This window comes from Dermacentor variabilis, chromosome 3, assembly GCF_050947875.1.
Source record: "Dermacentor variabilis isolate Ectoservices chromosome 3, ASM5094787v1, whole genome shotgun sequence".
Classification (NCBI taxonomy): domain Eukaryota; kingdom Metazoa; phylum Arthropoda; class Arachnida; order Ixodida; family Ixodidae; genus Dermacentor; species Dermacentor variabilis.
The window spans coordinates 243,810,825-243,955,003 of NC_134570.1; the positions used below are offsets into that span (position 1 = coordinate 243,810,825).

The following is a 144,179-nucleotide window of genomic DNA, read 5'->3' on the forward strand; positions in this document are numbered from 1 at the left end:
TCGGCAGATGAATGCGGGATTGGAGCGCCCGTTCGGCTCGTTCGCGGCGATCAGCATTGGTGTATGTTTCCAGCAAGGCACGGCGGAACTCGAGCCACGATTTCAGGAGCCCTTCTCGGTTCTCGTACCAAGTGCGAGCACCGTCCTCCAAGCTGAAGTACACGTTTCTCAGCTTCGCCGCGTCGCTCCATTCGTTTATCTCAGCAACGCGCTCAAACTGGGCTAACCAGTCTTCAACATCCTCGAAGACATCCCCGTGGAACACTTTCGGTACTCTGAGATTCTGGAGCAGGTACTGAGTTGCCATTGTGGCCGTACCTTGCATAATGGTCGATGGAGACGTCGATGTTCCTTCCATACTGGTCCGTGGGGGCGTCGATGTTGTTGCGGAGAGGTGATCAAGCTCCGGAGGTAATCCTCGGATTCTCCTGCTGGCCCGGTGAACAGGGGTGTCCACTAGTATAGGGCTGGTACTCCGGCTACCAGGAGGAGTTTGTGGCATCGGATGAACCGTACCCAGCACCTCCACCAGTTTTGTCACGAAAAGACAATTGAAGATGTACCCGGCGTCGGCGAGACAGACAGTTGTACAAGATGGCGTACACAAAACTCAAGCTGGCGTCCTCAGCCTCTGCTTCTTCTTCTTTAGCCCCCACCTCGTGCCGAGCGCGCGTTCAAGTCACTTCTTTTTCAGCGCTGGCGCGTGACAACTAGCGGCAATATGTACAAGTGCCACGTAGCTGGACAGCACCAAGGTAATGTCGTTTGCCATCATTTTAAGGAAGTGAAACCAATTCTTGCATTTTTCCTAATTAGGTAATTAGTTAATAACGATTACTTAACTGCTCAAATATTATATTCAAAGCAAAAGTGTCAGTGCGAAAATTGTAGAGCATCCTGAAAAATTCCCAATCCAGCTTTCTACTGCTCAATAGGTGCAACAAATTTTTCTTTCAAGCTTGAAAGAAGCCAGTGAACACATGCAAGAAGTGCCGTGCAACTAACCGCTCGTGCACCTGAACACCATTTGGCTCCTCCTTTCATGCTTGAAAAAAAACTTTTTGAAAAGAATATTTTAGAAATTGATTAATTATTATTGACTATGTTTTAGGCAAAATGCATGAAATAGTGTGACTGCCACCTCCATTTGCGGCGACATGAATTGACTCCATTTTCATGTCCAAATCCAGCTATACATGGTGCGTGTTTTGAGCTGGTTCTGTAATTTAGGCTGGTTTTGACTAATTGAAGCTTCGCACTTTAATAATGGAGTCAGGTTAAAAAGAAATTGGTACATAAACGGTCGCTGTCAGTACTCCATACTCCTTTAACTTAGTGCAAAGTGCTTGTGAGCCAAGAAGTTGGTAGTTCTAAGCAGTATTTCTCATTTTGACCTGGTGTTATAGCCCACTTACTATGATGCCATGCTGCTCAGTCATGCTGGTCCCAGCTTCAATCTAGGCCATGGCAGCTGCCCTCCAATGAGGGTAAAATGCAATAACACTTATGCACTTAGATTCAGGTGTACATTAAAGAAGGCCAGGTTCCCAAAACTTCAGGTTGTGACTTTGGAATATAAAAGCCCATAATTTAATTTTAAAATCTAAAGGTGCTTTATTAGGAGCAGGGGCATCATCTTGAGCTTTTACTGCACTGCCATGGCACCAAGAAGCTCCAAGTAAATAAAAACAATTTCTTAGACAATGTACATATCTTGCAAACATTTAGATCCGTATGCCAAGGCGGGTTATGATGTTAGAACATGTTTCAAACTTGTTTTTTTTTACCGCTTTAAAGTTGTTGGTTACTTTGCATCTCATTGTGTCGAACGCACATTTCAGTGCATCAATTTCTTCAGAAAGTGCACTCCTCTTTATTTATCTGTGCATGCAAAAAGGGTTCAGAAGAACTGCTTTCTGAAGGTCTTTATAACAACAAAAAACAATTCTATGTAGGCTGCACAAAGATCAAGGATTGGTTTGTAAATATGTTATTTAGTTCTTAAAAAAAGAGGCAGCTGTCAGTATTCTGTTCCAAACTAAAAATTGCCCCTACCTGGCTCTGCTTCAGTTTCCGATGTTGATGGTCCATTCGGGGGCACTCAACTGATAGGCTGCACTTTGGCGATGTCGGCTGTGCTGTCACCAGGCCCAAGGTCGATCGACATCCTCACGAAAAGTCGAGTCCAAACGCTATAAAAGAAATATCTCATTATTTTGCTATCAGTTTTGTCATCTTGCGTGTTTCACACACGGCCGTCAGTGGAATATTTCGTCACTTGGATACTGAAAGAAATTCAAGCATTTTCTGGCAGCCAAGCTGATGATGATGATGCGCGGTGTTTTATGGCGCAAAGGCCAGGTTTGGCCAAAGAGCGCCACGACAAGTGGTAATGTTGACGATGTATTATGGAAGATGTACCTTGGCTGTAAACTGGCCTAAAAATTGTCGCTGTAAAGTGCGTAAAATCTACGTGCTATAAAATTATGGCGAAGACTAATCACGAATACTATGAGCATTAAAATCCATCGTGGAAGAATGATGCAAAATAGAAAATATATAGGATGGTAAAATTACTTCGAGCACTGCTGCCTCGCCAGAGCCCTTGAAACACAAGGGCCTAGAGGCATGTGCTATACGAAAGAGCTATCACAGCGGCATCCTCTGAAGAGAGGACGGCAGCCAAGCTGAATACACAGTAAATGGAGAACATTAAAGAGCAAATGCAGTTGTCACATTAGATTGATCAAGTACAGCAGAAATGGAAAATAAATCAGTGATACTGTGTCTGTTGGCTTTGAATGCAATAAACGTAAGAACAGGAACTTGCAGCCACGCCACTTTAAATTTCCAGCGTTTGCTACACCTCACAAGTTTGGCATCGTCCGGTACTCGGGGATAGTAACCGCTTAAAATCAAGATGAACGAGCGTCGGCATAAATTAACAGGATACTTAACCGGGCAATATTGGCGCATAAAACAACTCACGTAGCGAAGCTACTGTCAATTACCCGATGACGCATCTGCAGGCGGTGCGGTTTGGGCGAATTCAAAAAGGAATGAGAGTTTCACTTGTTTCAGGCCTACTAAGCTAAGACAGAATTTGAGCTTCTTACTAAACTATACTGGATATTTACGCTCCGAATAAAACGCTGGAAATTTTGTTACGTCACATTGCGTACGTATGAAAGTGAGGAAATTGCTTTTATTGTATTCTGCCAAGGCGGCATGTAGCAGCTACCACTCTCATGCAACAAAAGCATGAAAATGGTACTCGTGACACCGTAAACAAACATATACAGCGCCAACGTTACGCCCCTTGGAGTTGGAACTAAGCACGATCAAGCCATTTTTCTAGCCTTCATAACGCCATGAACACGACCAAACATCGAGCGAAACAACTCTCTGCTCTCGAAAATTATTACCGCTTCCATTTATATACCTATCGCTGCCACAAGCAAAAGTCAATGGGCTAGCTGTCCACAAGCCGCAGATTAGACTGACAGCAACATATTACGGTAACGTAAAACAATTTCCACGCTAACTTAGCAGCCGCGGTGTGCTCTAAGTGCCAAAGTTCTCGTTTGCCGCTCGAAATTCACACCATGATGACGGGCGCTGCATCTTTCACATGAAATAGTGCACGCTTTGCTCCGGAGCTCAATAGGAGGGCGAAACGCATTTGCACGTACCTGAAATCCGCATGCCGGAAACCCGTCGACGCTTCCGAGAACGGGGCGCACAGCACCCGTACAGCACCCACGGCGGCTTACAGCCGTACGGCGGCACAGCACCCGTACGGCGGCTTGACTTGGACGTGAGGCACTTCTATCAAACGTTTCACATGCGACATGTTTCACACCGATTGCGCGAACACCAGAAAATGACGCAGGCCGCATTGCGACGCCGAGCAGACGTGCATCCACCGATGAGCTGTGTACGCGGATTGCAGAGAACAAAACCACACAATACGTTAGGCGCGAGAAGATGGCGGCTCTCGTTGCGGAGACGAAGCGGACGAAGCAATGATGCGCGAATGAATGTTGCCAACTGTTGGTTCCGCGTTGTGCCAGCGGTGGTGGCTTCAGTGGCGTGTGTTGCGGCTGTCTAATTTTTTATTTCTTTTCCCCAAACATTATAGCTAAGATCAGTTATTTGTTTGAATTTTTAACTGTGTCGTTTGGCATTATCTTTGTCTTTTTATGCTATTAAGCGGCCAATTATGACCTCCCAGGTTCGCGCGCGCCAGCTTCGCGCGCAAATCCCAGAGGCCATAAGACAACTCGTTAGAAAATGCCGTTCTTGACGTTAACGTTTCATCATCGTTTCTTCAACTGAGATAGGTAGTGTCCCTTTTCCCGGGGTTGGAAGGGGGCGATCAAGACGGCATCGCTCAGCGGGGGGCGGGGGAGTGGGTTGGTGTTGGTTCTTATCGCGAAATTCGCGAACACTGCGATTTTTTTTATAACGTAAGCATTTCTATACTTATCCAACAAGAAAAACCATCCGTCCGTCAGTCCTACCGCACGATATCTTTCAAAATAGAACCTGCAGCAGCGAGTGAATTCACCTTCGTGCTAGCTCTCGCTTCAACGCGACCGAAGCGGCGAGAACACTGCGCTCACGAAGCTCTCAGCTCATGCCGCACTATGCGCTTTTCGCAGATCACTTTCAAGATAGGTGTACGCGCGGCTGTTTTCAAAGCGAAGTAAACGGTGAGAACACAGCGCGTGAAGTTTTCAGCAGTGGGCACACTCTGTCCACAATGCAGTTCGCTTTCAAGATACGGTTCGCGCGGCCGTGCCACAAGCAGCCGCCGCCGGAGAACGGTTGATAATGGTTCGACGCGGATGAGGAGGGCTAAAGAGCGATAACAGCTTAAAATGAACGGAACGTCACCAGCGCGCCTGGCCCCGCCACCTGCAGTACTTTGCTTGCGCCGCCGACCAGAGCAGCTCGTGTCGCCGCAGCGCTGTCGCTTATACTTGTCGGATCAAGTCTCATAAGATTGATAACGAATGGACTGCGTGTAGATGAGGAAGAGTCACAATGCTTACGCACACTTAGACAAATCCGAGAGGAGTTCCTGCGTGATTTTTTTTACCGGAAATGTGCAGTCAGCGGTGGGACCCAGAGTTGACAATGCCTGTAAGAGGGGTGCCAAGCTTCTTTTTTTTTGTGAGAGTCCTGCCCAGCTCACAAAGATCTGCTCAAGCTAAGACTTGCTGATGGCTGTATGTGTTTTTTTTTATTGTCGCATGCCCTCGAACCGCCACAAATCCTACAGTGTAATGACATTAGAGCAGTATTCTCGTCCAAAGGAAAATGCAGCCGGTAATTGGGCTGCCTAAGGTTTGCGGCCCGGCGGCAGCTGCCCTCCCGTCCCCCGTTTCCGTTGACAAGTTAGGGGGAGGGGTCTAGAGCAATCTTACACCCCCCTCCCCGCAGTGGCGTAGCCAGAAAAGTTTTTCGTGTGAGAGGGGGGGTCCCAATTGACCGTGGAGAAGGGAAGGAGCGCGGCCATTGCCATAGCAGCAAAAATTTTACTGTTAGTGAGCGTTACAAGTGCCCGGCATGCCCCAATTGGCTACGCCGCTACTAGCCCCCCCCCCTCCCCCGCAATCGACGCAAATCGAGCTACAGAACGTGCATGACACGCATGCATGACATAACATGAATGACATGCCGCGAAGCTAGCATGGATGTCGTCACATCATCATCATCATCAGCTTATTTTGACGTCCATCGCAGGACGAAAGCTTCTCCAGCGATCTCCAATACCCCTGTCTTGTGCTAACTGGTTCCACGTGTCTACAAGTTTCCCAATTCCATCACGTCCAAATCATTCTCTGCCGTCCTCGACTGTGCTTCCCTTCCCTTAGCACCCATTCTGCAACTCCAATAGACCAGCAGTTCTCTCCCTTACGCATTGCAATGTCTGCCCAGCACGACTTCTTCCTCTTAATGTCAACCAGAATATCAGCTATCCCCGTTCGCTCTCTAATCCAGATCGCTGTCTTCCAGTCTATTAACGTCATGCCTAATAATTTTCAATCCATCGCGCGTTGCGCGGTCCTAAACGTCTTCCCAAGCTTCTTTGGTAACTTCCAAGTTTCGGCCCCATACGTTAGTAGCGGTAGAAAGAAATGGTTAGCCCTAAGCTCCCTGGTCATGACTTAGTAATGCCTGCCGTAAGCTCTCCAGCTAATTTTTTATGTCTGTTAACTTCCTTGATCAGAGGCCCCTGCGAGTAATTAACCTCAATAAACATATCTCTGTGCAGGTTCTAGAGGCTGACTGCCGACCATGACATTCGTTCTCTCGCCAGGCTGCGGAACATTACTTTTCTCTTCTGCATACTAACTCTCAATCAGACTCTTACACTTTCTTCGACAAGGTCCTCAAACGTTTGTTGCAAATAGTCTGCAGCGTTGCTGAGTATGCCAATGTCATCTACAAACCGTAAGTTGGTGAGCTATTTACCGTTAGCCCTCACTCCTAACCATTCCCAGTCTAACTGATTGCACACCTTTAAGTATTCAATAATAGCATTGTCGATATTTCGCCATTGAAGCCTTTTGCAGATATCTGGCTATGCAAAGTCTGCGCGTTAGTGTCATCCGTTCGATATCAACATTCGTGGGAAACTTCATTTTTGACCACTATTCGGAGCCAGTGGGCTGCTGCCTAGATGCCCCGATCTAATCATTCCAGCTACCTGATTCAAGCGCAGGTACACCCGCCGTGGTTGCTCAGTGGCTATGGTGTTGGGCTGCTGAGCACGAGGTCGCGGGATCGAATCCCGGCCACGGCGGCCGCATTTCGATGGGGGCGAAATGCGAAAACACCCGTGTGCTTAGATTTAGGTGCACGTTAAAGAACCCCAGGTGGTCGAAATTTCCGGATTCCTCCACTACGGCGTGCCTCATAATCAGAAAGTGGTTTTGGCACATCATCATCATCATCATCATCAGCCTGGTTACGCCCACTGCAGGGCAAAGGCCTCTCCCATACTTCTCCAACAACCCCGGTCATGTACTAACTGTGGCCATGCCGTCCCTGCAAACTTCTTAATCTCATCCGCCCACCCAACTTTCTGCCGCCCCCTGCTACGCTTCCCTTCCCTTGGGATCCAGTCCGTAACTCTTAATGCCCATCGGTTATCTTCCCTCCTCATTACATGTCCTGCCCATGCCCATTTCTTTTTCTTGATTTCAACTAAGATGTCATTAACTCGCGCTTGTTCCCTCACCCAATCTGCTCTTTTCTTATCCCTTAACGTTACACCTATCATTCTCCTTTCCATAGCTCGTTGTGTCGTCCTCAATTTGAGTAGAACCCTTTTCGTAAGCCTCCAGGTTTCTGCCCCGTAGGTGAGTACTGGTAAGACACAGCTATTATATACTTTTCTCTTGAGGGATAACGGCAACCTGCTGTTCATGATTTGGGAATGTCTGCCAAACGCACTCCAGCCCATTCTTATTCTGATTATTTCCGTCTCATCGTCCGGATCCGCCGTCACTACCTGCCCCATGTAGATGTATTCCCTTACGACTTCCAGTGCCTCGCTGCCTATTGTAAATTGCTGTTCTCTCCCGAGACTGTTAAGCATTACTTTCGTTTTCTGCATATTATTTTTAGACCCACTCTTCTGCTTTGCCTCTCCAGGTCAGTGAGCATGCATTGCAATTGGTCCCCTGAGTTACTAAGCAAGGCAATATCATCAGCGAATCGCAAGTTACTAAGGTATTCTCCATTAACTTTTATCCCCAATTCTTCCCAATCCAGGTCTCTGAATACCTCCTGTAAACACGCTGTGAATAGCATTGGAGATATCGTATCTCCCTGCCTGACGCCTTTCTTTATTGAGATTTTGTTGCTTGCTTTATGGAGGACTACGGTGGCTGTGGAGCCGCTATAGATATCTTCCAGTATTTTTACATATGGCTCATCTACACCCTGATTCCGTAATGCCTCCATGACTGCTGAGGTTTCGACTGAATCATACGCTTTCTCGTAATCAATGAAAGCTATGTATAAGGGTTGGTTATATTCTGCACATTTCTCTATCACTTGATTGATAGTGTGAATATGGTCTATTGTTGAGTAGCCTTTACGGAATCCTGCCTGGTCCTTTGGTTGACAGAAGTCTAGGGTGTTCCTGATTCTATTTGCAATTACCTTAGTAAATACTTTGTAGGCAACGGACAGTAAGCTGATCGGTCTATAATTTTTCAAGTCTTTGGCGTCCCCTTTCTTATAGATTAGGATTATGTTAGCGTTCTTCCAAGATTCCGGTACGCTCGAGGTCATGAGGCATTGCGTATACAGGGTGGCCAGTTTCTCTAGAACAATCTGTCCACCATCCTTCAACAAATCTGCTGTTACCTGATCCTCCCCAGCTGCCTTCCCCCTTTGCATATCTCCTAAGGCTTTCTTTACTTCTTCCGGCGTTACCTTCGGGATTTCGAATTCCTCTAGACTATTTTCTCTTCCATTATCGTCGTGGGTGCCACTGGTACTGTATAAATCTCTATAGAACTCCTCAGCCACTTGAACTATCTCATCCATATTAGTAATGATATTGCCGGCTTTGTCTCTTAACGCATACATCTGATTCTTGCCAATTCTTAGTTTCTTCTTCACTGTTTTTAGGCTTCCTCCGCTCCTGAGAGCAGGTTCAATTCTATCCATATTATACTTCCTTATGTCAGCTGTCTTGTTGATTAACTTCGAAAGTTCTGCCAGTTCTATTCTTGCTGTAGGGTTAGATGCTTTCATACATTGGCGTTTCTTGATCAGATCTTTCGTCTCCTGCGATAGTTTGCTGGTATCCTGCCTAACGGAGTTACCACCGACTTCCATTGCACACTCCTTAATGATGCCCACAAGATTGTCGTTCATTGCTTCAACACTAAGGTCCTCTTCCTGAGTTAAAGCTGAATACCTGTTCTGTAGCTTGATCTGGAATTCCTCTATTTTCCCTCTTACCGCTTACTCATTGATCGGCTTCTTATGTACCAGTTTCTTCCGTTCCCTCCTCAGGTCTAGGCTAGTTCGAGTTCTTACCATCCTGTGGTCACTGCAGCGCACCTTTCCGAGCACGTCCACATCTTGTATGATGCCAGGGTATGAGGTCTATTTCATTTCTAGTCTCGCCGTTCGGGCTCCTCCACGTCCACTTTCGGCTATCGCGCTTGCGGAAGAAGTTATTCATTATCCTCATATTATTCTGTTCCGCAAACTCTACTAATAACTCTCCCCTGCTATTCCTAGTGCCTATGCCATATTCCCCCACTGCCTTGTCTCCAGCCTGCTTCTTGCCTACCTTAGCATTAAAGTCGCCCATTAGTATAGTGTATTTAGTTTTCACTCTCCCCACCGCCGATTCCACGTCTTCATAGAAGCTTTCGACTTCCTGGTCATCATGACTGGATGTAGGGGCGTAGACCTGTACAATCTTCATTTTGTACCTCTTGTTAAGTTTCACAACAAGACGTGCCACCCTCTCGTTAATGCTATAGAATTCCTGTATGTTACCAGCTATATTCTTATTAATCAGGAATCCGACTCCTAGTTCTCTTCTATCCGCTAAGCCCCGGTAGCACAGGACGTGCCCGCTATTTAGCACTGTATATGCTTCTTTCGGCCTCCTAACTTCACTGAGCCCTATTATATCCCATTTACTGCCCTCTAATTCCTCCATTAGCACTGCTAGACTCGCCTCACTAGATAACGTTCTAGCGTGAAACGTTGCCAGGTTCATATTCCAATGGCGGCCTGTCCGGAGCCAGTGATTCTTAGCACCCTCTCCTGCGTCGCAGGTCTGACCGCCGCCGTGGTCAGTTGCTTCGCAGCTGCTGGGGACTGAGGGCCGAGGTTTGATTGTTGTGTTCATAGGAGGTTGTGGCCAATTACTGCACCAGGGTGGCCAATCCTGCTCTGGTGAGGGAGTGCGTTGCCGGTTCTGGTCACCGGGATCAGGCCACACTCCAGGCCTGTTTGTGCAATTTTATCAACACGCGGATTTTTTTTTAATCCGGTGGAAAATTGCCGGCACCGGGATACGAACCACGGACCTCTTGCACGCGAGGCGGGTGTTCTACCTCTACGCCACCGCTGCAATCCCCCTTTGGCACGTAAAACCCCAAATATTATTATTAAGCGCAGGTAGCGTGCGTTTCATGTATCGCCAATATCAACGCCTTAACTGGCAGTGTTCATTTATCATATACTGTAAGCTTGTTCACTTACTCCCTTATACTTAGGGTGTAAATTAGAAAGACTGGGGTGTTCCAAGAGTGTTTTCTTGTTGAACACGCTTTCCCGTTAAAAAAGGGTGTTTCAAGGGTGTTTACAAGGGTGAAAATATGAATACACCCGCATTACACCCATATAAGGGTGTGAAAATTTTAAGAGTGTATTACAGCTGGGGGGTTTCTTGCGCTGCACTGCAAAACGTGTGGTTGCGAACCTGTCTTAGAAGAATGCGTCATTCTTGGTCGCAGTGAGTAATGATAATGAGTGTGTTAGCTCACCCTCATTATCATTATCAAGAAATGAATTGGCGTATCTCCGACTGCAGCCACAGGCTGTATGAATGTGTTGCCACCTGGTTGCTATCGGTTTTCTTGCTTGGTTTTCTCTGTTGATGTCACATGGTTTGCGAATGTATAAGTAGTCTTCTGTCACGAAATAAACCTCAGTTGGAAGTTAGCGCTCACCCTGTTTTCCGCTCCCTTTGATTACCCCTACGTCTTTCCTTTTATGCTCGTCCTGAGCGGCGCTACTAGCCTTAAACAGTTATGACATACCAACTCGCCCACACTGCCACGCTTTTGTGCTACCGTGGTTGCCTTGGCGGGGGGTGTGTGCCTCCGCTCAACGCTTCGTAGTCTTAGCCTAGAGCCAATTGGGGCTAGAAATGCAATAGTCGTTGGTGGAAGCGGTCATTTTGCGGCACCGAGACGAAATGAGGGAGCGAAGAGTTGAGCCGTAGAAGTGTTCATTTGGCAGTAATTTTTCGCCCTCCGGATTATCCCACAACAAAATCCCGCCGTGGAACACTGTGGCCTGCAAATGCGTTGAACTTTAAAACGTGCTACTGTGTTGGAGGCATGTGTCTACGCTCAACGCTTCTCCGTCTGCGCCGGGAGCCAATTGGTATTACAAAATCTGTAGTAGTCGGTGGAAGCGGACATCATGCGGCAGCGAGAGGACAAGATGGAGCGCAGAATTGAGCGTGCATCTGCTTTTTCTCCCTCCGGATAAGCTCGGAACGGAATCCAGCCGTGAACTACTGTGGCCTGCGACAGCGTTGCATTTCGCAACGTGCTACCGTGGTTGCCTTGGCGGGGGACGTGTGCCTCAACTCATCGCTTCTCCGTCTGCGCCGGGAGCCAATTGAGACTACAGATGGCGTAGTTGTCGGTTGAAGCGGTCATTTGGCGCTATACAGACCGCAGGAGGGATCGAAGAATTGAGCGTGCATCAACTTTCTCGCCCTCCAGATAAGCCCGTAACGGAATCCAGCCGTGGACCACTGCGGCCTGCGACTGCGTTGAATTTCTCAACGTGATAAGTGGTTCCCTTGGCGGGGTGCGTGTGTTTCCGCTCAACGCTTCTCTGTCTGCGCGGGGAGCCAATTCAGACTACAAAAGCCATAGTCGTCGGTGGAAGCGGTAATTTTGCGGCAGCGAGACGACATGAGGCAGCGCACAAATGAGCGTGCGTGAAGTTTTTCACCCTCCAGATAAGCCCGGAAAGGAATCGAGCCGTGGACTACTGTGGCCTGCGACTGCGTTAAATTTCGTAACATGCTACCGTGGTTGCCTTGGCGGGGGGCACTTGCCTCCGCTGAACGCTTCTCAGTCTTCAACTGGAGCCAAATAGGACTACAAAAGCAGTATTCGTCTGTGAAAGCGGTCATTTGTCAGTATAAAGAAGACAGGGGGGAGCAAAGAATAGAGCGTACACCTGCTTTTTCGCCTGTGTCTCCGCTCAACGCTTCTCCGTCGGCGCGGTGAGTCACGTGAGACAACAAAAGCAATATCATCGGTGGAAGCGGTCATTTTGCGGCAGCGAGACGACATGAACCCGGAACGCAATACAGCCGAGGGCCACTGTGGCCTGCGACTGCGTTGAATTTCTCAATGTGCTACCGCTGTTGCCTCGTCGGGGGCGTGTGCCTCCGTTCAACGCTTCGCCGTCTTAGCCGATAGCCAATTGGGACTACAACAGCTCTAGTCGTCGGTGGAAGCGGTCATTTTGCGGGAGCGAGATGAAATGAGGGAGCGAAGAATTGAGAATGCATCTTGTAGTATAGTGTCGCCCCCTGTCAGATCTCTGTGTTATCGTACATGTATGTTTTATAGTTGTTTAGCGAGATTGCGCACCCCCCTTCTGTCATGTGACGAGCTTGGGCCAATCTGGCGGTGCCATCTGGCGTGTGAAGCCTTATTAGTAATAAACGGGCGCGGGTCGGCAGAGTCTTCGTTCCGGTTTTTCATCGGGAGGAGACAGCTCCGTGTCTCCTTCACTGCGCCGGCGCTAGCCGCGCGTTCGCCGGTCGGGCCCCCCCCCCGCTTGCCTGCCGCTGCCGACACAACATCTTTTGGCGGCGAGGATGGGATTCCCGCAGCGGTTCCGACCGAAGCCCCGGGAAACCAACGAGCTTCGTAAGTGAAGCGTCCTTTACGTGTCGGCACGGCCTGCAAACGCCGCCGACGCAGTTGGCGTCGCGAGGCTTCCGAGCCTAGGCCTTCTCGCCCCTTTTGTTCTTCCTTACCCATTCCTGCGGCGAGCTCCGGCTTGCCTCCTGCACGGTCTCCTGCACGCTACCTGACATGGCCTTTACGGCGAACCTTCCCGTTTTTCTTGAAGTGCCCGGCCCACCGTTAATTCCATGGTATCGCTGGAAAAAAATTTTTCAGGCCCACCTTGAAGCGGCCGGCGGTGGCGACTGGACGGACGCGCGACGAGCGTCCGCGCTCGTCAGCGCTCTCGGGCGTGAGGGACAACGGAAGTGCTTTGCAGACGAGGAGCAGGAAGCAGCAAGGCAGTTAACCAGCACAGCGTCAGCTTCAAGCGAAGCAGCAAGGCAGTCGACCGGCGCAGCGTCAACGTCAAGTGATGCGGTCCCGCCAGCGTCAGAGTTCCCGAGACTCTTGCAGCAGCTTGACCGGCGAACAGCCGGTCAAGCTGCTGCAAGAGTCTCGGGCTTGACCGGCTGTTCGCCGCGTCAACAAATGTCCTGGCGGAAAGGCACGAATTCACCAGTCGAAAGCAGTCCGAGGGAGAAGGATTCCTGGAATTCTTGACCGCATTGAAGGAGAAGGCGGTACAGTGCAACTTCGGCACAACCTATGACGAGCGCGTCCGAGACCAAATAATACATGGGGTAGCGAACGTCAGCGTTCGCGAAAAGTTGCTGGCTCATGGCGAAACCCTGTCCCTGGACAAGGCAGAAGAAATTGGACGCTCGTTAGAAGCCCTGCATCGAGCGAACCGCGCGTTCGACTCGGAGAAAATACAAAGAGTCGAGGCAGCTCAACTTGGCGCTCCGTCGGCGAGCCAAGATGGCCGACGTAGTCCGGGAGGCCATGACGATGGCCGACTTCTTTCGGGGAGCCGCCAAGATGGCCGACGTAGTCCGGGAGGCCATGAAGATGGCCGACTTCTTCCGAGGAGCCGCCAAGATGGCCGACGTCTTCAAAGAGGCCGCCCAGATGATCGACATTTTCCGCGAGGCTCCTCCGGAACCCGCAATGAAACACAGGATGCGAAAAAGGACCCTAATTACGACCGTAGTTCATGCGACCGGTGTGGCAGCACGAAGCATATTGCAACGTACAGGAATTGCCCCGCAAGGAACCGGCGGTGCAACGCCTGCCACACGTTGGGCCATTTTACATCAGTATGCCGAAAAACCCGTACTGTTCAGCACGTCTCTTCCGCAGAGACGCTGTCTTCAACTTCCGCAGGACAGCCGTCCGCGTCTGTCTTGACGGTGAGCACTTTGGACGCTAAAAGGGATTTACAAGTCCCGGTCGTGGTTAACGACGTCGCCATGCGGCTGCTCGTGGACACAGGAGCGTCTGTCTCATTGATGACGGCCGAGGATTTTGGAAAGCACTTTGGTCGACAGCACAGACTGTCAAAAACAGCATTGGACTTGAGGAATTTCTCCAAGCAACGCATCGACATTCAAGGCCTTTTCCAAGCCACTGTCCAGTTTCTTCAAAGGTCATGCTCAGTCACGTTCCATGTAACGTCTACAGGAACATCACTGCTGGGTCTTGACGCCATCCAGCGCTTGGGGATACAAATCGACGGTACGTCGCTGACATGCTGCCTGGCTACGCTTCTTCCAGTACAGAGCCCCACTGGTGTGCCTCCGGGGTGTGATCACCTCTTCAGTGGTGAGTTGGGACTCGTCAAAAACTTCTTGCACCGAATACATCGGCGGCAAGGTATGAAATCAGTATCTTCAAAGTTGCGCAGACTACCCCTGGCTCTCCGTGACCAGGTGACAAATGAACTGCGACGTCTCGAGGACTGCGACGTCATCGAGCGCATCGAGGCTTCTGAATGGGTGTCTCCACTCGTCGTGGTGCGCAAAAAGGATGGAGCCATCCGGCTCTGTGTTGATCTCCGGGAACCGAATAAGGCAATTGTCATTGATGGGTATCCTTTGCCGCACGTAGAAGAGTTATTGAAAATGTTTCATGGTGCCACATATTTTTCTAAGCTGGATCTAGCATCTGCTTACCACCAGCTGTTACTGGAAGAAGGTAGTAGAGATCTCACTACATTCATAACTCATGAAGGCTTATTCAGGTTCAAGCGTGTCTGTTTTGGCTTGGCATCCGCGCAAGCAGTGTTTCAGAAAATGATGTCACAAATCTTGCAGAATTGTAAGAATGTTGTCTGTTACCTTGATGACATTTTGGTATGGGGTCGGACGAAACCTGAGCATGATGCTAATTTAAGAGAAGTCTTGCTTTGCATTTCAAACAGTGGTATGAAACTGAATGAAAAATGTGTCTTCTCTGTGAGAGAACTGACTTTTCTGGGCCGTAAAATTTCAGCTTAAGGCATTTCGCCTACAGAAAGCAAGGTAAAAGCAATCCTGAATGCGCCTGCTCCTACAGATATTAATTCATTGCGATCCTTCGATTAGCTGGTTACTATGCCAAGTTCATTGATCATTATGCAGAACTTGTAGAACCGCTTCTCCTCATGCTCAGGCAAGGGCAAAATTTTGCTTGGTCTGATGATGCACAACGTAGCTTCAATCAGTTGAAAGCTCGTCTTACATGTTCCCCTGTCATTAAGATTTTCAACCCTGAATTGTCTGTGGTAGTCACGACTGATGCATCTGATGTTGGTGTTGGTGCTGTGTTACAGTAACCGTATGGTTCTAAGCTAGAAACTGTAGCTTTTGCATCTAGAACTTTGTCTGTAGCTGAACGAAAGTATTCTGTAGGAGAGCGTGAAGCGCTAGCATGTCTGTTCGCATGTGAAAAATGGCATGTTTACCTCTGGGGTAGACGGTTCACTCTTCGAACTGACCATCAAGCAGTAGTTGCATTACTGTCCGCTGGCGACTCAGGTCGTCGACCTCTTCGCATTTCAAGATGGTCAGCCAGGCTCCTGTATTACAACTTTCAGATTGAATATTGCAAAGGGTCAGAAAACCTAGTCGCTGATGCCTTGTCTAGACTTCCAGTAAAGGATTCGCAGAATGAAGTTCAGGAGGAAGAAATAGTATCCTTAGTCACATCAGTCGTTGACAAGGAAACAGTGCAACTTGCAACGAGTACAGATGAGACGCTTCAGAAGGTCAGTAAATGCCTAGCAGAAGGTTGGCCTTCTAAGAAAAACATAGACAATGCTTGAATAGCTTACTTTCATGTAAATGAAGAATTGTCCTTTGTAGACGGATTACTCATGCGTGGTGATCGTGTGGTAATACCCAGTGTCCTAATACCTACATTTCTACAGCTGGCACATGAAAATCATCAGGGCATAGTACGTACTAAGCAGCTTCTTCGTGAACGCTATTGATGGCCCCAGATGGATAGCACTGTTGAACAGTATGTAAAGCATTGTCATGTGTGTAAGCTGGCAGACAAGTCTGCAAAGCCTCATGTAGCTCCATTGCAACCAGTCGAATGGCCGAACGGGCCTTGGTAGAAATTGGGAATGGACATCATTGGCCCATTAAACACGTCCTACCCTAGGTATCTAGTCACCCTTGTTGATTACTACTCAAAGTGGCCAGAAGTACTTGGTACTAATTCCATCTCCACAGATGATGTCATTAAGCTTCTTGATTGGGCTTTCAGCCGTGAAGGGTTGCCAGACTCTATAGTTACAGACAATGGTCCACAGTTTGTCACAAAACAATTCCAAGATTACCTAAAGGAAAAAGGAATCGCTCATTTTTTCTCCTCCAACTATTATCCTCAGGGAAATGGTCAAATAGAAAGGTTCAACCGAGTCATTAAGGAACACCTGCAGGTAGCCAGGCTTGAAGGTCGAGATGCTTCGAAAAGCATTTCAGAATTCTTGGGTTCTTATAGGATTACACTACATGCTACAACGGGTCTCTCGCCAGCTTTCCTACTTCATGGTCGTCAACCTCCTTCAAAGATAGATATTAGCAACTTCAGGTTGCATAAGCACATAACGGTTGAGGACAGTTTTCTTCCACAAGTTCGCGAGAGAGTCTCGCAGAAACAGCGGCAAACTAAACAGTATGTAGACAAACGTAGAGGTGCTCAGGCAACTCGTATCAAGGTGGGAGACACCGTCAAAGTAAAACTTGCCAAGAAAGGATTTTTTAAGTACAATATGCCTCGTACAGTTAAGGCCCAGGTAGGACCATCCTCTTTTGTACTCAGTGATGGGAAGACTTGGAATGCGTCTAAGTTAACCACAATAGTAGATAATTCAAAACATAGTACATTGTCCACAACTGATAAAGATTTTTTGTACTCGTATTCAAACCTGGATAGTCATTGCGATGACTCGTCTGGCGTGACATCGTCCTTTCTAGGCATCACTTAAGTAGTGCATCTGACTGTATCGCTTCCGAGTCTACACAGTCAGCAATCGTTTCTCATTCCGTGGGGGAATCGGTAGCATCCCAGGACTTGTTGGGACTTCGCGAGGAGCTTCCTGGGCAACCCTCTCCAGCATTGAGCGACAACCACATTCAATTTTCCAACCAGGGGGAGGGAAATAGTAGTGGGACGACTGGGTCCTCAAAGTCGACCGAAACGCGTCGCAACCCCCAAAGTTCTTCTGAGGTACGCACGCGTCCTCATCGTGTCAAAAAACGGCCTCCGTGGCTTGACGATTATGTTTCTTGAATGTAGAGCGTTTTGCCGTCTTCGAAATGCCACGGCTAGGGGCCTCGCTGTGACATTTAGGAGGCAGTTCACATTTTTCGTTCACACAGGTAAAATGTGTTCCTTGTTGTGGTGCAGTGAGTTTTGTGCCGTGTTCCTTGTTGGACGTTGTTTGAGTGACTGCCTCTGTTTTGGTGCCCAAGACTGGTGCGCGTGCATGTGAACTTGGGCGGGGACGGATTGAATTTGTTGTGGACTTAAGTGCGTGCTTTGTGTGCGACTGGTGCGCGTGTGTGAACGTGGGGGGGAACGAACTGAAATTGCCTTTGGACTTAAGTGCGCGTCTTGTGTGCGCGTTTCACTGTATGCTTACTTTGTTTCCAGGGGGGGATGATGTAGTATAGTGTCGCCCCTGTCAGACAACAAATGCTGTACTCGTCGGTGGCATTTTGCGGCAGCGAAAGGACATGAGGCAGCGCACAATTTAGTGTGCGTCTACTTTTTCGCCCTCCAGATAAGACAGCTAAGGAATCAGGCCGTGGACCACTGTGGCCTGCGACTGGGTTAAATTTCGCAACTAGCTACCGTGGTTGCCTTGGCGGGAGGCATGTGCCTCCGCTCAACGCTTTTCCGTCTGCGACTGGAGTCAATTAGGACTACAAAAACCGTAGTCGTCGCTGGAAGCGGTCATTTGGCGGTGTAAACAAGACAGGGGGGAGCGAAATATAGAACGTGCAACTAATTTTTCTCCCTCCAGATGAGCCCAGAACGGAATCCAGCCGTGGACTACTGTGGCCTGTCAATGCGTTGAACTTCGAAACGTGCTACCGTGTTGGGGGCATGTGTTCACGCTCAACGCTTCTCCGTCTGCACCGGGAGCCAATTGGGACTACAAAAGCCGTAGTAGTCGGTGGAAGCGAACATTATGCAGAAGCGAGAGGACATGACGAAGCGCAGAATTCTGGGTGAGTCTGCTTTTACTCCCTCCCGAAAAGCCCGGAACGGAATCCAGCCATGGACCACTGTGGCCTGCGAATATGTTGAACTGCGCAATGTGCTACCGTGTTGCCTTGGCTGGGGGCGTGTCTCCGCTCAACGCTTCTCCGTGTGGGCCGGGAGCCATTTGAGACTACAAAAGCCGTAGTCGTCGGTGGAAGCAGTGATATTGTGGCAGCGAGAAGACATAGGGAGCGCATATTTGGGCGTGCGTTTATTTTTCGCCCTCCAGATAAGCGCGGATCAAAATCCAGCCGTGGATTACTGTGGCCTGCGACTGCGTTGCATTTCGCAACGAGCTACCGTGGTTGCCTTAGCGGGGGACGTGTGCCTCCACTCAATGCTTCTCATTCTTAGCCGAGAGCCAAATAGGACTACAAAAGCCATAGTCATCGGTGGAAGTGGTAATTTTGCGGCACCGAAACGACACGAGCGAGTGCATAATTGAGCGTGCGCCTACTTTTCCCCCCTCAAGATAAGCCCGGAACGGAATGCTGCCGTTGACCAATGTGCCCTGCAAATGCCTTGAACTTCGCAACGTGCTACCGTGTTGCCTTGGCGGGAGGCATGTGTGTACGCTTACCGCTTCTCCGTCTGCGCCGGGTGCCAATTGTGAATACAAAAGCTGTTGTCGTCGCTGGAAGCGGATATTATGCGGCAGCGAGAGGACACGAGGGAGCGCAGAATTGAGCGTGCGTCTACTTTTTCGCCCTCAAGATAAGCCCGGAACGGAATGCTGCCGTGGACCGCTCTGGCCTGCGACTGCATTGAATTTCTCAATGTGCTACCGTAGTTGCCTCCTCGGGGGGCGTCTTCCTCCGCTCAACGCTTCTCCGTCTTAGCCGAGAGCCAATTGGGACTACAAAAGCTGTAGTCGTCGGTGGAAGTGGTCACTTTGCGGGAGCGAGACGAAATGAGGGAGCGAAGAATTGAGCATGCATCTACTTTTTCGCCCTCCAGATAAGCCCAGAACGGAATCCAGCCTTGGACCACTGTTGTTTGTTTGTTTATATATAGTGTCATTCCAAGGATGGACCATTACAGGAGTCGATAGAAATACAACAAAAAATATACAAAATATCGGTACATGTAGAACAAAGAAAAATACAATAGCATTATCTGTAAAAAGTGACATGCAGTGACCAAAGACAAAACACTCGCAATATGCGCATCAGAAACAAATGCTATACTGCAGTCATATCCGGAAAAATGAGATTCTCCAAACCAGCAGTAAAAGCACTGACAGAGGAACATGTGTCAAGTAGATTCGGCAATTCATTCCATTCTCTGATCGCCCTAGGTAAGAAACTCTACTTGAATATATCATTCCGTGTAACTGGCGGGTGTATGCATAAACTGTGCTTGTGTCTGGAGCGTTGATCTGGTGAAATTGCGCAGAAATCAGTGACATTAAGTTTAACCTGGTTATGAATAATTAGGTATAAAAATCTCAGTCGGTCAAACTTAGTCCTTAGTTCTAAAGCGGAGAGGTTTGCACGTATGCATAGTTTAGTAGGTGAGTGCACACGCTGATACTTATTAAATATAAATCTGGAGGCGAGTCGTTGAACTCTGTCCAATTTAGGACGGTTGGTTACTGTGTGTGGATCCCATACAATGTTAGCGTATTCTATAATTGACCTTACTAATACCTTATATGCCAAGCTTTTCATTTCAGGTGTTGCGCTGTAGAGCCTGATTGATATGCGCATTCCATCTCAAATCTTGAGTAAATATTAGTCTTAGATATTTATATTCTGTTACACTTTAGTTCAATGTACACCTTTTAGTTCCTGTGGACCTATGCTGTATTTGTACCGCAAAGTCACCTTGTTTCTTGTGATAGTCATACAAACTGATTTTACTGGGTTCAGTGACATTTGCCATTCATTACACCATTTTAATATTCTTTGTAAATCGTTGTTAACTTCTAACTGGTCATTTAAAGATTCGATCCTGTTGTAAATGACGCAGTCGTCTGCAAACAACCTTAATGGAACAGTTATATCAGAAGGCAAGACACTGGCGGCAGCAGCGCCAAGGAACGCGCATTTTTTTAAGACGCTTCTCTGATGATTACAGGCAGCCCGAAGCTTCTGATTGCCATTTTCGTCTACATCAACGTGCGTTGGTCGCTGGGAAGCGGAATTTTTTCGTCGTGCATCGCTACCACCAGCGGACACGCCCCCAGTCGGACCAAGCTATAAAGGACACACTGCAGCCTGCAACTGTAACACTGGCGGCAGCAGCGGAAAGGAACGCGCATTTTTTAAAGACGCTTCTCTGATGATTACAGGCAGCCCGAAACTTCTGATTGCCATTTTCGTCTACATCAACGTACGTTGGTCGCTGGGAAGCGGAATTTTTTTGTCGTGCATCGCTACCACCAGCGGACACGCCCCCAGTCGGACCAAGCTATAAAGGACACACTGCAGCCTGCAACTGTCACACTGGCGGCAGCAGCAGCAAGGAACGCGCATTTTTTAAGACGCTTCTCTGATGATTACAGGCAGCCCGGAGCTTCTGATTGCCATTTTCGTCTACATCAACGTGCGTTGGTCGCTGGGAAGCGGAATTTTTTCCTCGTGCATCGCTACCACCAGCGGACACGCCCCCAGTCGGACCAAGCTATAAAGGACACACTGCAGCCTGCAACTGTCACACTGGCGGCAGCAGCGGCAAGGAACGCGCATTTTTTTAAGACGCTTCTCTGATGATTACAGGCAGCCCGGAGCTTCTGATTGCCATTTTCGTCTACATCAACGTGCGTTGGTCGCTGGGAAGCGGAATTTTTTCCTCGTGCATCGCTACCACCAGCGGACACGCCCCCAGTCGGACCAAGCTATAAAGGACACACTGCAGCCTGCAACTGTCACACTGGCGGCAGCAGCGGCAAGGAACGCGCATTTTTTTAAGACGCTTCTCTGATGATTACAGGCAGCCCGGAGCTTCTGATTGCCATTTTCGTCTACATCAACGTGCGTTGGTCGCTGGGAAGCGGAATTTTTTCCTCGTGCATCGCTACCACCAGCGGACACGCCCCCAGTCGGACCCAGCTATAAAGGACACACTGCAGCCTGCAACTGTCACACTGGCGGCAGCAGTGGCAAGGAACGCGCATTTTCTTAAGACGCTTCTCTGATGATTACAGGTTAGTTACTAATTTGTTTTATTATATTCTCCTGCACATTGTTACTGCTGCTGCTGCCGGCGCCGTCGCCAAAGGTGCGGTCATGCCATTAGAAAAACATTGTTCGCTGTGTGGTGTGCAATTCAATGAATCAGATTTCAAAATAGATTGTAGTGGCTGTGGACATACTTATCACACGGGAAAGTGTGCAGAGATTTCTGACGCTACAATTAAAGCTAAGGGGGAGCAGTACCGTAGTGCATGGCGCTGTACAACTTGCAGACGTTCAAAGGGTCGTGCCCCGCCACCCGACAAAACTGATGACTCAGATGCGCAGGATGTTCGAACTATGTTGGTATCCATAAACGAAAAACTGGAATACCTACTGCCCCTAATACAGACGGTTGAAAGTGTTGAAGACACGGTCCAGTTCATGAGTGAACAATACGACGAGCTCTTAACGAGAATAGAAAAGAATGAACGTGAAGTAAAGGAACTAAAGCATAGAATAGAAAGGGTTGAGGCCAAAGACAGTGAAATGATGCAGCTGAAAACGGAAGTGGTTGATTTGGAATGGAGAAGTAGAAAGCTTAACCTTGAATTTCATGGAATTAGGCAGGTGCACAATGAAAACTTGCTTGTTGAAATAAATAAGCTGACTGTGTTAAACAACTTGCCGCAGCTTCTGGAAAATGATATAGTGGCCACCCATCGCCTGCCTTCAAAGGCAGATAAGGCACCCGGTATAATCTGTCGTTTTGCCAATCAGGCTATCAGGGATAAATGGTGGCAAAGCAGGAAAAAACTGTCCAGTGAAAATAACAGTTTTTTTTGTCGGAGAACTTAACTAAAAGGACACGTGCCTTGTTCGAAACTAAGCTCTGGGCCAAAACTAACAACTACAAGTATGTGTGGCACAACAACAACAAAGTTCTCGTGCGGAAAACAGACGGGGCAAACGCGGTAGTCATTTCTAATTCTAGCGACCGCGAAAAACTTAGTAAGACAAGCAGCTGAACTGAAACACTGCTATGGCAAATGTACCCAGTACGCCTTATGTATTACCGCACACTTTTACTAGTCATTTAGAGCCAACATTTTGCAAGTCTTTCAAATGTTTTCACCTAAACATCCGATCTTTTGCTAACAAGGAAAATGACCTAAAACTTTTCATTGAACAAACGAAAGAATCATTTGACGTTATAATGCTGACGGAAACATGGTGTACTGATGACGAGAACATTTTCCGGCTTCCATTATATAATACTTTCTATCTGAATCGACCAACCGGTCGTGGGTGTGGGGTGTGCATTTTAACTAGAAAACCATTACAGTGTGAAATATTGAATGAGTTTTCGATGGTAACTCAGGATTATGAGTTATTGACTGTAAAACTTCATAAAACAGTGTTATCTGTTTGTTATCGCACTCCAAGTGGTTCTGTTACACATTTTCTTGAATACTTTGATACTTTTCTTGCGTTCATTAATGACATGAAATTAGACATAATTTTTGGTGCGGACATCAACATTAACATGATGAAAAATGATCCACTAGAACTCAGGCTTAAAACACTATTAAAATGCAATGCATGCTGGAATGCTATAACATTGCCTACCAGAGTGACCACGAATATGTCCTCTCTACTCGACGTATTTATTACAAATATAAATCCGCATTCAGTTAAAGCTGGCGTATCCGTGTCGGATTTGAGCGACCATATGCCAATATTTCTATGTTGCAAGAGTCATCTACAGAATAAGGAATCACAGTCGACTTACCTTATTCAACCAATAACTGAACAACATCTTTTTATGTTTCGTGCCAATATCCTGCAAACAACCTGGAATACTGTATTTGAATCTAAAGATGCAAATGATGCTTATGAATCTTTTTTTAGCCTCTTCAAATCAATATACGACGCTTGTTTTCCGTTGAAGTGCGTAAAACAGAAAAATAAAATACGTAAGCCATGGATTACCCCTGAGCAATCTGTTCGAATACGCAAGAAGAATGCTTTATATGCTGAATTCATAAACACCAAAGATCTAAAACTTTTCTGCCGTTTTAAGAAAATTCGGAATCGTCTAGATAAAGACATAAAAAAGGCCAGGCGCGAGCATTATTTCAATGCCTTTAGTTCTTCGAATTCATCTTCGCATGTTACGTGGAAAAACCTGCAATCTCTGCTAAATTACAACGTTCCTGCTGAACAGATGCATAGTTTGAAAATAAATGGTACCGAGGTAAAACAGAAAGCACTTGCAGATGCTTTTAACAAACATTTTGTTAACATTGGAGCACACTGCGCACCGATCAATGATCTTGAATACATTTCTCAAAATTCTAGTTCGATATTTCTTTATCCAGTACACGAGGGGGAAATAACTACTACAATTCTCAGCCTAAAAAACAGTAATGCCAGGGATATTGACGGCCTTCAAATTAAACCTATAAAATACGTTGCTGATCTTATATCTCCGTGCATTACTTATGTCTTTAACCTCTGTTTAAACGAAGGTACCTTTCCTCATAGGATGCAGATAGCGCGCGTCGTTGCACTTTTTAAGAAAGGTGATAAAAACAGTTTGGGAAATTACCGGCCATTATCAATACTTCCTGTGTTTTCAAAGGTTTTCCAAAAAGTTATATTAAGGCGGCTAACTGAATTTGAGCGAAAACATAATCTGCTAACTGACAGTCAGTATGGTTTCCGTAAGGGGATGGGCACTCAACTCGCTTTGTTAGCAGAAAAAGAACACCTACTACAGCATTTGGAGGAAGGCAAACTTGTTCTGGGCATCTTCATTGACCTATCAAAGGCATTTGATTACATTAACCACAATCTTCTAATTCGAAAACTTGAACGCTATGGTTTTCGTGGCAATGTCGCTTCTCTTATACGTTATCTAGAATACTGTCAACAAATAGTTGTCATAAATGACTATCACTCAGATCCACTACGTATCTCCTCAGGCGTCCCACAGGGTAGCATTCTAGGGCCTTTTTTATTTAATATGTATGTGAATGACATTGTTAAAATTAATGAAAGTGTGAAATTTATTATGTACGCTGACGACACGAGCATATTGATAGGCGGTAACGATATTGACGACCTTGTCGACGACGCTAATTTCACGTTAGCGAAATTAGATGAATGGACACGTAAGAATAGCCTCCTGATAAATGAGAATAAAACGAAAGCTGTAATATTTCGAGCTAAAAACAAACATATATCAATCAGCAAACTTATATCAATAAATGCAACACCTATTGAGATTACTTCCAGTATGAAAACATTAGGTGTCACTTTTCATGAACATATGTCATGGGATGCTCATGTGGATAACGTAGCAAACAAACTTGCGCAAGTAATAGGTTTAACATACAGAATTCGCCATATACTTCCGCCGCAAACTATGATGTTAATCTATAATTCATTGTTTTCCAGCACAATAAACTACTGCCATCTAATATGGTCTGACACAACACAGGGAAACTTAAACAGGCTTCCTAGGTTGCAGAAAAAAGTTCCTTAGAATTGTTGAGGGCTTGCCCTATCACTCGCACACACAGCATCTTTTTGACAAGTACAACGTAATCCCAGTTCCCAAATTCTTAGGCAAATCTTAGGCAACATCTTAGGCAAATCAATTAAAAACGAAAAAATATATAATAGCTCATATTTACAACGTTTAGCTAACCTACAGGAAAACACTTCTGCCCGCCTGACACGTAACACTATGCCCTGGAAAGTGAGAACTTATAAAACAACGTATGGTCTAAAGACACTACAGAACAAATTACCCAGGTTGCTTAATAGATTAAATAATGAACACGTTAAACTTGAAGATATAACATTCAAAGAACTTCGACAGCATTTTAACAAATTCCAGGCAGTTACTTTCTTTTTTTTCTTAACTTTTCGTTTCTGCGAACCAAGTTTTTTCTTTGCTCTGTTATCCCTAACAGTGTACATGGCGAGGGAATGGTTTCGTTTTCCCTATTTTAATTCACAATGTGTGCTTTATCTGTTTTTTTTACCGTCATTTTGTATGTATTACTGCTATTTCTTGCGGATAAGTGAAAGTGCATTTATGTTATTTCTTTTGTGACTACTCCGTCGTTGACTGTTGTTTTAGTGTATGAGTGAGCTTGCAATTTGTATTTCTATTTTGCCTTATTTTTTTGTGTACGTTGCATTGTGCGCTCGGAATGTATAATTTCAAATGTGACCATGTATTATATGCCTTTTTGTCGTTATGTAACTGCCCCGTGTATGGGGGGCCTACGGCTCTGTCAAGCTGTCATTCATGACAGCTTTTACTGCAGGTCTCCCGTGTCGTGTACTTTTACGGGACACAAATAAAGACATTATTATTATTATTATTATTATTATTATTATTATTATTATTATTATTATTATTATTATTATTATTATTATAAATATAAGAAATAAGAGGGGACCCAGGACACTGCCTTGGGGTACTCCAGACAAAACTGGTTTGGGCATGGATTTAATTTTATTTATTTCAACATACTGCTCACGAGACCGAAGGTAGGATTTAAGCCACTTAGTAATGTGTGGATTCCTAAATATTTCATTCGTTTTTAAGAGGAGTTTAGGATGCGATACTTTGTCGAACGCTTTGGCGAAGTCTAAAAAAATTAGGTCGACCTGTCCTCGGCAATTTAAAGTTTGTGAAAGATCGTGAACTGTTTGAACAAGCTGCGTTATTGTAGACAACTTCTTGCGAAAACCATGTTGTGCTGGTGATAATAACTTGTAAGCTTCCAGGTAATTTGACAGATGTTTGCAAACTATATGCTCAAGTAGTTTGGAGCAGGTACTCGTAAGAGAAATAGGCCTGTAGTTTCCTAACTCAGATGTGCTCCCACTTTTGTGAACTGGAATTATTTTAGCTTGCTTCCAGGCTGTAGGAAATGTTCCTTGGGTGAGCGAAGATTGAAATAGTATGGTAAGATATTTAGCAACCCACGGAGCATATCTATATAGGAACTCATTCGGGATGCCATCAGGGCCGGGGGATTTCTTAATGTTAATGCGCAGAAGAAGGTGCAGGACTCCTGCCTCGTTGATGAGCAGGTCAGATGCTGAAGGGCGGTCAGAGGCGTCATGAAAGTACGGAAGTGTGCCATTATCATCGGTGAACACGGAGGAAAAAAAGGAATTGAAATTTTCTGTACGTTCTTGGTTAATCCTTTCATCCTCGTCGTTGTGTTGTTTTTTAGAAGGGCTCAGATATCTCCAAAATTTACTAGGTGCGTTATGTACAAAATTTTTCAGTGTTACATCAAAGAATCTCTCCTTGGATTTCTTGATCAGACGGTTTAGGTCGAGCTTCATGTTATGAAGCAAAGTCTTGTTTTGGGCGCTAGGATCTCGAGAACAAGCTTTTCGTTTCCTTTTTATCCTCCGTTTGACATGTATTATTTGCCTTGTAATCCATGGGTTATTTCATTTACATTTTTTGACGCCTATAGGGATATATCGCATAATGCAATGCTTCGTAACCTAGGAAAAAAGTCCCAGAGATCGTCAGTGCCACCATTGGATTCATAAACAGACATAAAGTTATCAAACGACCTTTCAAGGTAATCCAAGACACTAACATCAGCAGCTTGAAAGTTTAGATATTGGATGCTTGAATCCTGGTGCAAAGGGTACGGTGACATGTTCAAGGACAGAATAACCATTTTGTGGTCAGATAGCCCTTCATCAATAAGACAGTCAATCACTTGTGGTGTCAAAGCATTTGAGATTAATATAAGATCAAGTACAGATGGCCTTGTTGCACACACCCTAGTATATTGGTTAACAAGCTGGGTTAAATTGTAGGAATATATTAAATCCAAAAACAACTCAGAAGATGTAACATATTGTTACGTCCAAGCGCGTAAAAGGGACGCGTGGATCAAGAAGAGGAAGAAAGAGGAGAACGAAGACTGTGCAGCGGCCATTCCTGTTGTTCGTAGCCTGCCGTTCCTGCTCTCGCACGCCTAAATAAACCCCTTTTCCCCGTGCTTGTAACAAATTGGTGGACGGTGCGGGGTACACCTCGTAACCACGGAGCCTACGCTGCTACAACTTCGCCGAAGCCGTCGACTTGCCGGACTTCCGCCACCATCACCTGACATGACTGAATACGCCTGCCAGATTCCCGAAGGTTCTGACGCGGCTTCAAGGCAAGCACCTGGCGTTCCGTGGCAATACTACCGGGTGCCACTCACTTTCGGAGGAAAAGCCGGAGAAGATGTCGACGAGTGGCTCACAAACTACCGAAGGGTGAGCCGATCTAACGGTTGGAACTCGACCGCACAGTTGTCAAATGTTGTGTTTTCCCTTACCGACACAGCACTCGTCTGGTATGAGAATCACGAAGACACGCTAACTTCATGGGAGCTTTTCGTAGAGGAGCTCAGAGCGTGTTTTGGAGACTCTAGCGCAAAAAAGAAACGCGCCGAACAGACGCTTTCGCAAAGAGCTCAGATTCCCGGCGAGACCTGCACGACTTATATCGAAGAAGTGCTGAAACTACGTAAAATAGTCAACTCTCAAATGTCTGAAGATGACAAAGTTGGACATTTGTTGAAAGGAATAGCCGAAGACGTATACAATTTTTTGATCGGCAAAGAAAGCTTGGATTCCGTGTCTGACGTCATTCGCCACTGCGGGACCTTCGAGACGCTGAAGATGCGACGGATAATACCGAAGTTCGGTCGCCTGGCTAATGTCACAACGGTGGCAAGTGTAGACCCGAGTTCGTGTGTTGACCTTCCATCAACAATACGGCAGATTGTTCGCGAAGAGTTGCTCCATCGGGAAGAGATGTACCGTTGCACACCCGGCATCGCTGGTGCGTACTTACCACACGAGATGCGAAACACGGCCGTTTCGACCGCATGGCAACCCACGGTTCACTCAGCAACCGTCGAGTATAGGTCTACCCCACAAACGAGAGGGACCCGAAGCTATCAAGATCATGACTACGACCAACGCCCTCGCCGCACGCACGCCTCCGGGCCGCCGATGCCTAGCCATGATGAATGGGACCCACCTGCTGGCTATGCAGTCGACAGCAACATGCGTGACTACGTGCAAGAAGATCGAAATTTGCGGCATCTGCCGGTCTGTTTCCAATGCGGTGTCGCGGGCCACATAGCGAGATTTTGCAATCGTCGCCCAACAACGTGGAATCGTCGATCGGGGTCTTCAACAAGGACCACACCTCCTACGAGGACAACTCAACAGCCATGCACCACCTCTTGGTCAGCTGGCGTCCCTCCTGGCAACGATTACTGGCAGAGAAGCTTCCGGAGCCGCTCGCCGGCATCTGACAGGAGTTTGACGCCACCGCCAGCTTCTCGTGCACCGCGTTTACGTCACTCTCCATCGCCAGTGCGCCGCTCAGCCTCGCCTTCACAACCGGAAAATTAGCTAGCGCGGCCGATGGGGGTGAGGTCGCTCGACACGTGCTATCGACAGAAATGCCCCCTGCAGTTGCTATGATTAAGAACAAAGTGCATGTACTTGTTGATGGTGTTCCTACAATGGCTTTAGTGGATACCGGGGCAACTGTATCCGTAATGAGTCTCGGTTTTAAAGGTCGGTTGGGGCGCAAAGTTGTATTTCCGTGGGACCAGGCTGCAACATTTTGTGGAGTGAGTGGCGAGTCGTTGCGCCCTGTTTGTGTGTGCACTGCTGAAGTGTCCCTGGCTGGTGGAGTTTTCGCGACGGAGTTTGTAGTTATTCCCCGATCGACGCACGAAGTGATTTTGGGCATCGACTTTTTGCGGCAGTGTGGTGCGACCGTTGATTGTCGCACGGGGGAAGTTTGCGTCGATGACCATGTTTCGTCCGGGCTCTTAGAGGAGACTTGCAGTCAAGGTGAACTTTGTGTGTCTGCAGATACTGTTGTGCCTGCGTCCACCTCGGTGTGCGTGCCGGTTGTATGTCGCGGTGAAGTTCCCGGCAGTTTCGATGCCTCCGTAGAGCCAATGCATCTAAATTGTGTGAAGAAGAACGTTTTTGTCCCTCATTGTGTGGTATCCATCGACAACGGGCGTGCTGGCTTGTGGACGGTCAACTGCTCGGCAGAACCCGTCCTGCTTCCAGACGGCTTGAAACTCGCCTACTTTACAGAATACACGTCTTCGTCCGTAGCCGTACTAACAGACTCGCCGTGTGAACCTGCTGACGCTCGCCAAGTCTCAGACAAAAAGCTTCTGTCGATGATAAACAAGTCGCTCAGCACAAGGGAGCGCCATACCTTGGTGGATACGCTTTCTAAGCATCTGTCAGTGTTTGACTTTGCCCAGCCGGACAAAGCGTTCGCGATTCCCGAGTCACGAACGCGCCATACTATCGATACGGGATCTGCGCGCCCGATCAGGCAAACGCCTTATCGCGTGTCGCCTAACGAGCGCAAGATAATCGGGGAACAAGTGAGTGACATGATGAAAAATGGAATAATACAAGAGTCCTCGAGCCCTTGGGCAGCTCCGGTCATACTCGTCAGAAAGAAAGATGGTAACTGGAGATTTTGCGTCGATTATCGAAGATTAAACGCCGTGACTAAGAAGGATGTCTACCCGCTGCCCCGGATTGATGATGCAATTGATTGTCTTCGTTCGGCCTCTTATTTTTCTTCAGTGGACCTGCGCTCAGGATATTGGCAAATCCCGATACACCCGACAGACAGAGAGAAAACAGCCTTCATAACCCCGGATGGATTATTCGCATTCAATGTGATGCCATTTGGGTTGTGCAACGCTCCAGCAACCTTTGAAAGGTTCATGGACACAATTCTGCGTGGGCTAAAATGGAACATCTGTATGTGCTATCTTGACGACGTTGTTATATTCGGGCGCACATTCAATGAGCACAATACGCGCCTGGATATTGTCCTCGACTGCATCAAAAACGCCGGCCTGGTCCTGAACTGATTCCTGAACTGATTGAACTGGTCCTGATTCCTGGTTTTTGCTGACGTCGCTTATCCTCTGACAAATCTGCTACATAAAGACGCACGGTTTGAGTGGACACCCGAGTGCGAGTCTGCATTTCGTCAGCTGAAGTTCCTGCTGACCTCCCGACCTATCCTTCGCCACTTCAATCCTACTGCGCCGACAGAAATCCACACAGATGCTAGTGGCGTCGGTTTGGATGCCGTCTTGGTCCAACGTTATGACGACCGTCAGCACGTGATTGCTTATGCAAGCCGCTCATTAAGCAAACCTGAACGAAATTACACGGTGACAGAGCAAGAATTCAGTTCAGCGATTTCGCTCGTACTTGTACGGACGCCCATTCCTAGTCGTCACAGACCACCATTCCCTGTGCTGGCTCGTGAATCTTCGCGACCCTTGTGGTCGCCTTGCGCGCTGGGCTTTGAGGTTGCAGGAATATAACTTCGCTGTTGCCTACAAGAGTGGCCGAAAACATGCTGACGCAGACTGCCTTTCCCGTATGCCGCTTACTACGACGGACTGCGACGCAGACGATTTTGATCATCTCGTCGCTTCTGTGACATCCGCGTTTCCAGAAATCGATGCGTTCAAAGCAGAACAACGGACAGACACCAAATTGGAGCCACTCTTCACTTCTGCCCATTCAAGTGCAACAAGCAGCTACTGTCTACGTGACGGGCTCCTGTACAAAAGGAACTACTCAAGCACGGGTGCACGCTTCCTTCTCGTGGTGCCGGAGCTTCTCCGGCCAGCAATCCTTCAGGCTATGCACGATGACCCTACCTCCGGTCACTTAGGCACTGTGCGCACCCTTTATCGCATTCAAGAACGCTTTTACTGGCCCCGGATGCGACATTCGGTTGAGTTGTATGTCGCCAGCTGCATACAGTGCCAACGTCGGAAACGCCCAACCACTGCCCCATCTGGTCTGCTTCAACCTGTGCCACCTCCCAGCTCACCCTTTCGGCAAGTTGGAATTGATCTGTTAGGCCCTTTTCCAAAGTCATCTAAGGGGAACCGCTGGATAATTGTCTGCGCCGACTATTTCACGCGCTATTGCGAGACAGCGGCTATACCATCAGCCACCGCCACCGAAGTATCGCTCTTCTTACTTCACGCTATTGTTCTGAGACATGGACCGCCTGGTGTTATTATAAGCGACCGGGGACGTCAATTCACGGCGGATATCGTGGAAGAGCTTGTGCGTTTATGTAACTCGCACCTCAGGCACTCGACGCCGTATCATCCGCAAACGAACGGCCTCACTGAGCGCACTAATCGGACAATCACACATATGCTTTCCATGTATGTTGCGTCCAATCACAAGAATTGGGATGAAGTTCTACCGTTTATTACTTACGCCTACAACACCGCCAAGCACGAGACAACCGGCTACAGCCCCTTCTTCCTTCTATATGCTCGGCCGCCCCGGTATACGCTCGACACTGTCCTCCCTTTTTACCACCACGACAATCCTACGGTCGCCGATACGCTATGCCTTGCTGAAGAGGCTCGGAGACTTGCGCGTCTGCGGACTTTGGCATCACAAGAAAACTCCAAAGCCCGCTACGACGCACGACATCGGCCTGTTGCATATCACCCTGGTGATCTCGTTTGGCTTTGGACTCCTACAAGGAAGCGCGGTTTGTGCCAAAAGCTGCTGGCAAACTACGATGGACCGTATGTTGTCATCGACAAAGTCAGCGAAGTGAACTATACTCTCGCGCGCCTCACGAACAATGGTAGACGTTCTGCTAGGACACAAGTCGCGCATGTAGCACGGTTGAAATCATGCACGCCACGACAAGCTTGTTGACTCGCCCAGTGGGCTTTGTCTGCGAGGAGAGGTATATGTTAGGTCCAAGCGCGTAAAAGGGACGCGTGGATCAAGAAGAGGAAGAAAGAGGAGAACGAAGACTGTGCAGCGGCCATTCCTGTTGTTCGTAGCCTGCCGTTCCTGCTCTCGCACGCCTAAATAAACCCCTTTTCCCCGTGCTTGTAACAATATGTATCACCGGCTACATATGAATCCCAATCAATAGCCGGGAGATTAAAATCACCTAGTAACAATATGCTATCTTGCTGTTTCACGTGCGTTTCCATGAATTCTCTTAGCAGCATAATGTGTTCTACTGGGGAGATCGGAGGCCGGTATACCGCTCCGATGAATACAGTGCGATTATTCAATTTTGTAGTAATCCATACAGCCTCAATATTTCCTGGTACTTCTAAAGTGGAAAATATGATATTTCGTTTCACCAAAACGGCCACGCCTCCGCCTCTTCCACCTCGATCCCTCCTAACCAGCGAATATCCGGGTGGCGCGATTTCGCTATCGTGTATATTTTTATGCAACCAGGTTTCAGTGATTAAAGCAATGTCAGGAGCGTGATCAATAACTAGAGCTTCAAGCGCATGCGCTTTGTTTATCAGGCTTCTTGCATTTACGTTGATTATTTTGAAACCAGCATGCTGGCCCTGCATGCGTCAATTATCACTTGCTCCTGTATCAGTTCGCAGTATGCACCTTTCCTCACGTTCTTCATTCCAGCTGTACAGCGTATTGTTTACTCTTAATTTATCAAAAAGCAGCTTTACCTTCTTTCCTGCCTTCTTCTCCTCACTTGCCGAGGCCCATAGCTTTTTCCTTATTCCCTGTACTCTTTTAGAGAAATCTTCGCTTACGGTGTAATCCGTGTCTTTCAGTTTTATACAGTTCTGCAAAACTTTCATTTTATCCCTGTAGTCTGCCACCCTCAGGATGACTGGTCGAGTTCTACCAGAAATCTTCTTGCCTAACCTATGAATTCGTTCAATAGAAGTTACATTCAATTTCAGAATAGCGCTGAAGATTCCAGCCTTTACTTTGCTTAATAGGGTCTCTTCGTTTTCATGGTCCTCTTCTTTAATTCCTCTAATGATAAGATTATTTTGTCGTGAACGATTATCCAGATCATCCAAATGTTTGACCAGAGTAGATGTTTCAACGCTGTGGTCAGCTACAATTCCCTCAAGAGTTTTGAGCCTGTTCCGAGTCTCGTCTAAGCTTTGTACCTTAGTCTCGATAAGAAGAATCCGGTTCTGCATGTCTAGGATTCTTGTTTCAAACGAGTCTTGCTTGTCTTGAACCGTCCTGAGTTTAGACAAAATGTCTTTCTGGTTTTGGAGCATTTCCCTGCACATTACTTCCGTTATTAGTCCTGCATTTTTCTCCACGTCCCCAGAGAGACTCAACAACAGGCCCGCAATAGAAAACCAGTCGCATATACAGTCAACGACAGCCTGTGGACACGGCAGCACTATAAGACCAAGAACATCACTACGGAAGCCATTTTTTCGGTCACCAACCTGCATGAACAGCGGTACGTCAGGCGACATCGTCACGGCGGTGCTGCCGTGTCCACTGAAGCTGGTAGGCGATGGGCATGCGTCCTGATGTTATCGTGCCCCCAGATGGTGAGCAGAAAGGACCATCCACGGGTCGATGCCCTGGATAATGGTGAGGTGAGCAAACTGGCCGAAGTATACGCCCACGCAGAAGTGTCGCGGCAGGCCAGCATCGTAGCGAAGCGTGATGTTTCCAGCGTCGAAGGGTTTCGCAGCGCCTCCGGCGATGAAACTAAGGCAAGCGCAGAGAACCTGCATGAACAGCGGTACGTCAGGCGACATCGTCACGGCGGTGCTGCCGTGTCCACTGTTGCCTGCGACTGCGTTGAATTTCGCAACGTGCTAACGAGATTGCCTTGGTGGGGGGCGTGTGTCTCCGCTCAACGCTTCTCCGTCTTCGCGGGGAGCCAATTGAGACTACAAAAGCCGTAGGCGTCGGTAGAAGAGTTCATTTTGCGGCAGCGAAGCGTCACGAGGGAGTGCATAATTGAGCGTGCGTCTACTTTTTGGCGTTCCAGACAAGCCCGGAACGGAATGCTGCCGTGGACCACTGTGGCCTGCGACTGCGTTGAATTTCACAATGAGCTACCGCGGTTGCCTCGTCGGGGGGCGTGTTGCTCCGCTCAACGCTTCTCTGTGTTGGCCGATAGCCAATTGGGACTGGAAAAGCCGTAGTCGGTGGAAGCGGACATTACGCGGCAGCGAGAGGACATGAGGGAGCGCGGAATTGAGCGTGCGTGTGCTTTTTCTCCCTCCCGATAAGCCCGGAACGGAATCCATCTTTGAACAACTCTGGCCTGCGACTGCGTTGAACTTCGCAATGTGCTACCGTGTTGCCTTGGCGGGGGGCGTGTGTCTCCGCTCAACGCTTCTCCGTCTGCGCCAGGAGCAACTCAGGACTACAAAAGCTCTAGTCGTCCGTGGAAGCGGCCATTTGGCAGCATAAGAAAGACAGGGTGGAACGAAGAATAGAGCGGGCATCTACTTTTTCGCCCTCCAGATAAGCTTGGAACGGAATCCAGCCGTGGACCATTGTGGCCAGCGACTGCGTTGAATTTGGCAACGTGCTACCGTGGTTGCCTTGGCGTGGGGCGTCTGTTTCCGCTCAACGCTGCTCCGTCTTCGTGGGGAACCAATTGAGACTACAAAAGCCGCAGTCGTCGGTAGAAGCGGTCATATTGCGGCAGCGAGACGGCATGAGGCAGTGCACAATTGCGCGTGCGTCTAATTTCTCGCCCTCCAGATAAACCCGGAAAGGAATCCAGCCGTGGACCACTGAAGCCAGCGACTGGGTTAAATTTCGCAACGTGTTACCGTGGTTGCCTTGGCGGCGGGCATGTGCCTCCACTCAACACTTCTACGTCTGCGACAAAAGCAGTTTTCGTCGGTGGAAGCGGTCATTTCTCGGTATAAAGAAGACAGAGGGGAGCGAAGAATGGAGCGTGTATCTATATTTTCGCCCTCCAGATAAGCCCGGAACAGTATCCAGCCGTGGACCAGTGTGGCCTGCGACTGCGTAGAATTCCGTAATGTGCTACCCTGGTTGCCTCGTCGGGGGGCGTTGGACTCCGCTGAATGCTTCTTCGTCTTAGCCGAGGGCCAATTGGGACTACAAAAGCCGTAGTCGTCGGTGGAAGCGATGATTTTGCAGCAGCGAGACATCAGGGAGCGCAGAATTGAGCGTGCGTTTAGTTTTTCGTCGTCCAGATAAGTCCGGAACGGAATCCAGCCGTGAATTACTGGCCTACGACTGCGTTGAATTTCGCAACGTGCTACCGTGGTTGCCTTGCGGGGGGGGGGGGGGAAGAGGGGTAGGGCGGGCGTGTGCCCCCGCTTAACTCTTCAACGTCTACGCTGGGAGCCAATTGATACTACAAAAGCCGTAGTCGTAGGTGGAAGCGATAATATTCCAGCAGCGAGACGACATGAGGCAGCGAAATATCGAGCGTGCGTCTGCTTTTCCTCCCTCACGATAGGCCCGAAACGGAGTCCAGCCGTTAACCACTCCGGCCTGCGACTGCCTTCAACTTAGCAATGTACTACCGTGTTGCCTTGGCGGGGGGCGTGTGTCTCCGCTCAACCCTTCTCCGTCTGCGCGGGGAGCCAATTGAGACTACTAAAGCCGTAGACGTCGGTGGAAAAGGTGATTTTGCGGCAGCGAGACCACACGAGGCAGCGCACAATTTAGCTTGCATTTAGTTTTTCGCCCTCCAGATAAGCCTGGAGCGGTATGCTGCCGTGGACCACTGTGGCCTGCGACTGCGTTGAATTTCTCATAGTGCTACCGCGGTTGGCTCGTCGGGGAGGGGTTTTCCTCCGCTCAACGCTTCTCCGTCTTAGCCGAGAGCCAATTGGGACTACAAAAGTTGTAGTCGTCTGCGGAAGCGGTCACTTTGCGGGAGCGAGACGAAATGAGGGAGCGAAGAATTTAGCATGCATCTACTTTCTCGCCCTCCAGATAAGCCCGGAACGGAATCCCGCCGTGGACCACTGTTGCCTGCGACTGCGTTAAATTTCGCAACGTGCTACCGTGGTTGCCTTAGCGGGGGGGCGTGTGTCTTCACTCAACGCTTCTCCGTCTGCGCTGGGAGCCAATTGACACTACAAAAGCTGGTTTCTTCGGTGGAAGTGGTCATTTTGCGGCAGCGAAACGACAAGCGGGAGTGCATAATTGAGCGTGCGTCTACTTTTTCGCCCTCCAGATAAGCCCGGAATAGAACGCTGCCGCGTACCACTATGGCCTGCGACTGCGTTGGATTTCTCAAAGTGCTACCGCGGTTGCCTTGGTGGGGGGCGTGTTCCTCCGCTCAACGCTTTTCCGTCTTAGCCGAGAAACAATCGGGACTAGAAAAGCTATTGTCGTCGGTGGAAGCTGTCACTTTGCGGGAGCGAGGCGAAATGATAGAGCGAAGAATTGAGCATGCCTATACTTGTGGGATGTCAAGTCTGCCGAAGGTCGAATGCCAACATAAAAAACGTAACAATTGACTAACGATGGCAGCGGACGGGCATACCAACGCTATTTTCGTCCCAATTGCGGAAGGTAGAAAAGCGGTCGTTCTCAGCCAGGCAGCCTGTTTTTATAGCCACCGTCGGTGACGCATACCTCGGGTGACGTGGCGGTGGCGCTAATTTTTATCGACCAAGCAGTCCAGCTTGCAGCGGTGTTATGCTGGGCCAGATGATAAGAAGACAGAGGGTGCGCAGAAATATGCGCGGAGTGTGTCGCCACAGCACCGCCCCCCCCCCCCCCGGAGTGGAGAGCCGTCGGGGCTTGTAAAAAATCTGGGCAGCGTACCCGACGTCCGCTGCGTGTAGTGATAGAAGCAGGCTGCGATGTCGGCGGTCTTGGATGGACGTCTGTGGATGCACTGGTATTCCCTGATTTGGCGGAATCGGTGTAGGCCGGCTTCAGCCGGTCGATAGAGACGCGGACGGCGTTCCCTTTAATGCGCACGGTGAAGGTTTTGTCGTCGCGACAGAGAACTGGGTAGGGTCCGCTGTAAGGTGGCTGTAAAGCCGGCGGACGCTGTCGTCGCGGAAAAAAATGTGCGAGCTCGTTGCCAGATCCTTGAAGACGAAGGGGGCGGTCTTACAGTGGTGAGCTGCAGGTGACGGGCGGAGGGCAGCGATGGTGCTTCGGAGCCGGGCGATGAAATCGGTGGGATCTGACGTCGCGGTGGTGGATGGCGGTGCAGCAAGGAATTCGCCTGGGAGACGGAGGGGTTCCCCGTAGACGAGCTCTGCGGATGTAGCCTCAATGTCGGGCTTGAAGGTGGCGCGAAGACTTAGGGTGACGGCTGGGATGGCTTCAGGCCAGGTTGAGTCCGGGTGGCACATGGTGGCTGCTTTGAACTGTCGGTGGAAACGCTCAATCATCCCGTTGTCGCATGGGTGGTAGCTGGTGGTCCGCGAGCGTTGGAACCCGATGGTCACCCCGAGCAGCCGGAAAAGGTGCGATTCGAACTGTCGTCCTTGGTCGGTGGTGACGCGGTGAGGGGGCCCGAAGCGGGCAATCCAGCCGGTAAAGAAGGCCGAGGCGACGTTTTCTGCAGTGATTCCCTCGAGGGGCCATGCCTCAGGCCATCGGGTGTACCGATCGATGTCGGTGAGGCAGTAGCGATAGCGTCCAGCTGGCGGCAAGGGCCCTATGATATCTAGGTGGACGTGTTGAAACCGACCAGAGGTCTGGGGGAATGCCCCGAGTGGTGAAGTGACATGCCTGGTGACTTTAGCGCGCTGGCATTGAATGCAGGAGCGTGCCCAGGTGCGGCAATCCCGCTGCATGGAGAGTCAGAAATAGCGGTCGGCCACGAGGCGTGCAGAGGCGCGTATGCCGGGATGGCTGAGGTTATGTAGCTGGTTAAAGAGGCCACGGCGATGGGAAAGGGGCACGTAAGGCCTGCTTCGTGCTGTTGAAATGTCGCAGTAGATAGTCGTTGTCGATTCAGGTATGGGGACTTGCTGCAGCTGTAGCGAGGACCCGCCCTTAAGAAGCTCCTGCAGTTCGGCGTCCATAGTCTGAGCCTTGGCGTGGACATCAGCTGTTATCTGCGAAGGGCTAATAGCTGCTACACGTGAAAGCGCGTCGGCGACCACGTTGTCCTTCCCACTGACATGTTGGATGTCGGTGGTAAACTCAGCAATGAACGAGAGCTGGTTCTGCTGGACCGGCGGGAGTTTGTCGCGGCGTTGAGAAAAGGCGTAGGTCAGAGGTTTAAGGTCGGTGTAGAAAGTACAGTGCTGTGCTTCGAGAATGTGGCGAAAGTGCTGAACTGCTTCGTATATCGCCAGAAGTTCTCTGTAGTAAGCTCGCGAACTCGACGGGGCGGGGGTCGTGGTTTCGTCGGTGGGACTGGCCGCAGAAGGGGTCGTTTTGCGAACTGAGAGTCTCTTGTAGGAGAACGCCAAGAGATGCCAGGTGTCGTCTGCGCGCTGCATCAGGGCGGCGCCTACGGCGATGCTAGAGGCGTCCGCGAAGAGCCCCAAGGGAGCGTCTGGCACAGGATGGGAGAGAAGTGTGGCGGTGCAAAGAGCAGCTTTGCATTTTTCGAAAAGTTGCGTTAAAACCGGTGTCCACGTGACGGGTTGGTTTCCTTGTAGACCAGCCAAGGCTTCATGGAGGGGAGCCTGGCACTCGGCTGCGTGTGGCAAGAAATGCCTGTAAAAGTTCAGCATGCCGAGGAAACAGCGAATGTCTTTAGTGGTGGTTGGTTGAGTGTAATTTTGCATGTCTGAGATGCGTTGAGGTAAGGGTCGAGTTCCCTCTGATGAAACTTCATGACCGAGGAATTTTACGACTGAAGCGCCGAGCGTGCTCTTTGGGACATTGACGAGTAGGCCGTGGTCATCGAGGCGTTGGAAAAGCCGACGAAGGTGCCTGTGGTGTTCGTCGGTGTTGCGGGAAAAGACCAATATGTCGTCAAGGTAGACGAAGCAGAAGTCGAGGCCGCGGACGACTTCGTCGATGAAGCGTTGAAAGGTTTGTCCGGCGTTCCTGAGGCCAAAGCTCATGAAGGGAAACTCGAACAAGCCGAAAGGAATAATGGTTGCAGTTTTCGGGACGTCGTCTGGATTGACGGGTATCTGTGTGTAGGCCTTGACCAAGTCTAGCACGGAGAAAACGTGGCAGCCAGAAATGCAATGGATGAAGTCCTGTATATGGTGAACGGGGTACCTGTCCGGAATGGTGCGGGCGTTGAGGGCACGGTAGTCCCCACAGGGCCGCCAGCCTTCGGTCTTCTTCGGGACGAGGTGAAGTGGCGAGGCCCATGGGCCGTCGGAGGGGCGGGCGATTCCCTCCTGGAGCATGGCTTCGAACTCTGTTTTGGCTATGCGCATGCGGTCCGGGGCAAGGCGATGGGCGCGACAGAAAACCGGGGGGCCTGGGGTGGACCGGATGTAGTGCACAGTGGTGTGTTGCACATCACGTGGCAACCCGCTGGGGCGCGTCAAACCGGGAAATTTGGCCAGGATGGCGTGGTATGGTGAATTATGTTCGACACTGAGTACCTTGATGCTTGGCTGGTGCGCAGTCATTCGCTGTCCTGGCGCGGAATGTCCCGTTGTCACGTCGATGAGACGGTCGTGGCGGCAGTCCGGAAGGAGGTTGTAATGCGCCAAAAAGTCTGAGCCGATGATTGGCTCGGTGACTTCGGCGATGACAAAATTCCAATGAAGGTCACGGCGTAGTTTTTCAAGCTGGACGTGCAGGTGGAGCGAGCCGTAAGTTTTCATTGTGGACCGGTTTGCCGCGCTGAGCTAGAAAGACGTAGAAGGACGGGGACCTTGCAGATGGGCTCGCGGGTAGCAGCAAATGTCGGAACCGCTGTCGACAAGTAACCGCTGCTTCGTAATTTGGTCGGTGACGAAGATGCGACGGCATCCAGCTGCCGTTGGCGTTTCCCTGATTTCTAGCGGAGCAGGGTGGTCGACAATGTCGTGCTCTGTCCCCGAAGCGTCGATGGTAGTAGCATCGGTCGTCGTCACCAGGCTGCTGTGACGGGGTAGTGTTCTGGCCACGGCTTTGCGAGTGGCGCGTCAGCAAGTGTTGATCCAGTCGTCGTTGAATGGAGCTGAGCTGTCGGTTGATGTCGTCTATACGGAGCGCAAGCTCCATGGTGTTCAGCGGTGCGGCGACAGCCTGAACGGTGGGTGACAACGGCGGCACGGAGACCTCAATGGCACGATCAGCGATCCCGGCAAGTTGGTCGAGAGGTAGCGTAAGATGAGCCCGCAGAATTCCCTGGATGTGCGGTGGAAGTCGTTGAAGCCAAAGAGTTCGCAGTAAAGAATCCTGGACTTCCATGTTGCCCGCGAGAGCACGCATGTGGCGGAGGAGCTGCGAAGGCTTGCGCTCGGCAAGTTCTGCGGAGTGAACTTGTCGCACCTTCTGGTCTTCCGAGAGGGACAGGCGGCGAATGAGTTCAGTCTTGAGGTGTTCGTAAAGGTTGGCCGTTGGTGGGTTGGCAAGGACATCCCGGGCCTCGTTGGCGTAGCGGGCATCGAGGTGGGCGACGACATAGTCGTAGCGGGTCCGGTCTTGCGTGATGTGTGCGAGGGAGAACTGGGCCTCGACTTGGGCGAACCATACCGGGCGAGTCGACCCAAAACGGCGGAAGCTTTACAGCGACACGCCAGACGCCGTGCGAGGCTGCGTGCGGGATGCCATCTGCCGGGGTTGTGACGTCCAAGGAGCAGCCGGCAGGATGCTGCCGGTCGGAACCATTGAGCTGGTCATGTTGTTCCTGAAGCTCTTGCTCTTGCTTCTGGATCACCTCTTGCTGCGTGTGAAGCTGTTGAGAAGTTCCAGCTGTCGATGAAGGGCGTCTTGTTCGTCCATGGCAATGCGTTGTTGTTTGTTGTCCGGGTCACCAGATGTGGGATGTCATGTCTGCCGAAGGACGAATCCCAACATAAAAACGTAACGACTCTTTATTCGACTAAAGATGGCAGCGGATGGACATACCAACGCTACTTTGGTCCCAGTAGCGAAAGGCAGAAAAGCGGTCTTTCTCAGCCAGGCAGCCTGTTTTTATAGCCACCGTCGGTGACGCATACCTCGGGTGACGTGGCGGTGGCGCTACGTTTTATCGACCAAGCAGTCCAGCGTGCAGCTGCGTTATGCTGGGCCAGATGATAAGAAGACGGAGGGGGCGCAGAAATATGCGCGGAGTGTGTCGCCACATACTTTTTCGCCCTCCAGATAAGCCCCAGAACAGAATTCAGCCGTGGCCTACTGTGGCCTACGAGTGCGTTGAATTTCGCCACGTGCTACCGTGGTTACCTTGGCGGGGGGCGTGTGCCTCCGCTCAACGCTTCTCCGTCTTAGCCGAGAGCCAATTGGGACCACAAAAGCCATAGTCGTTGGTGGAAGCGGTCATTCTGCGGCAGCGAGACGAAATGAGGGAGCGAACAATTGAGCATGCATCTACTTTTTCGCCCTCCAGATAAGCCCGGAACCGTTTCCTGCCGTGGACCACTGTGGCCTGCGACTGCGCTGAATTTCGCAACGTGCTACCATCGTTGCATTGGGGAGGGGGGGGGGGAGCGTGTGCCTCCGCTCAACGCTTCTCCGTCTGCGCAGGAGCCCATTGAGACTACAAATGCCGTAGTCGTCGGTGAAAGCGGTCGTTTGGCCGTATAAAGATGGCAGGATCGAGCGAATAATTAAGCATGCATCAACTTTTTCGCCCTCCAGATAAGCCCGGAACGGAATCCAGCCGTGGACCAGTGGGCCCTGCGACTGTGTTGAATTTCGCAACGTGCTACCGTGGTTACCGCGGATGGGGGCGTGTACCTCCCACTCAACGCTTCTGCGTCTGCGCCGAGAGCCAATTGAGAATACAATAGCTGTAGTCCTCGGTGGAATTAGTCTTTTTGGGGCAGCGAAAGTAGACGAGGGAGTGTATAATTGAGCGTGCGTCTACTTTTTCGCCCTCCAGATAACCCCGGAACAGAATGCTGCCTAGAATGACAGAAAGCTGAGCTAGTTAGTAAGGATTCATTATGCAAAATAGAAGTGATGCGTGCAGATAGGACACAAGAGTAGAGAAGTGGACAACACGAACGCCGACTATCAACTGAAGGGAGCACTGAGGCGAAAAAAGAAAGAAGACACAAAACTCATCTGCGCATGCTCAGTAATGGTAACACCACGTGTCAATCGGGTACACGTGCCGGTCTACGTGAGAGATAACTGTTAAGGCACTCAATCTCTTCCTTATGTAAAGTAATCGAAGGCTGACTCACGCACGCACTTCCACCATTATAGATATGTCATGCCTCCACCATAAGACGACTATCTTCATTCTGATGCCTGTACAATATCGCGCATTCATCTAACTGGCATGCAGTTACAATCTCGGCAATGTAGCGAAAGATTAGAAGGCGATCCACCGGTTAACGACCTTTTATCTTCCATTAGCCTCTCATTGATACACCGTCCAGTTTTCCCTACGTAGAACTGGCCACAGCTAAGGGGAATTTTATACACCACACCCATACGACAGTCAGTAAAACTGCTGTTCTTATTGTGCGTTACTGGACAAATATCTGTTCGTTTTATGCCTTTTACCCGCTCCTTTTTTTCTGTACGGCAGCGCATATCTTACCTAGCTTATTTGGAGCAGTGAAAGCAACATTAACGTCATATCTACTAGCAACTTTTTTAAGCCTGTGCGACACTGAATGAATATACGGAATAGCCACTACTCTTTTTTTGCTATTACTGCTTTCTGTAATCACGTCCGTCCCTCTCGAAACCGACTTCTTTAGGCGCTCAGCCACAGTGGCCACCGCTACACTAGGATAACCTGCTTCCAATAGGCGCCGGACCTGCGCATTAAACCTGGCGCTCATTTTGTGCATGCAGGATCTGGTGAGGGAAGACTTAAGGCACGACATGGCAATTCCGTTTTTTACTAATTTAGAATGCTTGGATTGAAAGTTTAGCAACGGCTTCGAAGATCTTGGGGAGTACTGCCAACAAACATGATTTTGTTCGAAGATCAAGGAAATGTCAAGAAACTGAATTACGTGTCGCTGAGGAAATTCCTTGGTAAACTTTAATCCTCCCCCATAAAGTTTGAATTGCTCACTTGCTGAGGTAGCAGCGGAATCGAATTCTTCCCTATTGCAGAAAATCAGGTAATCATCAACGTAACGAAATATCTTGATAACGCTATCACCTAAGCCTTTCTCTAAGCAGTTGTCAACCTTACTCAGGTAAATGTTGCTAAGCATAGGCGCAACCTTTGAGCCAATACATATGCCTGATTTCTGCAGAAAAACGCCATCTCTCCACCCAATCAGCGTCGACTTCAAGTACGTTGAAAGAATTTCTAGAAAAGCTCCTGTGGAAACACCGCACCTGTCAATAAAAGCCGACTCTTGCACTTGTTCTTTAATGCACTCATTTACGGAATTTAGCAACCCGTCATGCGGCAAGGAATAATACACGTCTTCGATATCCATACTAAAAGCTGTACAATCACCAGGATTTTCCTCTCTCAAATACTGAACTAGTGCCTGAGAATTACGTAGGCAAAAGGTGTCTGAAAAAACTAGTGAAGCTAGGCAGTTCTGTAGGTAATTAGCGACACAGACCTGCCACGTCCCTTTCTCTGACACTATAGCACGAAAAGGAATTTCTTGTTTATGGGTCTTGGCCGAGAAGAACAGTTCTAAGGTGAGGGATTTAGCGTTCTTGCACTGCCGCGCTACATTGCCGAGATTGTAACTGCACGCCAGAGTTAGATGAATGCGCGATATTGTACAGGCATAAGAATGAAGATACGCGTCTTAGGCGAGAGCCAATTGGGAGTACCAAAGCCATAGTCGTCGGTGGTAGCGGTCATTTCGTGGCAGCGAGACGAAAAAAGGGTGCGCAGAATTTAGCATGCATCTACTTTTTCGCCCTTCAGATAAGCCCGGAACGGAATCAAGCCGTGGACCACTGTTGCCTGCGACTGCGTTAAATTTGGCAACGTGCTACCGTGGTTGCCTTGGCGGGGGGCATGTGCCTTCTCTCAACGCTTCTCCATCTGCGACTGGAGGCAATTAGGGCTACAAAAGCCGCAGTCGTGGGTGGAGCCTGTCATTTGGCGGTACAAAGAAGACAAGAGGGAGCGAAGAATAGAGCGTGCATCTACTTTTTCGCCCTCCAGATAAGCCTGGAACGGAATCCAGCCGTGGATCACTGTGGCCTGCTACTGTGTTGAATTTCGCAACGTGCTACATTGGTTGCCTCGGAGGAGCACGTGTACTTCCGCTCAACGCTTGTCCGTCTGCACCCAGAGCCAATTGAGACTACGCAAGCTGTAGTAGTTGGTGGAAGAGGTCACTTCGCGGCAGCGGGATGAAATGAGAGAGCGAAGAATTGAGCATGTATCTACTTTCTCGCCCTCCAGATAAGCCCGGAACGGAATCCAGCCGTGCACCAGTGTGGCCTGCGACTGCGTTGACTTTCGCAGCGTGCTATCGTATTTGCTCTAGCGCGGGGCGTGTGTCTCCGCTCAACGCTTCTCCTTCTGCACGGGGAGCCAATTGAGACTACAAGAGCCGTAGTCGTCGGTGGAAGCGGTCATTTTGCAGCAGGGAGCCGACATGAGGCAGCGCACAATTGCGCGTGCGTCTACTTTTTCGCCCTCCAGATAAGCCCGGTAAGGAATCAGGCCGTGGACCACTGTGGCCTGCGACTGGGTTAAATTTCACAACGTGTTACCGTGGTTGCCTTGGCGCGAGTTATGTGGCTCTGCTCAACGCTGTTCCGTGTTCGACTGGAGCCAATTGATACTCAAAAAGCCGTAGTCGTCGGTGGAAGCGGTCATTCTGCGGTATAAAGACGGCAGGAGGAAGTGAAGAATTGAGCGTGCATCAACTTTTTCACCCTCCAGATAAGACCGGAACGGAATCCGGCCGCGGACCACTGGCCTAGGACTGCGTAGAATATCGCAACATGCTAAAGTGGTTGCCTCGGAGGTGAGCGTGTAATTTCGCTCAACGCTTCTCCGTCGGCGCCGAGAGCCAATTGAGACTACAAAAGCCGTAGTCGTCGCTGGAAGCGGTCACTTTGCGGCAGCGAGACGAAATGAGGGAGCGACAAATTGAGCGTGCGTCTACTTTTTCGCCCTCCAGATAAGGCCGGAAAGGAATCAAACCGTGGACCACTGTGGCCTGTGATTGCGTTAAATTTCGCAACATGCTGCCGTTGTTGCCTTGGCGGAGGGCAAGTGCCTTCGCTCAACGCTTCTCCGTCTGCGACTGGAGGCAATTAGGGCTCCAAAAGCCGTAGTCGTCGGTGAAAGCGGTCATTTGGTGGTACTAAGAAGACAAGGGGGAGCTAAGAATAGAGCGTGCATCTACTTTTTCGCCCTCCAGATAAGCCCGGAACGCAATCCAGCCGTTGACCACTGTGACCTGCGACTGCGTTGAATTGCGCAATGTGCTACCGTGGTTCCCTCGTCAGGGGGCGTGTGCCTCTGCTCAAGGTTTCTCCTTCTGAGCTGGAAGTCAATTGAGATCACAAAAGCAGTAGTCGTCGGTGGAAGTCGTTATTTCGCGGCAGGGAAACGACACGAGGGAGTGCATAATTGAGCGTGCGTCTACTTTTTCACCCTCCAGATATGCCCGGAATGGAATGCTGCCGTGGACCACTGTGCGCTGCGACTGCGTGCGTTGAATTTCGCAACGTGCTACCGTGGTTGTCTCGTAGGGATGCGTGCGCCTCCGCTCAATGCTTCTCCGTCTTAGCCGAGAGCCAATTAGGACGACGAAAGCCATCCATATTCGTCGAAGAGGTCATTTTGCGGCAGCGAGACGAAATGAGGGAGCGAAAAATTGAGCTTGCATTTACTTTTTCGCCATTTAAGCCGGGAACGGGATCCAGCCCTGGACCATTCTGGTCTGCAAATGCGTTGAACTTCGCAAAGTGCTACCATGTTGACTTGGCGGGGGCGTGTGTCTCCGCTCAACGCTTCTCCATCTGCGCCGGGGGCCAATTGGGACTACAAATGCCGTAGTCGTCGGTGGAAGCGGTCATTTGATGGTGTAAAGACGTCTGGAGGGAGCGAAGAATTGAGCGTGCATCAAGTTTTTCCCCCTCCAGATATGTTCGTAACGGAATCCAGCCGCGGAACACTGTGCCCCGCGAATGCGTTGAATTTCGCAACGTGCTAAAGTGGTTGCTTCGGAGGGGGACGTGTACTTCCGCTCAACGCTTCTCCGTCTTCCCCGAGAGCCAATTGTTACTACAAAAGCTGTAGTCGTCGGTGGAAGTGGTCACTATGCGGCAGCGAGACGAAATGAGGGAGCGAAGAATTGAGCATGCATTTCCTTTTTCACCCTCCAGATAAGCCCGGAACGGTATGCAGCCGTGGACCACTGTGGCCTGCGAGCGCGTTGAATTTCGCAAAGTGCTACCGTGGTTGCCTTGGCGGTGGGCGTGTGTTTCCGCTCAACGCTTCTCCGTCTGCAGGGGGAGCCAATTGACACTACATAAGCCGTAGTGGTCGGTGGAAGCGATCATTTTGCGGCAGCGAGACCACATGAGGCAGCGCACAATTTAGTGTGCGTCTACTTTTTCTCCCTCCAGATAAGCCCGGTAAGGAATCAGGCCGTGGAGCATTGCGGCCTGCGACTGGGTTAAATTTCGCAACTTGCTACCATGGTCGCCTTGGCGGGAGGCAAAGGCCTGCGCTCAACGCTGTTCCGTCTGCGACTGGAGCCAACTAGGACTACAAAAGCCGTAGTCGTTGGTGGAAGCGGTCTTTTGGCGGCAGCGAGACGATAAGAGGGAGCGAAAAATTGAGCCGGCGTCTACTTTTTCACCCTCCAGATAAGCCCGGAAAGGAAACCAGCATTGGGAAATGGTGGCCTAATACTTCGTGGAATACTTCGTGGCGGGGGGCGTGTGCCTCCACTCAACACTTCTCCGTCTGCGACTGGAGCCTATGTTTTAGCCATAGAGTTAGTAGAACAACTCTAGAGGAAAAGCTGGGCCGGAAAAGTGGGAACCTCTAGGGCGCCGCCCTGTTGCTACTGGTCAATGTGGCCAGCGCAATTACTATTGAAAGAGCTGAAAAGGAGTACAGGTCACCTTATGCTTTGTCATCTAAAAACGCATACCTGATGGCTTTATGAAGGTGGTACATTAATATTAAGTTTACAGAAAGTGATCGTTAACTCCGTGACTTATGTAAATCACAATGTACGCATTCATGCAATAAAGGATGACGCGAATTTCGGTTTCGAATCTGTTTTTTGGATGCGCAGTAGTTTCGTACAGTTTAGGTTTGACATGCAATCGCGCGTCGACATCGGACGCAATGACAAACTCGTGCCTTATGTGCCACCGAAGCCCCGAAGTGCTCTGGCATATACCTTCACATGTAAGTAAACAAATGTATCTCCTTGTTGAGAATATCACGCGAATAGGCAGCTCTTGTGGTGCATCACAATCGTTTGAGAAGCGTCACAGTAGAACATTTTTCTGCATGCGGAGCGGTGTTTTTATTTGCAGGTTTCCCTTCAGTAGGAAATTGCTGGACAGGCGGACCAGCGCACCGGAATTGTACTGGCGAAGCCACAGGCAACTCAAAGAATCTGTTTAATTGTTGCACTTTGAACAATCATGCTTCTACAAAGGCCACAACAGAAAAACAGCCTGATGCCCTGTACTTCTGTGCCACGAAGTAATCAAGAGGCGAGTGCCTAATGTGGACGAAATCGAGTGCATCGAGACTTAGAACCACAGAAAGCTAGTTGGTTAGAATTCATTATGCAAAACAGAGGTGAGGCGTGCAGACAGGACAGAAGAGTAGAGAAGTGGCCGGCGCTCGTGTTGTTTGCTTGTAAGTACTCTACTCTTGTGTCCTGTCTGCACGCCTCACCTCCGTTTAGCATAACGAGTGCATCAACCCACATATTAATAGCGTAGGCGTTTTATTAACTGCGCAATATTTTCAACACTTCCTTGCATGCCATTTCATGTGGAATGTCTTTTCTGGTCACAAATTTGTGCAGCGAATCTATTTGCATGATCGAGCCGGGCTTGTGGGACCGTTAATTTGAACTTGATGCTGAGTATTTCACATGTATCCATAAACTGCAGATATGCACATCAGATTCCTGCGAGCATTTTCAAAATTCAATTATTTTAGACAACAGGCACATATGCAATTCTGACATAATCCCGAATACCACTAAGCGGCTGGGACACATTTTTGTTGACCATGCTCGCAGGTAAAATAAGTACATCATGTGGACAGCTCTAGCTCATTTTCCTTAAGTCAGTGTGTACAAGGGGTATGCTAAAATAATTTATTTTCTCGCGCACCGATTATTTTGCTGTATAAGCAAGAGAACCCACCACGTTAGTGTAACGTATCTTGTACGTCACACTAATATGTGCTTTAATTTACCAAGTAAGATGAGTTACTTTTATGACTCATTCAGTCAAATCACACTGCAAGCTGCATTCATCAATCTTCAATTGGATTTTGAGAATGTTTAACTAAACGTGTTTCCCTTTTATGCAGATATGCAATGGCAAGCCCTTCCGTGTGTTCCAAAGGTAAAATTTAAGCTCTAAATTAAAGAAGACATTTCTAGTCAGAAACAAGCAAAAATTATGAATGCAGAGTATCAGAAGCCCAAGGTACAGAAATTATGAGAAGTGTTGAATGATTTTAAGGAGAGAGTCGTATTTGAAAATGCAAGACTCTTTAGTGGAGGTCAAGTAAGTCAATATAGGTAGAATACTCTGCAAAATTATGCGAGTGAGGGGATGTCAAACAATGGGTCAGGAAATGCATTGTTTTTCTGCAAAACAAAAGCTGATTGCCATTACATAAGTCACTTTAGCATCATGAGACTGCTGCTTGATAAATTCAGAAATAAACCAAAAAACAAGACACGCAAACATAAAAAACAATTTAATGATGCTCTCTGCACACTGGGATAAATAAAAACAAACACATCACATCTAATGTAAACATATCAGATGCCTTGTGAAACACTAAAGGAAAAATTCAGTTTCGAGCTATGGCACTTGGCGCATAGATGTGGGGGGCCTTGCACTAAAGTGATAGTTACCACTACATTTAGAAATTGAAAGCATTCGTGCAGACAAGGATGATTCTTTATATTTTTGGCTACCACTTCAAATGCCTCCACCAAGGGTTACAATGCTGCACGCAGCCATACTAAGGATCTCGCAGCAACACCTGCAGGTAAAAAGCAGAAGCAGTCAAAGTGCTGGTGCATACTGGGCACTATGTTTGAAAATTTTTAGGCAAGAAGAGTGCAAGAAGCAGACATAGCCGCATTTATTTCCATAATTCCCCATTTGAATGGCCTTTTCTTTTTGCTTAGACAATGCCTATGCCTAGCAACAGCATCTCCCTCATACAGACTCCGCAAGCCAAGAGGCCGTGGAGGCAAATGCAGGTAAGAGGCAAGAAGCAATAGCACTGGTATCGACATTCATCTAATTTCTTGCTTTTTCTTTTGTTTAGGCAGCCAGCACACCTCGAACAGCCACCTTGACTGCGGGTGTGTCACCCTAGTCGCCAAGGAAACATTTGAGGGAAAGCGACAGGCAACGTGAACAGCCACTTCTCCATGTAAACGATACTCTTTCTCTCGGATGACTCCTACGCCTCGCCAAGCCAGCACACTTGTGCACAAAGATGCCATGGAGGCACGTGCAGGTCAGAGGCAAGAAGCAGTGGCACTGGTGTCGACATTCACCCAATTTCTTTTTCTTACACTGAGGCAGCCAGCACACCTCGAACAGCCACCTTGACTGCGGGTGTGTCAGTAGATTCCTGTTGTACATATGCTCATAATAAACTTCAGTAAACTTGAACTTGATAATAAACTTGAAGGCAAATGGGACATTGATGCATTGTATTTTTGAACATTTATTGTACACATACATGTTATACTTTGCTGTGCTACAGAGTGTATTTTGAAGCTTCCCCCTATATTTTGCACCTTTAATTACGTATGTGTTGTGTGGCCCTCAATGCAGTTCATGTTGTAGCAGCTGCTTTGTCTGTGTATCGCACATTGGCTTAAGCTCGTGATATCCACATACTTCTCTCACATACACAAAATAAAGTTCTATGTAGTCCTCAGTGTTACAACAAAAAATGAAAGTAAACAATCCGATCGTGGAATTGTGTTTATTACAGTGATTCCTATGACAGTTACTGACAAGTTGACAACTTGAACTGGCCAATCCGTCCATAGCCTCCTCTATTTTTCAAAAATAAAGGAGGCTATGATGCGTCATGGCAAGGAACTGTATGCATACATAAGAAAAGGGGGTATGTGTGTGTGTTTGTAGTGGGGGGTATAGGATTAGGGCGGATACGAAAAAATGTACCAACACCGTCCTCTAGACCCATTCCGTTAAGGTACCGTAACAAAGCGTATTATGCATAAAGTTCATACAACCAACTCTGATACTACTACACACGCCAGGCGACGCGAGCTACATTTGTCATGACGCATTCGCGACTGCACCGGATGCCATCCATATTATTCTCGTTAATCGTGCTCACTGCACCGAGGCAAAAGAAAGATCATGGGCGCAGGTGCCTTTAAAGTATCTCGACCTTGCGAGGCACTGCTGCGCGTGCCAGGGGAGCTGTCCGTGCAAACACTCCCTGGCACACACCTGCCTCGGCGGCTCCAACCTACGTACCGTTCTGCCTCGAGCTTTGATCCCCCCACTGTCCCTTGGGTGCCCTGTGGAGTTCCTGCGCCGCCTGCTTTATTATAATCTCAGGTGCTGTCCTGAGACTTCCGTTTGTCGGCTACATGTGCCCTACAGCTAGCTGGATCAGTACGTATAATAATAAAAAAACCCGATCTAGCGTCACGACGATATATCGCGAAAGCAGCTTTTGCAACATACCGCGCCCGTGCGAAGAGAATAACGGAACGCCAGCGGGGAATCTGACCACAGCTTCCGAGCTCGTAACCTCGTCGAGTGACACTCCTGCAACAGGCGTGACCGCTGAAAACCGCATACCGCCGGAAACTTCAACAGGATCATCCCTCGGTTGCATAACTGCCACTTGTACGGCCAACATGGACCACACCCACACCGTCCCGCAACACAGAATAAAAAACCAACTTATAAAGCCCAAACACACGGCTGCACGCACACTTCACGACACTACAAGCGAGACGCCGAGCTGCTACGCTGCTACTGTTGCCGGATTAAAACTGACTACTGTCACCAAGTCTAGCACGCGTCTCAGGAGCTGGCAACCTCGGCGCGTAGCAACATGGCGGCGCTCTTGCGGTTCCCGATTTCAATGCATGGGCCCTATGGGTAGCTTGTCCTCTAGAGTCAGTATAGTAACTCTATGGTTTTAGCAGACCGTATTTGCGCTTCCGCTCCACTCAGCGAGGAGGTGCGAGTGTTACTGCGCATGCGCCACACGCTAAGATGGGAGCGCGCAAGCGGATCGGCTCTTCCGTTTCGCTTGCGCGGCGTCTTTGCAGAGCGCGGAGCGGCTTGGCGAGCGCGTCTCACGCAAAGCATTCTGGTCTCGTGCTTCGTCGCGGAAGAAGCGAATTCCAATATGGGATTCGCCGGTGCAACATGAGCTTCGACAGTGTCTGCTGAACTCACAGGCCGCAAACCTCGAAAGAGGTTCCACATTGATGAAGATTTGTCATCTGCGAGAAGTGGTAGCGAGGAACCCATTCGAAAACCCCCGCTTGTGGGATCAAGTTAGGGAAAACCTTTTATCGGCAGTGGGGCGCAAGCTCACACTCCGTGCAGTGAGCGACAGAGTGGACCTTCTCGTGGGACATTTTCGACAAGAGGACAGCGTTAACCTGCGAAAGTAAGTGTGTATGTCCATATCCTGATTTGGGCTCGCATTCGCGATCACATTACCCATCCTGCGCTTTCCTTCTCAGATCTGGAACAGAGGAGCAGTACAATGAGCTGCACGAATTGCTGCAGGAAGTTTGAGACATGGCTCGGGAGTTCGGGCACACTCCGAAAACAGTGCCCAGGAAAGGCAGCGCAACGGCGGCATGCAAAGCGGTGCTGACGGCGCCGTTTGCGGCTGCTGCCGGAATGCGCGCCGCGCAGCATGCGAGAGGCACTGCATTGGAGCTGATGAACGCTGAGGGAAGCCGGGCAGACGACGGACTGACGAATGGCAAGTGTTGTAATCATGCTTACTCATAGTCGAGTACAGTTCCCTACGAGTCGCGAAGGCAGAATGCATATTGCACGTCAGCAGTAGCATGCCTTGTAGCGAATAGCATGAGGATGATGTTTCTAAAGCTGGTATGTATATATAATTGCTGAATATCTCGAATGGTTGTTGTGGGCACTGAGAGGGATGACCTGTTTGCCTGTCAGCCTCAAAGAGCACGACAAGCTGCACGTAGAGGGAAAATTATGTTATGTGCCACTTAAAGGCAGTCGTTTGTCTCTGCGCACGTGCGTGCGCGTGTGCGTGCGTGTGTGCGTGCGCGCGCGCGCGCCTGTGTGTGTGTGTAATCGTTTGTCTGTGCGCGTGTGCGTGCGTGCGGGCGCGCGCGCCTGTGTTTGTGTGTAGTCGTTTGTCTGTGCGCGTGTGCGTGCGTGCATACGCGCGCGCCTGTGTGTTTGTGTGTAGTCGTTTGTCTGTGCGCGTGTGCGTGCGTGCGCGCGCGCGCGCGCGCATGTGTGTGTGTGAACGATGCGGTCGTGCCAGAGCCAGCGTGCCGTCTGGCAGCAGTATAATTTTCTTTGCATTCGGTTGTGGTGCTTGCAAAAGTTGATCATAGCAGTGGCATTACCATTATTTTTCCACTGCTATTTTTTGCAGCCTGCCGTGAGTCAGCGGCATCTCAGCTGCTAACGTCGATGCGCAGAGCTGAACTGGAAGCCCCGCTGTCACCGGAGAGCCCGCTCTCTACCCATACTGGGCAGCTGTCTGCAGACATGCAAAATTCCGACACAGAAGATGCTCCTGCGATGGCACCAGACTCACAACGAGAGCTACCGCGAAAGCGGAAGAGGCAGCGCGTTAGGAACGCTCCGAAAGGTGAGTGACAGTACTGCATGGAATTAATGTCTCGTGCGGTGCTTTTGCGTAGAACGTTATGCAGAGCTTTACGACATTATTATACATAGGTTGCCTTTATGTACGGCATTAAAGTAGACAGACTTCCCAGTCTCCTTGGAGTCCTCCACTAGCATCTCATATGGTCTATATGCAACATCCGCCAGTTAATCGCCACATATAACTTCCATTTGCACTCAAACGGGATGATTTTCGGTATGATTTGCTTTCTCAAATCCGTCACATATGCAAGCGGAATGATATCAGTGCACTCATTAATGAGCCACCTGCCTATGAACACGGTACTGCTCCCAACTGGAATATTTTTGGGCCACGGGTGCACTGTACAAATACTGTTACTGAAAGGTTAGAAACCGAGAGAAATATAGGCCAGTAGCAAAATAACATTCATTGTACTTTTTGTTTGGTTTGTTCTAGTTAAGTGGTACATATATTTTATTCATGTTTCATTATTATGAAGCAATGCTCTCTATGTTCACGCTACCTTTTCTGTACTGTTTGTACATGTGTCTTAAATTATGAATATAATTTAGTCATAAGAACAAGTGTGGAAACGTGAATAATGCAGATAAGTCAACCTGTCAGTTAGGAAATCCATTGTAAGGCACATCTTTGTCGTCAGTTCTGGCCTTTCTTTGCACTTCAGAGTTTATGCCTGTACTGTCTCGCACGATACCTTTAGCTTGGCTGTTTCAAGCTATACATGACAGTAAACATGCATATTTAACGAGATATGGTAACAGCACCAAAAATGAATGCAAAGGAACAGCAGGCACCATGAATGGTTGACTTTCAGCTGAAATTTGACCAGCAGACAGATCTGCAATTTTAATGCAGAGTATTTTTTCCACTTACAACATGGGTACCTTAACAGCTAAGGAACAAGCTTGATATTAGTTTCTCTTTGACAGGATACCTTGCATGAGATGACAAATGCAGAACAAAGTACTCTGCTGAACCTTGCACTTGTTGCACCCACTGGGTATGTTGTATGCTGTGAGTTATAGCTGCGTGCAACCGCACACTCCTACACACTACTGAACATGTAATAGTTTTACCATACCATAATAACTTTACCATACAAATAAGCCTTCACAAGTTGCAGCATAGAGCTTGGCATATATAACCTTACTGTAGCATGTAAAATCGCACAAGTCGGCCTACAAGCAATTTACACAAGAGAATAGGTATATCACATGGCATCACTCAGATGTACATGTATTTTTCACGTTGTTACATGTGTACTTCATTTGCAAACAGGGATGCATACCTAGAAAATATCTACAGATATTCCGTTGGACCATTAGGGTGACAGGATGGGTACCAAGAGAAGGGAAGCGCAGTAGAGGATGGCAGAAGACTAGGTGGTGCGACGAAATTAGGAAATGTACGGGTGCTTGTTGGAATCGGTATGCGCAGGACAGGGGCAAACGGAGTTCGCAGGGAAAGAGAGGCCTCCGTCCTGCAGTGGACATAAAATAGGCTGGTGGTGATGATGATTATTAGTTTACAAACACGATGTAGAGCCTTTGACGACAGTGTCGAGACCAAAAGGCGCAGCTTTTAGGTCAATCACGGCTCCTGCAGCAGCCAGGTAGGATAAACATTCTTCTCACCTTGGCCCTTGTAAAGCTCTGGATCTTCTGCAATGTTGCTTCATGGCTCAAGAAGCATCACTGAGAATGTACACCGCTCCAGGGCAACCCTGTTCGCTAGACAGTTTTGGCATGCTGTGCATAATGATTACTTTTGTGTGCACAGGTACATGCCAGCTCTTGCCCTGTTGCTGTGTAATATTCTCAAGCATAAGAAGCGTGAAGAAGAAGCATAAGAAGCATTCTCAAGCATAAGAAGTTGCCTCGGAGGGGAGCGTGTAATTCCGCTGAACGCTTCTCCGTCTGCGCCGAGAGCCAATTGAGACTACAAAAGCTGTAGTCGCCCGTGGAACCGGTCGTTTTGCGGCAGCGAGACGACAACAGGGAGCAAAGAATTGAGCGTGCATCTACTTTTTCGCCCTGCAGATAAGCCCGGAACGGAATCCAGACGTGGGCAACTGTGGCCTACGACTGTGTGGCCTACGACTTCTACAAATGCTCTGGACGAGGCATTTATTCTAAGAGTATATTTGTAACATGACTGTTACTGGCTACATACTGTAATAACCTTTTCACTCCAGGTGACAGCAGAAATGTTTCCCTTTGTTGTCCTCACAGGAATTCAAGGGTTTCAAGCCATGCGCCCCGAGCTCCTAGCCTGACGTGAAGATTATGAATTCACCTTGAAGAAGGAGCAGCTCGCAGTGCAGAAACGACAACTAGAACTGGACGAGAAAAAGTTGGCATTGGAAGAAAGAAAAGTTGCCCTGGAGGAGGAAAACCATAGGTTGCAAATTCAAACTTTGAAGCACCAACACAATCAGCTGTTAGAGCACATGGAGCGCATTGAGAATATTTTGAAGGACAGATTTAGTGGGCTGAATGCTATTTAAATTATTTCTTGTAATCACACATGCACAAGTCAATTTAATGGAGTACTAGAACACACATGTGAAGTTAATATCCTAAACATACCTAAACAGTTTGACGTAGCTTGCTCTCAGTCACGTTTGCTTGTTAAGAGAGCATGGTATTGGGTGAATCACATGGGTGAAGGCAGTTTTCAACTTGCCTTAGAACGACAGAAAGCTGAGCTAATTGGTAAGGATTCATTATACAAACAAGAGGTGAGGCGCGCAGACAGGACACAAGGGTAGAGAAGTGGACAACACGAACGCTGACTATCAACTGAAGGGAGCACTGAGGCGAAAAAAGAAAGAAGACGCAAAACTCATCTGCTCAAGCTCTGGAATGGTATCGCCACGTGTCAGTCGGGTACATAGACCGACACATGTAGCAGACTGACACGTGGGTATGCCATTCCTGAGCTTGCGCAGATGAGTTTTGTGTCTCCTTTCTTTTTTCGCCTCAGTGCCCCCTTCAGTTGATAGTCGGCGTTCGTGTTGTCCACTTCTGTACTCTTGTGTCGTGTCTGCACGCCTCACCTCTTGTTTGCATAATTCAACTTGCCGTATGTTTTTTTGTAAGCGCCACTTTTGTTGTTCTTATTCCCGTTTGCTCATTCCTTAATGAAGACAAACTCAATTTGCTCAACTATCTTGTGCTGTTTATTATGACTGCTCCAAGTATTCAATAAAAACTTGAACGTTTGTACTGTGTTCCATAACAATGCAATAAAAGAAGCAATATTTTAACAGCAACTTTTATTGTTATGAATTCAGCTGAAGTTCCATGCAGCCACCGTGGAGGCTCAGTGGCTGTGGTGATCAGCTGCTGACTCGAAAAACGCTGGTATGATCCCGGACGTGGCGATCACATTTCAATGAAGGCAAGATGCTAGAGGCCGGTGTTCTGTTCGATGTCAGTGCACGTTAATTATGGCATCCCTCATAGCCTGAGTCGCTTAGGGACGTTAAACCACAAAAACCAAACCAATCAAGTTCCATGCTACTGAATTTATGTGCTATGTCATATTTACTGGTACCCTGGACAAAGGTATGTTTCCAAGCTCGGTGGATCAAGCCCAAAGTACTGTGACACTTCAGAGCCATGCATACATGTATGGCTGTTTGCAAGAGTCGCACTAACCCTGTACATGCGAGGCAAGTTTTGCCGATGGAGCTTTTGTTTTTTTCTGAAATCGAGAAACGCAAACAGTCCTGCGATCTTCCCGAAGCCCCACTCGACAGCTTGCCTTACTTTGCTCATTTTCCTATTAAAGGCTTCTCGACGTGCAGTTGTCCTCACTCCACCATAAGGCTTTCGCAACAGTGGCCTCACTAGGTAAGCAGGGTCCCCGTAGAGGCAGTAGTTGTGCCCTTGCACTAGCTTCTCCAGCTTCTCGTACGTTTTGCTCTTCCGCAGGATACCTAAGAGACATGTAAGCAAAAAAGGGGGTTAAGTTACTGTATTTTTTCTTCCTCCTCTCTGGTACAAAAGCCAGTTGTATTGATTCTATGCCAATCAACGCTGAAAGCGAAACTCACCAGCATCATGTCGGCTACCGAAGAACGGCCCGCTGAGTTGGCAAATGATACCGTTTGGGCACATGATCGATTGATATTTCACGGAGTGAACACGTTTTGCCCAGAGAAGAAAACCTTTTGACTGGTCGATGGCCTACAGATAGCCCTCGCGGTTCCATCTATGAACCCCCAGCAGTTGTGGAGGGGGGCTCCTTTGGAATGTATGGCCTGCAAAGCAAACATCTGTAATGACGGTCGAAGAAATTCGAATGAATTGCTTACCTGAGCGAACATGTCAATTGTAGGCAAATCAACCCAGGTGTGGTTGTTCACGTCTTTTAAGAGGTGAACGAACTTGTCTTCGATGTGCGAGAGTACATAGCTAGTCACTGAGGAGATCACAGAGTAGTGCCGGCCGAAAAGCTGCTCCAACTCGCAGAGTCTGTTAGGGTACGACAGGCGGCGCAGTGTGATGCAGAGAGCTTCATCTCCGGGGAGGAGCACTCTCTGCGGTGTTGAGATGACATCAGGCACAAGAAGAGCACTTTGTAGTCTTTGATATCAGCCTTTTCAAAACGAAAATATGACCGAAAAAGCCCACTGTCTAGTGCATCGATGTTAAGGTATCCGCCCACGGAAAGCGGATCTCACCGCGTCACAGAAAACAGTTCCATGACTACAAGGTCTTCGATGTCATGCCACGTCAGCTGACTCAATAAGAGTGGATCTTGCAGCACACTTTTCTTGTTTGCCATGACGCCGGCTTAATACCACTGCTGCAAAAAACTCGCGAACGTAACGAGGCGCACGACTATAGCATGGCTATGGCACGGCCACTTTCTGGCACGGCGCTGGCTCGCAACTGTGCTTAGTAACAAAAAAAAAACGAAGCTTCCTTAATAACAACGTAAGGCTTTCCTTTTATGTGTTATAAAATGTTGACGAGAAAAAACATTTATTTTTTGTGCGGCTGAACAATAAAATAGTGTGTTTCTTGTAACTGTCGTTTCATCTTGCATAACCAGGCGGGTCTACGTGCAACCCGGCATTTTCTCCGCTTAGCTAAACTCACAGAGTTAGTAGAACAACTCTAGAGGAAAAGCTGGGCCGGAAAAGTGGGAACCTCTAGGGCGCCGCCCTGTTGCTACTGGTCAATGTAGCCAGCGCAATTACTATTGAAAGAGCTGAAAACAAGTACAGGTCAGCTTATGCTTTGTCATCTAAAAACGCATACCTGATGGCTTTATGAAGGTGGTACGTTAATATTAAGTTTACAGAATGCGATCGCTAAGTTCGTGACTTATGTAAATCGCGATGTACGCATTGATACAATAAAGGATGACGTGAATTTCGGTTTCGAATCTGTTTTTTGGATGCGTAGTAGTTTCGTACAGTTTAGGTTTGACATGCGATCGCGCGTCGACATCAGACGCTATGGCACACTCGTGCCTTATATGCCATCGAAGCCCCTGAAGTGCTCTGGCATATACCTTCACATGTAAGTAAACGAATGTATGTCCTTGTTGAGAATATCACGCGAGTAGGCAGCTCTTGTGGTCCATCACAATCGTTTGAGAAGCGTCACTGTAGAGCATTTTTCTGCATGCGGAGCGGTGTTGTTATTTGCAGGTTTCCCTTCAGTAGGAAATTGCTGGACAGGCGGACCAGCGCACCGGAATTGTACTGGCGAAGCCACAAGCAACTCAAGGAATCTGTTTAATTGTTGCACTTTGAACAATCATGCTTCTACAAAGGCCACAGCAGAAAAACAGCCTGATGCCGAGTATCTCTGTGCCACGAAGTAATTGAGAGGCGAGTGCCTAATGCGGGCGAAATCGAGTGCATCGAGACTTAGAACGACAGAAAGCTGAGCTAGTTGGTAAGGATTCATTATGCAAAACAGAGGTGAGGCGTGCAGACAGGACACAAGAGTAGAGAAGTGGGCGGCGCTCGTGTTGTTTGCTTGTAAATGCTCTACTCTTGTGTCCTTTCTGCACGCCTCACCTCCGTTTTGCATAACGCGTGCATCAACCCACATATTAATAGCGTAGGCGTTTTATTAACTGTGCAATATTTTCAACACTTCCTTGCATGCCATTTGATGTGGAATATCTTTTCTGGTCACAAATTTGTGCAGCGAACCTATTTGCATGATCGACTCCGGGCCTGTGGGACCGTTCACTTGCACTTGATGCTGAGTCTTTTACATGTATCCATAAACTGCAGATATGCACATCAGATCCCTGCGAGCATTTTCAAAATTCAAATATTTTAGACAACAGGCACATATGCAATACTGACATAATCCCGAATACCACTAAGCAGCTGGGACACATTTTTGTTGACCATACTCGCATGTAAAATAAGTACATCATGTGGACAGCCCCAGCTCATTTTCCTTAAATCAGTGTGTACAAGGGGTATGCAAAAATAATTTTCTCGCGCACCGATTATTTTGCTGTATAAGCAAGAGAACCCATCATGTTAGTGTAACGTTTCTTGTACATTACACTAATATATGCTTTAATTTACCAAGTGAGATGAGTTACTTTTATGGCTCATTCAGTCATATCACACTGCAAGCTGCATTCATCAATCTTGAATTGGATTTTGCAAATGTTTCGTGAAACATGTTTCCCTTTTATTCAGATATGCAATGGCAAGCCCTTCCCTGTGTTCCAAAGGTAAAATTTAAGCTCTAAATTAAAGAAGACATTTCTAGTCAGAAACAAGCAAAAATGGTGAATGCAGAGTATCGAAACACAAGGTGCAGAAATTATGAGAAGTGTCGAATGATTTTAAGGAAACAGTCGTATTTGAATATGCAAGACTCTTTAGTGGAGGTCAAGCAAGTCACTATATGTAGAATAGTCTGCAAAATTATGCGAGGGAGGGGATGTCAAACAATGGGTCAGGAAATTCATTGTTTTTCTGCAAAACAAAAGCTGATTGCCACTACATAAGTCACTTTAGCATGATGAGACTGTTGCTTGATAAATTCAGAAATAAACCAAAAAACAAGACATGCAAAAATAAAGAACGATTTAATGATGCTCTCTCCACACTGGGATAAATAAAAACAAACACATCACATCTAATGTTGACATATCAGACGCCTTGTGAAACACTAAAGGTGAAATTCAGTTTCGAGCTATGGCACTTGCCGCATAGATGTGGGGGGCCTTGCACTAATAGTGATAGTTACCCCTGCATTTAGAAATTGAAAGCATTCGTGCAGACAAGGATGAATCTTTATATTTTTGACTACCACTTCAAATGCCTCTACCAAGTGTTACAATGCTGCACGCAGCCATACTAAGGATCTCGCAGCAACACCTGCAGGTAAAAAGCAGAAGCTGTCAAAGTGCTGGTGTGTACTGGACACTATGTTTGAAAACTTTTAGGCAAGAAGAGTGCAAGAAGCAGACATAACAACTGCATTTATTTCCATAATTCCCCATTTGAATGGCCTTTTCTTTTTGCTTAGACAATGCCTACGCCTAGCCACAGCAGCTCCATCATGCAGACTCCGCAAGCCAAGAGGCCGTGGAGGCAAATGCAGGTACGAGGCAAGAAGCAATAGAACTGGTATCGACATTCGTCAAATTTCTTTCTTTTTCTTTCGTTTAGGCAGCCAGCACACCTCGAACAGACACCTTGACTGCAGGTGTCACGCTAGTCGCCAAGGAAACATTTGAGGGAAAGCGACAGGCAATGTATGTGAACAGCCACTTCTCCATGTAAACGATACTCTTTCTCTCGGATGACTCCTACGCCTCGCCACGCCAGCACACTTATGCACAAAGATGCCGCGGAGGCACGTGCAGGTCAGAGGCAACAAGCAGTGGCACTGATGTCGACATTCACCCAATTTCTTTTTCTTACACTGAGGCAGCCAGCACACCTCGAACAGCCACCTTGACTGCGGGTGCGTCAGTAGATTCCTGTTGTACATATGCTCATAATAAACTTCAGTAAACTTGAACTTGATAATAAACTTGAAGGCAAATGGGACATTGATGCATTGTATTTTTGAACATTTATTGTACACATACAATATATTTTATACTTTGCAGTGCTACAGAGCGTATTTTGAAGCTTCCCCCTTTACTTGGCACCTTTAATTACGTATGTGTTGTGTGGCCCTCAAAGCAGTTCATGTTGTAGCAGCTGCTTTGTCTGTGTATCGCACATTGGCTAAAGCTCGTGATATCCACATACTTCTCTCACATATACAAAATAAAGTAAACATTCCGATCGTGGAATTGTGTTTATTACAGTGATTCCTATAACAGTTACTGAGAAGTTGATAACTTGAACCGGTCAATCGGTCCATAGCCTCCTCTATTTTTCAAAAATAAAGGAGGCTATGATCCATCATGGCAAGGAATTGTATGTATACATAAAAAAGGGGGTATGTGTGTGTGTTTGTGGAGGGAGGTATAGAACTAGGGCGGTACGAAAAAAAATGTACCAACACCGTCCTCTAGACCCATTCCGTTAAAGTACTGTAAGAAAGCGTATTATGCATAAAGTTCATACAACGAACTCTGATATTACTACACACGCCAGGCGACGCGAGCTACATTTGTCATGACGCATTCGCGACTGCACCGGATGCCCCCCATATTATTCTCGTTAATCGTGCTCACTGAACCGATGCAAAAGAAAGATCATGGGCGCAGGTGTCTTTAATGTATCTCGACCTTGCCAGGCACTGCTGCGCGTGCCAGGGCAGCTGTCTGTGCGAACACACCTGCCTCGGCGGCGCCATACCTACGTACCGTTCTGCTTCGAGCTTTGATCCCCCCACTGTCACTTGGGTGCCCTGGAGTTCTTGCGCCGCCTGCTTTATTATAATCTCAGGTGCTCTCCGGACACTTCAGTTTGTCGGTTACATGTGCCCTACAGCTGGATCAGTACTTATAATAATAAAGAAACCCTATCTATCGTCGCGACGATAGATCGCGAAAGCGGCTTTTGCAACGTACCGCGCCCGTGCGAAGAGAATTACGGAACGCCAACGGGGAATCTGACCACAGCTTCGAGCTCGTAACCTCGTCGAGTGACACTCCTGCAACAGGCGTGACCGCTGAAAACCGTATACCGCCAGAAACTTCAACAGGATCATCCCTCGGTTGCATAACTGCCACCTGTACGGACAAAATGGACCACACCCACACCGTCCCGCAACATAGAATAAAGAACCAACTTATAAAGGCCAAACACACGGCTGCACGCACACATCACGACACTACAAGCGAGACGCCATGCTGCTACGCTGCTACTGTTGCCGGATTAAAACTGACTACTGTCACCAAGTCTAGCAAGCGTCTCAGGAGCTGGCAACCTCGGCGTGTAGCAACATGGCGGCGCTCTTGCGGTTCCCGATTTCAATGCATGGGCCCTATGGGTAGCTTGTCCTCTAGAGTCAGTATAGTAACACTATGGCTAAACTGCAATCGGTCGCCCACGCTCCGGTTAGGCTGAGCGGGCCGCGTGAGCGAACCGGAAGCGCAAATACGCTCGGCTAAAACAATCTAATTAGTACTACAAAAGCCGTAGTCGTCGGTGGAAGCGGTCATTTGGCTGTATAAAGAAGACAGGGGGAGCGAAGAATAGAGCGTGTATCTAGTTTCTCGCCCTCCAGATAAGCCCGGAACGGAATCCAGCCGTGGACCACTGTGGCCTGCGACTGCATAGAATTCCGCAATGTGCTACCGTTGTTGTCTCGGCGGGGGGCGTGGGCTTCCGCTGAATGCTTCTCCTTCTTAGCCGAGTGCCTATTGGGACTACAAAAGCCATAGTCGTCGATGGAAACGGTCATTTTGCGGCACCGAGACGAAATGAGGGAGCGAAATATTGAGCGTGCGCCTGCTTTTCCTCCCTCCCGATAGGCCCGGAATAGAATCCAGCCGTGGATCACGGTGGCCTGCGACTGCGTTGAATTTCGCAACGTGCTACCGTGGTTGCCTTGGCGGGGGGCGTGTGTCTCCGCTAACCGCTTATCCGTCTGCACGGGGAGCCAATTCAGACTACGAAAGCCGTAATTGTCGGTGGAAGCGGTCATTTTGCGGCAGCGAGACGAAATGAGGGAGCGAAGAATCAAGCATGCATCTACTTTTTCGCCCTCCAGATATGCCCAGAACGGAATCCAGCCTTGGACCATTGTGGCCTACGACTGCGTTGAATTCCGCAATGTGCTACCGTAGTTGCCTTGGCGGGGGGCGTGTGCCTCCGCTCAACTCTTCTCCGTCTGCCCCGGAAGCCAATTGAGACTACAAATGCCGTAGTCGTCGGCGGAAGCGGTCATTTGGCGGCAAAAGATGGCAGGAGGAAGCGAAGAATTGAGAGTGCTTTTAGTTTTTCGCACTCCAGATAAGCCCGGAACGGAATCCAGCCGTGGACCATTGTGGCCTTCAAATGTGTTGAATTTCGCAACGTGCTACTGTGTTGTCTTGGCGGGGGGCGTGTGTCTCCGCTCATCGCTTCTCCGTCTGCGCCCGAAGCCAATTGGGACTACAAAATCCGTTGTCGTCAGTGGAAGCGATGATTTTGCGGTATAAAGATGGCAGGACGGAGCGAAGAATTGAGCGTGCAACAACTTTTACGACCTCCAGATAAGCCCGGAACGGAATCCAGCCGCGGATCACAGTGCCCTGCGACTGCGTTGAATTTCGCAACATGCAAAAGTGGGTCGCCTCGGAGGGGGCGTGCACTTCCCATCAACGCTTCTCCGTCTGCGCAGAGAGCCAATTGAGACTACAAAAGCTGTAGTCGTCTGTGGAACCGGTCATTTTCCGGCAGCGAGACGAAATGTTGGAGCTAAGAATTGAGCATGCATCTACTTTTTCGCCCTCGAGATAAACCCGGAACGGAAGCCAACCGTAGACCACTGTGACCTTCAGATGCGTTGAACTTCGCAACGTGCTACCGTGTTGCCTTGGCGGAGGGCGTGTGTCTACGCTCTATGCTTCTCCGTCCGCGCCGGGAGCCAATTGTGACTACGAAAGCCGTAGTCGTCGGTGGAAGCGGACATTATGTGGCAGCCAGAGCACACGAGGGAGCGCAGAATAAAGCGTGCGTCTGTTTTGTCGCCCTCCCGATAAGCCCGGAACGGAATCCAGCCGTGGACCACTGTGGCCTGCGACATCGTTGAATTTCGCAACGTGCTACCGAGGTTGCCTTGGCGGGGGGGGGGGGGGGGGCGTGTGTCTTCATTCAACGCCTCTCCGTCTGCACGGGGAGCCAATTGAGACTACAAAAGCCGTAGTCGTCGGTGGAAGCGGTCATTTTGCGGCAGCGAGACGGAATGAGGCAGCGCACAATTGAGCGTGCGTCTAATCTTTTGCGCTCCAGATAAGCCCGGTAAGGAATCAGGCTGTTGGCCAATGTGGCCTGCGACTGGGTTAAATTTCGCTACGTGCTAGCGTGGTTGCCTTGGCGGGAGATGTGCCTCCGCTCAACGGTGTTACGTCTGCGACCGGAGCCAATCAGGATTACAAAAGCTGTAGTCGTCGGTGGAAGCGGTCATTTGGCGGTTTAAAGACAGGGGGGAGCGAAATATGGAGCGTGCATCTAATTTTTTGCCCTCCAGATTAGCCCGGAACTGAATCCAGCCTTGGACCACTGTGGCCTACGACTGCGTTGGATTTCGCAATGTGCTACCGTGGTTGCATTGGCGGCGGGCGTGTGCCTCCGCTGAACGCTTCTCTGTCTGCGCCGGGAGCCAATTGAGACTACAATCGCCGTATTTTCGGTGGGAACCGTCATTTGGCGGTATAAAGGCGCAAGAACGGAGCGAAGAATTGAGCGTGCATCAACTTTTTCGCCTTCCAGATAAGCCCGGAACGGCATCCAGGCTTGGACCACTCTGGCCTACGACTGCGTTGAATTTCGCAACGTGCTACTATGGTCGCCTTGGCGGGGGGCGTGTGTCTCCGCTAAGCGCTTCTCCGTCTGCACGGGGAGCCAATTGAGACTACGAAAGACGTAATCGTCGGCGGAAGCGGTCATTTGGCGGCATAAAGTTGGCAGGAGGGAGCGAAGAATTGAGCATGGCTCTACTTTTCCGCCCTCCAGATAAACCCGGAACGGAAGCCAGCCGTGGACCACTGTGGCCTTCAAATGCGTTGAACTTCGCAACGTGCTACCGTGTTGCCTTGGCGGAGGGCGTGTGTCTACGCTCTACGCTTCTCCGTCTGCGCCGGGAGCCAATTGTGACTACGAAAGCCGTAGTCGTCTGTGGAAGCGGACATCATGTGGCAGCCAGAGGATATGAGGGAGCGCAGAATAGAGCGTGCGTCTGTTTTTTCGCCCTCCCGATAAGCCCGGAGCGGAATCCAGCCGTGGACCACTGTGGCCTGCGACATCGTTGAATTTCGCAACGTGCTACCGAGGTTGCCTTGGGAGGGGGGGGGGGCGGGGGCGCGTGTGTCTTCATTCAACGCTTCTCCGTCTGCACGAGGAGCCAATTGAGACTCCAAAAGCCGTATTCGTCGGTGGAAGCGGTCATTTTGCGGCAGCGAGACGCCATGAGGCAGCGCACAATTGATCGTGCGTCTAATTGTTTGCGCTCCAGATAAGCCGGGTAAGGAATCAGGCCGTTGCCCACTGTGGCCTGCGACTGAGTTAAATTTCGCTACGTGCTAGCCTGGTTGCCATGGCCGGAGACGTGCCTCCGCTCAACGCTGTTCCGTCTGCGACCGGAGCCAATCAGGACTACAAAAACCGTAGTCGTCGGTGGAAACCGTCATTTGGCGGTATAAAGACGCAAGGACGGAGCGAAGAATTGAGCGTCCATCAACTTTTTCGCCTTCCAGATAAGCCCGGACTGGAATCCAGCCGCGGACCACTGTACCCTGCGACTGCGTTTAATTTCGCAACATGCTAAAGTAGTTGCCTTGGAGGGCGGCGTGCACTTCCGGTCAACGCTTCTCCGTCTGCGCAGAGAGCCAATTGAGACTACGAAATCTCTTGTCGTCCACGGAAGCGGTCATTTTCCGGCAGCGAGACGAAATGCTGGAGCGAAGAATTGAGCATGCATATACATTTTCGCCCTCCAGATAAGCCCGGAAAGGAATCCAGCCGTGGACCTCTGTGGCCTGCAAATGCGTTGAACTTCGCAACGTGCTACCGTGTTGCCATGGCGGAGGGCGATGTGTCTACGCTCAATGCTTCTCCGTCTGCGCCGGGAGCCAATTGGGCCTACGAAAGCCGTAGTCGTCGGTGGAAGCGATCATTAGGTGGCAGCGAAAGACTTGAGGGAGCGCGCAATTGAGCGTGCGTCTTCTTTTTCGCACTCCAGATAAACCGGTAAGGAATCAGGCCGTTGACCACTGTGGCCTGCGGCTGGGTTAAATTTCGCAACGTACTACCGCAGTTGCCTTGGCGGGAGACATGTGCCTCCGCTCAACGTTCTTCCGTCTGCGACTGGAGCCATTGGGACTACAAAAGCCGTAGTCGTCGGTGGAAGCGGTCATTTGGCGGTATGAAGAAGACAGGGTGGAGCGAAATATAGAGCCTGCATCTAATTTTTTCGCCCTCCAGATTAGCCCGGAACTGAATCCAGCCGTGGACCACTGTGACCTACGACTGCGTTGAATTCCGTAATGTGCTACCGTGGTTGCCTTGGCGGGAATGTGTGCCTCCGCTCAACGTTACTCCGTCTACGCCGGGAGCCAATTGAGACTACAAATGTCGTAGTCGTCGGTGGAAGTGGTTATTTGGCGGCATAAAGATGGCAGGAGGGAGCGAAGAATTGAGCGTACATTTAGTTATTTGCCCTCCAGAGATGTCCGGAATGGAATCCAGCCGTGGACCACTGTGGCCGCCGACTGTGTTGAACTTCGCAACGTGCTACCGTGTTGCCTTGGCGGGGAGCGTGTGTCTACGCTCAACGCTTCTCCGTCTGCGCCGGAAGCCAATTGGGACTACAGAAATCGTAGTCCTTCGTGGAAGCGGTGATTTTGCGATAGCGAAACGACATGAGGGAGTGCATGTTTGAGCATGCGTCTACTTTTTCGCCCTCCAGATAAGCGCGGAATGGAAGGCTGCCGTGGATCACTATAGCCTGCGACTGAATGTTGAATGTTGAATTGTTTATTTCATCATCAGTTCATCATACATATCCAGTGGTACAGCTTGAAGGGGTGGCGAAAAGCAACTGAATGCCTGACAATGCGCCAATCCCCGCCCAGACCATGATATTGCACAACACTCAGCGAGTCACTATCTAATACATCAATGTAGTAAAAAAGGAAAAAAATGAAAAGAAAAACAAAATTATTGCAGTACACTCAGCCTGTAATACATAATACATAAATATAATACTACATAATGACACATAATGTAACACTAATACATCATGTAATACATAAATGCAGAAGAGAAAAAAAAAACTAAGCCGTCATTTTAATAAGTGAACTAGAACATAACTGATATGACCGGCTTATCGAGAAGAAATTTTCATGGCTGAATTTTGAGGCACAATACAGTTCTGAAAGAAAGTATACAATATAAGGAAGTCTTACACGGAAGAGAAAGAGAAAAAAAAATGTCATGTTTGAAGCGCCATTAGATAAGCATATATCTTTTTTTTGAAAATTGCTACTGATCGGCTTTCATTCACTATGCTCATGGCCGTCATGTTAGAGTTTAAAAATGAAGGAATAAGGTGCGTTGGTTTTTGCTTGCCGTAGTTGGTTCGAATCCTTTCACTGTAATAGGTGGTTTTCCTAAGATTATACGTGTGCGTTTTCCGCGAGTAGGTATCCTAAAATATATCTGTGTCCGATTAATTTGATTGTAGATGACTGTCGCTAGTTTTTTTATGAAATATATTTTCGAATTTTAATATACTGTTTTTATGGAAAAGTGTAGCAGAAGGCGTTCAGCGCGGAACATTTTCGATTATACGCAAGATTCTTTTTTGGAGGCTGTGAATACTATCTTTATTTGTTTGTATTGTTGTGCCCCAGAATTATAGGGAGTCATGTATGCGCGAGTAAACTAAAGTGTAGTAAAGCTGCTTAGTCACCCAGAGGGGTAGTAAACATCTGATTTTGCCAATTATGCCAATGGATCGCGATATGTGGGTACGAAGATTATCTATGTGATTGGAGCAACTCAATGTTTCCTGAAAGATAACGCCTAGAAATTTTTGAGTCTGGACGCGCTCAATCAAAGCTCCTTGGAATGTGAGCTGTGTATTGCGGAGAATACAATGGTTCCGAGGTTTAAAAATGATTTACTTTGTTTTCTTAATGTTTAATTCCAGCTTATTTGTTCTCAGCCATAGCCACAAACTGCTAAGCCAAACGTTCGCTTCTTGTACTAGAGTAGACATATCCTGACCCGAAAAAAAGACGTTAGTGTCATCGGCATATAATATAATATCTGGTGTTAGAGGTACGTTTACGATGTCATTTATGTCAAATAAAAATAGAAGTTGCCCAAGTATAGAACCCTGTGGGACGCCGTACTTGATCTTGCCCATTTGTGACTTCGAGTGCTGCATATCTGTATACTGAAACCGATTAGTAAGGTGGCTTCTTATTAAATCAGGGGGCGTGCCTCTTATTCCATATTCATTCAGCTTTTGCAAAAGAATTTCATGCTTGATCGAGTCAAAAGCTTTCTTAAAGTCGAGAAATATTACAATTGTGTGATGTTTTTGCTCAAAATGTTAAAAATTTGATCTTTAATAGATAATAAGGCCTTTTCAGTACACTTGTTCTTCTGAAATCCGTATTGATGTTCGGTTATATTTTTTTTAAGCTACAAAAGTTTGCAATTCGTACATATATTGTCGCGGCCTATTAGGAGACGGGAAAGCCCGCGTACAGGACGTGTAAAAGCACATTTATGAGAGCAGTCAACGCGACGTCGCTGTCGTCTCTGTTTTTCTTTATACGAAGCACTTGCACAACCTCGTGCAGATGCCGCCGGCGTTAGGAGCAGTTATGGCTGTCGGGGACAACTTCATAATTCACATCGCTGATGCGGCGCAGAACTGTGTACGGGCCGAAGTATCTTCTCAGGAGCTTCTCAGACAGCCCCCGCCGACGAATCGGAGTCCAGACCCACACCTGGTCACCGACGTTGTATGTGACGGGTCTGTGCCGAAGATTGTAGTGTCGGGCATCGTATTCCTGTCGTTCTTGGATTCGAAAACGCGCAAGCTGCCTGGCTTCCTCTGCGCGTTGCGTAAACTCCTCGGCACCAGTCTCGTCGTCACCGCACTCGTGTGGCAGCATTGCGTCCAACATTGTTGTCACTTCGCGTCCGTAAACGAGGTTCAAAGGCGTCACGCGTGTTGTCTCTTGGCGAGCCGTGTTATACGCAAATGTAACGTATGGCAAAATCTCGTCCCAGTTCTTGTGGTCGACGTCGATGTACATACTCATCATGTCTGCCAGTGTCTTATTCATACGTTCTGTTAGCCCATTGGTTTGGGGATGATAAGCCGTGGTCTTTCGGTGAGTGGTACCACTTAGTCGCAACACGGTATCCAGAAGCGCAGCCGTGAACGCAGATCCTCTGTCTGTTATGACCACTGCGGGAGCGCCATGCCTTCGGACGACGGCTTCGACGAAAAATCGCACTGCTTCGGCTGCTGTTCCACGTTGGATAGCACCTATTTCGGCGTATCGAGTAAGATAATCAGTGACGACGATTATCCATCTATTTCCAGCAGTAGACAGTGGAAATGGACCTAGAAGGTCCATGCCAATTTGTTCGAACGGCGCTTGCGGTATCTGAACAGGATGCAGCAGTCCAGCTGGCTTGCCGGGTAGGGCTTTGCGGCGCTGGCAATCTAGGCATGTCTGTGTGTAACGTTTCACGATCGACGCAAGTCCTGGCGAATAGTCATCATCATCATCATCATCATCATCAGCCTGGTTACGCCCACTGCAGGGCAAAGGCCTCTCCCATACTTCTCCAACAACCCCGGTCATGTACTAATTGTGGCCATGCCGTCCCTGCAAACTTCTTAATCTCATCCGCCCACCTGACTTTCTGCCGCCCCCTGCTACGCTTTAGTACTTTAGCCTAATTCTTGCCAATGTGCGGGTGTATCCCAAGTGACCAGCGGTCGGCTCGTTGTGAAAGGCATGTAGGACTTCTTCGCGAAGAGATGCGGGAATGACGAGTAGGTAGCTGCTGCCATTAGATGAAAACTTCTTTTTATAGAGAACGTCCTGGCGTAAGCAAAACCAAGGCAGCCCTCTCGCGAATAACCTCGGCACGCTGCTTGTTTTTCCCTCTAAGTAATTGAAAAGAGGAACCAGTTCTGCGTCCTCGCGTTGGTGGCGTGAAACGTTGACAGTATCTAGCACGCCTAGAGAATCCGCGTCATCATCGTCGTGGACTGCAGTCTCAACAGGAGACCGAGAGAGGCAGTCGGCGTCGGTGTGTCGTTTCCCCGATTTGTACACAACCGTGAAGTCGAACTCTTGGAGCCGAAGACTCCAGCACGCAAGCCGACCAGCTGGATCTGTCAAATTAGTCAGCCAGCAAAGAGCATGATGATCACTGACAACGGTGAAGCTCCGACCATACAAATATGGCCGAAATTTTAGGACGGCTCACACCAGAGCGAGACATTCTTTTTCTGTAGTGGAGTAGTTAGCCTCCGTTCTTGATAGCGTCCTCCTGGCGTATGCAATCACTCTTTCGGTGCCGTCCTGCCGCTGTACAAGCACTGCACCAAGGCCGACATTACTAGCGTCGGTATGAAGAATCGTAGGAGCGTCTTCATCAAAGTGTGCGAGGACGGGAGGCGCCTGCAGCCGTTGCCGTAGGTCATCAAAAGCCCGTTGCTGGTCTTCACCCCACACAAAGGGGACATCTTCTCTGGTAAGGTGGGTCAATGGCCATGCGATGCGCGAAAATTCCGCAATAAACCGTCGGTAGTAGGCGCAAAGGCCCAGAAAACGTCGCACGGCCTTTTTATCTGATGGCGTTGGGAAATTAGCAACGGCAGATATTTTATCAGGGTCAGGTCGGACACCTTCACGACTAACAACGTGACCGAGAAATTGAAGTTCTTCAAAGCCAAAATGGCACTTTTCAGGTTTTAAAGTTAGACCCGCTGAGCGTATTGCTTCGAAGGCCATCTTTAGTCTCCGTAAGTGTTCCTCGAACGTTACGGAGAAAACAATCATGTCGTCGAGGTAGACCAGACAGGTTTGCCATTTGAGGCCTGAGAGTACAGTGTCCATTAGTCGTTGAAACATTGCCGGCGCAGAACATAAACCGAAGGGGAGCACCTGAAATTCATAAAGTCCGTCGGGCGTAACAAAAGTGGTCTTCTCACGGTCTCTCTCATCAACTTCTATTTGCCAGTAGCCGCTTTTCAAACCCATCGACGAAAAGTAACGTGCGTTTCGTAGCCTGTCCAGTGAATCGTCGATACGCGGTAGCGGATAAACGTCTTTCTTTGTGATCAGGTTGAGTTTTCGGTAGTCGACGCAGAAGCGCAGGCTACCATCCTTCTTTTTCACCAATACGACAGGCGATGCCCAAGGACTCTTAGATGGCCGAATAACGCCGTCGTCAAGCATCGTGTTCACTTGTGTCTGGATTGCCTCGCGCTCTTTCGGTGCTACACGATAAGGATTCTGCCGAATTGGTCTGGCGTCGGCTTCGGTGACAATACGGTGCTTAGTGAGCGGCGTCTGGCTAACTCGTGACGTGGATAAGAAGCAGCTCTTAAACTCGTCGATGAGCTCAAGAAGGCTGCTGCTTTCGACGGGCGATAAGGTGGGACTGATATCGACCACAGGGACAGGCATAGCCCCAGTGAACGTCGCGTGCTCCACTGAGAGGCAGTCCTGTATTGATGTAAATTCGTCGAAGTAAGCAACAGCCGTGCCTTTAACAATGTGTCGGCGTTCCCTGGTAAAATTCGTCAGCATGAGTTCAGCACGTCCGTCATGTACGTCAATTAGGGCCCTGGCGATGGAAACGCCTTGACTCAGTACCAGTGCGTCGATGTGTTCAGCGACGCCAGTCCCAGTGTTCAAGTTGTCGCAGATTACAGGCACGAGGGAACAGCTTCGTGACGTCGTCGTCGGCGATACGTAAGCGGGGTCGACGTCGTCTGAACTCGTAGAAAATGCGACGACGAGGTCACGGACATTAATCACTGCACCATACTCTCTAAAAAAATCCATCCCCAATATAAGTTCTTTACAACACTCAAAGAGAATGACGAGGGTGGCGACGAAGGCTGCACCAGCGATTACTATTCTGGCTGTGCATTTTCCAATCGGCGTGATCAACTGGCCACCGGCAGTTCTGATGTATGGCCCGGTCCATGGCGTCTTCACTTTTCGCAGCCTGTCGGCCAGCTTTTGAATGATTATCGAAAAATGCGAACCAGTATCGATGACAGCTGCCACTTGGTGGCCGTCAATGCAAACGACAAGATCGGCGCTGACGGCGCCGGTTACAGGAGGTGTGGTTGGAGTCGTCGGAGTTGTAGAGTCGTCGATCGTCGGAGATGGGGGCTCTTGGGTAGCTAGCCGGTTTGCAACCTCAACCCCGGAGGTCGCTGCGTCTAGTTTCCCCGGCGCGGGCTAGGGGACCTGCCCCTAGAGGCGTCAGAAAAATCGCGACGGGCCGGTGGGGTGTAACGAGCCGGAGAAGGGGAACGCGATCGAGGCGTCGTTGAACCTTCTGGCCGAAAGTTTGTAGAATTTCCGTCGCAGCTACGTGCACCATCAGACACAGGCTAATTGCAGTTGGGAAATCTTGCATACCCAGCCGCGCGGTAGTGGCACGCGCGGTAAACATGTCCTGCTTCGCCGCAATGAAAGCATAGCGGCCGGCGGTCAGCGGTGCGCCACATATCGGTCTTTCGAAGCGGGTAGCCGGCAGAGGATTCACTGTAGAAACGAGGCGCAGCGATCGACTGGCGGCGATACGGCATAGTTGGTGGCGGCTGTGACTATCGAAAATAGGGCGTCCGGGGTGGCGGTGATGGCTGCGTCGTAGTGGTCGACGGTGTCAGCAGCATCGAAGTGGCAGGAGGTGGACGGCAGACAGCTTCCGCGTAGGTCATCCGTCACGGCACCGCCTGCCAGTCGGGCGACGAAAAGGTCTCTCGAACTTCCTCCCGAACGATATCAGCGACAGAAGCCACCGCTGGTGCCGTGGGAGAGATCCCGAGCTGCCAGATCTCCTCTCACACAATCTCTCGGATGACTTCACGTAGAGACGTGCTGCAGCTCTCAGGTAGAATGGAAGCATTCACCGGCGAGCTCTTGCAATCATATTGGCGGTACCGTTGTTGTAGTGCCCGTTCTATAGCGGTAGCCTCCTTGGTAAATTCGGCCACTGTCGTCGGTGGGTTCCTCACGAGCCCGGCAAACAGTTCCTCCTTCACTTCGCGCAAGAGATAGCGCCACTTCTTTTCTTCAGCCATCTCAGGGTCTGCTCTGCGGAAAAGGCGGGCCATATCTTCTGCAAACATGGCAACGCTCTCATTTGGTTTTTGAATACGGGATTCGAGTAGGCGCTGCGCGTTGTCTCTTCTGTCGCTACTAGTGAACGTGTCTAGCAGCTGGGTGCGGAAGGCATCCCACGTGGTCAAATTTCTCTCCCGGTTCACAAACCACGTCCGCGCACCGCCTTGAAGCGCAAAATAGACATTAGACAGCTTTTGCTGGGAGCCCCAGTCATTATAACTGGCGACACGCTCAAATTGGTCAAGCCAATCTTGGACATCCTCAAAAGCGTCGCCGTGGAAACTTTCTGGTATCTTAAGATTCTGCAGCGTCACCTGCGATGGAGTTGCAGTAGCCATGGCGGAAGTAGGTTGACGCGTTCCAGCAGGGTCCTGCAAAGCGTTGAACTCGGGCGTCAGGCCTAGCAGGCGGCGACTGTGCCGGTGAACAGGAGTTTCGATGAACGAAGGTGATTCCGCTTTCGAGGTATGGCTCCGCGAAGGGGTGCCGAGCATGAGGCAATCCTACCCCGCACCTCCACCAGTGTCGCAGCCTATTAGGAGACGGGAAAGCCGGCGTAGAGGACGCGTAAAAGCACTTTTATGAGAGCAGTCAACGCGACGTCGCTGTCGTCTCTGTTTTCCACTCGCGCGCCACTTCAGCGTCGTTCTCATCGCCTGGCACATACCCACGGCGACCATACAGGATGTGGCAACATGACACGTTCTATAATTTTTGAAAAAATGGGCAAAACGGAAATGGGCCTGTAGTTATTCATGTCATTTTCATTACTCCCTTTGGTAACAACAGATACTCCAGCAATTTTCAATTTCTCCGGGAACGTTCCAGTGCTCAAAATAAGGTTGCAAATATGTGCAAATGGTGCGCTGATGTGTTCTGAAACTGCTTTTAGAGGTTCTGCCTTTATATTGTCGAAACCCACAGCATATTTGTTACTTAAATTCTGTATCAGCGAGGCTACTTCCGATTCATTCGCGGGAGTTTGACAACAGATTCCGAGACGTGTGTTTTAATATACGATTTGTAAGACTGGACAGCACCATTTGAAATATCACAAGCTCCTGAACTCAAAAAATGCTCATTGAACATATCGGCAAGTATAGTACCTGAACAAGATCTGCCCTCTATTTGAAGCTGAGAGATAGCCTTCGTATTTTTCCTTTGCAAAAGATCATTCACAGCGTTCCAAATTGCTTTCTGATCATTGAGTATGTTTGAAAACTTTTTTCGTAGTAGCTAAATCGCGCCTTTTTAATGTCAGATCCATTAATATTTCTGACCTGCTTAAATTCAACCAAGTAGTCTAAGCGCTTTGTTTTTTTATGAATTCGGTGAACAGCTTATCTCTTGCTTTCATCCTTTTCAAAAGTGAAACGTCTATCCATGGTTTCCTCGCCCTCTTGTTTATCTTATGCACCACAATCGGAAAAGCTAAATTATAAAGGTCTGTTAACTTTGTTACGAATATGTCGTAGGCATTCACAGGGTCAGTATTATTGAAAATACAGCTCCAATCAGTGTCAGCGACAACATTCTGAAAATGCTTAATTGTTTCTTGGTTAATTTGTCTACGCTGCGTAGGATTTGCTGGATTTTGTTCTTTTACGCACCACGGCAAAAATGCAAAAATCGGTAGATGATCGCTGACTCCAGGTGTTAGAACCCCTGTGCATATTTCATTGTTGTAGTTAGGGAAACATAAATCCAAGGCAGTTTCAGTCAACTGTGTTATCCTTGTGGGTACATGAATTGTGTTTTCATAGCCAAAAGAGAGCATTCTGTCTAGAAAATTTTGTTTGTTGTTGCTTGGCGATAGCATATCAATGCTGAAATCTCCTGTAACAATCACGCGTGTGCCATTCTGTTCACAATACTCAAGCACTTCATCCATGAAATTAAGGAAATCAGACACTGTTCCAGAAGGGGGCCTATATATAGCAACTGTTAAAAGGCTGCGACATTTTATCATGACAGATTCAAAGTGAGAGGATATTACAGTATATTCTTTGACAATATTGTATTTAACGCTGTCATGAACATAAATCGATACACCACCACCCCTTTGGTTTCCCTGCAGATTGAGGCACAACTGTAGTTCGTGAATAACACGGTATCGTGGTTATCAGTACACCACGTTTCAGTGAAAGCTAAGAAATCAAACTGGTGATTTAGGTTGTTCAAAAAGAAGTCAACACTTTCTTTTTTGTTTTGAAGACTTTGCGCATTAAGGTGAATCAGTCATAACTGTTTTTTCTGGCGTGAAGCAATTTTCTAGAAGGCCTGAGCGTCATAGTAGTTCGTTATGTTTGTAAAGAGAACGTAATCACTTCTTGCGATCAGCTATCTTTCGTTTTATCGTATTTTTTCTAGGTCATGCACTGTTGCAATTCTAATCACCCTGTCACTCAGGCTGCGGCGCACGAAAAGTTTGCCATTCTTGTGCCATACGAAATCGTACTTATTTTTAAGAGCCCTATTTTTCATTTCCCAGAAAAGCTTCTTATTGCAAGCCGTGAGGTTTTCACTGAAGAATATAGCTGACTTTGTTTTCTTCAATTGCCCTTTCTTTGCAAGTCCTTTTTCTTTAGTTTGACGAGATGAAAACCTGACCATCACAGTATCGGGCTTGTCTCCCTTCCTCTCGTTTCTAGAAGCTAGTCTGTGGGCGGCTTCAATGTCAGACTCGGAAAGCTGTGGAAGCCCAAGATCAGTTGCTAGTTGGTTGAGCTTTACCAGAAGGTTCTCATTTTCGTGATAGGCCAAGCCATTCACTTCAAGATTTAGGCGCCTGCTGTACTGATCTAGCTCGTTCAACTCATGCTGAAGTTTTTCCACGTCAGTTTCTTTAGCGTGGGCCTCAAGCTTCACAACCTGCTTCCTGAGGTCTGAGATGTCTGCGGACTGCCGTGTCATCTGAGAAAGAACTTCATTGTATTTACTGGACATAACTTTCATAGATTCCTCAATGCTATCAACAGTAGTTTTAATTTTGGACAAAGCGTCAACCTTTGACTTGATGTGCAGCAGCTCAGTAAGCTTGTGATGAATTGCCGCAAGCTCTGAGGTGAACTTCTTTTCTAACGGCTCATTCTGCATTTCCGCGGAATTGGCGCCTCGAGTCGACGCTTTGCACGTCATGCATATCCAAGATTTTTTTGCAGCAACAGACTTCTTTTTGTAAGCATTGTCAGTTACCGCAGAGCATGAGCCGATATGGTAACTACACTTGCATTCTGAACACAGCAACCACGACTCCGATTCGTGAATCCTGCCATCGCATGTTGGGCATACGTCATTCATAGCACCCAGCACACACACACACTAGTAAAGTTCGCTCACAGAGTGCACCCAGCAGCAGCAGGAAACGTAACAGAACAAAAGTGCCGACGATAGGCTATGAGAACAGACCAACCTGTAACGTTCGTCAAAAGCGTCTTTAGCCGCCGTACAACTGTCTGCTGCGCTGCTGCTGCTGAGTGCGTGTGCGATAGTCCAAGGGGGCGATGTCCTTTTGTAGGCAGCAGCGGTTGGTGTACACCACGTGATGGTCCGCGTGGCCTCCGGTTGATCTAATCGATCCTGCTCGTCCGCTCCAGCTTTCGTCTGGTTTGAGGCTACGGTTCCAACCTGTAACGTTCGTCAAAAGCGTCTTTAGCGGCCGTACAACTTTCTGCTCCGCTGCTGCGGCTGCTGAGTGCGTGTGCGATAGTCCAAGAGGGCGATGTCCTTTTGTAGGCAGCAGCTGTTGGTGTACACCACGTGATGGTCCGCGTGGCCTCCGGTTGATCTAATGGATCCTGCTCGTCCGCTCCAGCTTTCGTCGTCTCAGGCACTGGTTTGAGGCTACGGGTCCAACCTGTAACGTTCGTCAAAAGCGTCTTTAACCGCCGTACAACTTTCTGCTCCGCTGCTGCTGCTGCTGAGTGCGTGTGCGATAGTCCAAGGGGGCAATGTCCTTTTGTAGGCAGCAGCGGTTGGTGTACACCACGTGATGGTCCGCGTGGCCTCCGGCTGATCTAATCGATCCTGCTCCTCCGCTCCAGCTTTCGTCGTCTCAGGCACTGGTTTGAGGCTACGGTTCCAACCTGTAACGTTCGTCAAAAGCGTCTTTAGCGGCCGTACAACTTTCTGCTCCGCTGCTGCGGCTGCTGAGTGCGTGTGCGATAGTCCAAGGGGGCGATGTCCTTTTGTAGGCAGCAGCGGTTGGTGTACACCACGTGATGGTCCGCGTGGCCTCCGGTTGATCTAATGGATCCTGCTCGTCCGCTCCAGCTTTCGTCGTCTCAGGCACTGGTTTGAGGCTACGGGTCCAACCTGTAACGTTCGTCAAAAGCGTCTTTAACCGCCGTACAACTTTCTGCTCCGCTGCTGCTGCTGCTGAGTGCGTGTCCGATAGTCCAAGGGGGCAATGTCCTTTTGTAGGCAGCAGCGGTTGGTGTACACCACGTGATGGTCCGCGTGGCCTCCGGCTGATCTAATCGATCCTGCTCGTCGGCTCCAGCTTTCGTCGTCTCAGGCACTGGTTTGAGGCTACGGTTCCAACCTGTAACGTTCGTCAAAAGCGTCTTTAGCGGCCGTACAACTTTCTGCTCCGCTGCTGCGGCTGCTGAGTGCGTGTGCGATAGTCCAAGGGGGCGATGTCGTTTTGTAGGCAGCAGCGGTTGGTGTACACCACGTGATGGTCCGCGTGGCCTCCGGTTGATCTAATGGATCCTGCTCGTCCGCTCCAGCTTTCGTCGTCTCAGGCACTGGTTTGAGGCTACGGTTCCAACCTGTAACGTTCGTCAAAAGCGTCTTTAGCCGCCGTACAACTGTCTGCTCCGCTGCTGCTTCTGAGTGCGTGTGTTGAACTTCGCAACGTGCTACCCCACGAAACACGCAAGCAGCTATTTGATGTCTAAAAGATGTCTTGAACGGCTAATTCAAAAGCCTAGTAGCTGTCTTGATCAAGACATCTTGTAGCCATGGACGTCTAGAAGTACTTCTGTAAGCCCTGCTAACGTTACGCTAAAGGTTGGCTAATGGACGGCTTGACAAGAACAACTGAAGACTTTTATTAGACATTCCCTCAATTTTTTGCGGCACCTGTTACAGTAACCCCAACGCGCCCACAGTTACAATTTATTTTAAACGAGGCATGGATATCAGAAATAATTTATATTGTCGGATAGAGTGATGCACAGGTAGTTTTTCCAGATGTGAACCATGGAATAGTGTAGTACTACCTCATTGGTCAATTAGTGCTTTTTAATTAGACCAATCAATTGCATGCCGCCTGTCAGAATTATTTTGCAAATAAAAGAAGTTTTGTATTGTATGCTGATATCATTCCAATGTTCGCCCATTGACCTAAACAAGAACATCTCCGCATGAAACACGTCATTATTGACAAAACTTCGCCCTGCTGGGTCTCCACCAAATTGAAATAGTTTCTAGCAAAGAAAAATTTTGTGAGTGATGCTGCAGTTAAGGCGAAAAAACATCGTTTTCAGGTACAGGAGGCACAATAGCCTGATACCAGTATACGAAACAGAACGCTGTGTTGCAATGAGTTAAGAAATAAAGGATAGTACACATCTGGAAAAACACTCTGCGAACCACTCTAACTAGCAATATAAATATATTTTTTCTGATATCCATGCTTCATTTAAAAGTAAATTGTAACTTACTTTGTGGATGCCTCTTGTAAGGTAATGCCACATGCTTGCACAGCATCACGCAGAAATAATGGCCAGTTCTTCGGCATATCGTCCATTAGTGAATTCCTTGTACATTGCACATTACCAGAACTGAAAGATAAATCACAATATGCTGTTATTTTTTCATAAACTGTACGATGAGCTTTTCATGCATAAAAGATGATTGCAAGCGAAAATGCAGCAAGACATGAACTTCATACCACGTCACATACTCATACTTTATTACCTAATAAATGAGAAAAGATGCAGAAAGTGTAATTAACAAGAGTGACAAATAGCAGCAAAGGTGATCATGGATAAATCTTGAAGATGATTGCCGCCGCTGCCAGAGCAGGCCAGCCTTCGTAGGAGAGCACTTGCTGCCCAAAAAGCTTGCTGTCACAGGCCACGCGTGACGGTTCTTGTAGACATAGGCAAGCAATACCTGCACAGAAGAGGGGAAAAATGCGAGGGAGGAAATGGGAATATTGAAATTGGAACTTCAATTAGCAATATGTGCTAATTAAGAAGTTTGCCTCACATTAAAAATAAATATACGCACTCCTTTCCCTTAAATTACGGGTATATTAAGGCATGTATGCATGTACGCTTAAGGTATGTACGCTTAAGTATTTCCTGGCCTATAGTCATTAAATTGCATAGCAGAGTGAAAGTCAGCCTTTAAATTAATATATGGTATTTTGTGGCTAAAAAGCCACTTATCAACCTGTCAAACAAGTCTGAGAAGAAAAGAAGAACTATTTTAATGACTGCAAAATGTAGAGAGGTCGGCCGGATAATGGAGCATCTGGCCTGCTATTCTACGTAAGTGAAGGGGAAGAGGGGAAGAAAAAGGGTCACGATTAGGCGTCGCCTTCAGGAGCAAATATTTGCACATTATTGGACGGACAGACTCCCCGGACTGTTCAGTGTGTGGCACTGTAGAGACTATAGAACATGTGCTCGTGGTGTGCCCTGAGTATGAGCGCGAAAGAGTGACAATGGCAGATACCTTGAGACATTTACACAATGGACCACTGTTGTAGAACCTCTTTCTAGGCGCATGGCCACAGAGTTGGCAGACGACAGAGACAATGTGTGCTCTTTCACGTTTCCTAGGTGACACGGGCCTAGTTGTGTAATGTGTGTGTGTAATGTGTAATACCAGTTGTGTAATGTGTCCTTCACCTCGTTCCTCCCATTATCAAGTCTGAGAAGCTTCGTGCAAGATATAATCAGTTTAAAATAGTAATTCACTCTGCTGGTAAAGGACGTACTAGCTTAATTTAAAAAGTTAAACAGCGTTTTCTATTGTTAACTAAAAGCAAGTTTGGCATTTTGCACTGCCTTTCTTTCAAACTTAAACATGACGCAGTACAGAGTTAGCAGGTAGCATGCAAAGGAGGACTGGTGATAAAGTAGTGTTCCAAAGCAACACTCCTAGATGGATAAATCACTTTTGTTGATATATTTTCATGTGACCCTAATTGGTTTAGGGCAACACCTCACACAAATGATGCGTCATACAAAATTGAAAGTATCTCATGATGTGATCAGACGATAAAATTGTCCACTGTCTTGGAAGTGTTAACATGCTGTTTGCGCGAGAAAGTGCAAAGTGATTCGTATAGGTAGCAAATTCATCAGTGCATCTACAGCATGAGGTAATTCTGAGCATCTACGTTGACCCGCAATTGAGAAGCCACTGCACACAAAAAGGTGTATTCAAGTAATGGTCCATGCTGAATAATTGCCCACCTAGTAAAAGTCAAATGTTGCAGGCTAATGGGCCAGGGCAAATAAATTGCTAAATTCTGACATCTCCAATTATATTATTGAAACAGGTGACAAAAAACAGCACAGGTAAAACTGCAGTTATGAGAAAATTTTAAAAGCACCTCTGCAAAATGCTGGAACCCTCAGCAGCATGCCTGTTCTACACGCACATCTGTTGCAGCACAATCTGTATCTCAGACACAGGCGCCTCCACACATCACATCGTGATCTCCTCACAATAAGGTTAAAAAACAGTCTGACACAAGCTACCTGATGGGCTTCATTTTGCAAGCGCCAGCCAACTGCTGACGGTGGTAGACCGAAATTGAAGTTTGTCCTTGTATGGAAGCCTCGGCCCATGTTTTATCAATTCTAGTGGCAAAGCACACCTTTTACAGCACACAAATCTTAAATTAGACTGCTTGCTGATGCTGTACAGTAAATTCCTCTAAAAAAACTAAATCACACAGAAAACTTTTAGAATACCAAACTAATCAAATACCGGCTTGAATACATTTGTGCATTAGGGAAACAAGGTGTAATGTACACTGTCGTAGCAAATTTTTACACATGTATGGAATACTTGTATGACACAACAGAGTTAATTTGCGAGTTCTTACGTAGCACTGACTACCTAGAGTTAAATTTTGTAAGGCTTTGGGGGAAACTAATAGTAGAACTGTGTATGTACACTGGCACTGAGAAATTGGTTATAATAGTGGCAGCTTATAAAGAACCAGCGCAAAAAATGCCCGTTTTGAGACACCAACTAGCTATTTACCACGAAGCGCTCCCTGGCCTTAACCCATATAAAAAGCACTGGGAAGGCCAGAGAGGGTACAGTACATTGGCTTACACTGATCACGATGAGGTCCCGTCATCCAGCTAGCGCCAAGCTACAAGAAGGATGTCCAGCCGTCTATAGAGTGAAAGGAACAAAAGCGAGCATCAAGTCAGTTGAAAGGCAGATTTGCAATTACAAATAAGGTGACCCAATCACAGTCATTGATTAATAAATGCCAAGCTGTCGTGATTTCACTCCCACATGAAGCACCTACTAGGTTAAAAGTTTTGCGGCTTATTTAGAACAAAACACAAGTGAAATTTGTACATCAGCAGACGATTTAATTTGGAAAGTAAACATTGCAGTTATAATTTTGTTTTGCTATAAAGTGGGAACGCTACAAACTGCATAGTCACTGACACACACGCGCGCACACGCAAGAGCAAAAGGACACAAAATAGGGCGAGTTCAGTCCGGTTCAGCATTACAGCCAGCGCGTCGTCTTCGAATGCACTCCTTCGGTTGGTTCGTGCTACGTTAACCACAGACTAACAAGCAGGGCAAACTTCTGACTGGTGTTGCGGAAGTCATGGAGCGTGGGAGTGCTTAACGGCTGAACACAAGCAGAACCCTCGTATAAAAGTAAAGACGAAAACTCGCAGAGCAGGAGAGCCCATCTATCAGGAACTGTCGTGGGTAACACCTAAAAATATTCACATTGTTGACGAAAAACGAAGTGCAATGTATTTCACTTACCGGAAAAAGTGTTATCCGAACGTGCGACGCACAAAGACACACCGAGACACGAAGGCGGCGAACGCAGATTCCGCCATTGTGGTAGTAAGCCGTCGGCGAAAACAGGCAATACAGCCGATGTCACGAAGCACTAATGCAAAACACACGCAAAAAGCATCAGCACAGCTAAATGACTCCACTTAATATCCAGTATAAATGCACAGAACGGCTTAGAATGACGCACAACTGGCATAACGAACCCACGTACGAGACATTGCGGGCGGCAGCGACCGTTTTTTCAAACTTCCTGCCAGCCAGTGTTTCCAGCACGGAATGAGATGTCTGACAAATTTGGATTGTGCCGCCGAAGTGATCGCAGCGCGGTGGCTCTGTGACACCGCTGTGCAACGCCGGCGTTTCGCTCCTGCTGCTGATGGTTTCCAGGCGTCGTGTGCGCGCCCCGTATGGAAAACAATAACACGCCCTTGATTGTTGAAGTTCTGGTGTGAAATTATTTAACATTAAAGCCAAATAACTTATGTTGCTTCCAACGAGTTCGATTTGTCTGCGGCGTTTTCTATTCGCTAACGCCGACGGCCGACGGTAACCGCACATTTAACACGTCATTTGGCATTTTATGCACTTTTAGACAAAAAGAACTAGAAAAGTTCTTGAGTTACACATTCTGAATGTGTTTAACAAAATAGACTCTAGTGACACTAATAGTGGGTTTTTCCGCAGATAGAATATATACTAGCATATTCCAAGTGCTGGGATTATGTTTACAAGAAATTCTATTTTCAGTCTTATCATAGACCAAGACGTCTATAGCCGTTTGTAGCCGTTTCAAGAAGTTTTTAAGAGGTTCTGTGTTTCGTGGGACGTGTCGCCTTGGCGGGGGGCACGCGTCTCCGCTCAACGCTTCTCCGTCTGTGCGGGGAGCCAATTGAGGCTGCAAAAACCGTAGACGTCGGCGGAAGCGGTCATTTTGCGTCGGCTAGACGACAACAGGGACCAAAGAATTCAGCGTGCATCTACTTTTTGGCCCTCCAGACGATAGCCCGGAACGGAATCCAGCCGTGGACCATTGTGGCCTGCGACTGCGTTGAATTTCGCAACGTGCTACCGTGCTTCCCTCGTCAAGGACCTGTGCCTCCACTCAACGCTTCTCGTCTTAGCCGAGAGCCAATTGTGACTACCAAATCCGTAGTCGTCGGTGGAAGCGGTAACTTTGCGGCAGCTTGACGAAATGAGGGAGCGAAAAATTGAGCGTGTGTCTACTTTACCGCACTCCAGGTAAGCCCGGAAAAGAATCAAGCCGTGGACCACTGTGGCCTGCGACTGTGTTAAATTTCGCAACGGGCTGCCGTTGTTGCCTTGGCGTTGGGCATGTGCCTCCACTCAACGCTTCTCCGTTTGCGCCGGGAGCCAATTGAGAATACAAATGCCGTAGTCATCGGTGGAAGCAGTCATTTTGCAGAATAAAGATGGCTGGAGGGAGCCTAGAATTGAGCGTGCCTCAAGTTTGTCGCCCACCAGAGAAGCACGGAACGGAAACCAGCCGCAGACCACTGTGGCCTGCGACTGCGTCGAATTTCGCAACGTGCTACCGTGGGTGCCTTGGCGGGGGCCACGCGTCTCCGCTCAACCCTTTTCCGTCTGTGCCAGGAGCCAATCGGGACTACAAAAGCCGTAGTCGTCGGTGGAAGCGGTCATTAGGAGGCAGCGAGAGGACATGAGGGAGTGAAGAATTGAGCATGCATCTACTTTTTCGCCCTCAAGATAAGCCCGGAACGGAATCCAGCCATGGGCCATTGTTGACTGCAAATGTGTTGATCTTCGCAACGTGCTACCGTGTTGCCTTGGCGGGGGCGTGTGTCTCCGCTAATTGGTTCGCCGGCTGCGCCGGGAGTCAATTGAGACTACAAAATCCGTAGTCGTCAGTGGAAGTGATTATTTTGCGGCAGCGAGACGACATGAGGGAGCGCAGAATTGAGCGTATGATTAGTTTTGGCCCTCCATATAAGCCCGCAACGGAACCCAGCCGTGGACTGCTGTGGCCTACGACTGCGTTGAATTTCGAAACGTGCTACCGTGTTGTCCTTGCGGGGGGCGTGTGTCTCCGCTCATCGCTTCTCCGTCTGCGCCGGAAGCCAATTGAGACTACAAAATCCGTTGTCGTCGGTGGAAGCGGTGATTTGGCGGTGTAAAGACGGCAGGACCGACCGAGGAATGGAGCGTGCATCAACTTTTTCGCCCTCCAGATAGGCCCGGAATGGATTCCAGCCGCGGACCACTGTGCCCTGCGACTGCGTTGAATTTCGCAGCATGCTAAAGTGGTTGCCTGGGAGGGGGGCACGCATTTTCTATCAACGCTTCTCCATCTGCGCAGAGAGCCAATTGGGATTACAAAAACTGTAGTCGTCGGTGGAAGCGGTCATTTTCCGGGAGCGAGACGAAATGAGGGAGAGAAAAATTGAGCGTGTGTCTACTTTTTCGCATTCCAGATAAGCCCGGAAAGGAATCCAGCCGTGGACCACTGCGGCCTGCGACTGCATTAAACTCCGCAACGTGCTACCGTGGTTGCCTAGGCGGTGGGTGTTTTTCTCCGCTCAACGGTTTTCCGTCTGCGCCGGGAGCAAATTGAGGCTACAAACGCCGTAGTTGTCGGTGTAAGCGGTCATTTGGCGGTATAAATACGGACGGACGGACCGAAGAATTGAGCGTGCATCAAGTTTTTCGCCCTCCAGATAAGCCCGGAAAGGAATCCAACAGTGGACCACTGTGCCCTGCGATTCTGTTGGACTTCGCAACCTGCTACCGTGTCACCTTGGCGGGGGCCATGGTTCTCCGCTCAATGCTTCTCCGTCTGCGCGGGGAGCCAATTCAGACTACAAAAGCCGTAGATGTCGGTGGAAGCGATAATTTTGCGGCGGCGAGACGACAACAGGGACCAAATAATTGAGCGCGCATCTACTTTTTCGCACTCCAGTTAAGCCCGGAACGGAATCCAGCCGTGGACCACTGTGGCCTGCGACTGCGTTGAATTTCCCAAATGCGCGCTCTGCCAAAAGCTGCATGTGCATGCTTAGCAGGTGGTTTGGCATAAAACAACGTGCGCGTGCTACAAAAAGCTGCATGTGCACGGTTAAAAGTGGTTTGGCGCAAATATGTGCGCGTGTGCTAACAAGAGCAGCATGGACGTGCTTAGCAAGTGTCTTGGCAGAAATCCACTTGCGCGGTCTGCCAAAAGCTGCATGTGCATGCTGAGCTTGTGGCTTGGCAGAAAACAACGTGTGCGTGCTACCAAAAGCTGCATGTGGATGCTTAACAAGTGGTTTGGCACAAATCCATGCGCTGAAAAGAGCAGCTTGGGCGTGCTTAGCGCGTGGTTTGGCAGAAATCCACGTGCGCGCTCTTACAAAAGCTGCATGTGCATGCTTAGCAGGGGGTTTGGCAGAAAACAGCGTGCGCGTGCAAGCAAAAGCTCCATGTGCATGCTTAACAAGTTGTTTGGCACAAATCCGTGCGCGTGTGCTTGAAAGAGAAGCATGGGCGTGCTTAGCACGTGGTTTGGTAGAAATCCACGTGCGCGCTTTGCCAAAAGCTGCATGTGCATGCTTAGGAGGTGGTTCGGCAGAAAACAACGTGCGCGGGCTACCAAAAGCTGCATGTGCATGCTTAACAAGTGGTTTCGCACAAATCCATGCGCGTGTGCTGAAAAGAACAGCATGGTCGTGCTTAGCTTGTGGCGTAGCATAAATCCACGTGCGCGCTCTGCCAAATGCTGCATGTGCATACCTATCAGCTGGATTAGCAGAAAACAACGTGCGTGTGCTAGCAAAAACTGCTTGTGCATGCTTAACAAGTGGTTAGGCGCAAATCTATTTTCGTGTGCTGAAAAGAGTAGCATGGGCGTGCTTAGCACTTGGTTCGGCAGAAATCCATGTGCGCGCTCTGCCAAAAGCTGCATGTGCATGCTTACCAGGTGGTTTGGCAGAAAACGACGTTCGGGTGCTACCAAAAGCTGCATGTGCATGCCTAACAAGTGGTTTGGCAGAAATCCATTCGAGTGTGCTGAAAAGAGCAGCATGGGCGTGCTTAGCACGTCGTTTGGCAGAAATCCACGTGCGCGCTCTGCCAAAAGTTGCAGGTGCATGCTTAGCTTGTGGTTTGGCAGAAAACAACGTGCGCGAGCTACCAAAAGCTACATGTGCATGCTTAACAATTGGTTTGGCACAAATCCATACGCGTGTGCTGAAAAATGTAGCATGGGCGTGCTTAGCACGTGGTTTGGCAGAAATCCACGTGCGCGCTCTTTGAAAAGCTGCATGTGCATGCTTAGCTTGTAGTTTGGCAGAAAACAACGTGCTCGTGCTACCAAAAGCTGCATGTGCATGCTTAACAAGGGGTTTGGCACAAATCCATGCGCGTGTGGTGAAAAGAGCAGCACGGCCATGCTTAGCTCTTGATTCGGCAAAAATCCACGTGCGCGCTCTGCCTAAAGCTGCATGTGCATGCTTAGCAGGTGGTTTGGCAGAAAACGACGTGCACGTGCTACCAAAAGCTGCATGTGCATGCCTAAGAGGAAGCTTTAGCTGAATTATTGCTCCGATTTGAAATTTTTTGTTCAACAGATGGCGCGGCCTACGCTACTAAACCGAGGCACATCCTAGCTGTTTTAAGAACTCTATGCAGACCGCGTAGCAATTTATGCCGCTCGAGAAAGTAGTGCACAGTATGAAGACCACGTACAGGGAAATAACAAAATTTCGTATAACAGAGCCTTACAAGGAAGACGTGAATTGTGCTACAAAGCATCTTGACGTCGCTTGAATTGCCAAAAACTTTGTATGGTTTTTCAACAGTCGCCCATTGAAAATGCACAACAAAATGGCGGCCGATCAGCTGTTTCGATTCTGTGGTAGGTGTGTTTGTGAAAGTGGTCTTTCTGGAATAAACAACGCGTTGTCTGAAAGGTTTGTACAATATTTTGCGTCATCGCTGGTATTTTGTTTCCAACGAATGTGTGCCATCACAAAAGAAGCCTGTTTCTTCCGAGGAGGCGCTTGAAAGTGGTAGAGTACGCGCTGGTGTCTTTGTGCGGTTCTTGTACACATGTTTATTTGTTGCTTATATTTAATTCAGGGCGTACGACTGCAAAGCTTATCGGATTTTAGACAGTTCTGAGGTAGCGTAGCAGTACAGGTGTGTACCGTGAGTGTAATTCCGTTCGTTCATAGTACGTAGCGGTAGGCCTAATCTCGCCCAGCGGCTGCCGAGTCCGTCACCCTATCGTGCTGTCGCTAAGTTTTGCAAAATTGGATGGGCCCGTAGGAGCAGGTGGGTTGTTGTATATATAATATCACAACGGCTCGCATGACGGCAGTTTACACCTAACTTTACGACGTCCGCGAACAACGTCCATGGTCGTGGAACGAAGAATTTGTCGTGCATTTGGCACTGTATAACGCGTACCTCGCGAGGTAAAGACTATTCTCAAATGAAAGTGGATACAATTCCAACGTTGTCCTGCCTTTTTGCTACACTCTGCTGGCAGCGGCTTGTGCCAATGGGAAATAGACTCGCCTCGCTCGTGCAATGACAAGGCGCAAACGAGGAACTTGACGTACGCGACAGGCAGCGTAGTGTCTCGTGGCAATCCTGGGGTTTTACGTGCTGACACCACGATCTCCTTATGAGGCACGCCGTAGTGAAGGACCCGAGATCAGTTGTGACCGTCCTATACGGGACCCCAGGCACTGCCCCAACGCACGGGGCACGGACGTTATCGCATTTCACCCCCATCGAAATGCATCCGGACTCGCGCTTAGCAGTGCACCACCACAGCCGCTAAGCCACCGCGGCGGGGATCTCTTATGAGGTACCTTCGCAGTTTTGCGCGGTGTCTGTACGAACTTATGTCTCATAGCCTTGCCACTGAAGATCCAGCGGTTGTAAAAATTGCTCTACACAATAAGATATTAGAAGAGAAACTAGCGTCTCCGCTACGATGGCAGATCTCTTGCAGAGACTTTTGAGGCTCTTTCCATAAATGACAACAGCCTTGAGCAGATTGTCAAGCATGCGCCAGACATGTTGGCCGGTGCTCACTAAAATCTTCAATGTTTTCGTGGAAAGGGAATTAAGATACCATCCGTCACAACCCCATGCAAAGGGAATATGCCTAAATTGTACGAACTATACGTAGACTAACTTCCACGACGCCAATTGGCAACCACACAATGGAGGCCTGAAATGTGCTAAGAGCTACCAATACGGTTCTCAACCTGGAAGGAGCTGTGATGTTGTTCTTGCCATGTTCGCTGCAGAACGTTCTTGTGTGGTTGCAAGACATTCTCTTACAGAAAAGTCAGCACATTGCTTTGCCTCTGCTCATTGTGCTAGTTACCTTGAGGAACAACGTAAGGACATACACTGTTCATGTTTTCAAGCGTCACATTTGGCGTTTGGTGCGTTCCAATTGTGTGGGTTGGTCGCCTACACGTGTGGCTTTCATTTCATAGCAGCAGCGCAACCATTAACCCTGGAGTGTGTAGGAACGGCCCCTTTTCTGTTTTTAACGTTATCATTGACCACCGTCTCGGCTGCTGACAGTACACTCATGCGATATTCTTGAATGCATGGGGACTATAGGACGGCACCTATAGGACATCAAGAAAAGTTGGTGCTGACATTGTTAAAATGCCCCCCAAAGCAACAGTCCTGCCGATACTCAAATACTACAGCTGAAAGTGCGGTTCCTCATCCACCCATGTAACTCACCTCATCGCTCGGGTTGGTGCAATGTCAAGTTGCGTACTTCGCTGTCTGGTGCCGTCTTGTATGGAACACATGTACCTACCACGAGCGGCAATGTTTGGTTGGTTGCGAATTGCTGAATTTCTGCCACTAGGTAGCCACAGTATGCTTCCTAGCGAGATTATTAGGGTCTAGATGCTGTCACTCTCTTGTGACTGCCATCAATAGAGTGTATTCCATTTTTAGAACCACAAATGCAATCATCGCTCACACCCTGTGCTTCTTTTTTTTTTGGGGGGGGGGGAATTTGCCTGCCACTGTCGCATCACCTTCGACTGATGCAAGCATTCTGCATTGAATGTACCACGAAGTGACCACACAATTCTAGAAATTAACCTTAGACATGCAGAAGATTCGGAGAGCTTATGAGACATGTTGAAACAACTGTGCAGTACTGAAGAACGAGACCAAACGGAAACAACACATAGGACGAGCGCCGACTTTAAGTGAAGTTTGTAGTCGCTGCTTGCCATGCGTATTCTTTTTTAAGCGTCCTCACTGTTCAACGCTAGAGGTAATTCAACATTAGCAGAACTACCCATCGCAAGGGCTGTACATGAACGCTCTATAGATGTTCCCTTTTGTCTTTTTCATTTCCATTTGGGGACATTACGGTCACCCTTGACAAGCTTCGCAGTGGCAGTCCGTAGCTGGCCAGCTTTCTTGAGGTGAATAAATGCAACTACTAGTAGAAGCTATAAACGACCCAGTACCAATTTGTGCAGTAGCTCACGTGGTCAACATCACTTGCAGGAGCTCAGGTGACTGCAGTTATGCAACACATGAGCACAGGTTGGCGTGGTCGCCTGTGCAGTATTTGCAGACGTTTATCCGACTGAAAAGGGTCAGATGGGGGGGGGGGCAGCAATATTACTTCTACGAAATGGTACTGGCACGGCGTGGAAGGAAATTGTTGAAAGCAGGTGAAGATGTCTAGTAGGAAGTACCTGAGAAATGTACAGGGAAGGCATACAATAGGCTCATGCTTTCAGTTGCAATGTGAGAAAGGAAGGCAAGCAATGGTTCATAAAAGCACTCATTCACTGCACAGCCGTCACATATTGTATATTAGATTCAGTTATTTGTATGTGACCACTGCATTACATATGATAATGCTACATGCAAGACCAGAATTTATGCAAAAAAGTTATGATTGTGGGAAATAGAGATTGTTTTTTAAGAAAACGTATATTATGCGCAGACAGTAATTGATAGGCCCCCTTTCACCAGAAAAGAGGGCTTATGGCAACAAATGCAGAAAGTGCACTGGAGTTGTCGAAGTATGTGTTGGCATACCCTCAAATTTCAGTTTGGGCACCCCAACATGTTTGTTAGGCCACCCGTAAATTTCAAGTAGGACTACCCGCAAACTTAGGGTTGGCTCACACTGAAATGTCATGTCGTGCAACCTCTAAATTTAAGCTGGTGTGCCCCCAAACTTCAGTTGGGCCACCCATACATTTAAAGTTGGCCGACCCTCAAATTTATGCTGGCTTACAAGAAAACCTCATGTTAGCCCACTCGCAAAATCATGTTGGCCCATCTTCAACTTTCTATTTGGCCCACCCATAATCTTGCAGTTGGCGTGTTCTCAAATTAGTTGGCTTACGGCGAAATGTCAAGTTAGCCCACCCCCAAATTTCAAGTTGGCCGATTGCCAAATCGCAATTGTTCTGCCTAGAAATTTCACTTGGCTAACTTTTACTATAGGATTCCCCACGAAATTCCTATGCAGCCCTATGTATCCCAATGGGTTTGCATAAATGTGATCTCTTGGATTTCTCAGAGCAATTTAGTTTTTTTGTTTCAATTGTTTCTTTTCCCATATTAAGATACCAATCATCAACATGTGCACTATTGATTAAATGTGTTAAATTCGGGACTTTTTTTTCACATATGCAAAGCATATTACACTTTGCGCGTGACACAAGCACTTTGCTGAGGTACTTGGCAAAGCGTACATACATATTGAAATGGAGAAAGCTGAACAGGGTTTCTGAAGGCACAGTATAATGAATTTACGAAAACACCATAGATGTAAAACCCTAACATAAACCCATAACATAAAGAATGTTGGGGAAATGTTCAGTAAATTCTTGTTTGTTATGGCGATGGTACCTAAGAAGAAAAGTTATGAGATCATGAAATAAGCAAGAAAATTCTACCTTGCACAGCTCTGCAATGTGGCATTGCCGAAAGGCATTGCGTGGACTGAGTACATGTGCGTAGGCTGTAGCACTTGATTTTAACCGGCACGCCGGGGCTGCATCATTCGTCTGCATACTTGTGGTTGCCACTGTACATCACCATTGAGTAAGCTCAGTTACGAAAATGTTTTATTGATGCGAGTGGACGCTACCAATCATAAATGTGTTTGTCAGATGGACTTAAATCGGCTCACATGATACAATGCAGAAAAAACGTCTCTGAGATGATGCAACATTGTTGGCTCTCTATTTGCTATTAATATTCATGCAAAGACACAAAAAAGTCCAATAACTACCTGTAATTACCACTTATGCGCAGACTGGTAGTGTTTAGATTATATCGTAACTCAGCCAGGTGACATAAATCGTCTAGAAGTGAAACTGTAGCCTACTAAGAAAATGCAGTCTTGTGAAAGTGATTAGCCCTAAAAAAAGCAATAAAGTATGTTACGTGTCAAGTGCAAGTTATTTCAGTGATGATATATTGCTGAATTGACACAAACACGGTGACCACGGGAGAGACACATACCTAATTTTTAAAACATTCGGTGTGGCTGCTGCATGTACAGTTTATCTAGTTTGTCATGCCCATACTAATGCCTCATTTTTTACACATCATGCCGTGTGTACCATCTTCGAAATGTCAGCTATACAGAGCCCTACCATTCCTCGCATAGAAGAAGTTGTGGCACAAAATACTGTGAACAGCGCAGTGCCACAGATAATTAGAAGTGATGACAATGAAAGTAAACGTGCCATACATGCCACAGATATGGTCACGGCAGCAGAATTTACATCAACTTTCTCTCATTACGTTATGAGCTTAGGCAAGTCGAAATGTAAGGGCATATTTATTCAGTATTCTTGTCGTGGCACTTCTGTGATCCTTGTATATAGCGATGTGATGGTACAGGAATAGAGAGCTCAGGTGCTGTCCCGAAGTTGAAAGGCAGTCTTTCCATATTCGCCTGAAAAAAAGAAAAATAAAGGAGCATAAACAACTTGCACTTGCTTCGATACGATTATGGAAGGCTGCAACAGAGGCAAGAAACGTGACAGCTGAGGATGGTAACTTGTAACAATGGTTTGTGATGAACGGTTCGTCATTCATCAAGTGTCAACATGGCGATTAGAAAGTGCACAACTGAGGTGTATGAAAGTACGTAAAGTAAACTTTAGCTTACAACAGCATTTCAATTTACACACTGAATGATTTTAATCAGACAGTGTAGGTAAACATAGCAATAAATAGATATACAGATACACCTTCACATAAGAGATTGTCAGTGTAACAGATTCAGCAATGCAACAAAATATTTAACTTTCTAGGAGTTGTCCCTCTAACATGTGTTTCAAATTTCAATATACTGAAGTGTGTTTATACTCGATTTCAATGTAAGGAAATTTCACTTGCACCGCGTAGGTATACCGAGACAACATACCAAGCTTGTGCAGACGAAGATGGTTGAATGGTTGAATTATATGCAGCTGCTTACGCATGCACCTCTAAAATTGTGCGCTGCACGACCACTGAGCTGAAGCATTGTCATTAACGATGTAATGTGCGAGTGCAATTTTTGTGCCTCACATGATGTAATGTTTCGCTGCGAGTGAGTAATGGGAGACGATGGTGAGTGGAGGAGGACGGTGGTTTGATAGCACCGTTTTTCTGTGCAATCACGGGGAAAGGGGTGGGGTGCGGTTACACTATCAAGAACGCGGGAGGGGGGGGAGTTGGCACATGTCATTTAGAAATATGGTTGCCTGGGCTAGTTGGCTAGATACGGCAATGGCAGTCATAGCAAGGATTTGTTAAAGCTGATGTGACAGTAAGGACCAATGATAACTGCACCAGTTCACCCTTTAGTTGCTCCGATTACAAGTGAATTTGTGTTCCTGGAAGCGGCTGGTTTTCATGTGCGGTGATTGCGCCTGTTCGGTGTGTGGGCCTACAAATACGTTTTTTTTAGTAAACACTCAGTTGAAAGTTAGCGCTCGTCATCTTGTCTCGCTCTGCTCCGTGTTGTTTAACGCGAAGACCCCACTGCTTATATATTTTAAGCACGTTCGCAGTCGTAGGGCATGTGGCTGAGCACATGTGCCGCCTGTGCACCGTTTAAAAGTAATCTGCAGTGAGTGCAAAGAGTGGGTGCGCTGAGATGGTGTGGCATCATGTGCACTGTTTTCTGGTGCCTTAAGGTTTGGAGACTGAGTAATCTCGAGTTTCCGAGACACTTCGATACGAGAGGCAGACAAAGCACTCGCTCCCCACCGCCGGCACTTTCAATTCCAGTGTAGTCCCAATTCAGGCGACACTGTCAGCAGCAGGGCCAAAGCCACGGGGCCAAACCAAGCATGGCTGCCACTGGTTCGCAACGCCAATGCGAAAAACTTGGCGACACTGCACGAAAGCGTCTGCTGTCACCGACTTTCATATTCAATAACCTTTTTATCTTTTTCTCATACAAATTTGCTTATTCCAATTGCATGATATTTCCGAAAATGTGGCCTCTTCCGTGTAAAACTCATGCACTACGGCACTTATATGGATAGTAAGTGAAACTGCAATAAAAGAAAGTTTCGATATAATGCAGATTGGAGATTTCACTAAAATGTCGAAATTCACCTGCAGTTTGAGTGTTCTATAGAGCAGCTAGCACCATTACACCAGGTCTAGAGTGAATATTTTTGTAAGAGCAAGTTCATGCCTAAACGTCCAACTATTTACTGCTAGCTGCTGCCTGATTCCCACTGTCATAGCTGCAAAATGTGGGGTGTCTGAATGAGGAATCGACAAATTGTTGATAAATGTTAGGAGGATCACCTCGAATTGTATTACTGACGTCGCGTTCCTTGTATAGTGCAATAGTGTTTGTGTTAAATGAGTTAGTACATGAGGTACTACTATGCTGCACTACAGGAAACTGGACAGTCTGCTCAATAAACAACTTCTTTCAACTCCACGTAATGCTGCATGTATGACGCTCCTGCGATGTATTTCCTGGAATTTGCATTCAAGCTGTGAGACACAAGCGTAGTCCACAAGAGGTCCTGTGCACTGTATTGTGAGAAATACGGTTCAAAATTGAACTGGAACACATGGTGCACAATAAAATGATAATGTGTTCCACGTCCCAGTTTCATCACTTCTGAAAAGTGTGCCTGATGAGAACAGCACTTTCAGGTTGTGCATAGACTACCGACATACAAACCAACAGACATATGTGTTTCCATTTGCTATTCCACGAATGTATGACAACTAATGAAAGTGGAGAATGTGAGTGCTTCTTTCACCTAAGTATGTGCAAAGTGTAATGCCAAAGTATTATCCAAGTAGAAAAAAGGATTGCGTTTAGCTTTGATAAGACTTTTCATGCGTACGAACATAATGGTTTCTCATTTGGGTGGAAGAGTTCGTGTGCCTGGTTAAAAAAAATTAGGAACAATGTTCGAACTTTTGCTGGTAACTTTTACGTCCACATGGACAATATTCTGTCATAAAAACCATACAACCAGCACGTAAGTCATGTATCACACCTTTTCAGAGCAGTGAGGTATGCCAAATTGACGATAAGCACACAACTTCTCAGGGCGAAATGTTCGAATGACCACACGAAAAGTAGCGAAGCAAAGGCCAAACCATCACAATGTGCATTTCTTGCGACTCTTTCTAAGTCCATCTGGACACTTTCCAGCCTTCATGCCACGCAATGCCAACATGAGGAAGTGCTTGACATATGTAAGACAGGTGCACCTTTTGCTTGCAGTCTACATTCCTAACGAAAATATCAAAGCCGTCATAAAATCACATGTTCAGGTGCTTGCTGCCTTGATAGGGGTGGGCTTCGAATAGCTCAGCATGGATGCATACCTTTATGTAACTGTGATTGTCCTCTACCTACAGGAGATGACTCACGGCCATCAGGGTGTTAAGTCAAGGTCGCATGTTATTACTCATACATATATACGAAATCCCACGAAAAGTACCCGAGTACAGAAAAGTAACTACCGTACTTATTCGAATCTAGGCCGATAGTTTTTTTTTCATATAATCATATTGTCACGTGGTGGTGACGTTGAATAACACAGTAGCAATACTGTGAAATACAAAACTAACTTTATTGAGCAAACCTGTGCCCACAAAAACAGGCTACACTTATAGCACAACGATAGCGGTGAACACGGTCGGCGATCGTCGAAAATCTCATCAGCGAGTCAAGCACATTGGCTTTTATAAATCAGTCGTCGAATGTTCCAGAGTAATCGCTGGGACCCGCGTGCCTTCCACAAAGTTCACATTATTTGCGTCGCGCACACATGCAATCAGATTACACAAGGTTCGGCCACAGACAGCGGATGGAAGCATCGATAACATTTCAGAAACTTCCGATATATGCAGGCGCGTCCTGCGCTGTGCGATAACATTTGTTAGGCTGTGAAACGTGTCGCTTGATAAAAGGGTAACAAGTATACGTGTCAATATTCAAAACTCTAGGGTCGGCTTAGAATCGAGGATTTTAAAAAATGCGCCAGTTTTTTATTGAAACTGCTCAATATGGTGCATAGCTAGGGCCACCCAAAAAAGTCAGTATTGCAGCCACTACTAGCCGTCCCAGTAGCCAACCGTACACAAGCACGGTCACCATCTTGACCTGTGTCGTGTCAGCCGTATTGGTGTGCGGCGTGGTGGTATCGCGATGGCACCAAGCAGGAGATGCCACTACAGTGCCGCTTTCAAGCGAAAAGTTGTGATAGCCGCAGAGGCATTGTCGAGCCTTCAAGCTGGGTGGGACCTCGGCGTCTACAAGAAAAATGTCCGTCGTTGTAGGGGACAACGACAGCAGCTTTTTGCGTATGCCGCAATGAGGATGGCATCTAGCGGACTAAAGAAAGGCCGTCACCACGAAGTGGAGACAGTTTTGGCCGACTTCGTTTGGATGCAGAGAGCAGCTGCCCTTCCAGTGACAACAGAAGTGCTCCAAGCGAAAGGTAGGGAACTTTCGAGGGAGCGAGGCCTAACGCCAAAGGATTTCAAAGCCAGCCGGGGCTGGCTTCAGAAATTCATGAAGCGCTTCGGCTTCAGCCTCCGACATCGCACTTCAATCACCTAGAAGCTGCCAAGCTATTTTGAAGAAAAGGTGATAGCTTTTCAGCACTACATGCTGCGAAAGAGAGAAGCGGCAGGCTACAACCTTGGGCAAATTGGCAACGGTGACAACACAGTGTATTTTGATATGCCAGTGGCGCACACCATGAATGAAAAGGGTGCCAAGGAGGTGAAGGTGCGCTCTTCGGGCTACGAGAAGCAGCGCGCAACTGTGATGCTCTGCTGCACAGCTGATGGACATAAAGTCCCTCCTTATAGGATATTTAAAAGCAAGACACTGCCTGCTCGAGAAACTGTCCCAAGAAATGTCATTGTGCGGGCAAATAAGAACAGGTGGATGACGGGTGCGATGGTGGAATAGTGGGATAAGACTGTGTCGCGACAGCGTTCAGGAGCCCTTTTGACAAAGAACTCACTCCTTGTCGTCGACTCTTACCGTGGGCACTTGACAGACGTGAAGGCAGCGCTCGCCCAAGCGAACACGGACCTTGCTGTCATACCGGGCGACATAATGGGCCAGTTGCAGTCACTTAATGTCTGCATCAACAAACCTTTCAAGGATCGTCTGCGGAAATATTACACGGGCTCGTTGACCGATGGAGACCACATGCTAACGGCAACAGGCCGCACCAAACGTGCATCGCTATCGCAGCTAGCGGCCTGGGTAGCTGCAGCATGGGGCGACATCTCAGGTACTTTGATCATGCGCGCCTTTAAATAGTGCAGCATATCTAATGCGATTGACGGTACCGAAGATAGTGCACTGTTTGAAGATGACAGGGACAAGGAACACAGCAACCAGTCTAGCAGTGACGACGTTGAATGAGCTCTGCACGTTCAGGCTAAATAAAATGCTGTTTGCATTTTGTGAACGCTGTCGTCGTTTTTTTGTTCAGTACATTCGAGGTACATATATATATATATATATATATATATATATATATATATATATATATATATATATATATATATATATATATATATATATATATATATATATGTATATATATATATTTGTTGGCCTCGGACTTTAGGGGGTCGGCTTAGAATTGGTGTCGGCCTAGATTCGAGCAAATACGCTACTTGCAATAGTGACGGCTGTCGGGCATTTCCAAACATGCGCTGATAATCAATAGGTAATACTGGCATCAGACACCGAAGCACTTGCCTACCTTTTCAATTTCACGCAACCCCACGGATATAATTGCGAGGAGGATGAGCGTACTGTAGCAATTAACATCTGAGTTGATCAATAGACAAATGGGCAATCTACCAGAAGTTGATGCATTGTTAAGGCTGGCTATTTCACAAGCAATAAATACAAACAAAGTGTTCGCCAACGGCATCTTGGAGGGCACAGAGAAAATTTCAAATCAATATCACCTCAAAATATTCGTTACAACATAACAAGGGAAATGCAATGTTGAGGATGAGAGGTAAAAAGCCCTCTTGAGGCTTGACCGGCCCTGCATCTTATAAACTTGGCACAGGAGTGGTTGCAAAGCAAAAAAAATGGTCAGAAGAAGCTCATAAACAAGGCTATGTAATGTTTCCAAATGAGTGTTGAGAGCTAAGCTAAATCAAAGATTTATTAAAAATTTATTAAGGGAAGAGCATGTTACATTCTGTATAGTAACACCCAAGCATAGGAGCGTAGAAAAGCCTTGAATTCTGGAGGGTTCATTCTTCCAATATCAATGTTTATTTCTTTAAAGAATTTAATAACCTCGGTAAATTATTTTCAAGCATCTGTTTGCTATAATTGTCGTATGTCTCACAACATTCTATATTTCACTGCGGCGGGTGGTGTAGGCAGGTACATTGTGATGCTGGTTCGCAATTTCCACAAGCGTAATATTATGTTTCTTTATACTGAAGTAACTCCCGTAGGAGTCTATATGTGTACAAGTCATTAATATTTCTTTTGTGGTACCTATCGAAAAGTGTTGCGGTGTGTTCAATGTAGGATACATCGGTAATAATACGTAGCACCCTTTTCTGCATGACGAGCATATTGTTAAGATTGGTTTGTGTGGTAGTACCTCATACTAATGACCGTAATTGATATGCGAGGCAAACAAAGCGTTATAAAGCAGTATTTTAACAGAAGTGCGGACAGTGTGACTACTGTGACTTGGCATACCAAGTGTGCTGCTGAGTTTCTTGGCAGCTTAGTCTATGTGGCCATCCTATTGTAAGCTGTTGGAAAAGGCTACACCAAGAATTTTAATTGTGTTCACAACCTCAATATTCATAGACTCAAACATTATATTGTTATGCTGTGGGATTTGTTTACCTGGAGTTCAAAAAATTACTGCTTTGGTCTTATTGCCATTAACGTGTACACAATTCTTGTTTGGCCAAAAAGAAAGCCTATCAAGAAGTTCATTTGCCATTCTCAGTAATTCTGTGTAGCTTTGAGACGATTAGAAAATACTAGTGTTATCGCGATACATTACAAATTTTGCTTGTTGGTAAATAGGTATTAGGTCATTGACATAAATGTTGAAAAGTAGCGGCCCGAGAATACTTCCTTGTGGTAACCTGAAATTATTTGTTTGGGTTGAGATTTGAATTCATTTATTGAAACAAATTGGATGTCTGTTATTGAGTTAGGAGAATAATAAAGCGAGTGGTGTGCCCCTTACCCCATACCATTATAGCTTACTGAGGAGAATATTGTGATTGATGTAGTGAAAAGCCTGCGTGTAATCAACAAATATACGGATTGCTAATAACCTGTTTTCAAAGTTTCTTAACGTGTACTCTTTCTGATCTACCAGCGCCAGTTCTCTGGATTTGTGCTTCAGAAATCCCTACTGAGCTTCAGTTATAAGGTGGTGTCTGCTATAAAATGATGACAACCGATTTTGCATAATTTTCTCCAAGCCCTTTGAGAAAATTAGGAGGATCGATGCTGGGTGATAATTTTGTACATTTTGTTTGTCCCCTTTTTTAAAAATGGTGCTTACTCTGGCAGTTTTCATTCTGTCAAGAAAAGTACAAGAAGTACACAAGTTAAAAATATACAGTAAAATTGGGGCGATACCATAAATGACATATATAATAGGCCGTATGTGCAGGTCGTCTATGTCAGAGCTACGTGAACTTTTGAGGTTCAAATAAACGTAACACACCTCAGCAGAGTCGGTGTGAGAAAAACAGAATTTTTGTTTCTAGGTGTTGTGATATCATTAGTGGGGCAATAATTTGGGTCAACATTCTTGGCTGCGAAGTATTGGTTAAATACATCACCAAGTTCCTGGTCTTAGACTAGGTGTCCGTTTAATTAAGTTTCTTGTGGTGACTCTCTCTTCTGCTTCTGTCTCGTAAGAGTGTTTCTCTTGTTCCATAGTTTATCAGTTTGTCCTGTGCAAGATTCAAACTCCCGAATATAATATGCGTCTCTTGCCGTTCATAATTCTTTTGTTAATTTATTTCTGAAGGTCTTAAACCTTGTAACATAAAAGGTCCCGAGTTTCTAAAAAGTTCGCCTACAACCTATCTTGTTTTCTAAATTTCCTTAAAAGCTCTTCGTTTACCCAAGGCTTTCGAATCTTTGTACTGATTTTTCGCTCTTTCGTGACAAAGTGTTTCCTGTATACTGCCACGAAGTTACTAATGAAGATGTCGTAAGCCTTTTCTGCCGAGTTTTCTAGAAAAACTTTATCCCAGCAGGTCCCTCGTATCTCGATCTGAAATAGTTCCACAGAGTTTCCGTGATGCTTTGGAAGGTTACACACATTTTCTTCGTTTTCTTTGTGCTTTTGGGAGCGTTAACAGACATACATATTGGCATATGGTCACCGATACAGCAGCTTAGAACGGCATTTGAGACATTGGTCGGGTCATAGTTTGTGATGAAAAGGTCAAGTAGTGCAGCTGATGTGGAGGTTGATGTTGTTTCACACTTTATAACACTCGCGTACCCATAAGATGCAAGTGGTCTTTCAAAGTCTATTGTTTTGCGAGTAGCACCTTTCATGTCAGTCTTAAAGTCACAGCCAATCATAACTCTCTGCCTATTCTAACTTGTAAAAATAAAAAATTTCTCAAGTGAAAAACATGCAATAGTCTTCATCAGGGCCACGATAACATGTGGAAAGAAGCAAGCACTTGCTTTCAACACAAATCATTTCGTAGTCATTGGTAATACAACAGAAATCAGTTAACAGATCAGTTTTCACACAGTCATCAATAATTAACGAGAGACCTCTGCCACGTCTTGATGTCCTGTTCAAGTAAATGTGATTGATGTTAGACAATTTAAATACCTCAGTATCTTCATTATACAATGTTTTACTAAACATAACATCACAGTGTCTGTTTGTATCAATATTCTCCACTTTGCGCCTAAGATGTTTCTCTCTTTCTTGGTGGTCCTGGCGCTGCTGTATGACATCAAAGCGATCTTCTGAGAGTAGCTAGCTTCCAATTCCGGAATTTCATTATTCAGCGACTGACCATTCATATGTACACAGCTCAGTTGTTTTCCACCGAGGCCTCGAGGAGTGAAGCATTTTTCTTTTGGTATATGTTGAAAACTGTGCATGAGGAAACGGAGTTTCAGAAAGCAACCAAACGAACAGCACGCAAACAAATGTAGAGCCTTCAAGTCATCTTCATGTTTAATCGCCGCAGCAATTTCATCTGGTGCCCTACGCACGAGAATCTTACCACCTGTGTGCCATACGAACTGGTAGCCTGATCTCTTCGCACATTCTTTGGCGGATGTAAGCACTTTCCAAGACCGAGATGTCACATTTTCACAGATGTACCGCTCATCGTTGGGGCCGTTTAGAGCCATTCTTTTAGCCATGAAAGCATTGTTAAGTTCACGGCGAGCACAGCACATGATAAGCCCTGGTGTCTATCCAGGCTTTGATGGCAATCTGTGGAGTGCTACTACGTCTTCTCTAGTTATCACTTTTGGCTCTAGCTCTCTCGCCAAGTCATTCACCTTCTCAAGAAGATCTTCCCCCTTCGTTTCAGCAATACCGTGGATTGCGACGTTGAGGCTTGTACTAGGCCACTCAAGAGCCTCGATGTCAGCCTGAAAGTGTTCTAGCTCTTTTGTGGCGCTGCATTTCTCCATATTCTCCACTTTGCCCCTAAGATCTTTAAGATCTCTATCTTGACGGTCCTGGCACTGCTGTATGACATCAAAGCGATCTGACAGTAGCTAGATGGCTTCTTCACTGCCGTTAACCTTAGTCAGCAATTTGAGCAGCATGTTTAGCTTGCGGTCCATATCTGGAAGCCTAGTGACCACTTCACTGTTGTATGTTCTTGCAACTGTGTTCATGCCGCCTTCTGTCCTACACCTTTCACGGTTCCAGTGCTTGTTTGCAAACTTTTTTACCTTAAACTGTTGCTTAGTGACGTGAGACCATGCTCCTACGTGAAATAAAAATTCACACTGCACAGGTCACTGCAAGATCATCATCACTCAGCACACATTGCCATAAGTTGCACTGCTCCATGATAACAAGAACACAAAAGATGACAGGATTACTGCCTCGACCTAGAACACTTTCAACCGCGCATGTCATGTTTACATCATCATTAACCCATCACACTGGCAACAAACAGCAAACGGCGGAGTGTCTATGAACAGTGCGAATAATACCAAAGAATAGTAACCAACCTGCGACGGTAGATAAAACAAGGATTCAGCGGGCTGCATGCGATGCGCTCCGCCACTACTGCCAAAGTGAAGGGCACTGCCCCAGCTGTGGCCGTGGCCTGCATGTGGTAACAACAGCGCTTGCGTAGAATCTTTGAGGTGATGTGGCCGGCAGCAATGCGGCGCGGAATCAAAAGGTCAGACCGCCAGGTCCAGGAAAAGCACAGGGCAACGAAGTTTACGGCACCTTCGAAGCTTGCCGTTCGCAGCCTCCAATTCCGTGACAGGGGTATAGCCTGTGACAGTAGAGAAAAGGATTCAGCGGGCTGCATGCAATGCACTCAACTGCTGCTGCCAAAAAGTAATATAGTCAAAAAAAGTCAATTTGACCACAGGGCGAGAAGCATTATGTGCCAGAGACCGTGCGGCCAAGCATCTTGCTTGTTTACCATGACAGTGCCCAATCAGTTGGCCATGACAGATTCTGAAAGATATTCATGAAAGATCAACCAGCGTTCCACCTTGGAAGCATCAAAGATGTGTACACTGTCCATCCACGTTTGGCACCCGCGCCAAGTGGCTAGAGCGAAATGCAAAACCCGAAGATACAAAATGTTCATGCCCACGTAATCAAGCGTACCCTTTCAACTTGTACAATACATTTTATTGGATTTGAAACAATAGCGAAAGTTGAGTGCACATTTAAAGAATACTACATTGCGCAAATTCTAAAATGCCAATCTGTCATTTGAAACGGCCAGTGCCATTGTCCTACGGCCACTAGGAAAGAGTGCACCATATGTGGAACATGCTGCATGGAATATTGTGAAAGTTTATACATAGTAACCAGAGCTTACCACTTTCATTACGTGAACGTTCGACATGACATAACAGTGTATGTATTACGCATACACCTTCCTTGAGGTGGTCAGATGCATGAAAAGCAGAGGCAGTGGCCTAACATGTTACAGCAACTCAGACAAGCTCGTTAGTCGATTTTGGGCACTGCTGCAAAAACAAGGTCCCATTTCTTGATGGTTAGTGGCATTGGTGACAGTGTGTTCATAGGTAGCATGTGTTTCTAATAGCAATATGAGTGTTTTCATTAATTAGCCATGTTTATTTCTTTACGTCAAGTCACTGTACTAGATGAGCTCCTAAAGCAAAGTTTTCTTAGCGACTTGAACGTCATAACTGTCTCAATTAGCTGCTAGCACACGGTACAGGTGCACTATGACACCAAGTGAACGTGCACACTAAGTAAAGGTGTTGCTAAATTAAAGGTTGGTTTAAAGTATTTCCAGCACCAAGCTTGCTGCTTTAACCATTACGTCAAGAATGCATTCCCGAAAGAGGCAAAGGAAAACATCCTTGCAATGTTTCGTCATGCAAGCCAGCGCTTAATGACGTTCGGCATTGTAGTTATGTCAAATAGCTATGATGACAAAGAGTGAGTGCATGATTCTTTCAGCTCACGATGAATAGAGACGATACGGGATTCAATTCCCGCTGAAATTCGCTATCACATGTCAGTTTAGTGTGGGTCTAAAGGCTAAACACATGGTGTGTTGCAATTCACGTCGCAGTTCACTCAGTGATAAAAATTATGCATGCTCTGCAATGTCCACATTGGTCACGGAGGGATTTTTTATCACAAATATTCAGAGAGTGTTTTGACTCAATACACCATTTACCTTTGCAGGCTCACGAAAGCTTCTCGTACACCTATTCCCACAGTGTGAGATGCCTGCATAATTTTTCTCCCATAAATCCAATCAATGCACTACTCTTTCCTAGACCTCTTGTATCTTAGATGTTCCTTGATAGTGCCTGCCATGCCTTCAATGGCCAACATGACTATTACCTCAAGGAAATGAAACTCCCTTGTCATATAGCTAGATTGCACTGCTATTGTTGTTTCTTTTGAGCTAACGAAAGAGAGAAATGACTATGAATTGTGCTTTCGTTGCATAGAGCGTGAACATACGCTATGCAACGTTGTTGCAGTTATTTGGCATTATGGCACATTTTATCTCTCGACACCTACTTCCTCTGATGACCAGGATAGCAAGGTATTTGGAAGGATTTATAATTGTAAATTATGTTTTGTCCAATGCAGTGTCCTGACAAGTGTGACTTCCTGCAATAGAAAGTCATATTAACAGAACTGTTACTGTTCCTCGTAACTGCTCTGTCATGTACATGCTCAATCTGATCTGTAGGTCGAACTGGGTAATGAAGGCAATGTTCAATACATTTTACAAAGGCCATTTGGAGGATACTTCAAACCTGTGTAGCTGCTATAATAAATAATAAGTGGAAGATCACATAAGCAGATCATGTAGTGTTCTATACAAATAGCAGTGGTATGTAACTGTAATGAAGTACATACAAAATGAAAGGGGAAGTGCTGTAAAGTTTGAGTGTCAAGCTCAGATGGGGTAGTGATGATGTAGTCAGCTTGCACACGACAGGGGTGACTGGAGATTGCAGAGAGCGCCCTTTACCCTGCATTTGGAACAAACAATTCCTGCCAATGGAAAACCACAGACGTAGTGAACATTTGCAAGTATGTAGTTACAAGTTTGCATGTGAATGTCTATGGCAGCCGGGTAACCTCAAGAAAAGTTAAATACTTCAAAATTAGGGATATAGGTGCCCATAAGAGGCACTAAGGCTGCCATTTGAGGCATATATAAGAATCAAAGATTGTCCTTTAGGCTGCTCCCCCCGCCCCCAATACAGGCTCAAATAATAAGCTCTCCCCTACCCCCAATACAGGCTCAAATAATAAGCTCTAATGCTGTGCATCTGAGGATAAAGTATGATTTCCTTCGGGACTCAACCCACTGAATCCCCCTTTATTGTGAAATTCAGATTGTTTTCACAATAAAATGGCTTGAGGCAGGTTGCATAGATGAACAGCCAGCAATTAGCCCACTCAGTTGCTCATAAGTTAGTAATGTATGATAACGACATCACTTACATGAAATGGCATATTTAAAGGTCTCAGTCTCTGGTAATCTCGCAATGTTAGCAGAGTGATGAGAAGAAGGCTTGGTTGGGGAAGTAAACAATGTGGCTATCAAGCTTTAAGAATTGGAGATTAAATATCTCAAGAAACGTGACGCACGCTTTTTTGTTAGGCAGTCTGTAAGTAGCAAAGCAGCTGTATATAGTTCCTCTTTCTGTTATTTCAACGACGTCGATTTGTGTAGAGTGACAGGAAATTCTAAGGCATGTGTGTTAGCTCATCAACTTAACAAATTTTTAAGAAAGTGTTAGGCAAAAATGTTTGCCAGTGCACTAATTGCAGCTGCTACATTACAGCGCAAACTTCCATGAACAACCTTACAACCTCAACACATAGAAATTGTGCTCATTGTTGGAATCCGTCAGCCAAAAAAAAAATATATGGAGGAAGTTCTTGAAATGCCACAGCATCTCGGAAAGAAAGTTGAGATAGTTTAGCGCCAAGCATGTGATAGTGTGCATCAGGTGACCCTTCAGAAACAATAAAAACTTGCCAGGCGTGACAGGTCACATGATTTGCCTTGAGGGACACAAGAAAACGTGGAAGCAAACAAACATGCTGAGGCACTATCAGCTCCATAAGGTTATCTCAACATATAAGCAAACGCATCATAAACGCGCATTCACGCTGCGACGTTTTATTCACACATTCATCAGCTCACTCCCAGGTCTGTTCCTCCTTGGTGCAAATGACACTTGGGAGAACTTACTGAAAGCTCATACTCGTCTGCTCTGATGCTCTGAGCAGCATGAACCCACTTGTGATAACAATATCCGGCCATACTTACTGATACAAGTTTAAAAACACAGTTATTTCCATTCGCCCATAATTATGGTAGCAATAATTTCCACTAGCTTGCAACCACATACACTGCCACAAACACTGGAGTTTACAATGTGCTCATAGGCACACTGCCTTTCACTCACACTTATCTTCAATCATGCATCTTGCCATTACTTGCTCTTTGCACTTCTTGCAGGCCACGGTGGTGCAGTTGGTTCTACAGTGTATGTTTAGAGGGGATAACTGAGGTGTGATAATGGAAGATATGTGTCTTTCATTGAAACCATCAGTGTGCTTTAATGAAAATGCATGTGTTACTCCATCTGGATGACGTGGACATTGTTACCTGGTAGGCAATGAAGCAATGATGTGCAGCAACAGTCTGTGATGGTACCCATATATATATGTGTATGTGTGTGTGTGTGTGTGTGTGTGTGAAATTCCTGTAAGAGGATCTGCTGTAATAAGAACAAATGTCATGCATCTGTCGTAATGTCAAATAGTTTTCATATGTAAGGCTAGTAAGGTACAGGGGCGCAGTTCTTCCATAAATCACGTGATGAAAAGTGTTTCCCAGCAGACATTGTATGTTGTTGCTTTTTCACAATAACTACACAATTAATGCCGCTACATTAAAATGCATAATTGTGTCTATCATCACGAACACCCTAAAGGCCATGAATGTGAGCTAGTTGGTACAAATTCATGGGTGAAAAACAGTGTAAATACGGACAAGGGAAGAACACAAGACCACACACGTCCTGTGTTCCTCCTTTGTCCGTGTTTACTTTGCGTTTTCTTCGCACACGGACCACGACGGAATTCAGGTCCAAGCAACAAATTAGAAGCCAAATAATGCATACAACTGCCACAACAAGAGTCACCCTAACAGAAAACTTACTGTGAAATGCGAAGCTGAATTCAGCAGTTAACAAATAACATTGTGCTGCTATTACCGGCCAATGAAAGTATGAGGCCGACAGGGAGTATGCGCACAGTCAGTCTCGCACTCACTGGGGATTTCACTGCAATTCACACAATCTTGTTAATCCACAGTTGCTTATATTCCTACTGACGTGTGAAACGTAGGTAGATGTGGATGAATGGGTGCAGTTAAGCAAGTGCAATAACTTTTGCAGTATCTACACATTCCCAACACCTTGAGAAAATACACAGGTTACACAGAGTAAGCACATAGGTTTATAATCATTTCTAATAGCAGAGATTAAAAGCTATGCGAAATCCTGCAACATTACTTCAACTACACTGTACTGATTCTACAAATAGCTGCACAAAATGGAATTAAAAATTAAATAGAAGTCACTCACTGCTTATCTACCTGCCTTACTGAAGTCTCCCCGAGCTTGGCGCGCATACATGTAAGGTCCTGGAAGGTGGTCTCCAGAGAACGTGTGAAGGTACGTGGTTCTGCAAGCAAACGATACAGCATTTGTGTCAAATGGCGCAACTTGCAGACAAAAATTCACAGAGAAAAAGAGTATAATAAAGTTTAATTTGGCATTTTAAAATCACATATTGGCATTGCTCATAGGTGGACATTTATTTAAACAAGTAAACAGTGCCTGCGTTAGCACTGCAGCACCAATATTAACTAGAAAAAGACATGATAACATAGTGGCACCTTTTTCAAAGAAAATGAGTGCGAATAATGCACTTGCGTTACAGTATCTTTCTCTTTATCAATCAGGCCAAAAGCGTGCCTATTATTAACAGTACCAAGCCATACTCCGTCTTTGTGCATGTCACCACATATGAAAGAAGGCACTCGGGCTCTTCTATGTTCACAAACTGATAGGAGCGCAGTTCAAGGCCGTCCACAAATATCTGCAGAAAAAACAAGCCTCATAGCATTGGTGTACATCGGGTCACAAATGTCGATGTACGCCATAGGCGTCAAGTTCGATGTTACTGAATCATCCGTGCACGCTTGCGTGACACGGGTCATTTATTTCCTGCACGCTATTAGCTGTGAAGTAATATGCTGGCCCAGTATCGTGGAAGTGAACCGCATCAAAGCCGGTTTCCTCGCCAAGAGCGGTGGTAAGGGCCCGAAGAACGCCATCGGCTGCATGGACGGGTCGCATATCCAGATCCTAACCCCCAGCGAATCGCACAGTCTTATTTTAATCGAAAGAAGTGGCCGTCCATCATCCTCCAAAGAATATGTGACAGGAGCAAGTTCCTGAATGTTTTCATCGGCTTTCCGCGATCGGTGCACGACGCCGGGTAATTAAGGGAAAGCCGTTTTTCGAACGTGCAGCCTCGGAATGTGGCGAGAACTACATTCTTGGGGACAGTGCGTACCCCTTGATGCCTTGGTTAATGACACCTTTCAGGGACAATGAGGGCTCTTTTCCATCATGGAAAAGAAACTTCAATAGACGACACTGTCAACAAAGAGTGTCAATTGAGAACACTTTTGGGATGCTTAAGCAGCGCTTCAGGAGATTGTACAATGTGGACGCCAAAAGTGTTGTGCAAAGCTGCTATATTGTCATGGCCGCATGTGTGTTACACAACCTATGCAACGACGAGAGAGGCTTCCTCCTGGAGATGACATCAGTGCCACAGGAAGAAGATGTGGGCAATGACGACTCTGAAGGGGACTTCGACTGCAGCCTGCCTGACTACAGCCGGTCTCTCCGAGAGTTTATTGCCAAAGAGCAGTGCTAGCCTGATATCTCAAGCTCTGCGATGGATCGTGATAGTAGTGTTTTTCTTAATATAGTGCCCCATATATGAGCAATGTCTTTGCAATGAAAGTGGAGCATGTAGTGCTGTTGAAACACAACTTTATTGTTGACTAGATGTACTTTGCTGCTTAGCAAATGAATCTGCTAGGCGGTCAAACCGAGCCATACGTTCTTCATGCCGCTTGGCCTTGGCCTCTTCCCATTTCTTGCGAGCTTCAAATTGCTCTGCTCTCGCCTCCTCTTGCTTTTTTTTTTTTGGCTCACCAATTTTTTCTATAGCTTCCAAGAGGGGAGTAAGCTTAGAACGGCTTTGCCGCTTCCTCTTGGGTGCTCTGCCACCCTCTGTTGGCGCTGGTAGGTCCTCAGGCCGTTCATCTGTCGTGCTTCCCCTGTTTAAAATGTACACAAGTAGATGCCACATCACTTCCACCGTTTTGCGTTAACTATATGTAAATATCTCACCCTGAGTTTCCACTTGATAGTGTTGTTGCTCCGGGCTCCAACAGCAATGTGGGGTTCACGCTGTGCTGTTTCTCGAGTATGTCAGCCAGCTCTCTGTGTGATGCACAAATTATTAAAACAGTGAACAGGCCAAGAGACAATTGCAACTTACTGCTCGTGTTCACAGCTCACACGGTGGTGCCCAGAAGAACTGTTCTCTTTTTTTGATTTTTTGTAGGAACGGTCCAACGATTTCCATTTATTTTGTACTTGAGTGGCAGTGAGGTTGCAGCTGAACTCCTCGTTCACAAGTTCCGCAAGTTTTAGCCACAAAAGCTTTCTCGTTCTAAACACAAAGAAAAAGCATAGTTTAGAGCAAAACACATGCTTAAGCTTTCTCGCAGTGGCACTCGCCATGACTTGCATCCAAGGCTGCACAGTATTTTAGTATTTTTATACGTGGAGTTTGCTGCTACCAGGTATTCTATAATCAGAATATTTGCATTTCAGCTGTCACATACTGCAAGCACTCAGAGTGGGATGAAAGTATACTAAGCTGTAGGGAACAAATACCGCAGGGTAATGGAAAACACTGCAGCAACATTGACACTAGAAATTCGAGAAACTATGGCCAGTGCCACTGTACACTACATAAGTACATTTCTCTCTTGGACAAGCTGTTATTTTGAACATGAACGATATCGTACCTTAAGGCTCTACTTCTTCCAACTAAGTCCTTCATCTCCGAGTATTTGGAGACAAAGAACTTTGTTTTGCGACTACTCCAGAGTTCTAAGTCTTCAGCGGATGCTGCAGAAAGAGTGGCTAGCGGGTGCCTATCGTCACTGTCGGCGGCGAAAGCGGGCGTCGTAGGCTGCGCTGGAGTGGGAAAGTCCTTATCGTTGGCCGCGAACCGCAAAGTGACACATTGCCCGTCTGCAAAGGCAAAGACCCACATTTGAAATATCTAAGCAGCGCATCACGACATCCCAGAATTACAAGTGGTACCTGAAACAAGCGACAATCGCAGTCTACCACTAATAAGACTCCATCTGACAGCTAACCACGTGTTTCTCGCCACCATGCAGCTAGCTTCACTTACCTGATGCCTGGTATACATAACCATCCGAGGCCTCCATGGCTGAACCATCCTGGTTGCGAAGCAGATTAACTTCCTTCTCGACACCCTGGAGAACGAGCTTCAGCGTCGTCTGCTCACGGTTGGGTGGGATGTAGCACGCCATGCCTGCACTTTCTCGGCACCTCTCCTCGGGCTGGTGCACGGCGGCCGAGAACCTGTGCAGAACTAGGCCTGCACCTTGACAAAACGAGGAAAAAAGTGCAGAGGGCGCGCGCAGCACCGGAAAAACGAGGACGACAGTGCTGCACCCTCTGAACTGGTGCAGCCGGTGCTGCCAAATCTAAGAGACCAGATGTTACGTGGCCCCAAACGACACAAGCCCACGGAACGCGACAAAGGACTAGCAATCGTTGCAGCTATGTCTGGAAGTAAAGTGAAGTGAAACCTAGCAAGCGGCTTCAAAAACGCGTCGCCGCTGAGATACAAGAGAACCTTTTGCTGCAAGCTGAATGTATGTGCACTTTTTTTTAAGCGCGCCTAGACTTGCTACTTCGACTATGCTGCTATCACATACGCATACCTTTCCGGGACGTTTGCGTTGCAATGCTTCCACACCTTGCGTTGTTGACTTGCTGCGGATTTCGCCGGAACGCAGGGCGCGCGAAATAGCGTGTGACGAAACAGTAGGCATTTCCATCTGCCTCACCGAAATAATTATTGGACGTAGTTGCGACATGGAACAGCACGTAGTATCTGGTCAACACTCAATACGTGTCCGCCGTACGCGTAGTCTAGTGAGGCAATGATTCGCAGAAAGAATCACCTGTAGCACAACATTACGGGTCTCATATGCCACACGCACCACGACACACAACACGCCAGCGCGCAGTAAATGGAAGCCACGTGAATGCAACAATACGAGGCCTCGCACACACTCAAGTTCAACAAATGGCCACAGAGGGCGAAAAAATCGACCGCGCGCTGCTGCTAACAAAGCCAGCATACTAGAATCACTTCGGGATGCTTACGTTAGTTTGAACACTTTCCGCTAGAGGCGCCGTATTAAGCGCCATGTCGTAAGCTGTTCGTACGGACGCTCCTGTGGTCGAGGCTTCAGCGACTTTGTTCGTAGCTAAGTACTTTTTTATCTTTATTAGCTAGTGTTTTGAAGTGTTTTTTGTTGCATGGAGTAGAGGCGCAAATTTTGAATTCTTGGTAAGAGTAGCAAACGTACCGGCTTTGTCTAGGCCTGGCGGCTCCCCCGTTAGGCCTAGTTGGTAGGAGGGACCTATTGATAGGCTTAGTTAATTCTTTCAGCTAGCTCCTCGGATTCTTACATGGGGTAGGGAGTGATAATTCTTTATTTTAGTTTGGGATAGCGGTCGAGGTCGGCTTTGCTTGAGTGATTTGGCGAACTTCCTCGTTGGGCCTAGGGACGTAGGCCTAGCGATGAAATCGAAGAACGTGAAGGCAGCGGGGGACGGGGAGCAAGTGCAGTGCGACGAGTGCCTGCGATGGTGCTTCCTCGACGAAACTAAGTTCCAGAATTTAGCAGACGCGGAGGGGTCTAGCTTCACGTGCAGGTCGTGCGAGGGCGTCAGGAAAGCCGTCCAAAAACTGGAAGGGAATTGGGCGGCTAAGTTCGACGAGCTTAAGGCAGACCTGAGGGAGGAACAGGAGAAGCGGGTAGCACTGCAGGCGAAAGTTGACAATTTCGTCAAGGTGGAGCAGCCCAGGCCGCGCAGTGAGTAAGGACCGTGGCCGAGCTTGAGGAAGAAAAAGAAAGGAGCGCAGAACTGGAAAGGCGGCTCGACGCGCTGGAGACGCGGGCAGCGGAGAAGGTCGGGTCAGGACAACAAAGTGCTGGCAAAAGCTCAGAAAGTAGGGTCGAACCTACAGGCGAAGTGGGAGGCAGGGAGCCAGAGCAAGCCGTCCTCAGCTCGCCGCCGGTGAAACGGCGTAGTTATAGTGAAGCTGCACAACGCGCCGCGAGTGAGGCGACGCTGCAGCCACAGGGGCGCCAGCGGCCGCAAAGGGAAGGGCAGCGGACACAGGCTGCAGTCGAACGGTTTGCACGTGGAAGGGTCCTGGTGATAGGGGACTCCAATGTGGGGAGGGCCGAACAGGGCGTGATGGCGAGAGTGAAGGTGGACGGGCGAGTACAGGTGGAGGCGCAAGCGGGCAAGGGCATGGCGGAAGCAATGACCAAGGCGCGGGAAGTAGTTGGGGTCAGCACGGAGAGCGACAGCTTGGTCATTATGCATTCTGGGCTCAATGACGTGCTTAAGGGGAGAAGCCGGGACCTTGAGAGGCACATTGAGACTGGGCTGAGTAAGCTTAGAGAGGCCTCCGGGAGGGTGCATGTGACCATATGCACTATCCCAGAGGTGCAGGGCCAGGCTTACCAGGTAGAAAGGAGGGCGGTTGAGGCCAATCGGGTCATTAGGAGTCTGAGCGGACGACTCGGGTACAGCGTGATGGAGGTCAACAGGGACGTGTACGGAACCGGCTTCCGGCCTTTTGTGCAGGATGGCATTCACTACAGTGGTGCCACTGGCAAAAGTATAGGGGGCAGGATGGGTCGCCAGGCAACAGCTTTTTTAGGGGGACCCATAGCCCTTAAAGAAGCAGTGTAGGCGTGGCCGATTCGAGACAGGAGCCAAAAACACGCAAACATCGGTACTGTAGGAGAGGCGACAGGAATAAGCTCAAGAGCCAAATTAAGTCAGACATAGGGTTCATTAACATGCAAGGTGGCATAAATAGGCTAAAATGGGAGGAAATCGAAGAACAACTAAGACAGGAGAACTTAATGGTTTATGCGTTTGTAGAGACACATCTTAGGGACATGGAACAACCGCCTTGTAACCCTGATTATGCATGGGAATACTGCAACAGAGTGCAGGGTAGCAGAAAGGGTGGGGGAATTGGAGCACTCATTCATAAAAATACAAACTGGCAAAGGGTCATACAGCAATGCAAGGAGCATTTATGGCTAAAAGGAAAAGTAGCAGGGGCGAAAACACTTCTAGGCTTTGTATACCTTTGGACAGGATCAAATGCTAAAGAGGAAAACAAAAAAATGTTGGATTGTATAGCAACTGACATCATTGAGCTAGGAAAAGGATGTGAGATAATTGTATTAGGAGACATGAATGCGCATGTTGAAGATATGGATGGGTACACAGGCTCCACAGGTAACACGCTGCTGGATATGTGTGAGAGGCTTAACTTAGTTGTCTGTAACTCTACTGAAAAGTGTGACGGGATCATAACATGGGAGGTAGGGGGTCGACACTCGACAATAGATTATGTGTTAATGTCACATAGGACGTACGATAGATTAGGAGCCATGATTATAGATGAACAGGGCTCCAGAAGTATAGGTAGCGACCACAAACGTATCAAGTTGAGTTTTAAGAGGGAAAGTAAAGCACGAACGACGCGCGAGGAAACGCCAGATGTGATTTTTTACTCGGAAGACCAAGTGGAAATAGCGGCCAAACAAATTGAAGACGAAATATCAGAGGGTACTGAAACTGATTGGACTTACCCAAAGTTAATGGGACTATTTGAGCGTGAGCGAGGTAAGGCGCGAGTCAGGAAAACAAGGCAAGGGATACGAAAACTCAAGAGCTGGTGGGATGAAGAGGTTAAGAAGGCCATAAAGAAACGTCAGGAAGCCTCCAGGGAACAAAAGTATTCCAAAAGTAAGGGAGAACCTGCAGCAGAAGTAGAGACGAAATGGGTAAACTGCATAAAATGCAAAAGGGAAGCATCCTATTTGATCAACGAGAAAATCAAGACAAAAGGGTCCCAATGGCAGTCAAAAATAAGCAATAAAAAGATAAACAGACAGCTAGAAAATTCTGGCAACATCTGAACTCCTTGGGTAATAGGACAAGCCTAGAGCTGTAAGAGCTCATATAGTAACAGCTCAAGGTACTCGGTTAGAAGGAGAGGAGGCAATGGAGCATATAGGAACCATGATGAGGGAAAAATTTACAAAACAGAGAAATGGTACATGCAGTACGTCGGAGAGGGATAGCCCGGTCAACCCACTGCTTTCGCTTGGACAAAAAGAGTGGGAAAGGGCTGAGAAGAGGGTACCAAGTAGCACATCAGCAGGTCCCGATGGTATTCCAATTACATTAATAAAGAAATTGGGCCCGAAATCTAAGACAGCATTGAGGGAGGTGGTGAGCAAAATGCTAGTGGACGGTAAAGTGCCTGACGAATGGAGGCTAAGTAGGATGAGAATGATATATAAGGGAAAGGGGGACAAAGCTGACACAAATAACTACCGGCCTATAACAGTGACGTCAGTGGTTTACAGGGTGGTTATGCAAATTATAAAGGACAGACTGCAGGCATGGGTAGAGATGAAGGGGAGTACTTGGAGTGCTACAAAATGGGTTCCGGAAGCATAGAAGGCTAGAAGGCAATCTGTTCTCGCTAACACAGTGCATTGAAATAGCTGAAAAGGAACACAGACCCCTATGACTGGCTTTTTTGGACATCAAGGGAGCCTATGACAGTGTACTTCAAGAGGGCTTGTGGGGCATTCTGGAAACTTTAGGAGTGCAAGATGGAGTAACCAATTTCTTAAAAGATATCTATAAAGGTAACCGGGTGATTATACAATGGGAAAAGCAGGTTTCGGAGCCTGTAATGTTTCGGCGGGGGCTTAGGCAGGGGTGCCCATTGTTACCTCTGATGTTTATGCTGTACCTACAAGGTTTAGAGGCAAAAATACAGCAAAGCGGACTATCATTCTTCAAACAAGGAAAATTGATTCAACAGTCATTACCAGGACTGATGTACGCGGATGATATTGTATTAATGGCTGACAATGCAGAAGATCTGCATGAATTAATGGACATATGTGGTACAGAATGAGACAGATTAGGATTGAAGTTTAGCAAAGAAAAATCAGCAGTCATGATTTTTAATGATAACATTTGCGGCGAGCATAAGATACAGGAGGCCACGCTGGAGATAGTCGATAAATACAAGTACCTTGGGGTGTGGATAAATAATGGCATTGAGTATCTGACAGAGTACGAAAAATATCTAACGACTAAAGGTAACAGAAATGCAGCGATTATGAAGAGTAGGGCACTGAGGAACTACAATAGGTACGAGGTAGTACGAGGGATATGGAAGGGGGTAATGGTACCAGGCCTGACTTTTGCCAATGCAGTTCTATGTATTAGAACAGAGACCCGGAAACAGTTGGAAATTAGGCAACGTGCTGTGGGTAGGCTCGCTCTGGGAGCACATGGCAAGACAACAAATCTGGGAGTGCAGGGGGATTTGGGATGGTCTTCTTTCGAGGGCAGAGAGGCTAGTAGCAAGATAGCATTTGAGGAGCGATTAAGAAATATGGGGGAAATTCGGTGGGCTAGGAAGGTTTTCAGTTACTTATACACGAGGAATGTTGACACGAGGTGGAGGAAGCGAACTAGAAAATTGACAAGCAAATACTTGGGCAGTAGCGGGGGGACAAGTAAGGAATCATCTGTCAAGAAAAAGTTAAGGAGACAGAGAGGGGTATGTGGAGTACAGAGATGCAAACCAAATCGGCATTGGAGACATACAGGACGTTTAAGCAAGAAATAGCCAAAGAAAATATTTACGATAACTCTAAGGGAAGCTCATTGTTGTTTGAAGCCAGGACAGGTGTACTGCGGACTAAAACGTACCGAGCCAGATACCAGGAGATAGATTTGGTGTGCGAGGTGTGTGGAGAGGAGGAGGAAACGGCTGAACACCTGATACTTGCTTGTAAACAACTTCACCCTGCAGTTGAATCTAACGGGGAACATGCATATATGCATGCAAATGAACGCACAGATGTTCGCATTTGTGATTTTAATAATACTTAAGCTGTATACATGCATTTTATAGTTAGGCAGACATAAATATATGGACAATAGCAATATTTATTTAACGTGCTGCTTAAGCACCAGTTGAATCTAACGGGGAACTATTCAAAGCTTTGGGTTTTAAAGACAGTGAAAGTAGAATAGACTTTGAACAGGTAGAAATAACTAAACGGAGACAATCTGATTGGTGGATAATATCAACGCAAAAGTAAAGGAGTAAATACATAGGTATGCATGCATATAGAACAATTAAAGGCTAGGTGGCGCGCGCCGCCACCGCCCGATTCAAAGGGTTGAGCTTCAATCATCCGTCCATCCATTATATTTTACAAACTTTCTCTTACAATTACCGCAGCATTTTTATTAGACAAAAAGAAGGCGAAATTATCATTGCTAATTATATATTGTACTCTTTGTAAGCAAGTTTATTGTTTTTTTGTAACTATAAACGCAAATAGCGTTCAGCATCATCGATCTTTTCCGTGACCTCTCGCCTCGATTTAAAATTTTTACCGGTATTTTCGAGTGCATTGCGGAACGGATTCATTCGCTCGTGCACTCAGACTGGTTGCTTCTTTTTTGCTAAAACTAGTTTATTGCGCTTCGATGTCTCGCGTTATTTAACCTGGGGTGAAGTGAAGTGTTTGCAAGCGGACATGCAAGCCCGAAAATTGGGTATCGGTCGTGATCCATTCGGAACACGTCTGCATTGAAACGGGAGTTCTCTGGTGTGGCTGACAACGGCAACGGTGAGTCGTTTAACACCGCTGCTTGAAACGTTACATAATATTCGTCTCATTAACTTACAGGCGGAGACAAGTTAACGAACTAGATCCTGCACAACATATAGCAGTCGAGATCCTCCGTTGCTGTTGCCTAAATAAACCGTTACTTGCGAGACTGTCGTTGTACGCACAAAATCGGCAAAGAAAGAGCGATATCGGAACGCGCGTCTCATTTTTCATATTATTGTAGCCGTGGGCATAGGTGACTGGGTAACCTCAACAATATACATATAAAACTTTTTTTCGAGTCCGCCGGCAACTTCTTTCATCCACAAAACCGAATAATCCTTTTGTAAAATGGTGTGAAAGTACAGAATGTAATGTATTAAACATTTGCAAGCGTGATAATTCACTGATATTTCGTATTTGTTGGTTCCAAATGTTAATAATAATAATAATATTTGGGGTTTTACGTGCCAAAACCACTTTCTGATTATGAGGCACGCCGTAGTGGAGGACTCCGGAAATTTTGACCACCTGGGGTTCTTTAACGTGCACCTAAATCTAAGCACACGGGTGTTTTCGCATTTCGCCCCCATCGAAATGCGGCCGCCGTGGCCGGGATTCGATCCCGCGACCTCGTGCTCAGCAGCCCAACACCATAGCCACTGAGCAACCACGGCGGGTAGGTTCCAAATGTTCTTGCTGTTCAGTTTGGTTTACCGTAGGGCATTTATTTTTGCAGTAGTGAAGCAGTGCATCACGTTCCTGCAGAAAAATAATGCATCAGTTCTAATAGCTTCATGACTTTCATGCATTTGATTGTGGAACCAGCAGTGTGATTTCTTCCAGTGTATAAATGAACGCACAGATGTTCGCATTTGTGATTTTAATAATACTTAAGCTGTATACATGCATTTTATAGTTAGGCAGACATAAATATATGGACAATAGCAATATTTATTTAACGTGCTGCTTAAGCACCCTGGAACAGACAGGGTACATTTGCATGTGTTCTGTAGTCGCAAACCATTACAATATATATGTCACACCTTTTTGCATTTCACATTGTAAAATTGTGCTTTTTCAATTTCTGATTCAGTCGAAATTTCTGTTCCAGACATGCAGTAATGAGGATGGCACCAGTATAAAGCAACACACTCCACATACTTTACAGAAGCTGCTGCCTGCTACAACAAGGCCATTGTGTGGACATTGGCTGCTACTACAAGGTAAACAACATGTGGTTCAGAAATAAATATGCCTGATATATGCTGTATTGGCTTGCTAGTCTTGAGATACATGTCATTTGTTTACTGCAGAAATGAATGTTTGTTCATGTTTATGGTTCAGTATAATTGGTTCGAACATAAAAGAAAACACACATGAGTTTGGCTAATCTGTGCTGTATCTCATGTGTCACCTTTCTGCCCCAACAGAGTCCATGCCAAGCATATCTTGGTCATCACAGGAGCTTCTATCCGCACCAACAGAAAGGGGTTGGAGCCGAATTTGCAAGGCTTTTACACCACGAACAAAGAAGCGCATGCAGAAGAATTTTCATGAGATATCAAGTCTGCAGATCACTGTGTCAAGACTGAAAAGAGCTTCAGCCACCATTCCACCAGCACGGACAAATTGGCTGAGTCATCCAGGTAACTCAAAAAGGACTTTATAGAAATTCTTCGTCTTCAGATGCACCCGCAACTTCTCATCAAGCACGGACGACGCTGGCCAAAAGAGTTCCGTCAGTTTGCCCTTAATCAGCTTCCTCGCTATGTCAATTCTCTTTGTGCCAAGTGTAATTTTTCTTCTATAAATGCAAGCTTTTTCACTGCCCATTCTCGTTAGAGACCATTCATCCTCATCCAAACATAAAGGTAAACCAATTCTTCGCTGATACTTAATACCAGTCACTGTCTAGTAGCATAACATATCTGTAGCAGTACCTTTTAGCGTATGTTGTCATGCACAATTCCTCTCCTGAAATAGCTGATGCAACATCGACATGTGTCTTGCATTAACCTACGCACCGTTTCCTATGCACCATTTTACTTTTCTTGATGTTTTTGGCCTTCAATGCATGCACAGCAGGGGGGCTTCTCTGTTGAATGCAAGCTTTCTCATTTTCCATGTTCCTCGTCTCGTTGATGATTGCTCTTCATCCTCCATAGCCTGGGTCTTTGCGCAAGCTACACTGAATGATTGATTGCAGAATCTGGTTTTGCTGCCCCACTTGGTCAGCCGCCATGTTACATTTCTCGGATGTGGAGGCCTGGTCAGTTGCATTGGTAAGCAGTCCCTCGAGGTAAGCATTTGCTCCTGCAGTCCGCACAGCAAAATAGACTCCCAGTATACACGCACCGTAACTGGTGCTCCCGTTTGTTCTTTCCTGCTGCAGCCATGGGCAAATTGCACTTGTGGCCTACCTCGGCCATGATTTGCTCAGAACGGAGACAAGCATATGTGCTTACATGGTTCGAAGTGTATGAAGTTGATACCCACATGGGTGGAAAGGCCCGCAAAAATGGCTGCCGTAGGTGATGCCCACGAAAGCGACTTGTCCATATTGAGACAAAGTGGGACACCAAATGTGAGCCACACATTAGCGGCCCTTGACAGAAAAGAAACATGCAGGTTGGAAAGGTGTTAACGCTAAAATGACGGATAGTCCATTTCGCTGTGTTGGTTGCGGCAGCAGATGCCTGCATCACCTGATTGCTTCGCAATGGAAGCTGCTCATCTACAACGGCAACTGTCGGTTCAAACAGGTGCGACGCTCTGTCCAATCTGTTTGTACTGCTGGTAGTCGCTCGTTACCAGACCACCACATGTGACGAAGGCAAGCATTATGCCTGTAAGTAGGCAGCTGAATGTATCCTAAGAGACCCGTGTATGTGAATGCTCACTGTTAATATAATATAATAATATTTGGGGTTTTACGTGCCAAAACCACTTTCTGATTATGAGGCACGCCGTAGTGGAGGACTCCGGAAATTTTGACCACCTGGGGTTCTTTAACGTGCACCTAAATCTAAGCACACGGGTGTTTTCGCATTTCGCCCCCATCGAAATGCAGCCGCCGTGGCCGGGATTCGATCCCGCGACCTCGTGCTCAGCAGCCCAACACCATAGCCACTGAGCAACCACGGCGGGTGTTCACTGTTTCCATATGGTTTGTAGCCAATGTATAATGTATTCTCTGAACCTCATGCATTGATTGATTGCTGTTTAATTTCGCTGTTATTTTACTTGGTTACGGTCGCCGTGTCATGTTTTTCGAATATGGCGGCTAGGTCAGTTGCATTGGGAAGCAGTCTCTCAAAGTAAGCATTTGCTCCTCCAGTCCACACAGTGACAGTGGCTCCCAATTTACACACAGTATGATTCGTGTTCCCCGTTCAGCCTCTCCTGCTGCAGCCATGGACAAATTGTGCCTGTGGCCTTTCCCGGCTGTGATTAAGCATGAACGGAGACCAGCACATGTGCTTACATGGTCCGACGTGTATGAAGTTGGGTGGAAAGGGCCGTAAAAGTGGCTGATGAAGGTGATGCCCGCGAAAGCAACGTGTCCATATTGAGACAAAGTGGGGCACCAAGTGTGAGCCACAAATTAGCGGCCCCCGAAAGAAAAGTAACGTGCAGGTTGGGAAGGAGTTAAGGCTAAAATGCCGGGTAGACCATGTCACTGTGTTGGCTGCGGCCTGGTTCACCCGACTGCTTCGCAATGCAAGTTGCTCATCTTTAACGGCGACTGCCGCTGCAAACAGGCGGCACACTCTGTCCAATCTGTATGTGCCGCTGGTTGTCGCTCGTTACTAGACCGTCAATCGAGACGACGACGGTGAGCCGTTTACGAGCTCGCGTCAAAGATTCCAGCGTATCTCGACATACGAATTTTATTTCTGCTATTGCACGAGAATGCATACACTGCTTGTCTTCTGCCAATAAAGTCGCACGTTCTGTTCACTCACTTGTGGCTTGTTTGTATGGGCGTCAGTAGAGGCTCTTCGGTCTCCTGGCAATTACAACGCACCGGCAACGCGGCAGCTGAGGCGTCGAGGCATGCCGCATAGCCGGCGGGGCGAGTACGGCGCGTACGAGTGGATACAAGCGTACACGACCGGCAAAAAGCGGCCATATTGAATTATGCTCTAAAGAAATGCGCATTTTCGCTTCCTGTTTTAGCCGCGTTATCTGGCGTCCACCTAGGTCAGTTCCATGCGCTGCCGCTGCTTATTTTCGAACCACTGCGGAAGGCACAGTTTCCCTTCTCTAAAGTTGTTCTTTATTCTATGACAATACTTTGGCTGCGGCTATTACCGCCATTGGCTTATAGCACGCCCCAAGGCACTTTCGAGTTTCGGTTTCGAATGACAGCGTCGGCGATGCGGCGAGCGCTAGAGTGAGGTTGCGGCTGCAGCTCGCGCAGGCGCAAGTGCTCGAGGGGCGGCTTAGCTCCACGGCCACGTGGGAGCTTCAAGGTCCGGTAAAACGCTAGGCTAGGAACGCACGAGCACGACGCTCGAGGGAGACCAGGCCGCGTCGACGACACCGACGCGGGCCGAAATGGACTCCTGCCGACCGAGTCTACCGAACCCCATGCTTTTCATGGGCGGCCCAGCCCAAAAACCACCCGAATCTCAAGATATGGAGGAGGATCGCTACAGCAGCTCCTCCGGCACCGAGGTCACCGGAGACGGAGAGCTCGCGGCGACCGCCATACAGCAAGACTAGCCCAGTACCTCAGGTACGCAAAATTTCGACAACTGGCAGATTTACTACTCTAAACGCCAGAAGAAACTACAGAAGAGCGGATCCCGGAACGCCGCCACTTTGAATAAGAAGAAAGCCCCGAGCGGGGAGACCAATAGCAAGATGGCGTCGTCCGCCTCGGCAGAGGGTGGCGCGAACGCGAAGACAGCTGGAGCAGCAGCTGCGAGCAAAGGTCAACGGCAGCCGAGACAAAGGTTACCGCCGCTCCCAAAGGACGACGCGAAGAATATAATACGCCCGAGGAACGGCCTACCTGTCGCGTGGTTGGTGCCGCGCGGGGCACGAGCATGCAGGGACGCACCGAAACGTACAGCCGCTTGCTTGGACACCAAGGGAATGATCCCCCATTTATTGGGCCCGAACATATATAGAGACACACACACACAGGGGGCGCCACACTCTGGTGGCAGCCTAACAAATGGGGCTGAACAGTGGCGACCTCTACATCTCCCCCTCGAAGCATTGGAGGTTAGACGGGAGAGATTCAGGAAGCCAAACACATTAAAAGTTTCACAAGTTCAAACGGCGCGGGGGAACAATAGGCCGGCCGTAACGTGTTCGTGTCACACCGTCACTGCAGTCCCTGGCTGCACGGGACTGTTGCACAGACTGTCCGAGGGGGACCGTCGATTCCACGATGTTGGCAGGCCGAGGTTTCTTATAGGGAACTTGCTGTAGTGGTGGTGGTTCCTCTCCGGAGGCAGTAGGCCCAAAACGCCCAAAAGGTTGCGCTGTAGGGCGCCACCTCGCTCCGTTTCGACCACGTAGCTTCTTGGTCTTTGCCCCGGACTGAGGACCCTAGCCTGCACTTGATCAGGTCGCACCTAGACACGCTGTCCTGTTTGGAGTGGAGGCAAGTCTCGAGCTCCACGATGCCTGTTGTAGTCGTCGGCCTGCTTCTGCTTGTAAGTCGCATACTTGGCGACAACTTCTTTCATTGGGGGCCAGTTGGGACATAGCTGGGAGCCTTGCTTTGGAACTCTGGTTCCGAGTTGACGTCCCATAAACAGCTGGGCTGGACTAAAGCCGTTGACTCCTGGAGTGTCCCTATAGCTGAGCAGAGCCAGATAAGGATCCTTAGACTTGCGAAACAGGTCCTTGATAGTACGCACCATCCTCTCCGCCTCACCGTTCGACTGAGCGTAGTGTGTACTGCTGGTCCTGTGGTTAAAGCCGTATGACGCTGCAAACGCCGCGAACTCTTGCGACGAGAACGGTGGGCCGTTGTCTGACCTGACTTCTTGCGGGATTCCATGGCGGGCAAAGATGGATTTGAGAGCGTCAATGACTGCCTGAGCTGTCGTGCTCCTCAGGGTCACCACCTCAGGGAACCTTGAGTAATAGTCCACCACCAGGATGAACGTCTGGCCAATGAGGTGGAACAAGTCCATTTCAAGGAATTCCCAGGGATGTCCCGGTAGGGCCGTGGAGAGCAGGGGCTCGGCAAAGTTCACACGGGTGGAAGCGCACTGTTCACAGTTGGCAACGAGAGAGGCGATGTCTGTCGAGATACCGGGCCACCAAACTGACTCCCAAGCTAGGGCTTTGGTCCTGTTGATGCCCTGATGACCTTCAAGCAACAGCGTCAAGACCGCTGGCCGAAGGCACGATGGGATGACTATCCAGGCGCCTTTTAGCAGAACACCGTCGCAGACAGAGAGCTCGTCTGCCACCGAGGCGTACTTTGAAAGGTGCAGTGGTATCGTGGTCTTTTTAGGCCAACCATTCTGGCAGTAGGAACCGAGGGCTTTGCACTCGCCATCGGAATCTTGTGCCTGTCGCACGTCTTTGAGGCTGAGTGGCAAGACTTCCGACGTGCAGCCGACTACCTGTGCTGCAAAAAGTTCGATAGTGTCTAGAGGAGTGCGTGGCTTGTAGGTGATGCGCGACAACGTATCAGCTGTGGCTAGCAGCTTTCCTGGCACGTGCAGCATACGGAACTGGTATCGCATAGTCTTCAGCCGTAGTCTCTGAATACGAGGCGGCAACATGTCCAGTTCCATCTTGCCCAGAAGTGAAACGAGTGGCAGGTGGTCAGTCTCCACGTCGAGGGGGATGCCACGGACGAACTCATCGAACCTTTGGATAGTCCACGTCGTTGCCAACGCTTCTTTTTCAGTCTGGCTGCAACGGTGCTCGGTATCGGTCATTGACCTCGAAGTGAACGCGACTGGGCGGCGCTCTCCTGAGGGTTGCGTCTGTAGCAAAACTGCGCCGAGTCCGAATGAGCTTGCGTCAGCAGACACCGTAGTGGCGTACGACGGGTGGTACTTGGCCATGCACCTGTCTGACGTCAAGAGTTCCTTGATTTTCTCGAATGCTGCCTCTTGCTCGTGCTGCCACACCCAACTCGCAGACTTTTTCAGTAACGCTCTGATGGGAGCTGTGACGTCCGAGATGTGTGGCAAGAATCTGGCAAGATGGTTCACCATTCCGAGTAGTCTTCTAACGCCAGCGATGTCCGTTGGAGCTTCCATGGCTTTGAGTGCTTCGACCTTGCCCGGATCTGGCCTGATGCCCTGTGCTGAGACAACTCCGAGGAAGGAGACCTCGGGTACCCCAAAACGACACTTGTCCTAGTTCAAGGTGATACCTGCTTTTGCAAGGCGAGATAGCACCTGGCTCAGTCTGGCGTCATGTTCCTGGTGGGTGCGTCTAAAAACCAAAATGTCATCTATCATATTGGCGACTCCGTCTTGGCCCTCCAGGATTCTTGCCGTCTGCTTTTGGAAGTACTCTGGTGCGGAGGTGATGCCAAAGGGGGTGATGCAGAAGCAGTATCGGCCATATGAGGTGATGGATATCGTAAGCTCTTGGGAGCCTTCAGAGAGCTTCACCTGGTGGAAGCTTGCGGTCGCGTCTAACTTCGTAAAAACTGTTGCATCGCCGAGGAGGCCAAGGACTTGCTCGACAGTTGGCAGAATATGTCGTTCGCGGAGGACGACTTTGTTTAGTTGAGTCAAGTCAACGCAGAGGCGGTAGGAACCATCGCCGTTCCGGACGACGACGAGACCCGAGCACCATGGTGTTGGCTTGTCGACCCTACGGATCACGCCTGCGCTTTCCAATTTGTCGAGCTCGCGGCGGACTATCTCGAGCAGCGGGATGGGGATCCTGCGAGGCACGCTTAGCGAGAAAGGTACAGCATCGGGTTTCAACCGGATGGTGTACTCGTCCTTGAGAGTGCCCAATCCATTAAAGAGCTCGGCGTGCAGCATCGCTTTTGAAGTCTTGAGTTGATCGAGAAACCGAACTACTTGGAGGGCTTGGAGCGCCGGCAGTCCCAGAAGAGGCACAGTGAGAGGCTGGATCACGTAGGGACGCTGACAGCTTGCTTTCCCTTGCCACTTAAGTCGCGCTACATACGAGCCCAGCACGCGCAGTGGCTGTCCTCCCGGGCCCGTGAGCAGAGTGTCGACTTGGTCAAGTTTGGCAGGCAAGGTAGGAAAGTCGCTGGGAACAGCAGATACTTCGGCTCCGGAGTCAACCTTGAACTGCGCTGTGTGGTCGTCAACGGTGACATCGACGAACTTCGCCGAGGCGGGCGTCGCAACGGCGTTCAGGTGAACTGAGCTTAGCTTGTACTGTTTGAACTTCCGCGAGCGGCATACTTCGGCGAAGTGGCCTTTCTTTTTGCAGAAGTTGCAGGTGGAGCGACGGGCCGGGCAGTCTGAACGTCGATGAGGCGCGCGGTCGCAGAATTGACATCGGGACGGCTCGCATGAGCGTTCTGCTTCCGGCTGCGGCGAACGAGGCTTAGCGCCGGAGCGACGACGAGAGGGGAACTTGTTAGCGTTGGCGGCGTCGAGGTTGAGCTCGTGGGAGTGCTCGGTGCGTCGGCGTCTGTCGGCGTCTTCGGATTGACGGGCTTGCGTCCAGGCGTCCTGTAGCGTCAACTTCGCGTTCCGGCACAGCTGGTCCGAGAGACGCGAGTCGCGGAGGCCGACGACGAACCGGTCGCGTACGAACCTTTCCTCGACAGCAGCAGGCGGACAGTTACAGCGCTCAACCATCTTGCGCAGTTCTGCGTAGTATGTGTCGACGCTTTCGTCGGGCAGCTGAACGCGTCTGTGGAACCGTGACGATTCGTAAAGCTCGTTTTCCGGGTGCACGAAGTGCTCAGTGAAGCGGGTGGCAACGACTTGGTATGAAGCGAGCGACTGGGCGTCGAGTGAGAAAGTCTCGAGAAGCGGGCGGGCCTCCGGGCCCATGCAGTACAGTAGCGAGCGTACCTGGATGTCTTCCGACGCTTGCGTCAGTCCTGAGACCGCTGCGTAGTCTTCGTAGCGGCTGAGCCATGTCGCCCACGTTGCCGGGTTCATGAAGTCGAACGGTGCCGGTGGCTGGAAGTTGACGCCGTAAAGTTTCGGCGGCTCGCCGGTCTCGAGTGACATCTTGGTGCGTTATCCGGCCACTTCTGACACCATGTCGCGTGGTTGGTGCCGCGCGGGGCACGAGCACGCAGGGACGCACCGAAACGTACAGCCGCTTGCTTGGACACCAAGGGAATGCTCCCCCTTTATTGGGCCCGAACATATATAGACACACACACACACACACACAGGGGCCGCCACACTCTGGTGGCAGCCTAACAAATGGGGCTGAACGGTGGCGACCTCTACACTACCAATCAGAGAGCTAAAAGCGACCGAGGTTGCAAGAGCTATCGTAAAGGCATGCAACGGCAAGTTCAAAGAAGACGACGTCACTGTCAGACTAGGAACGGGATCCAACATCGTCATCACAAGTACCTCAAACGAGGAAGCAGCGAAGACGATGCTGGGGATGACTAATCTACAATTTAGAGGACATACCTACGAAATCAACAAGTACGTGGCTCTACCGGAAACGTCAGGCGAGCCGTTATACATGGCATCGACGCAGGGACCTCGTCGGAAGAGCTCAAAGCAAGAATCAAGGTACGCGCGCAAGGAGTCACAGTACTCACGGCAAGAATGCTAATAATAATAATAATAATAAACTCTTTTATTATTTCTATAAAACCAAATACATTCATCAGGCCTGCCAAAGCCACATTGGGCTTGACTGGCAGAGCGTGACAGGCAGCGTACAAACTGTTACAATATCGAAAAAAAAGAGAAGAAGAAAAAAGAAAGAAAGAAGTAGAGATACAGGAAAGAGATAAATGTATATACATACACTGATACACACATTGTACTCATTTATAACAGGTGTATGTATATGCACATATACAGGTTTGAAAAGACATCTGGCGCGTACAAGTAGCAACATGCCTCATGATTACTTTGTGTGGCACAAAATAAATAGATGATTATAAATAACAAAATGAGTCAAAAACCACAAATGTTTCAGTAAAAGCTGTGCGGGAACAAACTTTCTGATCATATTTTTCTTCAAAGCCACTCTGTGGGCGCAATACAGGAGGAGGTAGGCGAGGTTTATTTCTTTACATGTTATAGCCGCTTAAATCCGCACGCTTTAGTGCTTTCTTGAGCTTGTATTTTGATGCTGACTGCAGCACGTTACGGGGTAAATAATTAAACAGCGCAGGAACATAGTATTCGCGCATTCTCTTGCGGTATTTCGTTGCACAGCGAGGTATTTGATAACGCCATTTGGGTCTAAGGCTACGGGGAGTTACATATGGTACTTTATAACGATTGTCCCAGAAATGTCTCAGGGCTATTGTGTGCAGCAGAACCGAAGAATAATCTGGCATGGATAATGCCTTAAAAATATCGGAGTTGCCTTCAAGACACAAGTCATATTCTATAACTTTTAAAAGGGAGCGCATTAGTGCGTTAATTCTTTTTTGATAACGAAGAGCACAATGTCCGTAGGCAGTAATTCCGTATCGGACAACACTGTAGCACAACGCATGCGCGGTGGTTTTCCTGACTGATATGGGCATGAGGTGACGGATTTTATAAAGTAAGCAAAGCACTGAGCGAATCCTCTGACAAACATAAGAAACATGCGATTTCCATGACAGATCGCTGTCAAAACGCAAACCGACATACTTTACGGATGATGTGTAGTTGATAGGGGCGCAAGAACATGGATTACAATGTGAATTATGTAATGTTACTTCCCTAGTCAAGTGTACTCTCGTTAATGGACTGCGAAAGCAGACAAGTTTGTTTTTAATACGTTAATGTCGATTAAATTTGTGGTGAACCAGTCCATTGCCTTCGTTGCTGCTTCTTGTAGATGAGAAGCTGCATCAGAATATTGACTTGCATGAGACACTAACACTGTATCGTCTGCATACTGAAATATCGTAATGGGGACTTCTTTAGACAGGTCATTAACGTAAATGTTAAATAGGAGAGGGCTTAATACAGAACCTTGTGGAACACCGGCTTTGATTGGAGAAAGGCTGCTGTGAAAGTTTTGAACTGAAACGTACTGAAACCGGTCCCGGAGAAAATTATCAAGAAGTGACAGAAACAAACCACGGAATCCCATCAAAGAAAGCTTTGTTAACAGCAAGTCATGGCAGACACTGTCAAATGCCTTGCTTACGTCAAGAAACAATGCGCACGCTACCTGGTTAGTTTCGAAACAGAGGTTAAGGAAATCAGAAAAATCATCCAAAAGTGCCTGAGTGCCTTTGCCTTTTATAAAGCCGTATTGTTGCGGTGATAACATGTTGTTAGTATCAAGGAAGCTATTCATAGAGAACAGCATGTGTTTCTCTAAAATTTGTGCTATGCAAGGTAAAACTGATATGGGGCGGTAGTTTTCAACTTTGCCTCGAGATCCTTTCTTATGGAGTGGTATGATGATTGCCGTTTTCAGTCTGATTGGAATAAAGCCGCATGACAAGATGTGATTAATTATTGCTATCAAAACGTCCTCTATGTAGCTGTAGTTTCTTCGAAGCTCTATGACAGAAATGCCATCGGCACCTACGGACTTGTTGAGTTTAAAACTACAAAGAATCGTTTTCAGATCACAATCAGTCAGCAACGGTAGATAAGCCGATTGTGGGTTACTTGTTTTTAATGTACATGTATCCGGGTGTGGTCTAGAAAAACCCGATATTCTAGAAAAGAAATCGTTGAAATCATTAGCTATACTCTGGCTATCAGATGAAAAGTGGCAAAGGAAGTAGTTATCATTGCGTAGCTTTTTACCTACACCTCTGATGTCATTTATTAGGGACCAGGTTTTACGGCTATCAAACCGGGCATTCGTAAACTTGTTGCGAAAGTGATTGCGTTTAGCAAGGCGAATAGCTGCATTAACCCTATTTCTGCAAAATTTAAATTTTAACCGAAGTGTCTTGCAGTAAGGGGCTCGGCGACAAAGACTCCAAAGCATATCTTTTTCCTTTATAGCAGCAAGAATTTCTGCTGACATCCAACCATCATTAGCGCTGCGCTGTTTAAACGTTATAATTCGAGTGGATTCTCTCCTGAAGTTATCAAAAAGGGCAACAAATTTTTCATAAGTTTCCGACGGGGGCACGGTTGATAGAAATTTGTGCCAATCATAATGTTTCACTAGTCTATCAAATAACCTTGGATCAGTTATTGAAATTTCTGTCTTGGACGCGCTAGAAGCAATAGTGACAGATGGCTGTGTTAAAGAAGTACATACGATATAGTGATCAGCTAGTTTTGTTTGAACTACTGTGGAATTAATAACTAGATTACATGACCGCACATTTATGTGGTCGATACATGAAACCGTAAGGCTATCCGCCAAAAATTCTTCGCGTGTGGCACAACGGATTGTTGTTTCTAAGCCCCATTTTGATATAGTGTCAAGGTAATCACTGACAAGTGCCTTCGTAGGACAGAGTGTGTCTATATTTATATCGCCTATCAGGCACACATGTTCATCTAGTGAAAGTGATGATAAAGCGGTATCTAGCTCAGAAAGAAACAACCGTGTATTGAAGCGCGGAGGGCGATAAACTGCAAAAATGGCAACTGACAGCTCAGGAGTGCTCAGGCGAAGCGCTACTGCTTCAGCGTGAACGAAGGAAACAGTTAGTTCCGAAACTGACCACTTATTTTTAATAAAACAGCGATGCCTCCCCCTTTTCCTACAGGACGTGTGTATGTAAACATCTGATAGTCTGGCAGAGTATATTGCACAGTACATTCCAATGGGTTGTTTATTTTTGTCAAGACGAAAACATCAAAGAAAGAGCGGACACTTGAGGTTGCAGCGACGAAATGGTCCCAATGTTTCTTAATGCTACGTATATTGACATGGCTTATTCGCAAAGCATTTCCTTGTGGCTCAGATAAAAATGTCTTAGCTTCGGAAAAGTTAGTAGTGACACGAAAGCCGCAACTGTGCATATTCAAACAATTTTATCAAGATTGGACTTCCTATCGATTCTGAGCAGTGACGCCCCTTCTGACTTCTTAGCAAAAATTCTGCCGTTTCTTGTCCAGCAAAATTTATAATTTGTTTCCTTGCTCTTTAACCGTGCCATCCGAAAGAGCTCTCGGTTCTCACGAGTTAAATTGTCATTAAAGTACAGGCGTGGAAACACTCCCAACTGCGCCAGACTAGACAGAGCTCCGCGTGCCTCGAACCATGTCTGTTTCGCAGCGAAGCTCTGCAACTGGACCAGAATAGTGGGCGGGGTGACGTCTTGACTGCGCAAACGGTGAATGGCGACAATGTCAGCTGCTTTGAAATCAGATATTTTCAATTTCACTGCAAGTTCCGAAATGAAGGAAGTCAAATTTTCATTAGATTTAGTTGGAAGGCCGTGAATTTCAAAATTGCATCGGCAACTGTATTGTTCCAAATCATTCAGCCCTGTGTTTGCTCTATCAAGTTGCTCCGCCTGGGTAGTCAGCGTTGACGACAGAGAGACAACCTGGCTACGAAGCTCTGTTATTTCTGATTTGGTGGTCGTAACGAAGGATGTTACGGAGTCATATTTAGCGGAGAGAAAATCAACAGATCTCTGCATTTCCTCAACAGCATCTGAAATTCTAGCGCAGGCCTCCCCAAACGTCGACAGCTCACCCACTTTCACAGCGAGCGTACTGACAGTTGTGCACAACTTGTCAAGCCTCTCGTTCACAGACTTCAACTGCTGCGCGATAGTACTGTCCGCATGAGCAACGCCTCCAGAGGACTGGCTCCCCGTGCCGCTTTTGCAAGCGGGACAGTGCCACGTTTCGCGTTTCGCGTTTCGCTAGGAGAGTCAGAAACGGCGGTCATCACTTTCGACGGCCCAACCATACCCAAGGACGTGCTTTTCGCCGGCGGGGAATTCAGATGCTACCCGTACAGACCGACGAGGCAGGTGTGTTACATTTGCTGTCAGCAAGGCCACCGGTCCGACGTCTGCCCTGCGCCCAGCAGAAAGGCGTGCAGGGCGTGCGGAATGCAGAACCCACCGGAGAACCACCAATGTCAAACCAAGTGCCTGATCTGCGGAGGCGATCATTCCACGGGATCCAGGGACTGCAAGGACCGACTCAAGAAAGCAAGAGAGCTGCGAGGCCGGCAACAGCAGCAACTACACCAGCAGCGGAATAGAAAGGCACGGGGAACGGAGACCAAGGTAGTTTAGCTCGGAGGGAGGACAGGAGCGGTCACGGAACCGCTCGCGGAACCAGTCGTGGGACCGCTCGCAGAGCCGCTCGCGGAGCCGCTCACAGAGCCGCTCACGCAGCTGCTCCAGATCATCCCCGCCACTGGTGCCCCCGGCCACCAAGGACAAGGGCCAGCAGCAGCAGAAGATGGCCAAGAAGAAGCCCAACAGCGGCACAAAGGTGAGCTGGGAAGCAGGCCCTCCGAAATCCCTTTTCCGCACTCGGGCAATCAAAATCAAAATAACATTATAAGCAACAGGGAGAAACAACTAGAGGAGGAAAATAAGGTCCTCAAAAGAAAACTCAAAGAGCAGGACGCGAAAATTAATAGACTAATGCAAGAGGTGCAGGAGCTAAGATCAGGTAGCCCCCCTAGGTCGCTCAAGCCACCGACCCCCCCACCTAGCCAACCTGAGATAACAAACCAACCAGACTTTGCCCCATTCATGGCAGAAATGCAAAAAGCAATGCAAGAAATGAAACAGCAAATTATGATGCAGGGTACGGAAATCCGCACCATGCGCAAACAGAAAATTACGGAGGGAGCCAAAGACAAGTCTAATCAGAGACGCCCAATGCTAGAAAACTACAGTACGAGAGACGACTCCGAAATATAATCATGGATAGTCGAGCCAAAAGAGAGAAAAAAGAAGAAAATCTAGAAATATGGCAGTGGAACTGCAGAGGTTACAAAAGAAAACAAGGACTACTACAACAATACATTAACAAGCGATTAATACCTCCAGACATAATTGCGCTACAAGAAACAAACGTAGAACCAAAATTACAAGGCTACACGTGCTACGATAATCCGGACGAAGAACGGAAAAGGACAGCGATCCTAGTTAGTAAAAGCCTCACGGCCATACAACGCGACAGGATAGCTGACACGGACGTAGGACATGTAATAGTCGAAATAATTCCGAAAAAGAAAAGGGCAGGAGGAAGCATATTCATAGTCAATGTATATAGTTCTCCTAAGCAAAAGAAGGCCAAACTTGAAGAGCTATTTAGAGGAGCAAACAAAATCGGAAAAGGAAATGCGCAGGTTATATTAGGCGACTTTAACGCCAGAGAGGAAAGTTGGGGGTACAAGACATCAGAAATAAAAGGCAGGACAGTAGCCGACGCGGCAGATAACACGGGGTGCGAGCTAATCACCAACGCCGAAAACCCGACAAGAACCGGGAACAGCGTAACCGAAGATACCTGCCCAGACCTCACCTTCGTCCTGCGAACAAAACAAGCAGAATGGGAAAACCTAATGGAAAACCTAGGAAGCGACCACTATATTATAAGAACACAAATCACGACATCAGATAAAATCAGACGGCAAATAGGCAAAGCCAGAATGACGGATTGGAGAGCCTTCAGAGAGTCGGACAGCGACACGACCAGAGGGGAAATCCAGTCGATATCCGAATGGGGAGAAAAACTCAAAGAACAAGTAAGGAGGTTCACGAAAGAAGTAGAACGCACGCAGCAAACACCGGACGTGGACTCTAGGCTACTCAGACTATGGGAAGCAAGAAAGGGACTTACGAAGAGGTGGAAGAGGCAGAAATTCAACAGAAAACTCAAAATAAAAATAGCAGAGATCACACGGAAAGCGGAGGAGTATGCGGAGCAGCTTGCGAGACAAAACTGGCAGCAGTTCAGCAATTCACAGCAAAGGCGTGGAGCATACTCAAAGCCCTGCTAGACCCGACCGAAACCACGTCAGCGAAACCACATCGACTGGTTCACCAGTATGAAGGGACGAATGAATAACTGCTAGAAAAAGTACGCAAAAAATGCTTTGGCGACAGCAACCAGGCTGCTTACACAGAAGGCTATAAAGGGGAAGAAAACGAAGCATTGGACAGGCCCATAACTAAGCAAGAAGTTTATGCGGCAATAAGAAGAGCAACAAGAAACACGGCAGCGGGTGCGGACAAAATTAACAACGCACTTATCCGCAACCTCAGTGACGAGTTAGTCGAAAAATTAACCGACTATATATACCTCAACAAACATTGGGGAGCGGAAACAGTTCCAGAAGAATGGAAACACGCTGAAATCATCATGATTCCAAAGCCAGGAAAGAAACTCCAAGTAGAGAACCTCAGACCAATCTCTCTCACATCATGCTTGGGCAAGATATACGAGAGTGTGGTTACGAAGAGGCTTCAAGACTACATGGACGATAACGAATTATACCCGCACAGTATGTTCGGCTTCAGAGCCAAACTGTCGACGCAAGACGTGCTGCTCCAGATAAAAGAAGAAATACTCAGCGAAATCCCACACTACGGAGAAAATATCATCATGGCACTCGACATCAAGGGGGCCTTTGACAACGTCAGTCACGAAGCCATACTCACGGGCCTAGACAACCTGAACTGCGGCAGAAAGACAGACGGCTACGTCAAAGCATTCCTGTCGGGCAGAACAGCGATCATCGGGATAGGAGAGCTAAGGTCAGACAAGTTCAGCACTCCAAACAAAGGCACACCGCAAGGGTCAGTTATCTCGCACATCCTTTTCAACGTGGCAATGATTGGACTGGCCAAACAATTGAGGAAATTGGGAGTATACTTCATGCGATGTACGCCGACGATATTACCATCTTGGCAGAAAAAGCTCCGTTAGGATACCAAGAACTCAAGTTGCAAGAAGCCGCAGCATGCGTAGAAACATATGTGAGGGCAAGAGGACTCGCATGCTCAACGGAGAAATCTGAGCTCCTGGGAGTATGCCGGAGACGCAAGGCCAGCGACGAGGCCGAGCCCCTGAAAATCTACCTGGAGGGACACTAGATCCCGGAAGTGACGCAATGCAGAATACTGGGGATGTGGGTGCAAACAAACCAGCGTTGCACATACGCCCTGGCACTAACCAAGACTGCAGTCAACAAAGTGGCCAGAATGATAAACCGGGTGTCGAAAAGAAGATATGGCATGAAGGAGGCAGACACACTCAAGCTGATAAAAAGCCTAGTAATCAGCAGAGTGGTGTACAGCCTACCATACTACAACTGTGTCAAAAGCGAAATCCAGCAAATCGATACCATTCTAAGGAAAGCACTCAAGACGGCGCTTCAAATACCCCAAACAGCGTCGACCGAGAAGCTACTAGCCCTAGGCCTGCACAACAGCTTTGAGGAACTTCAAGAAGCCCAAAGGATCGCACAATTCCAAAGACTACAGCAAACTTTAACCGGTAGAAGACTTCTAGTCAGGTACGGCGGCGAATCAACACTACGAGAAGTACAAGATAACATGACGATCCCGGACGAGTACCGCAGTACCATCAGGGTAGCACCAATACCCAGAAATATGGACCCGAACCTGCACAAGGCACGCAGGGAGGCGAGGGCAGAGTACGTGCAAAGGACACTGGCCACCCGGTATGAAACGGTGTATGTTGACGCCGCAACATACACAGGCAAAGGAGAAGGCAATAAGGATAAAGTGGCGACGCTGATTGGCTCGGACCTAAGGGTAATCACCAGCGCGTGAATACGGAACTGCACGGTAGTTGAAGCCGACGAAGCGGCCGTAGCTCTGGCGGCAGTGGAGGGCTATCGACTAGGCAAATCCCTAACAATTTTAACAGACTCGCAAACAGCATGCCGGAATTACATGAATGGCAGGATCAGCCGCAAAGCGCTTAACATTCTCCGCTCTAACGGCCGACCCACAGATAAGCAAAGCAAACACGCGATAGTTTGGATACCGGGACACGCGAGTGTCGAGGGAAAACTGGAGGCAGATAGGATAGCTCGAGGGTACGCAACAAACCGGGCGTCCAAGAACACTGCCGCCATAGAGGACCCAGAACCGGTAGGCCAAACATACGCTGACACGCTAAACTACTTCAGGGGCGCCAGAATGAGATACCCGGCACCAGACAAACAACTCAACAGAGAAGAAGCCGTAATCTGGCGGCAACTACAAACGGGCATATACCCGTACTTATACACACTAAGCAAAATTTACCCTATCCAATATGAGAACACATGCCCCTGGTGCGGGGATAAGCCCACGCTATATCATATCACGTAGGCCTACCAAAAAGCAAAAGAAATAACCATAATAGAAAACCCGAGTGCGGAACAGTGGGAGTGGATGCTTTCCATTGACATCCTGAAAGTCCAGCAAGGGCTAGTAAGGCGTGCTCGCACGGCAGCTACCCTCAGTGGGGCCCTGGACTAGGGGCACCAACCCTGCAAATCAAGATGGAAGAAGCCATCTGAAGAATCGCTAACTTCATATGTAAATAAAGCTAAATAAACGTTTTTCACTACCACCACCACTCGAGGGGCGGGTCTTGAATGGCGTCGTCTGCTACGGCGACGCGCGCTGGCCGCATTGTCTGCAAATGTGCTACTGTCAGGGTGGTGCGCTGATGTCATCGTTACTGCGTGAAATGAGCCGGTATTCTTTACTAAGCGTTGCGCGACGCCCACTGATATGCCTCGAAGGTAAGTTCATCGCTGGAAGGTGCAGGGCAATCATAGACGATGTAGTGATTCCCTACGTTATTGACAGCCCGTTCCCGGAAGGCGACTATATATTCCAACACGATAGGCCGCCGATGCACATTGCTCGTGTGTTGCAAGAAACGCTCAAGGAGCGTGCCGTCGCTCTCCTGAAGTGGCCGCCCCAATCCCCGGGCGTCAACATCATTTAAAATGTCTGGGGAGTATTGAAAGCATCGCTGACTCACCACCCTCTCTATTATTTGCCCGAGGGATAGCCTTTGGGCCACCATCGTCAGCGCGTGAGACGTGCTGCGAATGAACACATCGCTGTCCAAGTCACTCTACACTTCGCTGCCTTCCAGGAAGAGCGCTGCCATCGCGGTCGCTGGGGACATGACGAGATACTAAGTCAAGTTCGGAACATGACGCGTCTAACTCTCCACCGGCGAGCAGGGCCTGTCTCGTTTAGGGAATAATTGTCGAGAAAAATCACTTCCAGCTCATTGTCGTAACCTTTAAAAGATTCCTTTATTCGTATCCGTTTCTTTCATCGTGTATGACCTCCAAAAGCTATCATTATTGAGTGCCTCATTTTCCTTTCGAGACAAAGACAGCACGTTGCGCGCATATCTTGGTGCATAGAGTTTCCTACAATATTACTAGAGGGAACTCTGGCGCTAGTGTCTACGTGAGCTACAATGGGAGCGGTTGTCCCAGCATGGTAATTATGGGAAGTACATGGATTTGCTTAAACTTCGTCCTTTTTGGCTTCAAACGGCTTTGTGACTTTGTAAACTCATCATTTTCAACAGTTTATTGCGTAATAAATAATTAAATAAACATCATTAAAATTGCCCGATTGCAGGATTCGAACACAGGGACTCTAGTACAGAAGCCTGATATTGAAACCATTAAGCCACGGATGCATGTATCGACAAGCGAATGAAACGCACTTATGAATTTATCGCGGGCATGCCAGTGCTTTGAGACGCTTGGTGCGTTTCGATTTGGGCACATAAACAAGCTCAATCATTGCAATTAATAGCAATTGTACGCGTTCCCCGGCGTCTTCTACACTTCGAAGAATATAGATTGCGCTGAAATATACGACAATAAGATTTATATAGCCTAATATACAAAGCCACAAGAACGTCTGAATTCACAAGCACGAAGATCAGACAAATCCATGTACTTCCCATCATTCCCATGGTAGGACAACGACTGCAGCGCCAGAGTTCCCTCTAGTAATTTTGTAGGAAACTCTATGTCTTGGTGCGTCTTGTCGCTGCATATTACATAGCACACGTACTGAAGAAATGTACACGCACGCACTCGGTACCCCGGCCTTTTGAAAGAACAAACGAAGCATGCCGCCAAAATAAGTTTGTGGAACTCCATTGTCGCCAATGAAGGCTCAGAGTTTGGCCTCGCACAACGTTCAGTAAAGAATGTCAGCTCAGTTCCCGCAGTAACGATGAAATCGGTGCACCGCCCCTGACAGTAGCACCCTTCCCAACAATGCTAAAACAATGCGGTCAGCGCGCGCCGCCGTGGCAGACGACGCAGAACACGACGCCGCCCCTCCTGTATATGGTCTACTGGGGCCACTCAGCGGCCGCGCGAGCTGCAGCCGCCGGCCGCTTCGGTCTTTACCGACTCCAGCGCTCGCCGCATCGCCATACAATGTGTTCCGAGTTTTCCCCTGAGTGAGAAACAGACTACGTTGGTGCATGCGTGTGTGCTGACACGTGTGTGTGTGTTGGCGTGTGTGTAGACAAGATGACATTCTTTGTTTCGATGTTATTTACACCAGGCAGTGAGATAACATGGCCCAAGGTACTACGTGTCACGCACTGCATTAGGTTGTGGTCCTGAAATGCAGACGCTGCGCGTCTAGTTTATCCATAGAGTTTCCTACAAAATTACTAGAGGGAACTCTGGCGCTGCAGTCGTTGTCCTACCATGGGAATGATGGGAAGTACATGGATTTGTCTGATCTTCGTGCTTGTGGATTCAGACGTTCTTGTGGCTTTGTATATTACGCTATATAAATCTTATTGTCGTATATTTCAGCGCAATCTATATTCTTCGAAGTGTAGAAGACGCCGGGGAACGCGCACAATTGCTATTAATTGCAATGATTGAGCTTGTCTATGTGCCCAAATCGAAACGCACCAAGCGTCTCAAAGCACTGGCATGCCCGCGATAAATTCATAAGTGCGTTTCATTCGCTTGTCGATACATGCATCCGTGGCTTAATGATTTCAATATCAGGCTTCTGTACTTGAGTCCCTGTGTTCGAATCCTGCCGTCGGGCAATTTTAATGATGTTTATTTAATTATTTATTACGCAATAAACTGTTGAAAATGACGAGTTTACTAAGTCACAAAGCCGTTTGAAGCCAAAAAGGACGAAGTTTAGGCAAATCCATGTACTTCCCATAATTCCCACAACCGCTCCCATTGTAGCTCACGTAGACACTAGCGCCAGAGTTCCCTCTAGTAATTTTGTAGGAAACTCTATGAGTTTATCAGTCCGCTTTTGCCATAGCTTTTGCTCTTGCCATACGGTCATCTCCTCTCTCTGTGGCTCTTTCGCACATGCTTTATTTATCGTCTAAGTGTACGTCCCGCTTTTCCTCTTTCATTAGCCACATCTCTGTCGGCGCCCATGTGACGGAGAGCTGTTTCTTTCAGTGTGAGCAATATGCCCCACCCTCGGTCCCTATAACCGGTCCCACTGCGATGCTTGCGCGTCACTGTACAGTATACTGCCTGGACATGTCCCAACGCACCGATACTCTCCTCATACTCAACCACACATCCGAAAAGTGGGAGGCCGTACTGTCCAATTCGAACCCACTTGACCAGCAACAACTTCAATATGGTGGACCCGACAGGCAGCCAGAGCCGCCGCAATCTCTTCTGGCTTGTATCCGACGTGTGAAAGTTCTAATAAAAGGAATCCTGTTATTACACAATTTGTACTGTCTTCTGAACTGAAGTGTCGGTCGGCTGCAAACGTCTCTCCGCTGCCCGCAGCAGACGCAGGGTACGCGCAGAGCAGACGACAGAGCAGACGCGCGAGTGGACTCGGGCGTATTCCATCCGGTAGCATGGCCCAGCAGCCATGGTTGCTATAGTAACGGCGCAGAGAACCGAGCGCGCGTCCTAGATATTTTCGTGGCAGCAGCAGAGCAACACTACTCGCTTACGACCTAATGCGCCTAATGGAGGTACTCAATAAGATGTGCGTTCTTTCCTGTGCTATGCTCGCAGCACCATTGCCAGCAATGTGCTACATGTTACAGCAATGTGCAGCGCTGAGCTGAATTAGGGCCACGGAGGTGTTTTACAATCTCTTTGTTAATGTCTTATCCTGTGCGGCCCGAGTGTCACATCCGCGGTGTATGAACGTGACGGAAAACATTTCCAGCGCATGAATATGGGCAGGGGGGTGTTCTTTGGAGCAGGCTATTTCAAGCTGACGGCATCTGCTCCGCGATGTTTATTTGCGTAGTTTCATGGAAACGCCACATGTATTGCTGCCTCACTTGCGGATACAAAAAAAAATCGCATACGCATCAGCGATGCACCCGGACCTTGTGCTACGTGTCCTCGGTGTACTAGCATAACAATAAATGTTCCTGCATTTCAGAAACCAAGCCTGCAGTGGCTATCTGAGGTTATCTCATTTTTACGCATCTGTATGACAGGCAGTGTCATCTGCACTCGTGACGCTGAGAGCTCACGCATGCACGTAGACGCGTAGCGTGTCTACTTTGCGGCTTAGCTGCTACAGACGTCGGGTGCTGGCTTTTTTCTCTCAATGAGAGAAAAACGCCTTCGAATCTAAACTTCCTCCGGGAATAGGTGGTTATGCTCAGACCGAAGTGCCAGTTTGCGACCTTTTCCGACTTCGGTGGTTGGTGCTGACCATAGGCGCCCACTACGTGCGCGAGCCCCCTCCGGAGTTTTCCGGGAGAGTCTGAGCCACGTCACCCCCCCCCCCCCCGCCTCCCCACCAAAAGTTCCAATACCAGAGCTTTGTCACCCACATTATTTGACGTTTCTTTTAACTTTCCTCGACGTTTTCACTTGAAATTCTGCTGGGGCAACCTTGTTGGCGCGGATGAGAACGGCTTCGAATTTATACTTTAGCTTTCATTCTTCAAAAAGAAGAATTAAATTATGGAGTTTCGCCTGCCAAACCACGATCTGATCACGAGGAACGCCGTGGTAGGGTACTCCAGAAGTTTGGACCACCTGGGGCCCTTCAACGAGCACCTAAATCTAAGTGCACAGGTGTTTTCGCAATTCGCCCCAATCGAAATACGGTCGCCCTGGCCGGAATTCTATCCCGCGATCTTGTGCTTTATAGCCCAACACCACTGTCACGAAGCAACCACGGCGGGTCGCTTTATTTCTGCAAATCCTGACAATATGTAGGACGACACGCGCATTAGAAGCACTAGCGGCTTCTGCGTCATCCGTATTTTCTCACTTCAACATTGTTTTACATTTACACTGTAAACCCCATGAACGTATACAATGCATTTCAGTGTACGTGCAGCACAAAGTTTATTTCATTTTTTGAAACAGAAGGATGTACCCAATTATCAATAATTTCTAAAGGTATGGACAGCCCATACCTATAGAATTAATATGTAGCTGCACATTCACCTCGCTTTAAATTGCTTTGCGGGCTTTTTTGACCATGAAAGAAAACTAGACTTCAGTGACCCCTTCGGCAGAGTCTTTTATCACTGGCATGCGAAATGCAAGTGAATGTTGTGTCTGTTAGTAATGCTTCTCTTTCCAGTAAGCAATGATAACGACTCAGAGAAAAAGGAAACTCTAGTAATATACAACATTTTATAGAGATGGAAACATCGCTACTTGCATGCAAAGGTCATAAATATACACGGTGTCCAACATAGCGTGAGCCAAAAATATAGATATGAAAGGCGCATCGGAAGCGACATTGAACCGAACGCATACTATTCGCACTACACTATATAGTAACTTATACAATTTTTTCTTGTTTTCCCCATAACTCAGTAATTAATTAAGTTTCATTATCCAACTGTTTAAATTGTTGGCTGAGAACCCCGTGTATGATACGCAGATTTGTACAGCCCCTTCAAAAACCACCGATCGAATTGTTTCCTGTGCGATACTGCTCATGTAGTCCTTGTCTCCGTGCAGCAAAGAAGGCCCGCAAAATTTGAAAGAAAAAAGCCACGTGATAGCGCCTGCACAGTGCTGCTTGCTCTCAAGCTGGATCTTTATTCTCGGTCTACCTCCATGACTTTCGGAGGCAGGTTCACCTACGCGAGATTTCGCAAACGCGTCCAAGTATACTGCCGACAAAGCTTGGCACAGCGCCAGAAATGAGGACGCCCTTGGAGAGTGCAACTTGAAAGCGAAACTATCTGATCCGCCCCTTTCTCATGTTACCTGCTTGGATTGCCCGCCTCGAGTTGGTTTCACGCGCTCTAGGAGGGCACGCCTAGCTGCGTCAGCACAGAGCTGCGGGCCGCACTGAGGCAGAGAAGGGAAGGCAATATTTTTTTTGGGGATGCTGCGCGTAAGCGTAATTACTTATACACTGTGTGGCGCAGCTCAGGTAGGCGCGCCCTCCGACATCGACATTTTGAAGAATGCGCTTAGCTTCGCCCGTCACGCGCCGCAGCTAGAGGGAGATGCGACAAGCAAAAAAAAAAAAAAACATTCTGCTTGCGCACGGTCACGTGCCATGGTGCAAAAAAGCACTGCTGCTCGACGTCCTATTCGAAGGGGGGATTTTTTAAATGCCGCGCCAGACAAGTGCGGAACCCGGTGGGGCTCACGTGGCGCAATTCGGCCGGTATTTTTGGTTCCGGGGCCGAATCCAGCTCAGCATAACCATTGGCAGCACAATTTTACTACGTGAAATTGAGGTGTCGAATAGGTGTATATCTATGTGGTTTTCAAGGGGAGTTGCACTTACTTCGTTTTATTTATTACTTCGTTATAAGCCGTCTTCTTACAACCAGGTTCAAGATTATTCATTATGACCGAGTTACGTCACGCTATCTTGGTATATCTATGAATGTACGCCTTACGTAATTGTTACACACGTTTTGCAGGATTCATTTGCGGGATTTATGGCGATAACAATGGCGCGGACGCTCGAGGCCCGTTTGCGCCGTCGGTGTGTGCCTTGTTGTCGTCGGGCAGTCCGGCTGTCGGCGGCGCATGCACGGCCACCGTCTGTAGTATCATACGCATTTCCATTCTATCCTGATTTATTTCTTGTTGATTTTGTAATAAACGTGCCTTTTTCTTTCGATCCTTTTTATCCAATAAATGCCGTGTGTGCTTCTTTAGCTTCGTCTTTTGTTAATTATGTTTGTCTATATACACTCTCAATTGTGCTGCACCTGGTTGCCTACTTTCTTGATATCTTCCTCTATTCCGTGTCCACGATTTTCAGGCGAACATATTTGTGAGCAAACTCCGGCCATTTCTTTCCATCCATGTACATTAGTCTTTCTTCAAAACTAGTCTTGCCCTGCATGCGCTCCTCCAACAACAACAGAAGCCCAAACCATGTCCCAATGCATTGCCTCATTTGTGTTTTTACCATGGCCTCTCAAAGCCAGTTGGCCCACCGCCCTCTGACATACAACCTCGGTAATATTTCTGATTTATAGCGCAGATTTATTTTTGCGACCGTTAGCGCTGGCACCATTAAACTTTTCCCAATTCCTCGCGCGACTTGCAATTTATCCTAGCCCCAAATTCCTGTATTACAGTCTGTATTCCTGTATTCCTGCAAGAGCTCGAGATTCCTGTATTAGTCTGCAGGAGCTCGTGTTGTTGTTGTCTTCTTTCCCTTAATAGATAATGCTGTCCTTGCTTTCATGCTACTCAAACATAATTTCGTTTATTTTAGTAATTCCGGCCAAGACCTTAATCAGCAGCGCTTTTCTCCTTGGACCCGGCTGTTTGATTACAGGTATCGGAATGTCATTGGGTCCTGCGACCACATTGGTAGAAATATTTCCTTCTGCTATCTGCCAATAGCACTATTGTTACTACTGTAGGGTAATTTTATTTCTCTCGGGCGTCTGCGTTACTGGATCTGCTTGAATCAGGACTCTTGAACCGTATTGATGTGGAGCTTCGGGCTCCCATTCAAGACGCGACAACGACACATACAGGTGGTAATCTAAAGCGGCCTTGTTCATATTTGTGTGCACGTTAAACAATAATCCAGAATTCCCCACTACTAAGCACGTCATTATCAGATGCTGGGTTTGGCGCTGAAAACGCAAGGCTTTATTCAAACTGCCAGTGCACGCTTTCACGGCAATTTGCATACAAGCCCATACGTAACCTCCGCAAGTACGAGCATGCGGACTTCGCGGCGTTCCTGCTTACCGATAAGGTATGTGCCGCGCTGACAGAGGCATCCGAAACGGCTGAAGGAAGAGACGAAAAAAAAGCAGACGAAACAGTTTATTTACAGGGTGCAGAGTTATCTCATTAAAAACTCGCAAAAAAAAACGCGCATTTCCAGATTTCGCTCCATCTCGCACACTCCTAAATCAAAGAACCGTAAGGAGAGACATACACGATGTAACACATGTACACGTGCAAACTAACCGTGTGCAAAAGTTCCCCAGCCCCCTCACCTCTCGTGATTATCACCATGAGCTGCTGCTCATGGTGATAATCACTTCCCGGCGCAGACGCAATTCTTTGTTGCTGAAGGTCTGTGTGCCTGCGCGTGAACAATTTCCTCGAATAGAAGCGACGGCTCTGTTGCGGCGACACTGTGGTTCAAAACCTGTCGCTTTTTCTTTATCAAACACAAGGGCAACAGAAATGGTGGTAGATCATAATTCCACGAATGCGCGAAACTCCATCTCTCCTTGGCTGTATACGTATGGGCAGGAGTACTGTTCACCCAGCTCGCTTGACTATGCGCGTTTGCCTCCTCACCGCGTTGCCGAGCGCCGGGCGAAA

The 144,179-nt window shown here is 47.8% G+C and overlaps 2 protein-coding genes, 2 long non-coding RNA genes and 1 pseudogene across 5 annotated transcripts; 3 read left to right on the forward strand and 2 right to left on the reverse strand.

Moving 5' to 3' along the window:
* The first annotated feature begins 12,517 nt into the window (after positions 1-12,517).
* Positions 12,518-56,162, forward strand: LOC142574450 (uncharacterized). The gene is made up of 3 exons (XM_075683522.1): positions 12,518-12,677; positions 53,211-53,429; positions 55,682-56,162. The coding sequence occupies exons 1-3, from the start codon at positions 12,626-12,628 to the stop codon at positions 55,723-55,725; spliced, it is 315 nt and encodes a 104-aa protein (XP_075539637.1). The 5' UTR covers positions 12,518-12,625; the 3' UTR covers positions 55,726-56,162.
* Positions 21,583-25,839, forward strand: LOC142576767 (uncharacterized; annotated as a pseudogene).
* Positions 47,336-50,259, forward strand: LOC142576768 (uncharacterized). Its single transcript, XR_012826960.1, has 2 exons — positions 47,336-49,809; positions 49,878-50,259. It is a non-coding gene; the product is annotated as an uncharacterized LOC142576768 (long non-coding RNA).
* A 641-nt stretch (positions 56,163-56,803) lies between the features above and the next one.
* LOC142574451 (uncharacterized) lies at positions 56,804-58,310 on the reverse strand. The gene is made up of 3 exons (XR_012826543.1): positions 57,772-58,310; positions 57,511-57,717; positions 56,804-57,393 (listed from the first exon to the last, which is right to left on the reverse strand). It is a non-coding gene; the product is annotated as an uncharacterized LOC142574451 (long non-coding RNA).
* Positions 58,311-92,217: 33,907 nt separating this feature from the next.
* Positions 92,218-107,940, reverse strand: LOC142574452 (uncharacterized). Of its 2 annotated transcripts, none has more exons than XR_012826544.1 (3): positions 107,845-107,940; positions 102,721-102,995; positions 92,218-92,934 (listed from the first exon to the last, which is right to left on the reverse strand). XR_012826544.1 is itself a non-coding variant. In XM_075683523.1 (3 exons), the coding sequence occupies exons 1-3, from the start codon at positions 107,889-107,891 to the stop codon at positions 92,790-92,792; spliced, it is 456 nt and encodes a 151-aa protein (XP_075539638.1). In that variant the 5' UTR covers positions 107,892-107,936; the 3' UTR covers positions 92,218-92,789. The 2 variants fall into 2 exon arrangements, 1 of the variants encoding a protein (XP_075539638.1); XM_075683523.1 differs by having other exon boundaries at positions 107,856-107,936.
* Positions 107,941-144,179: the final 36,239 nt, after the last annotated feature.

Excerpts from the sequence above, each read along its gene's own strand:
- LOC142574450 (XM_075683522.1), top strand. The coding sequence starts at position 12,626 with ATGGGATTCCCGCAGCGGTTCCGACCGAAGCCCCGGGAAACCAACGAG. Across the intron at positions 12,678-53,210 it reads CCGGGAAACCAACGAGCTTC|CCTGCCGTGAGTCAGCGGCA; the intron begins GTAAGTGAAGCG and ends TATTTTTTGCAG. Across the intron at positions 53,430-55,681 it reads CGTTAGGAACGCTCCGAAAG|GAATTCAAGGGTTTCAAGCC; the intron begins GTGAGTGACAGT and ends TTGTCCTCACAG.
- LOC142574452 (XM_075683523.1), bottom strand. The coding sequence starts at position 107,891 with ATGCGCGCCAAGCTCGGGGAGACTTCAGTAAGGCAG. Across the intron at positions 102,996-107,855 it reads GGGAGACTTCAGTAAGGCAG|GCTATACCCCTGTCACGGAA; the intron begins GTAGATAAGCAG and ends CTACTGTCACAG. Across the intron at positions 92,935-102,720 it reads TGTTTTATCTACCGTCGCAG|GCGAATATGGAAAGACTGCC; the intron begins GTTGGTTACTAT and ends TCTTTTTTTCAG.